This window comes from Hyla sarda, chromosome 5 (assembly GCF_029499605.1).
Source record: "Hyla sarda isolate aHylSar1 chromosome 5, aHylSar1.hap1, whole genome shotgun sequence".
NCBI classification, from domain to species: Eukaryota; Metazoa; Chordata; class Amphibia; order Anura; family Hylidae; genus Hyla; species Hyla sarda.
The window spans coordinates 236575743-236677056 of NC_079193.1; the positions used below are offsets into that span (position 1 = coordinate 236575743).

The 101314-nt window shown below is 42.0% G+C and overlaps 1 protein-coding gene across 3 annotated transcripts; it reads left to right on the forward strand.

The window, feature by feature from the left end:
• Positions 1-812: 812 nt before the first annotated feature.
• On the forward strand, positions 813-95458 carry SLC66A2 (solute carrier family 66 member 2). Of its 3 annotated transcripts, none has more exons than XM_056521367.1 (6): positions 813-940; positions 13959-14295; positions 28797-28930; positions 41362-41415; positions 61646-61862; positions 93487-95457. In XM_056521367.1, exons 2-6 carry the CDS (start codon positions 14093-14095, stop codon positions 93692-93694), a joined length of 816 nt encoding a protein of 271 aa, XP_056377342.1. In that variant the 5' UTR covers positions 813-940; positions 13959-14092; the 3' UTR covers positions 93695-95457. The 3 variants fall into 3 exon arrangements, with proteins under 3 accessions (XP_056377342.1, XP_056377344.1, XP_056377343.1); XM_056521368.1 differs by lacking the exon at positions 813-940 and adding an exon at positions 8085-8153; XM_056521369.1 differs by lacking the exon at positions 41362-41415 and having other exon boundaries at positions 93487-95458.
• Positions 95459-101314: the final 5856 nt, after the last annotated feature.

Sequence of the window (101314 nt, forward strand, 5' to 3'; positions counted from 1 at the left end):
GTCTATGGAAAACGGATGAGCCTTTAATGTCACCCGTTTCCATCCGCTTTTTTTTTTTACTTCTGAGCATGCTCAGAATATATATATTTTTTTGTTCATTAACTGAACAATAACGGATCCAAACATCCGTTTGCATCTGTTATTGTCCGTTTTTGACGGGAGAAGAATGGGGCGGGTCTAGATGGCCGTGTGAATGCACCTCTATGTTGTGGGTAAGGGATAAATTGTTTTTCACTGGGCAACCCCATTAGGGTCTATTCACACGTACAGTATTCTGCGCAGATTTGATGCGTAGGATTTCAAGCTGTGTTCAGTCACTTGGTTTACATTGAAATCTGAAGCAGAAAATCTGCGCAGAATACTGTACGTGTGAACAGACCCTTAAAGGGGTTATCCAGGAATAGAAAAACAGAGCCTATTTCTTCCACAAACAGCACCACATCCATCTCAGGTTGTGTGGTATTACAATTTGGCTCCATTCACTTTAATGGAGCTGTTACAATACCGCATCTAACCTGAGGACAGTTGTGGTGCTGTTTTCCTATTCCTGGATAACCTCTGTAAATCTACAGTACCTATGCCACGTGACCCTATTCATAAAGGATTGGAGATGGAGCTATGGAACAGCTGTAATACATGCTCCACATATTGGGGAGAGAAGTTGGTTCTGCAGAGAAGAATACTCGGTCAGACAGGTGCGGTTCCCGGCACTGACACCTCGTAATGCCGCCACGTGTGATTACACGTCACTCCTCCTCACACCTGAGCCTCCACTTCCTCTATCGGTTGGCCCGTCGCTCATTGTGACGTCACAGCGCAAAAGCCACGCCCCTCCGACCCGTGTTCCAATCAGTGTTGTGTCCGGGAGGATGAGGCAGTGACAAGCGGAGTGTTAGTATCGGGCACCGGGAAACAGCCGCTGTATGACGGCTCACAGCAGGTAAGCGGGGGGCGGAGAGCTGAGCTTCAGGTTGGGGGTCTCCTATTCTCCGGCGCTGGTTTTGGGGCTGCTCAGTTATCTGGAGGAGGAGCCCCCAGCTGTTATAGTCCCTGTGACATGCGCAGAATGGGGGTCCCGTGACTGTAATGTTTGGGGTCTGCGGTCGGCTCATACTATCACTATGGTGACACCGGGCACTGTACAGCACTTGTGTCTATAGATGGAGGGTGCACTGTGCCCGGCTGTAGGGAGGACACATGGAAGTCTGCACTGACAGCATCTACTTCAGTGTTTCCCAACCAGGGTGCCTCCAGCTGTTGCGAAACTACAACTCCCAGCATGCCCGGACAGCCTTCGGCTGTCTGGGCATGCTGGGAGTTGTAGTTTTGCAACAGCTGGAGGCACTCTGGTTGGGAAACACTGGTCTATGCCACCTCTGAGCTCTTCTTGCTGTCAGTGAATTGGAACACTTTGCTTTTTATTCTTGTCCTGATTTGATCTTTGCTATGGGTATGCTGGAAGTTGTAGTTTTACAACAGCTGGAGGCACCCTGGTTGGGAAACGCTGGTCTATGCTATCAATGAGCTCTGCTTGCTGTCAGTGAATAGGAACACTTTGCTTTTTATTCCTGTCCTGATTTGATCTTTGCTATGGGCATGCTGGGAGCAGGGGTCAAGTTCTGGGGGGGGGGGGGAAGTGAGGGAACTCACCCAAGATGTCTTCTCAAGGGCTAGTCCTGCAGGACTTCTGCTAATGGGAACGGTGTTCCTGCTGAGGACAAAGTGCAGGGACTTAGTTCCCATGCATTCCTGCAGGACTTGAGCCCTGGCTGGGAGTTGTAGTTTTGCAACAGCTGGAGGCACCCTGGTTGGGAAACGCTGATCTACTTGATTGGTGGTAACATGCAGGAACATCACCAGACCTTTCCCTTATAGCTGGAGGTGACAGGTTGGAAGGGCCACATTATGATTTCTGCTCTGAGGCCCAGCTGTTCTATCTACAGACTGTCCACTCCAGGCGGATATACAACAGTGGTTGTCAAACTACAACTCCCAGCATGCCTGTCGAGTTGTTTTGTAACACCTGGAGGTCCATACTTAGTAGACCTCCGATATACTTGTAGTAGAGTAACTGCAGGGATCCATGCTACATGCTGAAACGAAGGGGCCATTGCAGACACAGTGCTCCTCATGACTAGTGATGAGCGGCGTAGGCCATATTCAAATTCATGATATTTTGCGAATATTTGGACGAATATTAGTCCTATATTCTAGGGATCGACCGATATAGTTTTTTTTAGGGCCGATACCGATAATCTGTGGGGGTTAGTGCCGATAGCCGATAATTTATACCGATATTCCGGTATAAATTATCGGCTATTTATCCCCCCCGCGACACCGCTGCAGATCATTGATTTAAAGGGGGTCTCCGGTGCTTAGACATCTTATCCCCTATCCAAAGGAAAGGGGATAAGATGCCTGATCGCGGGATGCCTGATCACGGGAGTTCCGCCACTGGGGACCCCCGGGATCTTGCACGCGGCACCCCGTTTGTAATCAGTCCCTTCGGGACTGATTACCGGCGACTACAGGGCGGGCGGCGTGTGACGTCACGCCCCCGTGTGATGTCACGCTCTGCCCCTCAATGCAAGCCTACGGGAGGGGGCGTGAATTATATTCGTCATAATGAATATAATTCGCGATATTCTAAATATTAGCGAAATTGCAAAGTGCTGATATTAGTGAAAAAATTTTTCTTCTGGAATATTCGTGCTCAACACTACTCATGACGAGTTCTGTATCTTCTACTCCATTTCATGGAAAGGTTATTCTAAAGGTGGCCAGATAAGAGGTTGAAGGAATGATCAAGTCAAGGACACAGTCATACAAGTTTGTCTATATTGACAGTAATTTATACTCCCCATACATGATCAGTGACACCGAGGGCGGTTAAAGAGTACTCTGTTTAACCCCTTAACGACGCAGGATGTAAATCTACGTCCTGGCTGGTGATGTGGTACTTAACGCACCAGGACATACATGTACGTCCTGAGCATAACCGCGGACATCGGAGTGATGCCGGCATCATGTGCGGCAGGTTCTGGCTGTGGATCGCAGCCAGGGACCCGCCGGTAATGGCGGACACCCGCGATCCTACGGATGTCTGCCATTAACCCCTCAGATGCCGTGATCAATACAGATCACGCCATCTGCAGCATCGCGGTCACTTAACAGGATGACTGGATCGCCTGCAGCGCTGCCGTGGCGATCCGATCATCCTGCACAGCAGACGGAGGTCCCCTCACCTGGCTCCGCTGCCTTCCGGGAGTCTTCTGCTCTGATCTGCCTTCCTGCAGACCAGAGCAGATGATGACTGATAACCCTGATCAGTGCTATGTCCTATACATAGCACTGAACAGCATTAGCAATCGAATGGTTGCTATAAATAGTCCCCAAGGGGACTATAAGAGTGTAAAAATAAAAGTAAAAAAAAGTGAAAACCCCCTCCCCCCAATAAAAACGTAAATTGTCCCATTTTCCCTATTGTACCCCCAAAAAGTGTAAAAAAAAAAAAAAAAAAAAAAAAAAAAAAAAAAAATTAAAAAAAAAAAAAAAAAAATATATATATATATATATATATATATATATATATATATATATATATATATATATATATATATATTTATATATATTATTTTATATACATATTTGGTATCGCCGCGTGCGTAAATATCCAAACTATTAAAATAAAATATAAATGAACCCGTACGGTGAACGTAAAAAAAAAAAGTCCAAAATAGCTGCTTTTTTATAACATTTTATTCCAAAAATTTTTTATAAAAATGTAATAAAAGTTTTGTATAAGCAAATATGGTGTCAATAAAAAGAACAGATCACGGTGCAAAAAATGAGCCCTCATACCACCGCTTATACGGAAAAATGAAAAAGTTATAGGTCTTCAAAATAGGGGGATTTTAAACGTACTAATTTGGTAAAAAAGTTTGCGAGTTTTTTTTTTTTAGCGCAACAGTAATAGAAAAGTATATTATCACGGGTATCATTTTAATCATAGTGACCCAAAGAATAAAAAACACATGTCATATTTACCATAAATTGTACGGTGTGAAAAGGAAACCTTCCAAAATTAGCAAAATTGTGGTTTTCTTTTTAATTTCCCCACACAAATAATATTTTTTTGGTTGCGCCATATATTTAATGGTAAAGTGAGTGATGGCATTACAACGGACAACTGGTCGCGCCAAAAACAAGCCCTCATACTAGTCTGTGGATGAAAATATAAAAGAGAAAATGAAAGAGAACGGATCCAGCTCAATGCAGGTAAAATCGGGTTTAATCCATAGGACAAGGAAGGAACAAGTAACGCGTTTCAAGCGCTGCAAGCGCTCTTAGTCATACGTATGACTAAGAGCGCTTGCAGCGCTTGAAACGCGTTACATGTTCCTTCCTTGTCCTATGGATTAAACCCGATTTTACCTGCATTGAGCTGGATCCGTTCTCTTTCATTTTCTCATTGGCTGGTGCCGTCCTCTACTGTCTGGGGCGGGGTGAGCTGGCTTTCACCTTGTTTGCCAAAATATAAAAGAGTTATGATTTTTTGAAGGGGTGGAGGAAAAAACGAAAATGTAAAAATAAAATTGTCTTAGTCCTTAAGGTCCAAATGGGCTGAGTCCTTAAGGGGTAGCTCCCACCATCCTTATTTTATTTTTATTTTTTTCTGTCCCTGCCTATTGCCCATCTATCCCTAACCCCCTCCCTTCTTTAAAAAATGTTTTTTACCATATTAAAAATGCCTTTTTGTCTGCCTAGTAGTGTGCTCACTACCAGGCAGACTTCCCCAGCAGGCACAACATCACTGATGGGGCACACTTCTGCCCTTAGTTCATCTACACAGGGTGCCTCCGGCTGTTAAACCACTACAACTCCCAGCTTGCCCTGACATCTATTGGCTGTCAGGGCATGCTGGGAGTTGTAGTGGGGAAACAGCTGGAGGTACCCTGTGTTGAAAACAATAAGTTAGGGCCATGGGGCGCTACCCCATTCCGTTACACCCCAAGCCCCCCCCGCCCCCGTGTTGAAATCCCGAACCCCGCTCTCCCCCAACCCCCATGTAAAAACCTTGAACCCCGCACTCCCCTAAAGATAGATACATACTGCAGAGTCCAGCAGCGGCAGCGACATGTGCGGGAGGAGTGGCCGTGTGACCCCAGGGAGCCAATGCAGGGAGCGAGTGCAGGCTGAATGAATAAGGACCAAATCCTGGCCGGCATCGGTCCGAATTCAGGCGTGACGTCACGCCAGCCTGCAGCCGGCCACTAGGAGGGAGACCCCCCTAGTGGCTGGTTTTCAAACTTAAAGGGGTACTCCGCACCCCTAGACATCTTATCCCCTATCCAAAGGATAGAGGATAAGATGTCAGATCGCCAGGGTCCTGCTGCTGGGGACCCCCGGGATCGCCGCTGCAGCACCCACCTCACACTGGCAACGCTGGAGGCTTCGGATCCCGACCACAATGGCGGACGAGCGGGACATCACGACTCCGCCCGGTGTAATGTCACGCCCCGCCCCCTCAATGCAAGTCTATGGGAGGTCCGTCACGCTCGTCCGCCATTGTGGTTGGCATCCGAAGCCTCCAGCGTTGCCGGTGTGAGGTGGAAGCCGTACAGGTGGGTGCTGCAGCGGCGATCCCGGGGGTCCCCAGCAGCAGGACCCCGGCGATCTGACATCTTATCCACTATCCTTTGGATAGGGGATAAGATGTCTAGGTGTGCGGAGTACCCCTTTTAAATTAAAACGTTTTAATAAAAAAAAAAAAAATGAAAATATATTAGAGATATGTTGTAGTACATATGTACCACAACATATCAAAAGAAATGTTGATGACAGTGCCCATTTAAAGTTAAAGGACAACTTCAGCGGCATTACACTTATCCCCCCCCCGATCTCCCTAACGGGCGCCGCCATAAGCGCTCATGGTGAGCGCTAAGGCGCGTAGCGTCTCCGCCCCGTCTCCTCCCCATCCCCATACAGTTCTATGTGGGATGCGGGGAGGCACGAATGCTGCCTCCCCGCCTCTCCCATAGAGATGTATGGAGGAGGCGTGCCGGCCGCAACGTCATGCTGCAGCTGGCACGCCCCCTGCACGGGAGAGCCGCGGCCCCATACAGCAGATCGCTGGGGGCCCCAGCGTTCGGACCCCCCCTCGATCAAACACTTATCCCCTATCGCTGCAGATGTCCTTTAACCCCTTAAGGACGCAGGACGTAAATGTACGTCCTGGTGAGGTGGTACTTAACGCACCAGGACGTACATTTACGTCCTAAGCATAACCGCGGGCATCGGAGCGATGCCCGTGTCATGCGCGGCTGATCCCGGCTGCTGATCGCAGCCAGGGACCCGCCGGCAATGGCCGACGCCCGCGATCTCGCGGGCGTCCGCCATTAACCCCTCAGGTGCCGGGATCAATACAGATCCCGGCATCTGCGGCAGTTCGCAATTAAAATGAACGATCGGATCGCCCGCAGCGCTGCTGCGGGGATCCGATCATTCATAACGCCGCACGGAGGTCCCCTCACCTTCCTCCGTGCGGCTCCCGGCGTCTCCTGCTCTGGTCTGTGATCGAGCAGACCAGAGCAGGAGATGACCGATAATACTGATCTGTTCTATGTCCTATACATAGAACAGATCAGTATTAGCAATCATGGTATTGCTATGAATAGTCCCCTATGGGGAATATTCAAGTGTAAAAAAAAATGTAAAAGTAAAAGTAAAAAAAAAGTGAAAAATCCCCTCCCCCAATAAAAAAGTAAAACGTCCATTTTTTCCTATTTTACCCCCAAAAAGCGTAAAAAACATTTTTTATAGACATATTTGGTATTGCCGCGTGCGTAAATGTCCGAACTATTAAAATAAAATGTTAATGATCCCGTACGGTGAACGGCGTGAACGAAAAAAAATTTTAAGTCCAAAATTCCTACTTTTTTAATACATTTTATTTTAAAAAAAATTATAAAAAATGTATTAAAAGTTTTTTATATGCAAATGTGGTATCAAAAAAAAAAGTACAGATCATGGCGCAAAAAATGAGCCCCCATACCGCCGCTTATACGGAAAAATAAAAAAGTTATAGGTCATCAAAATAAAGGGATTATAAACGTACTAATTTGGTTAAAAAGTTTGTGATTTTTTTTTAAGCGCAACAATAATAGAAAAGTATGTAATAATGGGTATCATTTTAATCGTATTGACCCTCAGAATAAAGAACACATGTCATTTTTACCATAAATTGTACGGCGTGAAAACGAAACCTTCCAAAATTAGCAAAATTGCGTTTTTCGTTTTAATTTCCCCACAAAAATAGTGTTTTTTGGTTGCGCCATACATTTTATGATATAATGAGTGATGTCATTACAAAGGACAACTGGTCACGCAAAAAATAAGCCCTCATACTAGTCTGTGGATGAAAATATAAAAGAGTTATGATTTTTAGAAGGCGAGGAGGAAAAAATGAAAACGTAAAAATTAAATTGTCTGAGTCCTTAAGGCCAAAATGGGCTGAGTCCTTAAGGGGTTAACTGTGTAAACCAGCTGGCTCTACTGTTTTCACTTCCTGCCCACCTCCAGCAGCTACAAGCCATCGGAGGGGGCAATGATTGTCACCGCAACTGATCAGCATCCCCGCAGCATCCCCGCAACATGTATGCAATAGGGTCCGTTAGGTTAGGGGGACAATTATTGCGACCCTTTAGTGATTGCTATTAATCCAGGTACTTAAAGTGTACCTGTCACTAAACTAAACTTTTAATATATTGTTCCTCATGTTATTATAAGAGACTTTACTATTTACTTGCTGTTAAAATTCTCAACCTTTTTATAGGTTTTTAATGTGGTTGAAAAAACAGCCACTAGGTGGCTCTGTTCTGTTCCCTGCACAAGTCAAACAATCTGAGTTAGTTTAGAAAATATGGTTTGATGACAGGTACTCTTTAAGGGGTTAATTACCATTGTCACTTTTATATGACATGAATAAGCATAGGCGAATAGGGTAAGTATCCAACAAATGTCAGCTATCATTTGAAATGTTTCTGGTATGTTGACTCTTTTCAGTTGTCAGGTGCAGAAGCAGAAAAGTAGTTCAAGCCAACAGAGATCTGAATCCCATCAATGGAAGCCTGGGCTGGGCCGCGGATCACTGGGTGACTTGCCTTTTATACTTGCATTGTTGTCCAAAACCACAAGCTTCACAGACCAAATAATGCAGGACAAGTCGATCAGAAAACCTACTGTGCGTCTGCCTTTGTTTTCTCAGTCTGCTCTAAAGAGACTGACTTTGCGGTTGTACCCAGCCCTTTTATTTCACTGCTGCACGGATTCTATTCAACTTAATTTTGTATTTATTTGCTGTATAGGATAGTGAAGTATTCCACTTTTCTACAATATAGCAGAGAACACCTAAGAAGACTTCTAGAGCAGTGATCTCCAACCTGCGGACCTCCAGATGTTGCAAAACTACAACTCCCAGCATGCCCGGACAGCCAACGGCTGTCCGGGCATGCTGGGAGTTGTAGTTTTGCAATATCTGGAGGTCCGCAGGTTGAAGACCACTGATCTAGAGTATAGTAGGTAACCTGCAGCCTCGGCTTGTCCGGTGGGAAGACAATTTAAGCTAACAAATTTGAGCTCTTTCCGGGCGCTGGTTCACCAAAATTGGAATTTGGACTAGGGATCGACCGATTATCGGTTTGGCCGATATTATTGACCGATATTCACGATTTTTGGACATTATCAGTATCGGCAATTACGTTGCCTATAATGCACCGTGCCGCACCCCCCACCACTGGACCGCAACCCCCCACCGCCCCGGCCAGAGACTGCCTCCGCCGCTGCCCCATTGCCTCCCCTATTCCCGGTTTTATAATTACCTGTTCCCGGGGCCCAGGGTCCGCGCTATTTCTGGCTCCTGCGCATCCTGTGCAACGCTGCGCAGCGCAATGACGAGTGATGTCCTCAACGCGACGTCACCGTCAGTGCGTACAGTGACAGCTCAGGAGGATGCCGCAGGAGCCAGAAGAAGCGTGGACCCCAGTAACAGGTAATTATAAAACCGGGGATGGGGGAGGCAATGGGGCAACGGCGGCGGTAGTCTCTGGCCGATGCGGTGGGGGGCGGGTGGGCAGTGGCGGTGATAGGACTCAAAACCCCAGGACAGGCAGGGGGAGAGTAGTGGGGGTGTCGGTGGTCTCTGGCACCGCAAAAGCCGCTGCAGTTCATTGATTTAAAGCGCCTGCTTTAAATCGATGATCTGCACCGGTGTCGGCGGGGGGTGGGGGGGAGGGGGGTTTGAGGGAGAAGGATAAATAGCCATTAACTTATACCGGAATATCGGTATAAGTTATCGGCTATCGGCCCTAACATCCACAGAGTATCGGCCCTTAAAAACGATATCGGTTGATCCCTAATTTGGACACAGTTAATGTCCAAAAAAGGATTTTATTGCACTAAAACAACGCGTTTCTGGTCCGAACAGGACCCTTCCACTGGTTAACTGAGGAAGGGTCCTGTTCGGACCAGAAACGCGTTGTTTTAGTGCAATAAAATCCTTTTTTGGACATTAACTGTGTCCAATTTCCTACTTTGGTGAGCCATCGCCCCCGTAAAGAGCTCGAATTTGTTTGCTTGAATTGCTTTTCCACAATAGTAATGTTGCACAAGTCATCACATTATTGGAGTAATGCTTTAAGAATGCAGGTTGAAAGGAAATGAGTTCTGCTGTATGGCCTATAGCATAATCTGTGTTTAGCATTTGTTTACCATATAGGGTTTTATTGTTTTAAAATGTTTACATTAAGCACAGATGCAGAGTGAACTTGGTAAAAAATTAGGAAGTGTACAAAGTCGTGTAGATGATGGGGTACGTTCACACGAGCAGATCCCCAGAACATATTACGCTGCAGATCCGCCGCTAAAGGACCGCTGTATGCTGCCTTTACAGGTACCTGCTAGGAGCGGCAATACGCCACTACAAGCAGACGCACTGAAGCAAGATGCGGGTCGCTGCGCATGCGTGGTGTAGTCGCACACATCGCTCCGCCCGGTCTATGAGCTAGGCCGAGATCTGCCGCGATTTGCGAGTATACTGCGCATGGGCACAGCAAATCGCACATCGCAGTGTGTCTGCTCGTAGCGGCGGATTGCCACTCCGTGCAGGCACCTGTAAAGACAGCATACAGCAGTCCTTCAGTGACAGATCTGCAGCATAATACGCACTGGGGATCTGCTCGTGTGAACGTACCCTTACAGTGTATTCCTATACAGAATGATGAAAGGCTACTGAAATGATGCAGGAACAGCTGCCAGGTACCTTATTCTAACCCTGATCTCCATGGTACAAATGTAACAAGGAGCATTTACAAGGCCCAAGTATTGGGAGTGAATGGCTGCACCAATGATCGCTATTGAACCAAGAAGATGTGCTGCCAAATACTGATGTTTAGGGCTGCAAGACACAGCAGTCACTGAATGAGCTACTGCATCTGCTTATCACTGGACCTTATACATGGGACAGTAAGCTTCCCTTTCAGAGGATAATCGACCCATACAAGTCTGTATTCACACTACGTTTGCTGCCTACGGCTGCTGTATCCTGCACCGAAACCCGGGGGTACTCTGGTGGAAATGTTTTTTTTTTTAAATCAACTGGTGCCAGAAAGTTAACCCCTTAAGGACTCCGTGTTTTTTTGTTTTTGCACTTTCGTTTTTTTTCATCCTTTACCTTTTTAAAAATCGTAACCCTTTCAGTTTTGCACCTACAGGCCCATATTATAGACTTTGACATTTTTTTTGACTGTTGTTTAATTAATGATCTATATTTATAGTTCGGACATTTACACATGTGGCGATACCACATATGTTTTATATTTATTTTTATTTACATAGTTTTTTGTTTTGTTTTTTAAAGGGAAAAGGGGGGCGATTCAAACTTTTATTAGAGAAGGGGTTAAATAACATTTATTAACAATTTTTTTTTTTTTTTTTTTTTGCAATGTTATAGTCCCCATAGGGGACTATAACATGCATTACATTCATTGCAGACACTGATCAATGCTATGCCATAGCATAGATCAGTGTTTTAGGCGCTCATATGCTCCTGCCTGGATCTCAGGCACGGAATAGTGAATCGATGATCGGACAGCAAGGAGGCAGGTAGGGGACCCTCCTTGTGTCCTCACAGCTGATCGGAACACCGCAGTTTCACCGTGGTGGTCCCGATCAGCCTGCCTGAGGTGCCGGGAATGCTTTTTATTTTTTAACTTTAGATGCGGCGATCAACTTTGATTGCTGCGCCTGAAGGGTTAATACCTGGCATCACCACGATTGGCATCAACCCAATATGACGCAGAGTCACCGTTAAGGGGTTAAAGAGATTTGTAAATTACTTCTTTTTAAAATATCTTAATCTTTCCAGTACTTATGAGCTGCTGTATACTACAGAGGAAGTTTTATTTCTTTCTGGAGTACTTTTCTGTATGACCACAGTGCTCTCTGCTGACACCTCTGTCTGTATCAGGAACTGTCCAGAGCAGGATAGGTTTGCTATGGGGATTTGCTTGTACTCTGGACAGTTCCTGATACAGACAGAGGTATCAGCAGAGTACAAGCAAATCCTCTTAGCAAACCTATCCTCCTCTGGACAGTTCCTGATACAGACAGAGGTGTCAGCAGAGAGCACTGTGGTCAGACAGAAAAGTACTCGAGAAAGAAATAAAACTTCCTCTGTAGTATACAGGAGCTCATAGGTACTGGAAAGATTAAGATTTTTAAATAGAAGTAATGTAAAAATCTGTTTAACTTTCTGGCACCAGTTGATTGATGAGTTGAGTACCTCTTTAATGAGCCGACCTGATACGGGAGCTCTCTGTTTTGAAATTTCCCAGCCGGACCTGGCAACCGTAGGTGGCAAACTTAGTGTGAATGCAGCCTTAAAGGGATACTCCGGTGCTTAGATATCTTATCCCCTATCCAAAGGATAGGGGAAAAGATGCCTGATCGTGGGAGTCCCGCCACTGGGGACCCCCGGGATCATGCACAAGGCACCCCGTTTGTAATCAGTCCCCGGAGCGTGCTCACTCCAGGACTGATTACTGGCGACTACTGGGCGTGTGACGTCACGCCCCCGCCCCCGTGTGATGTCACGCTCCGCCCCTCAATGCAAGCCTACGGGAGGCTTCAGACTTGCATTGAGGGGCGGAGCGTGACATCACACGGGGTCGTGACATCACACGCCGCCCCTCCCTGTAGTCGCTGGTAATCAGACCCGGAGCGAACACGCTCCAAGGACTGATTACAAACGGGGTGCCCGCGTGCATGATCGCGGGGGTCCCCAGTGGCGGGACTCCCGCGATCAGGCATCTTATCCCCTATCCTTTGGATAGGGGATGAGATGTGTAAGCACCGGAGTACCCCTTTAAGAGGTTTGTGTACATTCGTTGCCATGTTCCCAGTTAATACTTCTTTGTCATGCTGATTGATACTATACCACACAGAGATAATCTAAGTAAGCACATATGTTTTTGCATGATTGTGGCACGCCTCCACCCAAAAGCTTATAAGTCTGACTCCAGTAATTCCAGTCTTGCTACCACTCAGTATGTACAGCAAGTGAACACGTCACATTTTTTCTCATTGACCCCTATAGAACAAGGCCAATTTTCACTTTTGTACTTTGGACAAGTAGTTTTTCTTTTAAATTTCCACACCCATGCTGTGGGTTGGTGGCAACATCAGGTGAAACTTCATGTCGATAGCACCTTTGAAATAAATTGAGAAAAATGGTGACGTGTCTAATACTTATTTCACCCGCTGTACTTATAATCATAGGGAAAACCTAGTTAAGGCTTGTTAGAAATGAACATTAAACATATGTATATTTTTTTGTCCATTTTGTAGTTGAACGTATAATTACTTCATAGGCTGCGACCATAATACAGACACACAAATGTGGCTGTATTGCGCTTAGTGGAAACCATCCTAAGGCTGGCGTCACATGGTTGTTTTTTTGTTTTGGTTTGTTGTTTCTTGTTTTTCTACCTGCTTTTTTTTTCTATAAAAACATTGCAGCCCTATTTTAGCTAGAAGTCAATGGGTAAATATAATGCATGCAACAGTATTTTGGGGCGTTTTTCTTCACGATGCGCACTCTGCACTTTTCAAGTGTTGAGACTTGACTTATCCTTTAAAGGGGTACTCCACACCTAGACATCTTATTTCCTATCCAAAGCATAGGGAATAAGATGTTTGATCGCGGGGGGTCCGCCGCTGGGGACCCCCGCAATCTCAGCTGCGGCACCCCGCTGTCATCACTGCACAGAACAAACTCGCTTTGTGTGTAATGATGGGTGATACGGGGGCCGAAGCATCGAGATGTCACGGCTCTGCCCCCTCGTGATGTCACTGCCCGCCCCCTCGTGATGTCACTGCCCGCCCCCTTAATGCAAGTCTATGGGAGGGGGAATTGTGGCCGTCACACCCCCTCCTATAGACTTGTATTGAGGGGGAGGAATGTGACGTCACAAGGGGGCAGAGCAGTGGCGTCACTATGCTCCGGCCCCTGTATCGCCCGTCATTATGCACAGAGCGGCAGGCACCCCTTGATCAGATATCTTATCCCCTTTGGATAGGGGATAAGATGTCTAGGGGCGGAGTACCCCTTTTAAGGCCAGAAAAACTGTATGTAAAATGCAAAAAATACTGTTGTTTTCCTTCTTCTAGTTATTTTACAGCGCTGTTAGAAGTATCTGTACTAGGCGGTTTTCAGAGCAAATAATTTTATCCACCCATTACTCCGGTGACTGTAAATTCTATAAATTAAAAGATATGTGACCTTGTATATTCATCAGCTTGTCTTGTGTGTGCATGCTGCGCTCAATACAGAATACAAGTATTATATATTTTAGTATATAAAAAGCATTTACTTTTTTTCTTTTTATGTTTCTTCTCTGTAGGTAGCATCATGGGATGTAGCAGTCAATCAATGGCTTGGAAGCAGGTGGGCCATCCCCAATAATCTTGGTTTATAACCTCTGCTGGACAGAGATAAGCCAGATTAAGCTGAAGGAGTGAATTGACCTCAGGCACAATGGAGGAAAAGGGGACAGAATGGCTTGTATTCGCTGTACATAGGCTTGTCTCATGGGGAGCATCAGCCGCCATGATATTTGGAGGAGTTGTGCCATATATACCACAGTACAGAGACATTAGAAGAACCCAAAACGCAGATGGTTTCTCAGTTTATGTTTGTCTCATGCTGTTGGTAGCGAATATATTGAGAATCTTATTTTGGTAAGTAGTGTCTTAGTACTGGCCACTTGAACTCCAGGTACCAGGGCCTTTCGGGTTATGCACTATATTTAAGAGGGAACCTGTCATTACATTCATGCTATCTGAACCATGAGGTCATCGTGATGGCTTTACCCCTCCTCATCAGCCTTTATTGAGACAGAATCTCTTACTGTTTGGGGTTAAGGAGAGAGTTATCAATCGAGGCCAGTGAGACAGGCAGAAGCCAGTTGAAGACTTGAGATTCAGGCTTCCCGTGATTGGGTGCCTGATCTATGCATGCTTCCAAGTCTGAACGCAGCATTGAGCAGAAAATAAAGGTTAAGAAAGCACCTGTAATGATGATAATGGCAGGAGAGGATTAGAATTCAGAAGGGAGTCAACCAGGAATAATAAGTGTCAGAAACAAAATAGAAACATAGAATGTGTCAGCAGATAAGAACTAGAGATGAGCGAACTTACAGTAAATTTGATTCGTCACAAACTTCTTGGCTCGGCAGTTGATGACTTATCCTGAACTCTTTCCTAGGACTGTATCCACCTTTTACAGCCCACCAGAGCACATGAAAGCTGAACTAATTTATGCAGGATAAGTCATCAACTGCCGAGCCGAGAAGTTTGTGACGAATCAAATTTACTGTAAGTTTGCTCATCTCTAATAAGAACCATTTAGCCCATCTAGTTTGCCCAATATTTTGAATATTCTGAATCCTATGAATAGTCCCTGGCCCTATCTTATATGAAGGATAGCCTTATGCTTATCCCAAGCATGATTAAACTCCTTCACTGTATTTGCAGCGACCACTTCTGCAGGAAGGTTATTCCATGCATCCACTACTCTCTCAGTAAACTAATAATTCCTGATATCGCTGCATAAACCTTTGTCCCTCTAATTATGGTTTGGTAGTTTTTTTCTCTTTTTATTATACCCTTCTTTTTCTGTGTTGATTCCCTTTGTGTTTTAAAGGTTTCTATCATATCCCCTCTGTTTCGTCTTTCTTCCAAGCTATACATGTTAAGGTTCTTTAACCTTTCCTGGTAAGTTTTATCCTGCAATCCATGTCCTAGTTTAGTAGCCAAATGACAGGTACTCTTTAATCCAGTCCCCAAACAAAGGATCAAAAATGACTTCATATAGTTTCCTTTGGGGCTCAGCAATATTACAACATTTGCAAAGTTAAAAATGCTATTCGGTTCTATATAAGTGGTGATAAGTTTGCTCTTTCATCACCGCTCCCATGTAGCTTCAAGCTCATCCAGTCCAGTGGTCTCTGACCTACTCAAGCTTTCTCAATAAGTACTTTTGATCTTTGCTACTGCTTCTAGACGGGTCTGCAAGGGGCATGCCTCACTCTACTTTGCCACATCCAGCTTTTGTGTCTACCCATTGTGTAGTCAGTGAATAGCACTTTGTTACATACTGCTATTTATTTACTGCTTTTAAAAATAATAAATAAAATGAGCCAGCGTTCACGTGCCAGCGTTCTGCTCTGTTACAAATGACGCTGGTTGATTTGCTGCATGCCAGTTACTGTCAATGCCCAGTGACCCCATTGACCTTAATGGGGTCTATCAGGCTTCTTTCATGGTGGTCTGCGTTTTACGGGACAAAATGGTGCAGCATGCTGTGCTATTTTGGCTGTTATTGTGACAACCTATGATGGCGACTCCTGACAGAGCCTTCGATGCAGGTGTGAACCTAGCCTTATTTTGTCAGCTGCAATTCGCTTTCTAAACTGCTGACTCTGTTAGGGCAAGGAGACACATGGTATCTTACATTATTGTATTTTTTATGTTAGATTAATGAATCATGTAAAGACATTTATTTATTGTAATCTCTCCCCAAGTATCCCATAAAAAAAAAAAAAACACACACACGAGACAGTAAGAAACAGCTCCCAAAAGGACAGTGAAACACGCTGAAGGGTGAGGTGGAGGGGCACTTGGAATCTTCTTATGCACATTCTGTGCTACTTGCATTTATACAGAGGTTTGCAGTGGGATTTATACCCCATTGCTTGTGTTTTTTTTTTTTTTTTTTTTTTTTTTTTTTTATATTGACCCTGCATCCATTGTATTTGTTTATGGTATTAATACTGTTCATTGGCTGCAGCACTTTATTCATGCACATGAATTACATTTATTTTGCATTATCAACTAATGGTTTACGTCTATATAAACTGCATAATAATGGGGGACACAGACCTTGGGTATATGCTGTTGTTGCTAGGAGACTTGACACTATGGAAACCAAAAAGTCGGCTCCTCCCAGCAGGATATACCCGCCTACAGAGCCTGAGGTAATCAGTTTAAGCTTAGTGTCTGCAGGAGATGGACACTAGTCTGGGGTTCTCCCCAGACTTGGTCTAACTTTTTTATTTTTTTTTCCAGATAGGGACGTTTAGTTTCTTCCTTTTATTTTCCTGTTTTCAGGTGGTCACTGTTTCCCCATTTGCGATTGAGGGGGCACAGACATCGTGGATGTACTGTCAACCCCCTCTCGCCAACGGCCAGCACCTGGGGTTGTACCTCACGGGTCCGGGTACCCCACTTTTCCCTGCTCGTCTCGCTTTTCAAGCCCGGCATGATGCAGGGTGACTAAAAGCTGGTTGAAGGCTTCATCAGAAAGACTTCATTAGGTAAGTTCTTCTGACTAAGGTGAGTATATTTCCTCCTTTTTTCCTAGGTACTGGACTCTCAACAGCTGGAGACACCCTTTTTTCTATAAGGGTTTATGGGACTGGCCAGGAGGGGTTCTTCCCTCCCTTTTTACTCTATGGGGGAAAGTTTTTTATTGGGTTTTGACAGTGGCATTTATATATTGCGGGCATGTATGTGTTTGGTGCACAGTATGTATGAGGCGGCTATCCTCTGCAGCCGCGGCGTATCTGTTCGGCGGGTGGGCGTTCCTTCAGCCCGGCCTCATTGAAGTTTTTACTTTCGTTTTCAGCAGTGTTCTGCCGACGGAGTTCGCCCGCTCCGTTCCCCCTAGGCCCACATGCGTTCACAAGGCGCGCTCGGGGCTGGGAGCGGGCGCCATCATTATCTGGGTTATTTCTTCTGCGGCCCGATGCGCATTAGCTCCGCCCACCCTGAGCCACCAAAGCCTTTCAGGATGGCGCGAATCCCCTCCAATCAGCGCTGTGCGTGCGCAGGGGGTTTGCAGAGCCAACCAAAAGTGTCCTTGTAATTGACACACCCCCTCTGGCCATTGGTCCAGCGTTTTCTCTCTCTCGCTGTCTCTGTCTCTCTCCTCACAGCAGCAGTCTGAGGGACACACACCAGGGTGAGACTGTTCCTTTTTATCACTATGTCCGTGCCCAGAACTGTTCCTTCCTCTAAACAGATACCTAGGTCCTTACAGCTATTACAGGTGTAATAAGTAACTAACACAAAAATGTCTGGTTCTGCTGAACCTTAGAGATGAGCGAACTTACAGTAAATTCGATTCGTCACGAACTTCTCGGCTCGGCAGTTGATGTCTTTTCCTGCATAAATTAGTTCAGCTTTCAGGTGCTCCGATGGGCTGGAAAAGGTGGATACAGTCCTAGGAGACTCTTTCCTAGGAATGTATCCACCTTTTCCAGCCCACCGGAGCACCTGAAGGCTGAACTAATTTACGCAGGATAAGTCATCAACTGCCGAGCCGAGAAGTTCGTGACGAATCGAATTTACTGTAAATTCGCTCATCTCTACTAAACCTACTTGTTCTGCCTGCACCACTGCTCCCCCAGACCCCCCGGCTATTACTACCCAGGATGTTTTACCAGACCCGGTGGGTTCGGCCTTCCCTCTCACAGTCTATATCCGACTTAGCGCAGGTCTCCTGTTCTGTGGTGACTGCCTTGGAGGGGTCCTCCCTCCGTCAGCCCTCCGGTGGGACTCTCTCCCCTTCTCCCTACACTTCTCGCAAGCGTAATAGAGGTGTTTCCTCTGAATCATCCCCGGGTCTTCGGACAGGTACAGGCGTTCCCATCATAGGTCTCGCCCCGCTACCTCAGCTTATCACAAGCGTCCCTCTTCCAGAGGACGCTCCTAACATCACCGCTCTGGCTCTCCAGAGCCGCGTACCGGGTCAGTCTCTTCCTCATCTAGGGCCGCCTCAACACGTTCCCATTCACCTGGAGAGCTTGTGGATGAGGTTTCCGAATCGGCATCCGTCTCGGAGGACAGCTCGGATTCTGCCGACACGGTGAACTCATTCGTTTCGGCCATAAGAGACACCTTTCATCTAGAGGACCCAGGAACTTCGGACGTGGCTCCAGAAGTTGCCTTTCATCCTGCCTGACCTCTTCCAGGGTTGCCTCACCTCGTTCTTATTCACCTGGAGAACTTGTGGATGAGATTTCTGATTCGGCCTCCGACTCAGAGGGCTTCACGGATATGCCTGATGTGGTGTACTCATTGGTTTCGGCCATAAGAGACACCTTCCAGCTAAAGGACCCAGGAACTTCGGACGTGTCTCCAGAAGTCTCCTTTCTTCATGCCCGACCGGCACCCAAGACTTTCTGCTCTCTCGCTGAATTTGACTCCCTGCTGGAATTCGCCTGAAGGTACCCTGAGTAAAAGTTTCAGAAAATGAAGAAGGTTCAAGCGCGGTATCCCTTCGCAAAGGACCTCATTGCTCATTGTGGATCTACTGGTCTCCCGCCTCTCTAAGGCGACTGTCTTGCCGTTGGCTTTTGCGGCTGCCTTCCAGGATCCAGCGGACAAGAAGGTGGAGACCTTGGAAAAATTTGCTTTTGAGACAGCAGGTTCTTCCTTTCTTCCTGCTTTTGCTTCTGCCTGGGTGTCAGATGCCCTTTCAGTATGGTCTCCCAACTCCGCCAGGGTAGTATTCGGGATTCCTCCAGGGGATTTATCTAGACTAGCTCTTCGAGGCTCCTATGCCGGAGATTTTCTGGGTTCTGCTTCCATTCGCAGCCGCTGTGCTGCCTTTGCCACAGGCTACCTGGTAGCCCTCCTTCGCTCCATGTGGCTTATAGCCTAGAATGCGGACACAGCCTTCAAGAAGTGAGGCGACGGGTGGAAAGAGTTCCTTATACCTCTGGATAAGGCTCGCAGAACCACTTTCCATCGGAAGTCCTCCTCCTTCCGGTCCTGCGGACCTTTGGTCTCCCTCCCTCCTTCCTGACCCGTCCATCCCGGAGGTCTGCTAACCGTTCCGGCTGTTTGGCGGCCCCAGCAGGCACCCGTAGGCCTACCTCGGCCTGAGGGGTCGCCCCCACCCGCCGACTTTTCTCGGGTGGTTGGTCGTCTTACTCTTCCGGGATGCCTGGACACGCACTTTCAGGTTTCCTGGGTCAGGGATGTTGTAGCCAACGGATACAGGGTCGAATTTGCCTCCCTTCCATGGGACTGCTTTTTTTTCTTCCCGGTCCTCCTCTCTAGCGGAGGCATTTCGGGGCACGTTCCAGTTCCCTTTCATCAAGGGAGTAATTGTCCCTGTTGCTTCAGGGGAACGTTTTTTGAGGTTTTTTATTCCAACCTCTTTGTGGTCCCCAAGATGGGCGTTGCTGTTCGCCCAGTCTTGGTTCTCGAGCATCTCCACCAGCATCTTCTGCTTCCCATTCCAAATGGGGTCTTTCCGTTCGGTGCTGGAGTCCATGGTTCAAGTGGAGTTTTTCTTCCCTCGGTGGACATCAAGGATGCCTGCTGTCACAATCACACCCTATCGGTCCAGCTAAGACGCTAGAGAGAGTGTGATGGTGCAAGGATTAAGGCCACCAGACCTCTGGGTATCCACTACTAGTCCCAGCAAGTCACCAAATTAACCCTTAGATAAACGTGTTTACACCAGAGCTGCCCTCAGAAAGGTGAGCTCATATATTTAGAGATCAAAGACCAGAGCTGATTAAACATTTAATCTGATAAAAGGTATCACAATGCTATGCATAAAAATAAACAAATGACATACAGTTACAAAAATATGAAAGAGTTTGGCAAGGCAAGTTCAGAAAACAAAAGATGAAGTTCTTACAGCATGATGGTATAGCCCTCCTTGTCAGTGAGAGTCCAGCTCTTGTCAGCCTTTGGCACAGCCTTGAACAACAGTTGAGTCCAGCATTTTAAGTCTTATCTGCTTCTTTGGAGGAAAACTCCCTCCCCCCCCCCCTCCCCTCTGATCCCACCAGGTGGGGCATCTCTCTTCCTGACCCTTATCTCTTTGATTATATGAGACCAGAGTGCATGACTTCAAAGGAGATACAAACAAGCAGCCAGACCCCCCAATAAAATGCAATACACAAAAAACAAAGGATACACCTTCTGAATGACCCCCTCACCCATGTCTTATAAAACACATGTATGTTTCCATAATCAGGCCTTGGGCCTGACACCTGCCTCCACATTCCAATATTTCCCGGTCATCAGCGATACTTCTGCTTTGCAGTTCTGAATGGCCATTTTCTATTGTGGCTCTCCCTTTCGGTCTGACCACTACTCTGCGGTTCCTTACCAAGGACCTGACTCCTGTGATAGCCTTGTTACGGACAAGAGTTGTTTCAGGGATTCCTTTCTTGGACGACCTCCTGATCAGAGCTCCAACCAGGGCTCAGACTCTGGGGAGTCTTAGTCTCAACCTCCAACCCTTGTTTTCTCTTCAGTTGGATGGTTAATCGTGACAAGTTCAACCTCTCCCCTGGGGCTCCAGTTTGACGCAGCCTCTGCCCGCTTTCGACTCTGCTGGACATTCGGCTGACTCTCTTGTCAGGAGTCAGATAACTTTAGCATCCTGCTCCAGTTTCCATTCGCTTTTGCATTCTGTCCTGGTTCGGTTGCTGGCGGCCGTAGAGACCGTGCCATTCGCCCAGTTTCATCACTGACCTCTTCAACTGGTGATTCTCTTCCGGTAGGACAGGTCCCCTTTGTCTCTTGACTGCAAGACCGTTCTCTCTCGACTGTCTTGTTGGTCCCTTCTATGGTGGCTTCGTTTCCCCCTGCCTTTCAGGGGTGCTCCTTCCTGCCCCTTCCTGCCGGTCTGTTGGACTGGGGAGGTAGTTTCAAGGACCCACCGGTCTGGGGCCTTGGTCCCCTCGGAAGCCCTTCTCCCCATCAACATGCTGGGACTAGGGCAATTCTATCTTTGCTTGCTTCTTCGGGAAATTCCCTTCTGGGCGGAACTCAAGTTTCCGACCATCTCAGCGATCTTCATTCCGGACATACTCAACTGGTAGGTGGTCTGTCTCGGCTGGTCCTCAGCTGTCCAAGGCGAGTGGTCCCTACATCTGTTTGCAGTGACCTGCAACCTCTAGGGCACTCCAGACGTGGACCTCTACTCGTCCCGCCACAACTGCAGCGTTCCTCTCTCCTGGTTGGGCTTTGCCCTACCTTATCTGTTTCTTAGTCAGGCCTGGCCCTACCTTATCTGTTTCCTCCCCTTCCTCTCATTCCAGAGTCCTGAGGAAACTCACAGCAGAGGGTGTTCCCGCCATTCTCGTGGCCCAGACTGTCTCCGGCGGGCGTGGTACGTCGTTGTGGTCAGGCTCCTAACGACTTACCGCTGTGCCTTCCCCCTCGCCCAGACCTGCTATCTTAGGTCCCCTATGCCACCCCTATTTACCCTCTCTGCTTTTGACGGCGTGGAGGTTGAGACCGCGGTTTCTCTTCCCAAGTGGTTCGCACCATGCTGAGGGCTCGCAAGCCTTCCTCTGCGAAGATTTACCACCATACCTGGCAGTCTTATTTTCATTGGTGTGAATCTCAGCCTTTTTTTCTCTGGTCGTGATTTTCCTTCCCTGACCCCTTTTCCCTTTCCAGTCAGGGTTGGCCCAAGGGTTGGCTCTCTGCTCCCTTTAGGGTCAAAGTTCGGCCCTTTTTCATTCCTTTTTATTCCTTTTCAAAGTCCTCTGGCGTTCAATTCTCATGTCCAGACCTGCTTCAGGGAGTGGCACACACTGCCCCTCCTTCTCGGTCCCCTTCTCCCCCTTGGGACTTACACTTGGTCTTAGGTGCCCTGCAAGGCGCTCCTTTTGAACCTCTCAGGGACATTCCTCTTCGCCTCCTTCCCTGGAAGGTGGCGTTCCTTATTACTCTTACCTCTGTTAGGTGGGTGTCAGTGCTGGCAGTTTTTTCCTGCCGTTCTGCCTTCCTGGTTGTATACCAGGACAAGTTGTTTTTCCGTCCAGGTCCGTCCTTTTTACCTGAGATGGTTTCGACTTTTTCATCTCAATGAGGACATCTTCCTGCCGTCTTTTTGTCCGGCCCCTTCTCATCCCAGGGAGTTTGCTCCACAAACTGGTTGTGGAGAGGGCTGTTCGGACTTATCTCTCAGTCACTTCCTTTCGGCAGTGTGACTCCTCCTTTTTTTGTTTTTACGGAAGGTCGTCTTACAGGACAACCTGCTTCTACGGCCACCATTTTTCGGTGGATCCGGTCTGCTTACCGCTGCAAGGGGAAGATTCCGCCTTCTGGGTTTTGGCTCATTCCGCCCGTTTTCTGGGGCATCCTGGGCCTTTCACTTCGTGGCTTCAGCCTCGCAGTTCTGTACAGCGGCCACGTGGCCGTCTTTGCTCTCTTTCACAAGGTTCTACCAGATTCATACTTTTACATCAGCTGATGCTACTCTGGGCCGTAAGGCGTTGCAGGCGGCGGTGGTCCAGCCGTTCACCTGATGGATTCCTTACCCACCCGAGGGACGGATTTGGTACGTCCCAAGGTCTGTGTCCCCCAATGGAGAAAAAGTGATTTTTGTCTTGGCGTAAAATCCTTTTCTCGGAGGATCCATTGGGGGACACAGCTCCCGCCCATTCTTTGGTGTTTCTGTGTTTGGTTACCTGTCCGAGGATGTACCTGTCCGAGGAGGTGTTCAGTTATTTTTTGTTCTGGTTGCCTCGGACTGGTCTTGGTTCTCTACCTCTCGGTCATCTCCTACTGCCTGGTGACTAAACTGATTACCTCAGGCTCTGTAGGCGGGTATATCCTGCTGGGAGGAGCCGACTTTTTGGTTTCCATAGTGTCAAGTCTCCTAGCAACAACAGCATATACCCAAGGTCTGTGTCCCCAATGGATCCTCCGAGAAAAGGATTTTACGGTAAGACAAAAATCACTTTATTATATATTAATAATATTTAATTTGTAATTTTATTATTTTTTTTATTCCCTGCAGAATTCCAGCTCATACTATATTTATTTTATCGGCTGAGTGCTTTTTCAATCAGTATAGGTGCTCCTCCACCCTATTGTAACTGTGTCCTTTTTGTTTTTTGTTTTTTTATTTTGAGAAACTTAAGGACATATTTCTATATTGCATACATTATTGTGATTTTTCTGTTTGGTGTACAGCTATACCTAGTCTAGAACATGGATGGTATCATGATGTTCTCTGGTTTGGCGTGCATCACCAGCTTGTTGGGCATGTTGTTGTGTCACTGCACAGAAAAGGGTCATTATGACCTGTTAAATACATTTTGGTATTGTTCACAAAGTACATAGGTCTTTTGTGTTTTCTTATGAAAGCTAAGCATACATATTAGGTGCAGATATTTTTGCCGCCATCTTTCACTACAACCTGGTATTTGGTAGCTGTTTGGTACTGCTCTATTTTGGGATAAATGATTTTCTGAGTGTTTAGTTTATCAGCACATACATGATCATACCACCAGGGGGAGGTCTATGAAACTTTTTAATAGAGAATCTGCCTTTTTCCTATTGCTGTAGGAGAATGAAAGCACCGTTGTCATCAGTTGCTAGAGCAGGGCGGCATGACCAAAAATGTGTATCATGGTATTTTTGTAAATTATGGGAGTGCGCTCAGCCTATCACCGGCCGAGGCATGACATCGCTGCAGCAGGTGATAGGCTGACGGCTCTGTGATGTTCCCATCCCCAGGAAGCAGCAAGAGGAGCAACGGGGGAACCTAGGAAGAAGGTGAGTTAAAGCTTGTTTTGTTTGTTTCTGAAGCCCGGGCCCAGGATAGTACAGTAGAGCGCAGCGGCTGATAATTATTGGGGGGGGGAGAGAGAGAAGCGCTTGCGGGTGATATATTAGTCCCCTGGGGACAGCACAGCGCTGGGCTGACAAAACGGGGGGGGGGGGGGGGGATTTACAGAGAGAAGCAGAACAGCACCCGCGGGTGACACGATTAGTTGCCCGATGTGGGGACCGCACGCTGCGGCTGATGATTCATTAATTCGAGGGGGAAAAATTCATATCGTGCAGGAAAAAAATGTCGGTATTCAGTATGAACCGTTATACCACCCAGCACTATCAGTTGCTATGGTCTACAAAGAGTTTTTGTCTTTGGATATGTTCACATGTACTATATTTGCAGATTTTATCATTGATTCATCAGCATAAAATCCGCAGGGTGAAATCTGCAGCAAAGATAGTATGTGCGAACATACCCTTTAGATAGTTGTATACATCGGCCCCACAGACTTTTGTAAAGAAATTGAGATTATGTATTACTTTTGTATGGTGTGGTTTTAGCAATCACACTCATATCACCCTCAGATCTCAGCATGTGCACACTGCCTGAGAGTAATAGTAATGTAATTGCTGCTACCATATATTACTATCAACCTGTACATGCTCACGTAATCTTTACATACAAGGTCTTGTGGGTAGTTAAAATAAAAAAGGGGGATATATGTCTCACCTCAGCCAAGCCAGATAACCCTGCTCTGTACTGACGAGGGGCAAACACCCCGAAACAGCTGTCTGCAGATGGGTCCTCTTTCCTTCTGGAGAGAATTCTGGCTTGGCATAAATCCCAATCAGTTCTGAGACTTCTTAACTGAAGCCTGAGCTGCTTGCAGGACACACTACCTGTGTAGGTGGTGTGATGAGCTGATTTGCATATATAGAGATAGATAGATAGAAATTTATCATTATTTTCAAACTTATGGCTTTTATGACAGTTTTTTTTTTTTTTTTTACTTTTGCTTACATGCGACCCATTTAATAAATAGTCGGACGACCTTGATAGGTAAGTCGTACGTCAGCGAAACCCCCTTACAAATGCATTTTTTTTTTTAAACCAAAAAAGTTTTCTTTTTATGTTAATAGCCGAAGTTCTTTATCAACCCTTTATTACCAGTAGCGTTGTTAGAGAGTGTCTGGGAGGGGGTTGTACCGTATCGGGTGACACCCTGACTTGCCTGCCTGGCACTAAATAGCTGTTCTCCAACTATCCTGCAACAACCCATCCACCCTCCTCAGAAATTAAAAAATATTAAAAACATACTATGCCGCACCATGAATATCCATACTCTGGAAGCTTTTTTTGTTTAATTTTGAGCCCTCATTTTGTGACATTGGTGGGCAGAGTCTTGCGTTGTTGCGCTGAGGCTTGAGTTCACGTCAGGAAGGAAGACAGCGCAGCACCAACAGGCACATAAACAATAATGAAGCAAAAAAAAATAAAATAATGGCTCGGTACATTACCCTTCCCAAAATGTGCATGAAGCTGTATTACTATGGATGTTTCTTTTTTTTATAAGGAAAAATTTTACTGCCACATATGGGTTATTTACGTAGTCTGTAAAAATTCTTACACAATTATTTTGTGCCTCATTCTATTTTAACACAAAATTAATTTTAAAATGTAGTGGGTACGCCGGCATGTACGGGTCCTAAAATTAACAAGGTGTGCAGTGTGTATTTTCAACCTTTAAAATTAATAGTTATTAGTTACTAGCTGAATACCCGGCATTGCCCGGTTTTTCCTTCCTCATCCTTGTTGGGGAGGAAAATCAACAAAGGAGGAAGCTTTTGACTTCAAATCCCATCCCCATATATTGTTGTCATATCCTGTCCTCATATCCTGTCCTCATATCCCATCCTCCTGTCTCGACCTCCTGTCTCGACCTCCTGCCCGTAATATGTGTACCAGGTATTGAAATAGCTCCAGCCGTACGGAAATTATATGGGAACATACATTTCCCATTGATTTGCATGGGACTTTAAAAAAAAACCCTGACCCTCACAAATGGGGGTAGTTAAGGGTTAAATTAACTATCCTATATTTTAAGTGGACATATAAGTAACATGTGAGCAAGTATTATCGAAATATCTCCAGCCGTTTGGAAGTTATGCAGTAACATATATTTCCCATTGACTTGCATGGGACTTAAAACATAAGCCCCGCCCCTGGCAAATGGGGGCGAGTAAGGGTTAAATCACCTATCCTATGTTTGTTGTTGACATATAAGTAACATGTGTGCCAAGTTTCATGTTAATATCTTAAGCCGTTTGAAAGTTTTTGTGGAACATACATACATACACACATGTGTTGAGTTTTTTATATATATATATATATATATATATATATATATATATAATATTATATATTACATTTTTTTTTTCTATAATTAACATTAATGTAGTAGCTTTGTTTCATGATGCAGAGCAAGAACCGTTGTTAAAGTGGGTGTTAATTTCCTTTTCTGCAAACGTATGCACTTTCTGTAAGGGCTGGTTCACATCATGTTTTCTCCCATACGGGAGCGCATATGGCAGGGCAGAGCTAAAACCTTGTGCTCCCGTATGCCTTTCTAGGCGCTCCCGTATGTAATTCATTTCAATGAGCCGGCCGGAGTGAAAAGTTCGGTCCCGGTCGGCTAATTTTTGCCCCGTATGCGCTTTTTCCCCGGACCTGTCCGGTTGTAAAAGCGCATACAGGGCAAAAATGAGCCGACCGAACGTTTCACTCCAGCCGGCTCATTTAAATGAATTACATACGGGAGCGCATAGAAAAGCATACGGGAGCGCAAGGTTTTAGCTCACCCCTGCCGTATGCGCTCCCGTATGGGAGAAAACGTGATGTGAACCCAGCCTAAGCCAGGTTGGACCTGGAACACATATGCGACTTTTAAATGGAGGTGCAACTTTTTTTCTTCATAAATAGCGACTATCGTATTTGATAAATACATGATCACTGCAAAGTAAAAAAAAAAAATTAATAAATTACTGCGTTAGCAGATTTCAGAAATGTGCTTTGGCATAAGCAAAAATCAAGAAGTCATAGGAGCGAATATTACAATCTTACTGTTACTGGCCAAATCCTGTATACTGACCAATATTACCAATAGTCATTTTTTCCAGCCCATTTTTGGAGTTTGGTGTGACATTATGTCCAATTAGCTTTTTATCCTCCTTTTTTTGGTTTAGTTCCAATACACACAAAGGGAATAAACATGTGTATAGCAATACATGTGTTACTGCAATCCTTTTCTGTGAGAAATACTTATTTTTCTAGAAAAATTTCAGGGGTGCCAACATTTACGGCCATAACTGTAATACCAGTTTACCAAGAGGAATATTATCACCATACACATAACCATTATATTGTTACTGGCCAAATCCTGTATACTGACACTGTTACCACCAATAATACCAGTATACAAGAAGGAATATTATTACCATCATACTATTACTGACCAAAACGTCTTTTCTGATCGGCTGGCCCTGTTTCCTTTTCTTCTGTTTGGCTCAAACCACCATGAGTACTACTTCCAGCCAAAACTTCATCTCTTTAGCATCTGAAGGACAACCCTCTTACACTCAGCCACTATCTAGTCTAAGGTAGGTAGGTAGCTAACTAGGTAGATATATAGGAAAGTACGTTAGTTAGGTAGCCAGGTATGTTAGTAGGTAGTTAAGTGGCCAAGTAGTTAGCGAGGTAGCCAGGAATGTAGGTAGAGAGCCAGGTATGTAGCTAGGTTGCAATGTATTTAGGTAGGGAGGCAGATGTAGTTAGGTAGCCAGGTATGTAGATAGATAGTAAGGTAGCTAGTTATGTAGCTAGGAAGCCAGAAATGTAAGTAGGTAGTTAAGTAGCCAAGTAGTTTAGTAGCTAGCTGGGTAGTTAGGTAGGTAGCCAGGTATATAGGTAGGTAGGTAGACCCCTCCCCCCTTTTTGTACCGGGTAAAAAAACTAAACAAGACCATATTCTTACCTTCTGCCCAACAGAGTGAACAGGTAACAGCAGGGACACATTCTCTCCCTTCCACAGTGTAGACGCCGATGAGTGATGTCAGAGCGCATGCGCTGCGTGAGAGCAGAGGTTGCGTCTCCTGTCAGTGTAAGCTGCAAGTGTGTGGCTTAACACTGACAGGCGGCTTTCACATGTATGCGTGTGAGCACATACAGGGGAAAGCGGTGCTCACTTGCCTGGGGATCTGGGACAAGTGTCCTGGATCCCCATCAATGTGTGTTCCTGGGCCAGATCCAGGGCTTTAGCCCCCATAGCTCCCTCCTAGCGACGCTACTGCCTACAACCAATAGTTTTTGAACAATGGTTCAGCTTAACTGTTAGGGAACTGTAGGCTGGTTCCAGTTGTAACCAGAAGGAAATTGAATTAAGAGCTGTGGTACAAAGTTCTAATATCTGTGCACTTGTAGTGTATGCGTACTTGTCAGTATGGGGCATCTAATGCATTATGTTCTGTATATGACACAATCTTTCCAGTAAAATGTTTGAAATCTGTCCATTTAGCATTACATAGTATGGCTTACAACCCTGAATAAAATTACATATATTTTTTTTTTTCCTCCTCTGTAGGTTTGGGCGTCATTTTGAGTCCCCTCTCCTTTGGCAGAGTATCATTATGATTGTTACTATGCTGCTGATGCTGAAACTGTGCACAGAGGTCCGTGTGGCAAATGATTTGAACACAAAGCGTCGCTTATTTTCAGGTATGCTGTACATTTGGGAATTGATCACCTGAAAGTATATCATGGTATATCATAATCTTTTGAGTGGACAGACATTACACAGGCGATTAAAGACAGAGGATAGACAGCAGACAGACTTCAGACTATGTTCACAACCGTATTCGGAGCTCTGTTAGGGAGCTCAGTTCGCTTATTCCCTTACAATGACAGGGCTAGTGGGGAAAAGACAACAGCCCGGCTGACAATTGGTAGACAGTGGACACTAGGAGGGAGATTAATCAAAACATGTCCAGAGGAAAAGTTGCTGAATTGCCCATAGCAACCAATCTGTGAATGACAATGGCCAGGCATTAGACCATTTACGGACTGTAGACTTATAATAGAAAATTTACTATGCATTGATTGTTGTCCATTGACTGTATATTGTCCACTGTCTGTCAGACAATTGGCAAACCATAGACAATTGACTAACCATGCATTGACTGTGAGGTGTTTTTTGTCTGTCCACTGTTATTCATTGTCTAACTTGTTTCCATTCTCTGTCTGACAGTGGACAATGTTGACAGACATTGGACACGTGTTGGACAGTGGACATACCATTAGCAGGCTTTTTGTAGTTGACTGACAGTAGACAAATAATGGACAATTTACATTGTGTATAGGCAGTCAGTTGTCTAATGTCTGTGCAGTGTCTGTCCAACGTGAACATTAGATACTAATTATAGTTGACTGACTATGAACAGACATTAGGCAATTCACTATGCACTGACTGTTGTTTGTCATTTAAGGTCTTGCCATGGTTTGTCAGACAATGGATCAACATAAGACAATTGGCAGACAATAGACACAAGTTAAACAATGGACAGAAATTAGTCAACTGACTGATAATGGACAAATATTAGACAACTGACTATGAATTGTCTGCCATGTGTCCTTAGTATGTTTCTTGTCTAATGCCTGTCCTAATCTCACCATTGTTTGTCCATTGACAGTCATTTGTCCTATGTCTGGCTACTGTCTTTCCATTGTCTGACAATGACACATGTTATCCAATAGATAAACTATGGTCAGACATTTGATAATTGACTGGCAATGGACAGACCTAAAACAATTGACTGTGAATTCTCTCATTTGTTAATTTTCTGTCAATTATATGTCTGTTTATTGTCTGTCCATTGTCTGAAATGGACAGACAGAAACTAGATAATGGACAGATCCTAGATAAAGGACAGACATTAGACAATGAACTGACTAAAGACAAATTTTACATAATAAACTGTGAATTGATTGTCAAGTGTCCATTGTCTTTACTTTGTCACTCAGTAGTCTTATGTCTCTTAGACAACGGGCGGGCAATCAGTAGACCGTAGGCAGGGAATGAGCAGGTTGGACAATGGCCAGATATTAATCGGTTGACTATAGACAGTCATTAGACAATTGACTCTGAAGTGTCTGTCTGTATACTAGCTGTTTTGTAATGTCTCTTGTATGTCCATTTATCTGAGGGACAATGGACAGACATTGGGCAGTTGGATGACTGTGGACAGACAATGGACAGTTGACATTATTTGGCCATTGACATTTCATGACACCTTTACAGTGGATGGACAATGGCCAGATATTAGTAATTTGACTTAAAGTGGATAGAAATAAGGCAATTGTCTATAAATTGTCTGTCTGTCCGTTGTCTTACATGGGTTGGTTTCCCCATGCCAAACATACCTTTTGTTATGAAGTCTTTATTCTCCCAAAAATAACATCTCTATTTAACGGTTTCAGAGTCACTTTGATTGACGGCAGCTCTGTGTGCCTTGTAAACGCATGCCCCGCCAATGCGGAAAGCAGCATATGTAAGCAAGTCTTTAACCCATCAGACGTGTGTGTGTGTTGATATCCCTAGAGGCAGAGACAAAGACCTGTCACTAGAGGGATCGAGCTCTCTCAGGATTTCATTGCATACGCAGTGTGTCGAATGGGTCCACAGAATCACCGAACGTGTGCCAGTAGCCTTATTGGGGGAAAAAAGGGATTTTCATCACCAATGGAAAGCGAAAACTTGAAACTTAGCTTTTAATAACTTTTATTAACCTATATTAAACTTATAATTAAAATGAAACTCGAAAACAAGTGTTTTAAAATCGAATCAATTGCCAGCTCGCTCCTTGATAAAGTCGGGTTGCTGAAGAGTTGTGGCTGCAATGCAATAGATTTTTAATAACGCATATCTTCATGCTCTGCTGCTGCATCATAGTTAACAAACCTTTCAGTGCATGAGTCATTAAATAGTCCAGAGATCTCCACCCACCTACCTCTGCGGGTCCTGCTGCAGCTCTCCTTTCTTCTTGCTCCAGTACTTTGCTGCTCATGTCTTCTGCCTGCTTCCGAGACGAGAGCTTGGAGCAGGACCTGCCTGCTAAGCAAATGAAGCCATTGGCCCACATAGGACTGCGCTGCAACTTAGTGTGCTGCAGTATGTTTTTTTTTTTCTCTCAGATAGCTAAATAGATTCCCAACTCCACTTTTACTTGCTCTATTTTGTAGCATCCTAGGGTCCCTTCTGGGGTTGTCTCTATGTTGGCAGTCCTACTGAGAGCAAGCTAGCTATGATCTGGTTCCCTCACACATACACATGCACACTCTCTCATACATACACAAACACTCACATATGTAGACACAAGAACATACAGACTTACACATTTCAGTTACAAACTACTTCTTCTCCTGTGCTTACTGTATCATATGATCAAAATCTCCCAGATCCTTTTGCCATTATCAGAGCAATAATATGCACGGAGCCTGCACAGGGTATGGGTGAGTGGCTGCGTATCGTAGGCTGTTCCCCACATACACAGATATCTAGAATGATGTCCAGAAGAGTGCCCCTACCTAGTAGACAATGTGATCTTGCAGTCTTGGCCAGCCAGCACTGTCACCAATTTGACCACATCTTTGTGATTGAATCGCTGGCCAGTAACCTATAGGACGAGCAGACAAGTGGACAAGAAAAATGAAGTTACCTGGTGAAGGCCACAAGTTAGGTTTATAGATATATTTGCAAAAAATATTTACATAAACTACAAGGATAAATAGGATCTTTGAGTTGGTAAAACCCCTTTAACTTGGAATTGTCTTCAGGTCTGCACAGACCACTAACTTACTTTATGCAGTGTGCAGACATAGGACAGCTGAAATGTGAATGGTCAGTCTGCTGTCTGTCCATCTGACAGTGGGCAAACAATGAACACAAGATAGGGCACTATTACACGGATAATTAGCTAAATGCTTGTTCGTCTGCTTATCAGGTCATTTGACCTGCTTAAAGATCATTGTCTGTTGCCTGCATATCTCCCTGAATGTTTGATCCAGCTATTGTTCATGATTTTCCTCAATCATTCATGCGGCCCTCCCTGCATGGCACTCAAGCCTTGTAATGGGCTTTGTTGATTGCATTGTGTAATAGGACCACAAGACAATGGAAAGACAATGGAAAGACATTTTTTGATCGACTTGAACAAACATTAGACAATTGGCTACCAACTGTCTTGTCATCTGTCCATTGTTTTGTCAGTTGTCTGTCTATATTGTCAGTCCTTTGCTTGACTGTTGCCTGTCATTTGTCTGACAATGACTAGATATTAGACAATTTACTAACAATTGACAGACATTAGACAATTGACTATGCTTTTTTAGTTGTATGTTAGTTGTCATTCAGTTGTCTAGTGTTAGAGGCTGACAATGGACATGGCGGTTTAAATTTTCCATTGTCTTTTTCTATTGACAGTCGTCTCTCCCCATTTTCTGACAGTGTATACGTTGGACAATGGACAGACAATAGACAACTAGCTGTCAATGCATAGTCAATTGTCTGTCTGTCCATTGTCCGTAAACTGTTTGTCCATGGTTTATTCATTAGCTAATGACTGTCCAATTTCTGTCCATTGTCTGACTTATAATGGACAGACATTAGTAGACTGACTGGTGTTAAGTTGTCTAATATCTCTTCATTGCCTTTCCATTGTGGACGGACACTGGACAAACCCATCTATTTAATATTTGCTCCTTGTTTTGTGTCAGTCTAATGTCTGATGTCTATAGTATTATAAATACAACATGACCGCACTATTAAAGGGGTACTGCACTGGAAAACATTTTATTTAAATTTTTTTTTTAAATCAACTGGTGCCAGAAAGTTAAACAGATTTGTAAATTACTTCTATTAAAACAATCTTAATCCTTCCAGTACTTATCAGCTGCTGCTATGATCCACAGGAAGTTCTTTTCTTTTTGAATTTCCTTTCTGCCTGACCACAATGCTCTCTGCTGACACTTCTGTCCATTTTAGGAACTGTCTAGAGTAGGAACAAATACACGTGGAAAAACAATCCTGCACTGGACAGAGGTGTCAGCAGAGAGCACTGTGGTCAGGCAGAAAGGAAATTCCAAAAAGAAAAGAACTTCCTGTGGATCATAACAGCAGGTACTGGAAGGATTAAGATTTTTTTTAATAGAAGTAATTTACAAATCTGTTTAACTTTCTGGCACCAGTTGATTACATTTTTTCCCCCCAGTGCAGTACCCCTTTTAAATACACTCTCAGACCTATATGTTCAATGGCATTTGCTCTGAATGTAATAAGTCTAAATGAAGATGGAGAAATTGTTCTTAGTCATTGCTTTCTTACAAGATCTGATGTACTGCTAGCAAACATCATACTGCACTGTGCTTTTTATCAGATTTAGCTGGACAAATGTATCAGTGTCACACGTCAGTTGTTATAGTCTTCATAAATTGTGCAGCAGAAGTCTGAAGTGTAGGACATCAGATTTATCAATAGATTTTTCTGGCAACCCCCTCACTTTGATTCCATTTCTTAAAAAAAAATGTGCAACTTTATATAAAGTCGCAAATAATAAATCCATCAGAAACACTTTGTTAAAAGGGCAGACTTTTTAGCCTGCTGATCTGTTCCCAATAGAGCATTAGATACTCTTACTTACAAGAGTCTGTCCTTTTGTTCTTTACTGCCTGAGCTGACACCCCAGCTCTCCAGAGAAAAGGCAGGTAAGGTTTATTACTATTACTGCTCCTGCTTTCCCAATAGATGTATACACAATGCTCAATAAGTATTAAGTACACAGCTCCCCAGGAATGCGCTGTCTCATAGACGGCTATGCATTATGTGCAGATGCCGCACAAAGAATGAACGTGTTCGCTCTTTGTGCAGACACGATATTATGCCGCGTGCACAATGCAGCAGAATACCATTTAAATTAACAGGTCTCTGCTGATGCAGAATCTCTGGCATTGGAATCCGGCACAGAAATTCTGACAAGCGAACATAGCCTTAGCAGACCGAGATTAGCTCTGCATAGAGTGGCAGGGGGCTGTATTCTCCCTGTAACAGGATAACATGTCAACACTACGGTGTCCATTTTAGGACAGCATCAGCCGTCAAGTTGTACCTCGCTCATCCTTCAGCGAAAACGGCGTCCCGCCTCCTCCCTCCTCCGTCAGGCATAACCTTTGTCCCGCCTCCTCCGTCAGGCAAAACCTTTGTCAGTTGTACCTCGCTCATCCTTCAGCCAAAACTGCGTCCCGCCTCCTCCCTCCTCCGTCAGGCAAAACCTTTGTCAGCTGTACCTCGCTCATCCTTCAGCCAAAACTGCGTCCCGCCTCCTCCGTCAGGCAAAACCTTTGTCATCCTTAAGTCTGTCATACCTCAGATGAAAATAAAAGTGCGGAGTCAGCAGAGCTTCGGCAGACTTGCTAGCACAGACAGTGTGTGATTGGCTGCTGCCAGCAAAGATACTGTGATTAGTTGATGGGAGCGTAGGTGTGTGCAGTCCCGCTCCACTGTTTAGACACAATTCTTTACAAACCCTAATCCTCTCATATACCCAGCTTTCCCCTATTCCTGCAAAACAAACCTGCGCTCTCAGCTTTTCCCCTATTCCCAATAAACCTACAGTTATGTAGTCAGCTGTAGGTTAATCAGGAATTGTTAAAAGCTGAGTACATAACTGTAGGTTTTTCATGAATCGGGAAAAGTACATAGCTTTTCCAGATTCATGAAAAACCTCCAGCTATGTACTCTGCTTTTCCCGATTCCTGAAAAACCTACAGTTATGTAGTACTTAGCTTTTAACAATTCCTGATAAACCTACAGCTGGCTACATAACTGTAGGTTTTGCAGGAATAGGGGAAAAGCTGAGAGTGCAGGTTTGTTTTGCAGGAATAGGGGAAAGCTGGGTACATGTGAGGATTAGGGTTTGTAAAGAAATGTCTAAACAGTGGAGCGGGACTGCACACACCTACGCTCCCATCAATCAATCACAGTATCTTTGCTGCCAGCCAATCACACACTGTCTGTGCTAGCAGATCTGCCGAAGCTGTGCTGACTCGGCACTTTCATTTTTGTCTGAGGCATGAGAGAGTTTAGGTTGACAAAGGTTTTGACTGACGGAGGAGGCGGGACGCAGTTTCGGAGGAGGGAGGAGGCGGGACGCAGTTTTGGCTGAAGGATGAGGGAGGTACGGCTGACTGCTGATGCTGTCCTAAAATGGATACCGTATAACACCAATAACAGGGGAAATCAGCAATAGAGACATATATACTGCTCAAAAATATAAAGGGAACACTTCAAGTCAATCACACTTCTGTGAAATCACACTGTCCACTCAGGATGCAACACTGATTGACAATCAATCTCACATGCTGTTGTGCAAATGGAACAGACAACAGGTGGAAATTATAGGCAATTAGCAAGACACTACCAATAAAGGAATGGTTCTGCAGGTGGTGACCACAGACCACTTCTCAGTTCCTATGCTTCCTGGCTGATGTTTTGGTCACTTTTGAATACTGGTGGTGCTTTCACTCTAGTGGTAGCATGAGACGGAGTCTACAACCCACACAAGTGGCTCAGGTAGTGCTTCTCATCCAGGATGGCACATCAATGCTGGCTGTGGCAAGAAGGCTTGCTGTGTCTGTCCGCATAGTGTCCAGAGCATGGAGGCACTACCAGGAGACAGGCCAGTACATCTGGAGACGTGGTGGAGGCCGTAGGATGGCAACTGCACAGCAGCAGGACCGCAACCTCTGCCTTTGTGCAAGGAGGAGCAGGAGAAGCACTGCCAGAGCCCTGCAATAATGACCTCCAGCAGGCCTTAAATGTGCATGCGTCCACTCAGATGGTCAGAAACAGACTCCATGAGGGTGGTATGAGGGCCCGACGTCAACAGGTGGGGGTTGTGCTTACAGCCCAACAGCGTGCAGGACGTTTGGCATTTGCCAGAGAACACCAAGATTGGCAAATTCATCACTGGTGCCCTGTGCTCTTGACAGATGAAAGCAGATTTACACTGAGCACATGCGACAGACGTGACAGAGTCTGGAGACACCGTGGAGAACGTTCTGCTACCTGCATGACCGGTTTGGTGGTGGGTCAGTAATGGTGTGGGGGGGCATTTCTTTGGGGGGCCGCACAGCCCTCCATGTGCTTGCCAGAGGTAGCCTGACTCCCATTAGCTACCGAGATGAGATGCTTAGACCTCTTGTGAGACCATATGCTGGTGCGGTTGGCCCTGGGTTCCTCCTAATGCAAAACAATGCTAGACCTCATGTGGCTGGAGTGTGTCAGCAGTTCCTGCAAGAGGAAGGCATTGATGCTATGGACTGGCCCGCCCATTCCCCAGACCTGAATCCGATTGAGCACATCTAGGACATCTTGTCTCGCTCCATCCACCAACACCACATTACACCACAGACTGTCCAGGAGTTGGCGGATGCTTTAGTCCAAGTCTGGGAGGACATCCCTCAGGAGACCATCATCCACCTCATCAGGAGCATGCCCAGGCATTGTAGGGAGGTCATACGGGCACGTGGAGGCCGCACACAGTACTGAGCCTCATTTTGACTTGTTTTATAGACATTACATGAAAGTTGGATCAGCCTGTAGTGTGGTTTTCCACTTTGATTTTGAGTGTGACTCCATTTCCAGACCTCCATGGGTTGATAAATTAGATTTCCATCGATTTAATTTTTGTGTGATTTTGTTGTCAGCACATTAATCTATGTTAAGACGAAAACCATATACATAGACATCCCATGCAAAAAACGTATGCAACAAGAAGCATCGGGTTGTGTACATTTTTGGTCGTGTATGGTTTTATGCGTTTTTTTTTTTTTTTTTTTTTTTTACTGTACACAAAACTGCCATCTACAACGGTTGTGTCCAGTTTAAAAACTGTATATGAATCATATACCTTTTTTTTTTTTTTTTTTTTATTTATTTATTTTTTTTTTTGTCAAAGAGAAATGGATGTGTCTGGATGTGCATATGGTTTTTGGGATACATTTTTTTTCTTGCACATGGCAAACCACACCTACTTTCCTTGGAATTTCAATAAAACTATCTGAACTTTATTGCAAGAAAGTGTTAATCAAAAAAGTATACTTGTTTTGCAAAAACTAATGCAACCAGGAATCAAAATTTTTAAAATGCATACGGGTAAAAACTGTATGCAGTTAAAATTTATAGCACACGTTTGCATACAGTTTTGTCAGTTTTTAAGGCATACGTTATGCAAAAATTGTGATGTGAATGTATGTAGCCTTAAAATACACCAATTTTTTTTATTTTTTTTTTTTAACCTAATGGGCGCACAATTTGAAAAATTGAAAGGTGATAACAAAATAAAAATAAAGCAATAAAGCCAAATAATAATAAAGGATTAATCAACACCTTACATACATCTGCAAACTTTAGAATGTGACCCCTTTCCATTATGATTGTTTCCATATATGATAGTGTTTGAGCTGCGCTTTTTGCTAATTTATATAATAAAAGTGTGTGTATGTGTGTGTATATATATATATATATATATATATATATATATATATACACACAGACTTCCATATTTGTGTGTTCATTTATTTATTTATTTTTTACGTTTCCCACAGTATCACACAAAATAAATTACTAATGTGAAAAATAAAGCCTTATGTATTATAGACCTTTTTACTGTTTCCTATTGGTAGATCACCAACAACATTATTTTTACCTGCACATAAGTTTGTCTGATTAGGATATTGAAACATTGCCTGCTAGGAGATATCTTTTCTATATGGAAGTGATTTGTAGGATTTAGGTGCTTGCCATAACAAGCTTTACCCGAATGAGTGTATTACTGATATCAATAAGTTATGGTAAAACCCTCTGGTGTTTATTGGACTTTGTGTTGGTAGCCGTCATCCTAGAATTTAACAGAATATTTTTTAAATAATATTGCATATGCAGATTTTCTAGTGCTTTCAGTACAATGGAAGCGGACGTTCTCTGGTGTTATTTCTTTTTTTTTTTTCATGCACAGAAATAATTCATGTCATCGCAATGCAGAATTTTTAACTGGGGTTAGTTTTGACAAAGACCCTAGAATCTTTGCCAGTTCTTCATCCTTTTAGTTCAGAGCTGAAAACTACCCAAAGCTTTTTAGAGGGTCAGTAATATTGTTGAATAAGGTTTTATCATTTTTATTCACCCTAAAATTGTATTGTAGTTCTCATCTTCCTGCATTATCCCAGTTATTACTTTCTGCTGCCTGTTTGCGAGAATTCTGTCTCTAGCAGCAGAGACACCAGGAAAGAACATAGGAAGTAGAGGCAGGAACTAGCTAGTACTGTGGGATGTGAATGCAAGCTGAGTCAGTCTGCCTCCTCCACAGAGTCCACACTGGGCCTGAAAGGTAAAGTCATGGCTTCCCTTGAAAACAAAAACACAACCTGCAAAAAAAAAAAATATATATATACATACAGTGATCCCTTAACTTACAATGGCCTCAACATACAATGGTCTTTTCTGGACCATTGTAACTTGAAACCAGACTCAACATACAATGCTATGGAGTCTGCGAAACGCGTCAATGACTGGAAGAACCGACCAATGACTGGAAGAACTGGTAAAACCCCTGTATTCCTAAAGTGCATGCACTGACTGGTGTATGGTAGCGCCCCCTACAGTACAGGGAGGTATTACATGTCCTGTACTACTCTTAACCTCTGCCAGGGTTAGCTGCTCCTTTGGGCATCAGATGAGGACGGCTCCATTTTCCACTGTGTTCTGTACAGGACCCTGAAAAAGCTCCTGTCCTCTATATAGACCAGTGTTTCCCAAAGAGGGTGCCTCCCGCTGTTCCAAAACTACAACTCCCAGCATGCCCGGACAGCCGAAGGCTGTCCGGGCATGCTGGGATTTGTAGTTTTGCAACATCTGGAGGCACTCTGCTTGGGAAACACTGAAATAGACAGTGATTTACAGCTCCCAGTAGATCTTTCTTACTTTATCTATATTAGTTATCTACTTAGTTTTCTTTAATCCTCACTTTTTCCTATTTTTGGATGCTTTTTTGGTGGCTTCAGAACCAATTACCAGGTTTCCATAGAGTTCCGGTCTCAACATACGATGGTTTCAACATACAATGGTCATCCTGGAACCAATTAATATTGTAACTTGAGGGACTACTGTATATATAAATTTTTTTTTTTTCAAAAAGTTAAAAACTTGTATTGTTGATGATTTTTATACCCAATCTGAATTACAATGCTTGATGCAATTTATATATACAGAGTGGTATTAAAAATCTTATTTTTCTTTAAAGTGCTACCCAATAAACTAGCAATAGGGCCATTGTATCTTCAACAACTGAACACATTTGTTGATTGAACTTTTTCTTAACCATGTTCACCTTCTTTTGTGTAGCATGTTGTCCCCGTAAAAATCCTCAGCAGCAGCGACAGTTCACTGTTTAGATCAGTACTGCTAATGTGATATTACCCCTTCCTTGCTGTAATCCTTTCTGCTTACAAAGCACCATGCAAAACAATTGCATCAGTAACCTCCAGCCCACAAGCCTGTTCAGATTAGTGCACTATGTTATGGCATAGTAATGGGATAGGTACTTTTGTGATTTGACAGAAAAGTAAGGAAAAAGAAGAGCTTACATAAAGTTTCCTGAATTGGCTGCTATAATGCTGGCATAGAAAAGTTTGTAGCAGACGACAAAACAGCTAGCAAATATCACATCAGCCAGTTCAATGGGTGATTGGACATGGATCCGTAATAGCTGAGGGAACCAAGAAGAGAGAACGGGTGTGCTAGTGGAAGGAAGGGATTCAAAGTGAGGAAAAGTCCAAAACGGCCTTGAAACGCGTTGCATGTTTGAAATAAACAGTACCTACTTAAAGGGGTACTCCGGTGAAAACCTTTTTTTCTTTTAAATCAACTGGTGGCAGAAAGTTAAACATATTTGTAAATTACTTCTATTAAAAAATCTTAATCCTTCCAGTACTTATTAGCTGCTGAATGCTACAGAGAAAATTCCTTTCTTTTTGGAACACTGATGACATCACGAGCACAGTGCTCTCTGCTGACATCTCTGTCCATTTTAGCAACCATGCATAGCAGATGTATTCTAAGGGCAGCATGGTGGCTCAGTGGTTAGCACTGCTGCCTTGCAGAGCTGGGGCCTTGGGTTTAAATCCCACTAAGGACAACAATAAATAAAGCATTATTATAATAAAGTCAGCAGAGAGAACTGTTCTCGTGATGTCATCAGAGAGCATTCCAAAAAGAACAGATTTTCCGCTAATAAATACAGGAAGGATTAAGATTTTTTAATAGAAGTAATTTGCAAATATGTTTAACTTTCTGCCACCAGTTGATTTAAAAGAAAAAAGGTTTTCACTGGAGTACCCCTTTAATTCAAGTTTGAATCCCTTCCTTCCACTGGCAGCGCGGACACAAGCTTCCCGTTCTATCGTCTTGGTTCCATCAGCTATTTGCACGCTTCTATCCGGCGCAGCAGCCGGTCATTTATCCCATGTCCTTGCTCTTGTAAGTGTTGTGCCTGCAATCTGCACAACCATTCCAGGTGATCGTGTCTTTTTTACTGCTTGAGACCCCGCTCACCCACCGATCCTATACAAGGGATTGCCCTTGGTGTTTGTTTTTTGTTTTTATGGAGTTCCAATATGCACAGGAGGCATTGCTGCTACTTGTGCTACCTGCGGTGAAATCTTCTACCTAGCCACTAGGATACTGTTGTATAATAATGGGTGTTAGTTATTCCTACTTCTCTATTAAAGGGGTTATGCAGGAATAGAAAATCAGAGCTACTTTCTTTCAAGAACTGCTCCCCGTCTGTCTTCAGGTTGGGTGTGGTTCTGCAGCTCCGTTCCATTGAAGTGAATGGAGCAAAGTTGTAATACCACACCTAACCTGGGACAGATGTGGAGCTGTCTTTTAAAACAAAATTAGCTCAGTTTTTCCATTCCTGGATAACCCTTTTAAGTTGTGTTAAATCATGAACAAGGAAGAAACCACAAGTTGTTTCTAAACATTGTATCAATGCTCTGTTTTCTTCTTCCTTTTTTTCTTTTTCTTCTGATGTTTTCAGCATTAGATAGTAAAGATGAAGAACTCAAAACCCATCCCAAGAGATGCTTTCTGGGTATGTACTCTCAGCACTGACCTTGCATGAGGATGTACCCCTTTCTGTCCTGCTGTTATCTGTGTAAAGTCTTCCATAATTTCTCCTTTTCATCGATTTATTTAGATCTCACTCCTGAATAACCATTACCACTTGCTTGTGTTTTAAGTACATGCACTTTCTGGTCTTGTTTATGCTTTTAAGAATATAGCTACTATATATGGGCTCAGTGTAAATTGGCCATGTGGTTGTGCCATTGCTTGACATGGCATTTAGACCTAGGAAGGGGGTGGGGAGTTGGAAAATGAGGTCAGTGAATAAATAATTCTTTTTTTCTTTTTTTTTTTTTTTTCAGTTTCTAAAAATAAAGGCCTTGTAAAAAGAAATAAAAGCTTTTAAACTTTGTAGGGCGATCACAGACTATGCAAGGTTCTTGGACTAAAAGCTCCTATGCTTGCAAACATGATAGATCTAAACATTATGGAACTCTGAGTGTTTCCACCGTATTTATGGTGGTGAATCCAAAGTAACAAATACTCACCACATTGGTTATGTTTACCACTGAGCTTTTTCAGTGCAGAAAGTATAAATTAAAAATGATATTCCAACTTATAACACTTATCTGTGTCCGATGGCAGATTTACACACAAATATCTGAAAGTACCGTATTCTCCTAGCATGTATTTTGGTGAGTTATCACGCATGAAATCCACGCTTTAAAAAGTGTACAGAAGTGCACATTTCATGCACGCAAACTTGATGCTTACCTGTGGATTGTAGTGTGTATAATCCTCAGCGAGTGAGGGGCATGTGACCTTTATAGTACCATTATTGTGAATTTGTGGTGGATTTTGACTACTCCGTTGAAGTCTATAGGGAAAACTCACAAGTAACCTGTTAAAGAACAAGGTACGCAGGTACATTATTGTGTCCTCGTTTCAGAACAGTGAGTATATTATATAAAATCTTCTCCCCAAATAAAAAAAAATAATAAATGACCCTCATTTTCCCATTTTACCAATTTTTTTTTACATATTTGGTATTGCTGTGTGCCTAATGTCCAAACTATTAAAACATAATGTTTATAATCCCGCACGATAAACGGCATAAACGTAAAAAAAATCAAACACCAAAAATGTTTTTTAATCACATCATATGTCAGAAAAAATATATAAAAAGCAATCAAAAAGTCCCATCAAAGCAAAAATGGTATTGATAAAAACTGCAGATCACGGTGCAAAAGTGAGCCATGATACAGCCCTGTATACGGAAAAATTACGGTATAGGAGTCAGAAAAGGTTTTGGTTTTTGTGGGATTTTTTTTTTGGTACAATAATAGAAAAACTATATGAATTGGATATTGTTATAATTGCATTGACCTACAGAATAAAGATAATGTATCATTTTATCATTAAATGGGCACTGTCATGAAAAAAAAATTTGATATGTTGTAGTACTTCAGTACTACAACATATCTCTAATATACTTTAATAAAAAGTGATTTTAAAACAGTTTAAAATCACTTTTAAATTCGGCCACTAGGGGTCGCCCTCCTAGTGGCCGAATGCATTCAGCAGTGACGTCACCACTGAATTTCGACTCGTTGAAGCCTGGCAACGAGTTGAAATTCAATCACTCCTGTGCTCGCTCCCGCCTGTCAATCAGACAGGCGGGAGCGAGCGCTTTGAAGGAAGAAGACGCGCGCAGGCTCGGGGACAAGGTAAAGTATTATGTTCACTGTATTATGTATACTGTTCACCTATACAGTATGCCTCCAGTTCCCCCACTACAACTCCCAGCATGCCCTGGGAGTTTTAGTGGGGAAGCCTGGAGGGACACTGTATAGGTGAACTGAGGGGTAGTGGGTTGAGCGGAGCGCCGGGGGGGGGTTGCGGGCTGCGCGCTGTGGAGGGGGTACTCTGGGTGAACTAAGAGGGAGGGGGAGTGAGTTGAGTGGCGCGACGGGCCGGGGGCGGGGGGTTTGCGGGCTGCGCGGCGGGTGATGTGCTCCGGTGTTCACCTATACAGGGTGCCTCCAGTTGTTTCCCCACTACAACTCCCAGCATGCCCTGACAGCCAATAGATGTCAGGGCAAGCTGGGAGTTGCAGTGGGGAAACAGCTGGAGGCACCCTGTATAGGTGAACTACGGGCGGAAGTTTCGGCCCCAGCAGGCATCAGTGACGTGGTGCCTGCTGGGGAAGTCTGCCTGGTAGTGAGCACACTACCAGGCAGACAAAAAAGCATTTTTAATATGTAAAAAAAAAAAATTAAAGGCAGGGAGGGGGTTAGGGATAGATGGGTAATAGGCAGGGACAGAAAAGAAAAAAAGTGATGGTGGGAGCTACCCTTTAAGTGCACTGCATAAAAAACTAAAAGTTACAAAATTGCAGATGAAGATATCATTACAAAGTACAATTGGTCACGCAAATAACAAGCCCTCATATGGGTCCTTAAAGGGGTTATCCAGGAAAAAAACTTTTTTTTTTTAATATATCAACTGGCTCCAGAAAGTTAAACAGACTTGTAAATGACTTCTATTAAAAAATCTTAATAAAAATTAAAAATTAAAATTGGTCTGATCCTTAGGGCCTAAATGGGCCATGTCCTTAAATAATAATTTTTTTTTATTTTTTTTTTAAATCAACTGGTGTCAGAAAGTTAACAGATTTGTAAATAACTTCTATTTAAAAAAAAAAATCTTAATCCTTCCAGTACTTATCAGCTGCTGTATTCTCCACGGAAGTTCTTTTCTTTTTGAAGTTCTTTTCTATCTGACCACAGTGCTCTCTGCTGACACCTCTGTCCATTTTAGGAACTGTCCAGAGTACAAGCAAATCCCCATAGCAAACCAATCATGCTCTGGACAGTTCCTAAAATGGACAGAGGTGTCAGCAGAGATCACTGTGGTCAGACAGAAATGAAATTCAAAAAGAAAAGAACTTCTTTTGTAGTATACAGCAGCTGATAAGTACTGGAAGGATTAAGATTTTTAAATAGAAGTAATTTACAAATCTGTTTAAAGGGGTACTCCGCCCCTAGCATCTTATCCCCTATCCAAAGGATAGGGGTTAAGATGTCAGATCGCTGGGGTCCCGCTGCTGGGGACCCCCTGGATCTCTGCTGAGGCACCCCTCTATCATTACAGCACAGAGCACACTCGCTCTGTGCGTAATGACAGGGGCCGGAGCATTGTTACGTCACAGCTTCGCCTCTCGTGATGTCACGGCCCGCCCCCTCAATACAAGTCTATGGGAGGGGGTGTGGCGGCCATCACTTCCCCTCCCATAGACTTGCATTAAGGGGGCAGGCCGTGATGGCATGAGGGGCAGAGCCGTGACGTCACGATGATCCGGCCCCTTTATCGCCCGTCATTACCCACAGAACGAATGTGCTCTGTGCAGTAATGATAGCGGGGTGCAGCAGCGGAGATCCCGGGGGTCCCCAGCAGCGGGACCCCAGCGATCTGACATCTTATCCCCTATCCTTTGCATAGGGGATAAGATGTCTAGGGGCGGAGTACCCCTTTAACTTTCTGGCACCTTTTTAGGGGTACTCTTTAGCACCGCCCCAACATGAATTGCCATTTGATGGATTTTAAAATCTATCTTCAATATAAAATCCCTTTTTATGTCACTAGTACTAAAAAAAATGTTGCCATATGGAAATCTACAGCGTCTCTGACCTATGTGAAAATGCCTTTAGGTTAAACATGCATTATGTGCAGGTGGCACCATGATCACTTACCTGTTCTACCAGCAGGTGCAGGAGCTTATGTCTTAGAAGGCTTAATGTAAGTTTGATTATTATTTTTTTCTGCATAATGGTTCTCCTTTATTGAGGGTATGATTTATTTATAATGGAGACATATTAGACAATTGTTAGACAACAATAAGATGCATCCTCTTATAATTACCACTTCAGCTCTTGCTTTGGCTGCATATTAATTACCGTACAAATGCACTTTGCAGCGACTTACTAATGAGGGAGAGCAGGAGCGTGTTGTCCCTGAATGTGCCATTCCTTTCATATCTGTGTCACGGGTTAGAATTAATAACATGACTTGGTTAAGGGCTTTCTATGCTTCACAGAACTTTGCAATGTTGTGTTGTGTTAATGGCTCGGCATACTGCAGTTAGCAGATGGTTGGAGTCAGAGGACTATATATTACCATGAGCTCTCCTGCCAGGATGTGTGCCAGGGGCACATGCTCAGGATAGACTTTCTGTAGTCGGGATTTTTATTACAGTACAATTTTCTTTCTAATCCACTGTGCTTAAACGTTTCACTAATGTGGACAAAGGCATTTAAAGGAGTACTCCGCTGCTCAGCATTTGGAACAAACTGTAGCCGGGAGAGCCCCTACCTTCCTCCTGTGTGTCCGATCGCCGAATGACTGCTCAGTGCCTGAGATCCAGGCATGAGCAGTCAAGCGACAGAATCATTGATCAATGTTATCCTATGGGATAACAATGATCAATGTAAAAGATCAGTGTTTGCTGTGTTATAGTCTCCTATGGGGGCTATAACATTGCAAAAAAAAAGTGAAAAAAAAGTTAAAGGTCATTTAACCCCTTCCCTGATAAAAGAATCACCCCCCTTTTCCCATAAAAAAAAAGTGTAAATAAAAATATGGCCGCGTGTTGAAATGTCCAAATTATAAAAATATATATATATATATAGTTAGATAAACCACAAGGTCAATGGCATACGCGCAAACAAATTCCAAAGTCCAAAATAGTGCATTTTTGGTAACTTTTTATATCATGGGGGGGAAAAAATGTATAAAAAGCAATAAAAAAAAGTCCAATCAATACAAAAATGGTACTGATAAAAACTTCAGATCATGGTGCAAACAATGAGCCCTCATACCGCCTGGTACGCGGAAAAATTGACAAATTTAAACGTATAAATTTTCGAAGAAGTACGACAAAATCAAACCTATATAAGTAGATCATTTTAATCATATGGACCTACAGAATAAAGATAAGGTGTTATTTTTACCGAAAAATGTACTGCGTAGAAACGGAAGCCCCAAAAAATGACAAAATTGTGTTTTTATTTCTTCAATTTTTTTTTCTCCGTTTCATCATAGATTTTTGGGTAAAATTACTGACGTCATTACAAAGTAGAATTCGTGGTGCAAAAAAAAGCCATCATATGGATTTTAAGGTGCAAAATTGAAAGTGTTATGATTTTTTAAAGGTAAGGAGGAAAAAATGAAAGTGCAAAAACGGAAAAAACCTGGGTCCTTAAGGGGTTAACAAGCCCTGGTAAAGTGAAACCTGATCTGTGTTGTGGGCAACATCTCTCCAGTTATTCCCTTATACAGTGATCCCCCCCCTCCTACGATGGCCCCGACATACGATCATTTCAACATACGATGGATTCTCAGAGGCCATCGCATGTTGAAGGCAGCATCAACATACAATGCTTTTGTATGTCGGGGCCATCGCATAAACGGCTATCCGGCAGCGCAGACTGCTTCAACTGGCACCGGATAGCTGTTTACGGTGCCCCGTGTGGTCTGCTGACGATCACTTACCTGTCCTCGGGGCTCCGGCGCATCATCTTCGGCATCCCCTGCATCGTCGGCGCTCTCCATCATCATCATCATCATCACGTCGCTGCGCACGCCGTCCCGTCATCCAATAGGAGTGGCGTGCGTAATGACGGCGACGGAGAGCGAGGATGCCGGGGAAGCAGAGGCCTTGCCGGAACGTCGGGGACACCCTGGGGATGCGGCGACAGCGATGGACGGCGACATCCAGGGCAGTGGTGACGTTCCAGAGCGGCGGGGATATGCGAGTATAACCTCCAAACCAGTGGTCTTCAACCTGCGGACCTCCAGATGTTGCAAAACTACAACTTCCAGCATGCCCGGACAGCCGTTGGCTGTCCGGGCATGCTGGATGTTGTAGTTTTGCAACATCTGGAGGGCCGCAGGTTGTAGACCACTGTCCTATACTTTACATTGCACGGATCCCTCAACATACGATGGTTTCAACAAACTATGGTCCGTTTGGAACAGATTAACATCGTATGTTGAGGGACCACTGTATATTTTAATCGGGGCCATTATGTGGCTGTCATCTTGATAACCCATTATTTCCCTTTTATACATAAGTAGCACTTGCCAGACATACTATAATGTTCAAGCTAGGCCATTGAAGAGGTTAATAATATCAGTTCATGCATCAAGGAACCTAAGTACGACAATTTGTATTTGCCATATTATTTTAGTCTATAATTTTAGTTTTCCACAAGAGGGCAGTATTATCAACCTCTAGTTTGTGTATTTTTTTTTGTTTTTGTTTTTTATGGAAAAATCTAACTCCTCAGAATGTGCTTGAAAAATACAAAATTTTTGCCATGTTCTTTTTGTTGTCATAAGGAAATCCTTAGTAGCTTATAGTAGTTTCAGTATAAAATCTCATTGCTTTCCTATACCAATTATGTTGTACCCTGAAATTGTCCTTGTTTCTTTGTTTTGGAGAAGGCCTGTTTTCAGTATTGTATTTAGAGATGAGCGAACTTACAGTAAATTTGATTCGTCACGAACTTCTCGGCTCGGCAGTTTATGACTTATCCTGCATAAATGAGTTCAGCTTTCAGGTGCTCCCGTGGGCTGGAAAAGGTGGATACAGTCCTAGGAGACTCTTTCCTAGGACTGTATCCACCTTTTCCAGCCCACCAGGGCACCTGAAAGCTGAACTCATTTACTTTGAGATGTAATACAAGCCTGCAGGCAATTATATACAATAAGAGAGAGATTAAAGGGCCGGCTCTTGTAGACAATCACAGGACTTGTCTCTCGTACAAGCACAGCAGAGCTCTCCATGTCTTTACACTCGCTGCTCTCAGAAGAAAATTGCCCAGTCTGCTTTTTCTGCATCACAAAGCAAGACTCGTGATGTGACATCTATATCCACTGAGAAGTCAGCAAGTGCACAGCTAGATATCTGTGCCAATCTCAAAGTCTGGGAAATACATGCTTTCTGGGCAGTAAAGTCACAACTTTCTCACTGCACGTAATGGGGGGGGGGGGGGGGGAATTAATCATTTAGGACTTTTTCACACATTTGTTTTGTGCTTGCACTTTCTCCTTATGGAAGTTTCAGTTGTGCAAAATTTATCATATTGTCTTGTTTTTCCAATGCCGTTTTTGACTGGTGCTTTGTTTGCCACTTATTGAGTGAATTGCACCAAAAATGCATGTCTTTTAAAAATCTGCAAATAAAAATGCGGCATAACACTCACAACAGGTAAACCATGCCCTTTGGCTGAGATGGTGCAAAATTGACTGAAAAACAGAAAAGTCACAAATGTTTAAGCAAAATAAGGCTTGTACAAACATTTTTGACTCTTTAGGGTACATTCCCACACGGCGTATTTGCTGCGTATTTGCTGCTGCCTATTTTATTTTCTCTGTTGAAGTCAATGGGTAGGAAAATACGCAGCACCAAATACGCAGCAAAATACGCCGTGTGGGAACGTACCCTAAATGCTAAAAAAAAACTGGCATATGTTTCTTGTTAAATTCCCTCCATAGTTGTAGGGGTTTTGGGAATAAAGCTAATTTTGCATTCGATCTCTTAGACCTCTCTGTTTGGACATATGAGTTTACATACAAATGACCACCATACATAGGCACTGCCTATAGCCATGGATATCAACACCAAAAAAAGGACCATACTGATAAATTATAATATATAAAAAACAAAATCTTTATTAATATGTAACAAAATCTAAAATCATAGATTAAAAGACATTTACAAAAAGTGGGTACAATAGAAAATCAGGCAGAAGAGAAGAGGATGGTGGCGCTAAAAAATAGGTAACAGTAGAGAAAAAATCCATACATAAGGATATTTTTAAGCTGGGTATGGATCATACATATTTGTAAAGCATGGCATATAATGGTATATACCACCAGCAAGAAAATGCAAAGTCAAAACAGAATAGAACTACTACGTGAGAAGATGTATATGACCCATAACAATATGTATCACTAGCATAGAAGTGCAGGAACATCACTAAGCATGATAACTGAATCCTAAAATATACATGACCCAGGCACATGAGGAGCGCCACTCACCTCCTAACCCCGAACGTGTTTTCGCTACAATGGCTTTCCCTTGAGAAATATAGCCATGGATATATAGAGAACACATCGGTCCATAGATTGTGATAGCCTAGTTTTGTGCTTGGGGACCTTGCTACAACTCATGCAAAATAGAGCTTTACTTAAATCCTATAAGATGTTTGTAGTGTTGTGATTCCCCATCTGCTATAGCACTTCAAAGGGAAGATCCTGGTACCATTCACAAGGACTCGTGTATGTGAATACACTGCTGGGAAGTCCACGATCACTGGCATACGGGGCACAATTTTAATTAGACATATTTACAAAGTTATGCAGCTTTGGGTCTATTTTTTGTCTTTTTTTTTTTCCTTTTTGTGCTCCCCTAACTTATTTATTCATTTTATTTTATTTATATATTTAATGTACTTCTTTTTTATACTGTGACCTAATATGCTATCCTTTTGTAGAACATTATATAACGTTGACTGGGCCATTCTCCTTTCTTAGGGCCTATTCACACGGGCGGAATTCGGCCTGAAATGAAAGACCAATACGCTGCTATGGGATTCCGCACTCCCATTGACACTTCGGATATCCTGCTTTTCCGCAAACAGGATTTGCAAAGTATTAACGGGAGTGCAGAATCCCATAGAAGTGTATTGGGCTTTCATTTCAGGAAGAATCCCACCTGCGGAAATTCCGCCCGTGTGAATAGGCCCTTACTGTCTGACAAGTTTTATGCCACGGTTGTCCAAGTTCCCAGATTTTATACCTTCTGAGAAGTAGAATACTAACTGTTTGGTAACATGGGTCCAGCAGAATTCTGAAGGTACTTTCATGTCTGGACTTAGAGGTTAAACAAAGAACTTCGTGTAACTCAAGTTTGTATGTAGCCAGTCTGTGGAATATCAGTGGCTTTAAAAAGCAACAAGTGAAATAAAATATTACCCTTAGCTATGATATCCTCTGGTTTCTCTTCAGAACATATACATATTTTTATTTTTTTCCCTATTACCCTTTTATCTATTATTATTTTATTATCCTTTTATCTATGATATAGGTGTAGGATTTTTAAGTCATTCAGATTGAATATTTATAATGTATTCAAGGGAATTGTCTCAACTGATTAAGCAGATGTAGATAACAATTATAGCCACTAGATGGAGCTCTTCATATTTTTATCAAGTCAGCTGGGTGATAGTGGAGCGGTCACCCAAAGCCTAGAGTTTGATGGCTACACATTTACTTACATTTTAAAGTAATATATTGCATCCATGTTAATTAGTAAGATTGTTCAGAACTTACTGTTCTTGTTTATGTAATGTAAACTTTTAAGGTATGTTCTGTCTATATATATATATATATATATATATATATATATATATATATATATATATATATATATATAAATATATAATATATATTTGTTGTGGTAATGTACATCTGCAGGCAACTGTTACTATTTAGTACAGAAATGGATGGGACTGAAAATCAATTCCTTTAACCTAAGTACCCGTTCACAGTATTGGCCTCAAAGGAAGTCTGCTGCTTGATGCACATTACAGAAATTCTGATGCGGTATTGGATTTTCCCAGAAGTTTGAACATGTACAATCTTCCAGCAGAATGCACCCAGAGCAGTCCCAGAACTATGCTGAAGTGGATGGGATGGAATTTACTGGCAGATAGCTGTGAACATTAAATGTCAATTTCTCCATAGTTGCCTTTAAAGGGGTACTCCGGTGGAATTTTTTTTTTGTTTAAATCAACTGGTGCCAAAATGGGCACTGCACTGTCAGATATAAAAACTTTTTATATGTTTACATGTATACATCTTGGCAAAATATTTTTTTAAATATACTTCTTTAAAAAATTCACATTTTACACTGAGTCCCACAGCAGCATGAACATGTCCAAAGGTCATGGACACGAGATGGCTGATTGACAAGGCTGCAGGAGGAACACAGCTTGCAGCAACACTGCTGTAACACAGTTTTACCAAACATGTGCCTCCAGCTGTTACAAAACTACAACTCCAAGCATTCATGGACAGTAAAAGGATGTCTGGGCATGCTGGGAGTTGTAGTTTTGCAAAAGCTGTAGGCACACAGCTGAAGGCAACACTGCTGCAAAAAAAGTTATCCAAACACTGTACCTCCACCTATTAAACTGTGTACAGAAAAATGTAGGCATAAAACACCACTGCACTTTTAGCACTAAACCTTTGCACTAATTTAGGAAGATGTAAGTTATACACTCACCTTATTGTCTTTGGTAGAGTACAGGTAATCTCCAATAATCGGTGTGTGTGTGTGTGTGTGTGTGTGTGTGTACAGCATAAAACCAGAGAGGAAAGAGTTACAGAGCAGGGCTGTCATGCTCCTCGAAGAGCAGTGAGTCCGCAGAGTAAGGGAGCGGGAGGAGTCATCACAGTGCATGCGAGAGGGACACGCCCCTCTCTTTGGGTAGATCAAAAAGTAATTGAACAGCTGTAATGTTATTTTTTAGTGAAATATTAGTGATACATAAAAATTACATGTACATGATCAGGTTGAAGTACTGAGTAACAGTAAGTTTTTTTTTTTTTTTTTTTGTGTAAATTACTTCTATTTAAAAATCTTAATCCTTCCAGTACTTATCAGCTGCTGTATACTACATAGGAAGTTCTTTTCTTTTTAAATTTATTTTCTGTCTGACCACAGTGCTCTATGCTGACACCTCTGTCCATGTCAGGAACTGTCCAAAACAGGATAGGTTTGCTTCTGCTCTGGACGGTTCCTGACCTGGACAGAGGTGTCAGCAAAGAGCACTGCGATCAGACAGAAAAGAAACTCAAAAAGAAAATAACTTCCTCTAGAGCATACAGCAGCTAATAAGTACTGGATGGATTAAGACTTTTTAATAGTAGTAATTTACAAATCTGTTTAACTTTCTGGCACCAGTTTTGCCTGACTGGGGATGGAGTTGCGGCTGACGCCTGACTGAGATTGTTCCGAGGGAGGAGGCGGGACGCTGTTTCGCCTGACGTGTGATGTAGTTACGACTGACTATGTCCTAAAATGGACGTCGTACGTTCAGGTTTCCTCTTGGATATCTCCAGTGCTTAAAGCTTTCCTACATCCAAAACCGATATCTTAACTGTATCCCAAAATATGTCCTTATGTTCAGTATCTGTGCGCAATCTTACTCTGGTAAAATCAGCTGTTTGTGATCCAGACTTCTGCTGCTTATGGTACCTTTTAGTGTATGATCACGCCTGCATATTTTGTTGCAGATTTTCTTCTGCTGATTTTCCTACCCATTGAAATCAATAGATAGGAGAATCAGCAGCAAAATATGCACGTGTGAACTTGCCCTTAAAGGGGTATTCTGGGAATTTTTATTTTATTTGACTATGCTACAGGGGCTGTAAAATGAGTGTAGTTCATAATATATTGTCTGTACCTGTGTGTGACAGTTTTCTTACAATTCTTCAGTGATTTTCACCCCAATATTTATTTATTTTTACCAGCATACATAATGACTGTTGTCTCAGATTTTTCCCGGCTTGCAATGTGGCCGAGACCTGACTCACTAGTCAGCTGATGACAGGGGGCCTGTCTGCTTCAATGGGTGGAGGGATCAATCTGCAACTAATGCAACAGCTGGAGGCACACTGATTGAAAACCACAGGTCTGCAGCTCATTTGTTTCAATGGGTGGGGTGGCTGATGTTTGGGAAGGAGGAAAATAGAATTGTGGGATTTGTAGTAAAAAAAAAAAAGTCAAACTGGAAATACAAGTTCACAAAAAGCTAGCCACAGTATTATGGTAATCTCACAACATAGCCATTTAGCCCCAAGACAGATCCTTCCTAAGCATGTCCATTACTGTCTGCCAGGTATGTACTAAAATCGCCTTATGGTGGATAAACCCTTTAAAAGCCTTGTTAGCTGTCATGCTGCTTGTTTTCTACTCTTTAAAGAAACCTGCGGTGTTAGACACCTCGTGATCTCCTGTACGGGTCCCCGGCGGGGCTTCTTTTCTGTCTAAGTGCTCTCTGATGACACCTGTCTCGGGAACTGTCCAGAGTAGAAGCAGATCCCCATAGCAAACCTCAGCAGAGAGCACTGTTGTCAGACAAAAAAAAAAACTCAACTTCAGCAGCTGAAAATTATTGGAAGTATTAAAATTTTTTAATAGAAGTAATTTACAAATCTGTTTAACTTTCTGGAGCCAGTTGATATATAAATGTTTTTTTTCCTGGAATACCCCTTTAACCTCCATCAAATATCACTGGAAACCTTCCTCTTTCATTCCCAGTGAAATGCTTTTTTGGTATCTTAAACCGCTTTTCGCTAACTTAGTGTTTCTTAACCTGCATGCCTCCAGCTATTGCAAAACTACAACTTCAAGCATGCTGGAGGCACACTGGTTGGGAAACACTGATTTAACGTAAAGGGAAAAAAAAATATGGTTTTCTTAACTAGTTTACAATCCTTTCTGTATTGAGAGGGCATGAATGAATATAATCGTATTTATTATGTATATATATATTTTATTGGAAGTGTATCTTGCCATTCAGATTTGTTTAACCTTATATGTCCGTTTGCTCTCTGTCTAGTAGTTTCCAGCCTGCCAGTACAATCCTGAATGTTTAAGAGACCTTAACATCTTAAAGTATGTTCTAGTCTTTTTATTTGTAATGTTTTTGTTGTTGTGCAATATACCACTAGTGTTTCCCCAAATACAATAATTCCTAATGACTTTTAATAATTTGCTTTATTTAGCAGAGCAGTAGAACCAGGCATTTCAATATGTGTGCCTGTATTACGCTCGGCAATATTCCCTTGTGTCACAGGAATATTTCCCAATTACATGTAGCTATTAAATGAGTGAAAATCTGCATTTTAGAACAAATCTATAAGATGCAGACCTCATTATTGTGTTCGCCCCCTTTGGGACTCCTTTGCAGAATGTTAGTGTAGTCTTTATATACTCATTTGTCTCGCTTGACTGATATTCTGAGACTTTGTGTGTGTGTGTGTAAAATGGTGAGGGGTGTGTCCAGGAAGCTGCTGCTTTAACCCCTTAAGGACGCAGCCCATTTTCACCTTAATGGGGTACTCCTGTGGAAAACTTTTTTTTTTTTATTTAAATCAACTGGTGCCAGAAAGTTAAACAGATTTGTAAATTACTTCTATTAAAAAATCTTAATCCTTCCTGTACTTATTAGCTGCTGAATACTACAGCGGAAATTCTTTTCTTTTTGAAACACAGAGCTGTCTGCTGACATCATGACCAGAGTGCTCTCTACTGACATCTCTGTCCATTTTAGGAACTGTCCAGGGTTAAAGGAAATCCCCATAGCAAACATATGCTGTTCTGGACTGTAGTATTCAGCAGCTAATAAGTACAGGAAGGATTACGATTTTTTAATAGAAGTAATTTACAAATCTGTTTAACTTTCTGGCACCAGTTGATTTAAAAATAAAAAAAGTAACCCTTTAAGGCCAAAATGGGCCTGGTCCTTAAGGGGTTAAGGATTGAGCCCTTTTTTTGAAAATCTGACCACTATCACTTTAAGCATTAATAACTCCGGGATGCTTTTACCATTCATTTCGATTCCGAGATTGTTTTTTCGTGACATATTCTACTTTAACATAGTGGTAAATTTTCTTCGATACTTGCATCATTTCATGGGGAAAAATGCAAAAATTTCATGAAAATTTTGCATTTTTCTAACTTTGAAGCTCTCTGCTGTAAGGAAAATGGATATTCCAAATATATTATATATGGATTCCCATTAGGGATCGACCGATATCGTTTTTTTTAGGGTCGATACCAATAATCGGTGGAGGGTAGGGCCGATAGCCAGTAACTTATACCGATATTCCGATATAAGTTATCCGCTATTTATCCCCCCGCGACACCGCTGCAGATCATTGATTTAAAGCGGGCGCTTTAAATCAATGCACTGCAGTGGCTTTTGCGGTGCCATAGGCCGCCGCCACCAGCTTCTCTCCCCCTGCCTGTCCGGGGGTCCTGAGACCTATCACCGTCACCGGCCCCATTGCCTCCCCCATCCCCGGTTTTATAATTACCTGTTCCCGGGGTCCACGCCACATCTGGCTCCGGTGGCGTCCTCCTGAGCTGTCACTGTGCGCACTGACGGTGATGTCACGTCGCGCACGTCACGTCACTCGTCATTGCGCACAGCGTAACGCAGGACGCAGCAGGAGCAAGAAGTAGCGTGGGCCCTAGGAACAGGTAATTATAAAACCGGGGATGGGGGAGGCAATGGGGCTGGGGGGGGTGCGACGCGGTGCGGTGGGGGGTGGGACATTATCGGCAAGGTAATTGCCGATACCGATAATGCCCAAAATGATTATCGGCCATACCGATAATCGGTCGATCCCTAATTCCCATATACAATATGTCTACTTTATGGTGACATCATGAAGTTAGCATGGTTTTACTTTTTGAAGATATTAGAGGGCTTCAAAGTATAGCAGCAATTTTCCAAATTTTCACAAAAATTTTTAAATCCGATTTTTTTTTTTTCAGGGACCAGTTAAGTTTAAAGTGGATTTAAGGGGCCTTTGCAGTTTCTATAATGGGGTCATTTTCTCACTCAAAGTATTCAAAATGACATTTAGAAAATTTGTTAACCCTTTAGGTGTTTCACAGGAACAGCAGAAGTGGAGGAGAAAAATCATTCATGTAACCTAATTTTTTTTTCATTTTTACAAGGGGTATAACCCAATTTCTCTCGAGTATGGAAATACCTCATGTTGACATTAAGTGCTGTGTGGGCTCGCAACATGGCTCAAGAGGGAAAGAGCAACTGTGGGATTTTGGAGGGCGAATTTTGCTGCCTTGGTTTTTGGGAGTAATGTTGCATTTAGGAAGCCCCTATGGTGCCAGAGCAGCGAAAAACCTGCACATGGCATACTATTTGGGAAACTACACCCCTCAAGGAATGTAACAAGGGGTACAGTGAGCGTTAACACCTCACAAGTGTTTGACAAGTTTGCGTTGAAGCTGGACGTGAAAATGAAAAAATGTTTAGTTTTTTTTAACACTCAAATTATGGTGTTACTCCTCCAAATTTTTCATTTTCACATAGGTTAATAGGAGTAAATGGACCCCAAAATGTGAAGCCCAATTTTTCCTGAATAAGGAAATGCCCCATATGTGGATGTAAAGTACTCTGCTGGTGCACTACAGGTCTTGGAACAGAAGGAGCAACGTTGGGCTTTTGGAGAGAAAATTTCGCTGAAATGGTTTTGGGGGGCATGTCGCATTTAGGAAGCCACTTTGGTGCCAGAATAGCAAAAAAACACAAAAAAAAACACATGGCTTACACCCCTCAAGGAACGTAACAAGGGGTATAGTGAGCCTTAACACCCTACAGGTGATTGACAAACTTGAGTTAAATTGGGACGTAAAAATGAAGAAAAAAATTTCTCACTAAAATGCTTGTTACCCCAAATGTTTCATTTTCACAAGGGGTAATGGGAAAAAATGTCCTCCAAAATTTGTTACTCCATCTCTCTGGAGTAAGGAAATACGTCATATGGGGATGTAAAGTGCACTAGAGGGTCCAGAAGGGAAGGAGTGACATTGGGCTTTTGGAGAGCGAATTTTGCTGAAATGGTTTTTTGGGGGGTATGTTGCATTTAGGAAGCCCCCCTGGTGCCATAACAGCAAGAAAACGCCCACATGACACACTATTTGGGGAAACTACATTCTTTAAGGAATGTAACAAGGGGCACAGTGAGCCTTTACACCCCACATGTGTTTTGACAAATTTTCGCTGAAGTTGGATTTGAAAATACACTGAACCCTTTGTACTGTAACTGGTGCACTCCTAAGATATATTGCTACTGTAATATCAATATTCCACAACACCCCCCCCCCCCCCAAAAAAAAAAAAAAAGGCCATTGGATAATCATAATGTTGTATTGTGCAGAGCATTCTGGGACATAAAATGTAAGTTAGATATCAGGAGCCATACTAGAACTAGAAGACTTACAAACCTCCTAGGTCACAGTGGTCCGTTTTCTTGATAAAGGGGTCTCTACATAAAAATCTTTTTGTACACGGGTATTTACAATGACCTTCAGTGTCATAGTAATAGGATTGCTTTGTACTTTTTTGTAGACAGGAGCCAATCAAAGAAAGCATCTAAAACATAGAGAGCAAACACTTCTTTAAATGTTGTACTGAATTTTAAACCACCCAAGTAAAAAAAATTCTTTCTGTTTAGCTTAACAACAAAACTTTTGTATAACAAAAGATATAATTGCGCTTTTTCATTTATTTATTTATTTATTTATTTATTTATATTAACAAACAAAACCTGTGATAGACTTTGCTGAACTCATGAAGTATGTTGTTTATAATAAAGATAGAAGATATAAAAGTTCCGTCTGTGGGAGTTAAATTGAAAAGCTAAATTGGTGTAATTTCAGGTTCAATTGCAGTCATAACATTTCCATTATGCAAAAAAAAAAACATATTTTTTTTCCGCTCTTTTGAAAAGTGAAGATAATTCACACCTTTTTACTCAAGGGTCAAAAATATTTGTATTCATGCATATATATGGACTTTTCACAATGACTTCTGCTTATTCTCTGCATGAAAGGGTTTAGCATTTTTGCCTCCACTGCGCTCTTTATTAGCTTTTGTGAGTAAAATACCACTAGACATATATATATATATATATATATATATATATATATATATATATATATATATATATATATATATATATATATTATGACTCAATGGCTCCCCATGATGGTTATACATTTTTCTTCGCTCTGTCTACGCGAGCGATTCTAAGGATTGAAATGGCATAGTAAATCTCTATCCAGATTTAGAACCTCTCACTAGTTGCTCTATTTATGTGAATTTGAAAGCACGTTTAGGGTATATGTTTGACTATTTCTAGCCAAAAAAGAACAACAAAAACAATGAATCACTTTCCAAAAGGAAGTGATCTCGAGATCCCACATTCATTCAGTACAAAACAAGTTCTGCTACCACATGGAAGCTTTAGTTTTGTTGCAGCAGCTGCACACAAGCATGTGAATCTACCTTAAAGGGGTAAAACGAAAAATCCAATGGATAGGGGATAAGATGTCTGATCGCGGGGTTCCTGCCGCGATGTCCGGGCTAGCTTCGGCGGCACTGGAACATGTAAGCTTGGAGCTTCCATGTTCGAGACGTCATGCCACGCCCCCTCATGTCTATTGGGGGGGGGGGGCGTGATGACTAGTACATAGCCATGGGGCCTCCTCCCATAGACATGAATATGGGGGTGTGGAGGCTGTAGTCGCCAGTCATCTGGCACGGAGTGGGGTGCATGGATGACCGGGGTGCCGCGCCGCAGATCATGGATCCTTCGGATAAGGGAATAAGATGTTTTTCGCCAGAGTACCCCTTTAATACATAGACTCTGATTGCAAGTGATTGGCTCTGAATAAAGACTGTCTTTTGTTTAACCTCTGGGGCCAATCATTTTGTCAGGGCTGGCCCACCGGAGGATCCTCTGACAGCCAGTCCAAACCTGTGTGCTATGGTGTTTGGTGATAACACTGCGCAGGGTTGAGGAGGGGAGCCCCACGATTATGGTAATAGGGGAAATGATCAATAGGAGCACATGAACTTAAATGTAAGAAGGAAAAACTGCAGGATATTCAGGTTACTGAGAGTAACTCAGACCTGTTGTATAACTTATGGCTACTTACCATTCCTCTATACAGCTGGGACACAAGACCTGGAATAAAATTCTGTTCTGATTTAATGAATGTTATCTGTAAAACTGACAAGAACATGGTCGATGGAATCCCTGCACAGACCTCTCTTCTCTAACCTATGGGACTTATCAGGAGGCAAATAATTGACACGACATTATTTCCTGAAATGCCACAAGTTATTTGCTGCATTGGGATCATCTCCGCCTTTTTTTAGTTTAATTAAAAATGGCATCTTACAGATGGATTTTCAATGGTTTCGTTGATCAGAATAAATACCACTCCTCATGTTTTGGGCGCATCGGTCATTTGAGAGATGACCTCGTCTTTTGTCATTTTCAGGATATTGCATTCTGAGACACAATCTCCAGTTCTCAAATAACAGCTTATGCAATAAATAATGCCAAATAATGAGTAGAGAGAACAGATGTAGAAGTCTATTGACGTGAAATGCTTTTTTGATATTTGTTCTGAGGTTTTTCTATTAGAAATCATAGTTGCAGAAACAAAATCCTAGTAATACCTGGTAGCTTTTTACAGTCTGCCCTATGTAATTTGATTTATCAAGCAACTGATCCCCTGTTATGTTTGCATTGTGTAATGAACCTCTCACTTTTCACAGAATTGCACATATTAATACCACTTTAAAGAAACACTATAGAAATACAATTAGAGACATAGTTTTATTTTATTTAACACACATGATTAAAGCAAACCAAGGACATAAAAACCATTAAAAAGGCACAAAGGCCACTCCACAACAGGGGGGACCCCTTAGAGAAAGGTGGCTTTCACTCCCGGGACACCCGCACAATATACAGATGTACACCCACCTGTCCATTCTCCATCTCTTGTCTCTAGCCCATCTCTCTCAGTTCTACCAGGTCGCACGCTTTACCTTTTGGCGCTATTACAGGTTGTATTATTAGTAGCCTATATAACTGGGGGAGTGTTTATCTGCGATTATGCACTTTATTCTGTGACTTTAAGGGCTATGTGACTTCATCAATTATGTTGTTTATTGTGTGGGTGTCCCGGGAGTGGTATCCCTCTTTCTCTAGGGGGTCTCCCCTGTTGTGGAGTGGTCTTTGTGCCTTTTTAATGATTTTTATGTCCTTGGTTTGCTTTAATCATGTGTGTTGAATTAATAAAATAAAATTACATCTCTAATTGTATTTCTATAGTGAATGTGCACGTTTTTGGTATATCTCCTTTTTCTTTAAAGTGGTATTATGTATATTGATATACTTAGCAGCACCCTGTGTACTAAGATACTTGCTGAGCTATTTTTCTTTAATCTTTTCTCTCTTGTGGGCTTTAGAACCAATTACTCCACTTACAATGGTCATCCTAGAACCAATGAAATTTGTAACTTGAGGGACCACCGTATTTTCGCATCTTTCCTTCTACCACTTACGTTGGGCAATCCACAGCATTTCATACAACTCAATGGGCCTGATTTACTAAGACTAGAGTGTAGTTTCCTTTGTTGGGTTTTACCGATATTTTCTGGTATTTACTAATGTTTGCCTACATTTTGCACTTTTTCCTATATTTTTGCTTTGAGCTGGCGAGGGGAGGGGTTTCCAGAGCTCAAATCCACCACATTTTCTGTGGAAACCTTAGTAAATATGTTGTCATTTTTTGAAAATGTCTGACACTCCCCCTTTTCTGTGACCATGCCCCCTTTCACGATGACCACACTTTTTTTCAGGTTTTGGAGTAAAATGGAGTGGTTGTTTTTTTTTTTTCAATTCTGGCTCAAATTTTAGCCCACAACCCGACAAAACATGTTGGGTTTACAATAGTAAATCAGGGCCAATGTGTTTGTCTTCACAGGAGCTGTAGTTAGATTTCAACTAAACTTAAAATCAAAGTTTCAAACACTTTAGGGATCTATTCACATGTACAGTATTCTGCGTGTATTTGATGCACAGGATTTAAGACCGCAGATTTAATGCTTTGTTCAATCATTTAATTTCAATTTAAATCTGCAACATTTTTATAGGCAGCTTCAAATCCTGTGCAGGTGGGTATACACAACTGACCTACAGTTAAAAGAACTGAACAATAAGCTCCAGATCAATAGTCAAGTACCATAGGCTACAATAGACAGAGACCATGCATATGCAAATAGGAAATGGGTCGGGACACCGGTCACTGAGATGAATTTGGGATCCCTGGATAGAGTCAAGGGCCCCATTAGTGTAATAGAGAATGTATCTGCATCTGCAGTGTCATTGTACTCCATCACAATGTACAGTTGTGTTCTCATACCTTCTTTTTCATACACTATCCTTTAAAAATATATAAAATAGAATCCAAAATAGTTCTCAGCATGCCATAATGTTCCAAGACATGTGGCTATGTTATAGGTTATGTGGTACTTTGAAGAATCTAATGTTTTTTTTTTTTTCTTTTGTAGACTTCGATATGAACTACTTCTGGCACTGGAGCAGATTTACAGACTATATGCAGTGTGTGCTGGCATTTACTGCAGTGACTGGTTACATCACCTATCTATCGCTGGACTCTGTGCTCTATGTAGAAACCCTGGGCTTTCTTGCAGTGTTTACTGAGGCAATGCTGGGAGTTCCTCAGCTCTATAGGAATCGTCAGAATAACTCAACTGAAGGAATGAGGTAAGTGTTATGTCTCCTATTTAATATAGTTAGGATAGCTTCCATGCCCCAACCGTGGGTCAAATGACCCGAACTGAAAGCATCCCCTTGATGCTATTATTTTGGTCATTAGACCTGCGGTCAGGTCAGGGGGTAGTGCTGGGCAGTTATTACTGAATTGTGCTGCACTGAGTGGGCAGTTAATCAAATAATTGGATTAATTGCCTGGCCCTACGACGTATGGTCCTAATTCGGAAGCAAAAAGTGTGCCACTATTACACTTCTTTGACATTAGTCTTATATATAGCTTTAATACTTGAATAGTTAAGTTAGGTTTTACTAGAATGTCTGCATATGGGCAGAAGGATTTGCCATTGTATGCCGCAGCATGCTATTCACATTAACGGATTAAATGTAGTTTGCTATTGACTGTTCTGGCTTCCAAAAAATGGACTCAAAAGCATGGTCAGCTGTGCTTTTGGCTCTGTCAAGAAATAGACCAAATGTAGCCTCTGATAGACTGAGTTCAGTCTATTAAATTAAATAGAACACTGTTAATACTGTTAATATGTTGCAGTATAAATCAACTTTCCTATCTGCCAGTATGCTTGCTTATACCACAGAGATACAACCACTTTCTAATGCAAACCTAACCGTAAAGAAAGTGTTTCATTTGAGACCTTTTTGTGATCAATTGGTGTACCAGCCAGCTTTGCTAATCGGGATGCCAGGATAGTCATGTATCTCTCACCACTGCATCACCCAATGATTCTCATATTTAGGAAAAATAGACAGACATGCGTTGTCTTCATAAGTAATCCTGCACACTTTGCATCTATTACCTTCACAGTTGACAGTCATTCCGTCATTCTGCCCCTAGTGACACCTGCTGTGATTTTGTGTAATGTAGTGTGAAATTTTCTTATATCCTTTTGCATTTATGAGTAGTACATAGCTGCATTCAAGAAGTGTTATTGAATAAAATTCCTAGGTCAAAAGAAATTTGAAACAAAGGACGGGCAGCGCTCCGTAGTGTGATACAGTTATTGCACACAAAAAGAGCGCTTACCGCAACCAGTTACACTCAACCAAGTGCAACAATGGGAAAAGGCAATGATGGCAAGGCATCTGCAGCTGCTCCACGTCCAAACCAATGTAACAAAAGAATAGGACCTCCAACGTGTCAACGCGATTCAAAGCACAGGACACACAAGTAAAGGGATCTGAGGTTTATTCACCCATGATGCAACACGTTTCAGAGACTGCTTCATCAGGCATACGCGTTGCATATTGCGTGAATAAACCTCAGATCCCTTTACTTGTGTGTCCTTCGCTTTGAATCCTGTCGAAACATTGGAGGTCCTATTCTTTTATTATAAGAATTTTGCTAGCATACTAGTATATCACAAATGAAATGTGTATTTGTTTGTATAGTAACATAAGTCCATTGATCATTGGGAAATATATTCTCAATAAATGTGAGAGAATGAGAATTTTCAGAAAAGTGAAGATTTTATGGGTATGTGAGTCACATTGTTTATGTGTGGCAGGGCTGGGCAAAACCCTGGAGCCAGCAACTTGCTGCGGGCATCTAACCTACTGGGTGTTTTTTATATTGATTTCTCTGGAAGTTTGTATGGCCTGGCTACTAAAAATATCTGTCTGACTCAAGGACTACATTAACTGGCTCCTAAAATCTATAGTGATTTGCACACCCTTGGTGGATTGCTTTGTATCATTATCTAAGCTTTCTCTGCACTCCCACTTTTTATCCTTTAATACCACTTGTTTCAAATTTTTTTTCTTACCATTTTCTGTCTGTCCTTTTAGCAGTTTTTTTCATGTATAATAATTATTTTTAAACAAAAGTCCTCAAAGTATTAATGATAAAAATGTAATGCATAAGTAGTATAAAAAATATTGCTGCATGATAATCGTTGGTCCAGAAGTTACAAAACTGTGCTCCTTATGTCAATAATCAGACATACATATAAAACAAAACCACTTGGCATATGCAACTTTATGCTATAGCTTTATGCTGTTCCACGGACTAAATTGCCCATTGACTTTCTTGGTGGGGGGGGTGTCAGTGTGGGCTGTGCCTTGCACAGATGTGCAGCATGGGCGTCCTTCGCTCCAAGCACCTGGATTTATCAAAAACCCTATGCGCCTTAAATCCTGCGATTTTTACACTGGTGTGTGTTTACTGAATACTCCTATCTCCTCTCTTTCTATGTTTAAAAGCAGAGTTTCCTTTTTTTTTTTATACAATGGGGAAAAAACTATGCAGACACATACATGGAAACATGGAAAAAAATTGTGATCAGAATATTTGTGAAACATATTTGTGAAACATTAACAATAAAAACATTTCACCACACAGAAAATTAGCCCCTACAGACCTCCATAGACTGAAAGGTTTAAAAAAAAAAAAAAAAAAAGTGATAGAAGCCACAATTGAGTAACACCCAGTTTTGTTTCTTTTATAGTAAAGAAAAAAAAAACTAGATAAATGTAGAATTGCAGTAGTTCTACTGACCCTCAGAATACAGTTACATGTCTTCATATAGCTATGCTAAGTGAAAAAAATGTATGGCAAGGATGAAAAAATGAAAATAGGCTTGTGTCCGTAAGGAGTTAAACAGAAGAGGAGACGTTGAGTTTTCCTTTTGATGAAAACTTTATTGGATTGTTTTGTAATGTCCTCTGTTATATCTGAGCTGTGTTCAAAGTGAATTTAAGATATTTGCATAATTTGCATATGTGAGCACATCACATTCAAAAACAGTCTTTATAACACCACCCAGGAGCGTTAATCCTTAATGTGACCTTCTGTCTTTCAAGTCACTCGTGCTTTGTTAGGAAACATTAATGAGCCGGCATTAGGGAGACAAAGACACTGGTGATTAGAAGAGAGATTTCCTTTGTTCATGAACACTGAAGATCTTGAGTTTCACCTTGAATAGGTTTTTACGTTCACTCCGCAACTTAGAGAAAGTCAGACCTCCATACACCACCTTCTTCCATCTGATTCCAAGGTAACTTTAACCAAGTTAATGGGGATACTTTTCACTCTGTCATTGATAAACTGACATAATTTATAACTTGAGACTGCAAATGCAATATAGAGTATAGCCCTTTCTTCCAAGGTTGTTTTTATTTTTTATAAAATGATGTTGACATAAATGGAGACGGTAGATTAACTCTGGCTACCAGTTAATCACCCATAATATCTGTCCTCGTGCCCTGGGTTCTCAGTGTTGTCATCTTAGAGATGGCATTGCTAAGAGAGTAATAGAAGAATTATTTATTGGTAGTATTGGAAATGGCTACCATTGGTTGAGGTAAATTTTTAGCCCACTGCTACTATTTAGCCAGGTTTGGTGTTCGAGATTAAAAAAAAAGTTGCAGTACACATACACAACACACACACACACACACACACACTTTACATAGAAAGATAATCATAAAAACACAACTTTTATTTTCATGATATTGACTTTGGGCAGTGCCTTTCACCAACATCTAAAATAAAGATTCAGATCAGTGCGTCTTCTTTTTATATAGGAGGATATTTGGAGAGATAAAAAGATGGTGCTCCCTTGTAACGTATATCAGCTGGTGTGCACCCTCCACCACACCAAAGTGATATACTAACCTGTTGAGTAGTTACACCGTGGTGTACAGCTTTGTAACACCTAGGTGTGTGACTCTGGTAGTAAGGAGGTGATGGTGAATTGTGCTGCTGCACTCTGACCGGTATTAAACTCCCATAAGGAGAGTGATCTGGAATAGTGAGAACACAGGAGGTGCTGCTGAAAGTTTGGACACAAATGAAGGACCCAGGCCAGCACAGGACATAATTTTATTTTTGACAGTAAGGGCGACTCGTTTCGGCACTCTCGTGCCTTCCTCAGATCCAACAAAAAGTACGCCCGGCTGGTGTTGTGGTAGAATGGGGTACTGGTGCATGAATCCTGTAAGCTTGGACCATGCCAGCACACCAAGCTAACAGGATTCATGCACCAGTCTATATAAGGTCTCACAGCTGACAATGCATATCAGAGCAAAAATTGACAGGATGAGGAAAGAACTGCCTGTAGAGCTCAGATACAGGAGGCACAGAGCTGAAGAATACAGCAAAATAAAACTGCTGCACTGTAAACTGGGACTTTAACCCTTTCTTTTTGCCTCATATTTACTTCAAAATATGAAGTTACATTTTACAGTTTATAGTGGGTGAATTAAGTGGATTCATGTCATTTGGCAGAGTTAGTAGAAATACTGAAACCTTCTGAATGCAATATATATATATTACACACACACACACATAGTGGGGAAAAAAAGTATTTATTCAGCCACCAATTGTGCAAGTTCTCCCACTTAAAAAGAGGAGGCTTGTCATTTTCATCATAGGTATACCTCAACTATGAGAGACATAATGAGAAAAAAAATACATAAAATCACAGTCTGATTTTTCTAAAATAATTTATTTGCAAATTATGGTGGAAAAAAAGTATTTGGGCAATAAAAAAAAATTCATCTCAATACCCTTTGTTGGCAATGACAAACGTTTTCCGTAAGTCTTCACAAAGTTTTCACACACTGTTGCTGGTATTTTGGCACATTCCTCCATGCAGATCGCCTCTAGAGCAGTGATGTTTTGGGCTTGTCGCTGGGCAACACAGGCTTTCAACTCCCTCCAATGGTTTTCTGTGGAGTTGAGATCTGGAGACTGGCTAGGCCACTCCAGGACCTTGAAATGCTTCTTACAAAGCCACTCCTTCGTTGCCCGGGCAGTGTGTTTGAGATCATTGTCATGCTGAAAGACCAGCCATGTTTCATCTTCAATGCCCTTGCTGATGGAAGGAGGTTTTCAATCAAAATCTCACCATACATGGCCCCATTCATTTTTTCCTTTACACGGATCAGTCATCCCTGTCCCTTAGCAGAAAATCAGACCCAAAGCATGATGTTTACACCCCCGTGCTTAACAGTAGGTATGGTGTTCTTTGGATGCAACTCAGCATTCTTTTTCCTCCAAACACGACGAATTGAGTTTTTACCAAAAAGTTCTACTTTGGTTTCATCTGACCATATGACATTCTCCCAATCCTCTTCTGGATCATCCAAATGCTCTCTAGCAAACTTCAGACGGGCCCGGACATGTACTGGCTTAAGCAGGGGGACATGTCTGGCACTGCATGATTTGAGTCCCTGGCGGCCTAATGTGTTACTGATGGTAGCCTTTGTTACTTTGGTCCCAGCTCTCTGCAGGTCATTTACTAGGTCCCCCCATGTAGTTCTGGGATTTTTGCTCACAGTTCTCGTGATAATTTTGACACCACGGGGTGAGATCTTGCGTGGAGCCCCAGATCGAGGGAGATTATCAGTGGTCATGTATGTCTTCCATTTTCTAATAATTGCTCCCACTGTTGATTTATTCACACCAAGCTGCTTGCCTATTGCATATTCAGTTTTCCCAGCCTGGTGCAGGTCTACAATTTTGTTTCTGGTGTCCTTCGACAGCTCTTTGGTCTTGGCCATAGTGGGAGTTTGGAGTGTGATTGTTTGAGGTTGTGGACAGGTGTCTTTTATACAAATAACAAGTTCAAACAGGGGCCATTAATACAGGTAACCAGTGGAGGACAGAGGAGACTCTTAAAGAAAAAGTTACAGGTCTGTGAGAGCCAGAAATCTTGTTTGTTTGTAGGTGACCAAATACTTATTTTCCACCATAATTTGCAAATAAATGCTTAAAAAAAATCAGACAATGTGATTTTATGGATTTTTTTTTTCCCTCATTATGTCTCTCATAGTTGAGGTATACCTATGATGAAAATTACAGGCCTCTTTCATCTTTGTTGGAGAACTTGCACAATTGGTGGCTGACTAAATACTTTTTTGCCCCACTGTATATGCTATATATTTAATTTATATTGTAATAGTTATTAGGGATCGACCGTTATAGTTTTTTTTAGGGCCGATACCGATAATCTGTGGAGGTTAGGGCCGATAGCTGATAACTTATACCGATATTCCGGTATAAGTTATCGGCTATTTATCCCCCCGCGACACCGCTGCAGATCATTGATTTAAAGCGGGCGCTTTAAATCAATGAACTGCAGCGGCTTTTGCGGTGCCATAGACCGCCGCCGCCACCCGCTACTCTCCCCCTGCCTGTCCTGGGGTCCTCCTGAGTCCTATCACCGCCACCGCGGCCGCCCCACCGCTCCGCACCCCCTACCGCCCCGCACCCCCCACCACACCGCCCCGGCCCCATTGCCTCTCCCATCCCTGGTTTTTTAATTACCTGTTCCCGGGGTCCACTCTACATCTGGCTCCGGTGGCGTCCTCCTGAGCTGTCACTGTGCGCACTGACGGTGACGTCACGTCACTCGTCATTGCGCACAGTGTAACACATGACGCAGCAGGAGCCAGAAGTAGCGTGGACCCTGGGACCCGGGAACAGGTAATTATAAAACGGGATGGGGGAGGCAATGGGGCCGGGGCGGTGCGGTGAGGGGTGTGGGGGGGGGGGCGGGGCCGGTGCGGGGCATTATCGGATTATCAGCAAGGTAATTACTGATACCGATAATGCCCAAAATCGTGATTATCGGGCAAACCGATAATCGGTCGATCCCTAATAGTTATATTGTTGTTCATAGGGATTAAGGATTATGGGTAAGCTTTTTGTAGTTATTGTTCCGTAACATTACATTTTGGATGCTATTGCAATTAAAATCATAAATAGTTTTACCCTGTCAAATAACGGAAATAAACGCGAAGAGCAAATTTTAGGTCACGAGGAACAGAGTGTTGTAATTTTATTTATTTATTTTCCTAAAAATTATTCAGATTTGTGTAGTGTTCTTGTTAGATTTGGTTATTGCTTGTTATTGTAAATGTGTAATTGACTTCTCTTGTCTCACAACTTTGTGTAGGGCTTTATTAAAAAATGACCTAAAAGAAATAGTTTCCTTCGCTGTTAGTTGTGTAGACAGATTTATTGGGCTTGCAGCTTCTCATTATACTTATTAAAGCAGTCTATATTTTTTAGACTAAGCTGCCATCTCTGAGAGCACTCATGTGCATACGGATCAGGGGAAGAGGTGGAATTCTGTTCAATAGGTATCAGACATACCTAAAACCTATGGTAAACACTGGCAAACTTCAACTACATTTTGCTTTTTGGATGCAAACAATGTTGTTACATGGTTTTCCTGTAATGGACAGCACATTGGTCGACGACTGCGGCCGTTTAAAGGGTATTGCAGCTAGTTTTTGTAGAAACTATGAAAACTTTAGAAACATTGCACATGATTATGATTGAAGGGAAACTGACAAATTGGTCAACCCCACTAAGGCTGGGTTCACACCACGTATATTGAATACGGGGACTGGATCCAGCTGGGAGATAGGAAAACCGGACGCTCCAGTATCCCAGCCGAACTCTGTCCCCATCTCATTCGTTTGAATATTTAAAGGGGTACTCCGGCCCTAAGACATCTTATCCCCTATCCAAAGGATAGGGGATAAGATGTCTGATTACCAGGGTCCTGACATCACGATACTCCAGACCCGTAGTCGTGGCTTGGAGGCTGCTGCGCTGCCTGCAGCTCCCACAGGTGGGTGCTGCATGAAAAATTGCGGGGGTCTCCCCAGCAGCAGGACCTCCGAGATCAGGCATCTTATCCCTTATCCTTTGGATAGGGGACAAGATGTCTTAGGGCCGGAGTACCCCTTCAAGGTCCGGTCACAAAACAGTATACGGGGCATAAATTTGCCGACCGAAGTCACTATCTGACTGAATCTCCCAGCCGTGTGCGGTCCCCTTGTGTAATAAACGTGATGTGAATGCACCCTAAGATATAGCAGTCTTTCAATATGTAAATTAATTCTTACCTGCACTGGAGGTGGCTTCGAAGACTATATTCCCCTTTGACGCCACCCCCTAGGTCCTGGTCACATTGCCCTCCTCATCACTATTCATCTTCTCCTTAATAAGTGTGGCAGTGGAAACAGGACCCAGGGGACGGTGTTAGAGGTGCAGTTTGTCTTTAGACCTGACCCTAGTGCAATTAGTTCTTTGCATATTGCCAAAATATGCTATGTCTGAGAAAAGCTGAATGGATTGCGATAAGGAATACATAGTTTTACTTGGCATCACGCATGCCAAGCCTCTGTATGGTTAGATTGGTGGGGTTGATCCATCTGTCAGTTTACCTTTACTGATACACTACAGCTGTTATAAAGACCTACTCCTATACATTGAAATCAATTAAACACTTATCTTGTATGTAATTTGGCTTTATACCTTCAATAGCTGCTAGCCAAACAACTGTGTGTCATGGTTTCCCCATACACTTGGCTTAGCCAAGCATGCATGTGTCTTTAAAGGGGTACTCCACTGGAAAACTTTTTTTTTTTTTTTAAATCAACTGCTGCCAGAAAGTTAAACAGATTTGTCAATTATTTCTATTTAAAAATATTAACCCTTCCAGTGCTTATCAGCTGCTGTATGTTCCAGAGGAAGTTATTTTCTTTTTGAATTTCCTTTCTGTCTGACCACAGTGCTCTCTGCTGACACCTCTGTCCATTTTAGGAACTGTCCAGAGTAGGAGCAAATCCCCATAGCAAACCTATTGTGGAGAGACGAGCTGCAGCTGGACCTATCTGGCGATGACTTATCTCTTAGGAGAACAGGAGGATTGGACAGTGATATTCAACCTGCCTTTTTTTATCGAACATTAGTCTGGGTGGGGTCGGCCCACTTCTGTCTAAGGCATAATATGACCAAAGTGCTGTAATCAGAAGGAAACATTTTTTTTAGTTAGTATACAGTGCATACCACACCAGACAAGTTTACTTTAAAGGACATCTGCAGCAAAAGACAACTTATCCCCTATCCACAGGACCGGACCCCACGTGATCAGACACTTATCCCTTATCCTGTGGATAGGGGATAAGTTGTCTCTTGCTGCAGATGTCCTTTGTGTGTAGACTTTTTATTTTATAATATAACAAACGCTCCTATCTGTTCTTCGAAGTGGTGCCATCAATACACTTTTTTGAGCAGAAGTTTTACCATTTTTTATGGTTTGATTAAAATCTACTGCTTGATGATTATTTTAGGTATATGACACTGCTATTCCACAATTTTCCCAGCCTCCTGATCACCATTATCACCATTATTGAATGATGTATAACCCTACTGAATTCACAAGATCTATTCATCGGCTATCCGCAGTTTTACTGGCCTGTACACAAACTATCCATAAAGGCTTCTGTTGTGACATTTCATTTATCTGCTGATGATTTCCCTCATGTATAGGATATTATTATTTTATATCAATTACAGTAAGCAAGGCTGCGGGTGAGCTTTCATTTACAAATCATTCTTAAAATTATTATTAGCCTGGGAATGTATGCATCTCTGAAGTGTGATTCTTCTCTTAGAGTGCATTTCACCCGCACTCTATGTAATGACTGTGCTTAATCTAAGGCATGACATTATGAATTGTGCAGAGGAATCGTCCTCACTTTTTATTTCATTATATTTTTTGAGGCTGTAAAAACTGTTTGTTAAAACCTTTATTTCTTAAACCTTCTCAGTGAAAACAACTTTTTTTTAAATCCTATTTTACATGAATCACCCTATTGGGATTTAGAGAATATATCACGTATTTAGTTACTCTACTCCTTTGCTGGAACACTTAAAAGGTTAGATTGCTGTCCTACATCCAGGTTTGTAAACTGAAGAATATTTCTCGGACCTGCTCGGTGTTAGGTCCTAAATACATAAGAGGCTTTTACTGGAAGGGGGAACAACCCTTAGTGCAATTTTATACCAACAGAGCTGATGCTGTGTATCCTCCTTTTCACATCCTATGCTTTTTACAGCTACATAAGATAACAGGGATGCTTTAAAAAGCTCAGGTGCAGGGAAAAGGGGGCAATGCATAATTTGAGCTATATACATATAAATATGTAATTGTTTTTAAATACAAATAAGGTAAAAACTAAACGTATTTGTATTAACAAACACCCATGGATATAGCAAATGCTTGAAAAAATATTTAGGTCTGACAACCCCATAACACCTCTCTAAGTGATGCCAATTGTCAACAAGATATGTATGCATTTGCTAGCAGTTCCTGAAGATTAATAAAAAGGGGGAGTGAGGTAGTTTCCCCAAACTATTAAATTGTATAAAATCATCATTCTATTAGCACTGAACCCTTTTAACCTCTTAAAGGGTACTTCTCATCAAATAAACTTTTGATATATTTTAGATTAATGAATGTTGAATAACTTTCCAATAGCATGTTAATTAAAAATACGCTTCTTTCTATTGTATTTTTCCCGATCAGTCCTGTCAGCAAGCATTTCTGACTCATGCTGGAGTCCTAAACACTCAGAGCTGCCAGCCTGCTTTGTTCACAGCCAAACAGGCTGTGAACAAAGCAGGCTGGCAGCTCTGCGTGTTCTCCTTTGTGAACAAAGCAGACTGGCAGCTCGTAGTGTTTAGGACTCCAGCACGAGTCTGAAATGCTTGCTGCCAGGACTGGTAGGGAGACCCCTAGTGGTTATTTCTTCAAAGTGGAAAATTAAATAGAAAGAAGCCTATTTTTTAATAACATGCAATTGTGAAGTTATTCTGCATACATTAATCTATCAAAAGTTTTTTTGATGAGAGGTACCCTTTAAGGACCCTTGACGTACGCGTACGTCATGACACCCTGGTACTTAAGGACCCATGACGTACGCGTACTTCATGGACAATTCCGGCCCCCCGCCGCGCACCGGGTGGGGATCGGACTCCTAGCGGGAAACTTACTGTAACTCGCCAGTGTGAATGTACCCTAAAAACACTACACTGCACTACCACATAATAAAGTGTAAAACACAACATATACACCCCCTTACACTGTCCCCCCAATAAAAATTAAAAACGTATTGTACGGCAGTGTTTCCAAAACGGAGCCTCCAGCTGTTGCAAAACAACTACTCCCAGCATTTCTGGACAGCCACCGACTGTCCAGGCATGCTGGGAATTTAGCAACAGCTGGAGGCACCCTGTTTGGGAATCACTGGCGTAGAATACCCCTATGTCCACCCCTATGCAATCCCCAATTTAGTCCTCAAATGCGCATGGCGCTCTCACTTCAGAGCCCTGTCGTATTTCAAGGAAACGGGTTAGGGCCACACATGGGGTATCTCCGTACTCGGGAGAAATTGCACTACAAATTTTGGGGGGCTTTTTCTCCTTTTACCCCTTATGAAAAGGAAATTTTGGGGGCTACACCAGCTTGTTAGTATAAAAAAATAAAAAATTTTACACTAACATGCTGGTGTTGCCCCATACTTTTTATTTTCACAAGCGTTAAAAGGAAAAAAAGACCCCCAAAATTTGTAACGCAATTTCTCCTGAGTGCGGAAGTACCCCATATGTAGGCGTAAAGTGCTCTGCGCACCATGTACATTTGAGGCCTAAATTGGTGATTTGCACAGGGGTGGCCGATTTTACAGCGGTTCTGACATAAACGCAAAAAAATACCCACATGTGACCCCATTTTGGAAACTACACCCCTCACGGAATGTAATAAGGGGTACAGTGAGCATTTACGCCCCACAGGTGTCTAACAGATTTTTGGAACAGTGGTACGTGAAAATGAAAAATGTAATTTTTCATTTGCACAGCCCACGGTTCCAAAGATCTGTCAAACGCCAGTGGGGTGTAAATACTCACTGCACCCCTTATTAAATTCTGTGAGGGGTGTAATTTCCAAAATAGGGTCACATGTGGGGGGGGGTCCACTGTTCTGGCACCACGGGGGGCTTTGTAAACGCACATGGCCCCTGACTTCTATTCCAAACAATTTTTTTCCCAAAAGCTCAATGGCGCTCCTTCTCTTCTGAGCATTGTAGTGCACCAGCAGAGCACTTGACGTCCACACATGGGGTATTTCCATACTCAGAAGAGATGGGGTTTCAAATTTTGGGGGGCATTTTGTCCTATTACCCCTTGTAAAAATTTTAAATTTGAGGGAAAACTAGCTTTTTAGTAGAAAATAAAAAAATCATTTACACCCAACTTTCACGAAAAGTCGTCAAACACCTGTGGGGTGTTAAGGCTCACTGGACCCCTTGTTACGTGCTTTGAGGGGTGTAGTTTCCAAAATAGTATGCCATGTGTTTTTTTTTTTTTTTGTTTTTTTTTGCTGTTCTGGCACCATAGGGGCTTCCTAAATGTGACATGCCCCCCAAAAACCATTTCAGAAAAACTCACTCTCCAAAATCCCACTGTCTCTCCTTCCCTTTTGAGCCTTTTGAGAGAAATTGGGTTACACATTTTAGGATGATTTCTCTCATTTTACCCTTTGTAAAAATTCAATAACTGGGTCTACAAGAACATGCCAGTGTAAAAAATGAAGATTTTGAATTTTCTCCTTCAATTTGCTGCTATTCCTGTGAAACACCTAAAGGGTTAACAAACCTTTTGAATGTCATTTTGAATACTTTGAGGGGTGCAGTTTTATAATGGGGTCATTTGTGGGGTATTTCTAATAAGAAGGCCCTTCAAATCCACTTCAAAACAGAACTGGTCCCTGAAAAATTTCGATTTTGAACATTTTGTGAAAAATCGGAAAATTGCTGTTATACTTTGAAGCCCTCTGATGTCTTCCAAAAGTAAAAACATGTCAACTTTATGATGGAAACATAAAGTAGACATATTGTATATGTGAATCAATATATAATTTATTTGGAATATTCATTTTCCTTATAAGCAGAGAGCTTCAAAGTTAAAAAAAATGCGAAATTTGAAATTTTTTCATCAAATTTTGGAATTTTTCACTAAGAAATTATGCAAGTATCGACAAAATTTTACCACTAACATAAAGTAGAATATGTTACGAAAAAACAGTCTCTGAATCAGAATGAAAGGTAAAAGCATCCCAGAGTTATTAATGTTTAAAGTGACAGTGGTCAGATGTGCAAAAAATGGCCGTGTCCTACAGTGAAAATTGGCTGGGTCCTTAAGGGGTTAATCTTTATATGGATGTGAACTGCTCGCACTAGTGTAGTAAACCCTTCAATCAGCTGATCGGTGGGCGCAGTGGCAGATCCGGGGTGGGGGTGAGGGGCGCAATGGGGCAATGGCCCCCCCCCCCCCCATATTTCCCCCATCAGTATTAAGGACATCCCTGTGACACAACGATGCCCAGGTTAACTCTCTGCGGCCCCGTGTTAACTTTAAAAGCTGCCGCGAGGTAGTGCACGCAGGGAGGTCACTGACATCCCATGCTTGCGCCCAAAGGAGTAGAGGAGCATCTATCAGGAAGGAGGACGCGCGCTGGCCAGCATGGTGAGTTACCAGCAGCACGTCAGCTTCGGTGCTCCGACCACCACTCCTCCGGTACCAGGACCTGTTTCTATGGCCTATAGGCCATAGCAATAGATCGTGATCCCGGACTGAAGAGCGGTGGTTGGAGCACTGAGGTGGGGCAGTACACACACATACTGCCTCCAGCCATACACTGTATAAGGCTGGAGGCTGTATGTCTGTGGGGGCCACTGCCTACCTAATGTGTGGGGAACTATGCTGCCAACCTAATGTGGGGGGAACTATGCTGAGTACTTAAACGGGGTACTCCGCTGCCCTAGAGTTCGTAACATTTTGTTCCGAACGCTGGGTGTGGGCTCTGGGCGTCGACACGCACCCTCCCATAGATTTGCATTGAGGGGGTGTGGTTTGATGTCAAGAGGGGCGTGGATATGGCATCACGCCACGCCCCCTCGATGCAAGTCTATGGGAGGGGGCGTGTCGACCACCACACGATACTCTGATTGTGCCTCTCCCGAGAGTAGACTCTGGATCTGCCTCTGGGTGGGAGTGCCTTAAGTTGAACCTCTACTCATTTAATTTAAAGGGCCAATTTTGAAAATGGGTCGATTAGTGGAGAAAATAATATATATATCTTTGTGTCTGTTCTTAAGCACATTCTAAAATGGCCACTGACTCCATTTTATCTCTATACTACTTCTATATATCTTTTACCGAAACTAGTGTAGTGTGTGTATATATATATATATATATACTTGTAACTGCATAAGCAAGGAACTGAAACCTAACCGTTAAAGGTTATATTTGTCTGCTGTGATTTGAACTTTTTTTTCAATGTCCTATGAGCCACCAGCATACACCCAGGTTATGATGCTTGGATGTATAAAATGTTACACATTCTATTATAGGGTGTGACTTTTCGCTTGATCTTCCTTGTGTACGGATCACACATTGATATGTGTTAATAAAACTTATTACCTTGACGACATTGGGAGTTGATTGATCTCTGGGAGAAAGATTCCTGTCAGGGCCAAAAAATTATTTTGATTAAATACATTACATTAAAAAAAATGTTTTTTTTAAAGTTTCTGTGAGGGTCTGTTTTGTAAGGACTCATAATAATCTTTTAATCCCATCGGACTATTTTTTGGTACAAATGTATTATCCCCTAGGAGCATTGCATCTAGATAAGGCCATCTCTGTGTACTCAGGAGCACAATCTGACAGTATGTGGAGGCTGTCCATAAAATAAGGCATCATGCAAAGATATTTTTTAACTATTTAAGATATTCTAAATCAGGGGTCCTCAAACTTTTTAAACAGGGGGCCAGTTCACTGTCCCTCAGACCGTTGGAGGGCCGGACTATAGTTAAAAAAAAAAAAAAATAGATAAAAATAAAACTATGATAAAATTCATATGCACACTTTTATATATCTTATTAGTGGACTACCCCTTTAAGTATGCAGCACAGTTTCCCCCACATTAGGTAGGCAGCATAGTTCCTCCCACATTAGGGTGGCAGTATAGATCCCCCCCCCACATTAGGTTGTAGTTCCCCCACATTAGGGTTGGCAGTATAGTTCCCCCACATTAGGTTGTAGTTCCCCCACATTAGGTTGGCAGTATAGTTCCCGCACATTAGGCTGGCAGTATAGTGCCCCCCCCCCCCCCAAAATTAGGAGGTTGTAGTTCCCCCCACATTAGGTTGGCAGTATAGTTCCCCCCCACATTAGGCTGGCAGTATGTTCCCCCACAGACATACAGCCTCCAGCCATACAGTGTATGGCTGGAGGCTGTATGCCTGTGTACTGCCCCAATTCAGTGCTCCGGTCGGAGCACCGAAGCTGACGTATTGCTGGTAACACTTACCAAGCTGGCCAGCGCATGTCCTGGTCGCTGCTCCGCTCCTCCCCGCTCTGTTGCTTTGGGCGCACGCACAGGATGTCAGTGACGTCCCTGCGTGCGCTACCTCCCGGTGGTCCTTGCGCTTTTAAAGTAAACGTGGGTCCACAGAGAGTTAACAGGGACACAGGGATGTCCTTAGGCAGCGGGCCTGATAAATGTCCTCGGCGGGCCAGATAAAAGTCCTCAGCGGGCCGCATGTGGCCCTCGGGCCGTAGTTTGAGGACCCCTGTTCTAGATAGTCACACATGGTGTATTAGGATTTTTCATTTTACACAATCCCCAGCTGAAATGTAACTCTATATTAATTTTTTTCTGCACACTGCATTTTCTCCTTTGAAACTAAAATATAATGATTAGCAAAATTTGGAAATGTAGTACATTTATTTTGTAGATTCAATGCATATTCTTTTTTACATATTGGGAAAATCTTATCAATTGAGGAATTTTACTTTAAAACTTTGCATTAAAACGCATGTATTTCAGTACACTGGAAATCTAATATTGGCGCAAAAGAACAATGTCTTAGTTAGTTGTACTTGGAAAATGTCCATGGCAGTAGAGAGTAATTTCTGCCAGGGCTGATGCTGATTTTGTGAAAGAAGAAGAGAAGATCCTGTCATTTCACATTCCGCTGTCTTAATATAGCCACCGAGATATGGATTGCACTTTTGTTCTCGAAACAGAGATATTTACAAATTGCAAATGGTACAAAGACAAATGACAAAGTTAATCATGGACGTGATTTATGATCTGGGGGGGAGCATTTGTCTGTATTAAATTGAATTACTGAACCTAAGTTAATTGCAGAAATATAAATGGCCAAAAAAAAAAAAAAACCCTGAGCCCTACTGCTTCCTTATTGCTTCACTGTTTTACCAAAGAACAGATTCTTTTTTATACAGATGAATACATGACACTATCTCTGTCATATTAGGTTGTGGATACTTGAGATAAGTTATTTTATTTTGTTAGATTGCAGACAGTTTTCCAGTAAATATTATTTTGAAGAATTGAGAATACTACTGCAAGTATTAAAGGGCAAACTGCATTCAAAAAAAAAGTCTAATGTAATTGGGAACTCCAGAGCATAATCGGACCACAGTCCTTTATGGCTTCTTCATTTCTTTTGGTCCTCTTATGAAAACCTGTCCAGAGGAAAAGTTGCTGAGTTGCCCATAGCAACCAATCAGATCGCTTCTTTCAGTTTTCAGAGGCCTTTCCAGAAATGAAAGAAGCGATCTGATTGGTTGCTATGGGCAACTCAGTGACTTTTCCTCTAGACAGTTTTTGATAAATCTTCCCCATTATGTCACGTTTGTTGCAGCTGACACTACATTCTATGAGATAAAGGTGTTTGCCCAAGTCAAGCACAGAATGAGACTTCTGCCTCCACTCAGTGTGTAGTTACTGTAAGCACATGATGTGAACGCATAAAGCAAGACATGCTAAGCAGACATTTTGTGTAAAAATCATTGTGACATTGCGTATTTAGAAGCATAGAAAGAGCTGGGATTTAAATCAGTTAAAGGGGTATTCCGAATTTAAACATCTTATCCCCTATCCAAAGGATAGGGGATAAGATGTATGATTGCAGGGGTCCCGCCGCTGGGGACCTCCACAATCTCGGTGCAGCCCCCGGCATTCTGTGGCGGGTGCTGCTTCATAGACTGGAATGTGACGTCACGCCTCCTCCATTCATGTCTGTGGGAGGGGGCGTGATGTCCGTCACACCCCCTTCCATAGACATGAATGAAGGGGGCATGGCCTGACGTCACAAAGGGGCGTGACTGTGACGTCACATCGCCGTCTCTGAAGCAGCACCCGCCACAGAATGCAGGGGGCTGAACCGAGATTGCAGGGGTCCCCAGAGGCGGGACCCCTGCGATCATACATCTTATCCCCTATCCTTTGGATAGGGGATAAGATGTTTAAACCCGGAATACCCCTTTAAGAATAAGGCCATCACGATTTGGCCTTCCATTCCACACATATTTTGGCAGAATCTCAAAATCTGCTGCCGATATGTGTACATGGAGAGGCATGAGCCATATGGACTTTAATGGTCCCAATGTAGACAGCTAGAGACTTTTTTTTAAGTAATTCTCCAAATATATATACAAGTTTCGGTTGGACCCAAAAGCATGGTTTGCCACGCTTTTGTGGTGAATTGTCTTAAATTTGAATGTAAAGAAAGCAAGATCAGCAAGGCCAAGGCAACCATCCAATCCATCCTTTCACCAACTATGATTTCACAGGTTTAGTTTTAACCAGTCTGTTTTGATGTTCTATCCTCAGGATAGGCCATCAATTGCTGGTTAGTGGCAGCACCATACCATGTCCTGCCCAGTGTGCAGAAATATCTCTCCATGCCCTATGTCGGGTCACTTAGGCGAGTATGCCTGCACAACCCCTGTTAATGCCTGCTAGAACATGTAGCAGCACCCCCATGGCCTGTAATGCCTTGTGAAAGTGCACCCAAATACAGATGGTGATGTCTATGCAATGTTAAAATGTAAAGATAAAGTAATTATTTGTAAAAGTGATAATGGACATTAAAAGTAAGCCGAGGCTTGAAGGTGTGGTTCTGAATGAATTCTCAGAAAGGATAATTATGGGAATAAAATGTTCTTGGATTCAGGAAACCTTTTCCCCTAATGTATTTCCTGTAACCCTTTTATTTCTACTGACCACAACCATCCGTTTCCATTCATTTTAAGTATGGGAATTAGAAGTCTTAGAAACTGTCAAGTCATAACATTATCTGGCACCGGTAAGACCTTTTTATCGTAATTTATTAGTTTCCAGTTATTTTATGCGAGAGCTTTGGTCCCTCTAAAGAAATTGGGTACACTTACATTTGCATTTATGGGTCTGTACACCACTAGTTTTTGAAACTTTTGAGTTGTGAAATGTTTGTGTGACACCTTAAATTACAGCCACTTTTTTTCACCATTGAATTCAGATGAAAAATTTGTCAGTTCACATGTTGTTAAATTTTACAGTCCTAATTAGAACAGCTGCAATTAACTTATTTTGGCACATTTTATGTTCCAATAATACTGTTTTTGCTTTATTGCTGTAGACCCCCAAGGATTAGATGATTAACCTTATTATAAAAACAATGGATGGAAAATGGTCCAAATTATAGAAAAAATACCTGACAATTAAAAATGAATTTTGCTTGTTAAATTTTCCTTAAAAGCCGTTGAGCCTCAAAATACATGTGTGAACAAAGCCTTATAGTTTTTTGAGTATTAAAATGTTTTGAATTTTTTTTAATACTGTGTCAATACCTTGTTTCTGTGTATACATTAGTTAGTGCTTATGATTCCGTCCTGGTCCTTTTATAAGATACTGGAGTCTGGGTAGATTACCATTTGTGTGTTTTTTTTTTGTTTGGTTTTTATACTTTTTGACCTGTTTTCGTCTCAGCTCCTAGTGACATCTCCAATGGTTTCCTGCTTGGATAGAGCTGTCACTCAGAGCTGAGAGGAGGAAACACTCACTGCAGGCAGCTTCTGCTTTTTACACACTGTTTGGTCCACCTCCAGGGCACTTGCAGTGGTGGTGGTCAGGACATCCACAGGATAGGGGGATAAGTATCTGATCACGGGGGTCAGACCACTGGGAGCCCCAGCAATCTCCTACACGACGCCCAGATAGTCTGAAGTAGTGTTTCCCAACCAGGGTTTCCACGCATGGTGGGAGTTTGTTTGGCCACAGCTGGAGGCACCCTAGTTGGGAAACACTGTTCTGAAGATTTGTTTTCAGAACACCAGCGCCATGCACTGTACTCGTGTATCTCCTGATATCCCATAGAGATGCATTAAGGTGACGTGTCTACACCACTCCGTGCATAAGGAGAGCCGCAGCGTCAGGCAGGAGATTGCGGGGGTCCCAGCTGTCGGAACCCCGTGTTAAAACGTTAGGGGATGGGGGTGTGGTTTGGTGATAAGAAGTTAAAGGGGTACTCTGCCCCTAGACATCCCCTATCCAAAGGATAGGGGATAAGATGTCTGATCGTGGGGGTCCCGCTGCTGGGAACTTCGCGATCACTCCTGCAGCTCCCCCTGTCATTTGCTACACGGAGTGAACTTCACACCGTACATGATGATGGGTAATACAGGGGCCAGGGTATCGTGACGTCACGGCCCACCCCCCTCAATACAAGTCTATGGGAGTGGGCGTGATGGCCACATATTTATTTCAGCACTACACCTGCGGGTGTTTATAGGCTTGGTATCCTATTTGTTTTTTATTTTGGTGTATAGGGGATAAGATGTCTAGGGGCGGAGTAGAAAGTTAAACAGATTTGTAAATTACTTCTATTAAAAAATCTTAATCCTTCCTGTACTTATTAGCTGCTGAAAACTACAGAGGAAATTATTTTCTTTTTAGAACACAGTGCTTTCTGCTGACATCTCTGTCCATTTCAGGAACTGTCCAGAGCAGCGTATATTTGCTATGGGGATTTTCTCCTACTCTGGACAGTTCTTAAAATGGACAGAGATGTCAGCAGAGAGCACTGTGCTCGCAATTCAGCAGAGAGCTCTGTGTTCCAAAAAGAAAAGAATTTCCTCTGTAGTATTCAGCAGCTAATAAGTACTGGAAGGATTAAGATTTTTTTTTAATAGAAGTAATTTACAAATCTGTTTAACTTTCTGGCACCAGTTGATTTAAAAAAAATTAAATGATAATTTCCACCAGAGTACCCCTTTAAGTACCAGAGTTCCCCTTTTAAATAAGTCTGTCTCGGTCATGCAACTTGCATGTTTTACCACATCCTCTATGTAGTGCTGCCATTAGATTTGCTGGGTGTGTATTGTGTGTTAAAAACCTTTTTAATAAAAATTGATCTGTTAAAAAAAAAAAAATAATAGTAAGTAAACTCCATTTAAAGTTTGTAGTAATTTATCAAATGACAACTTATACAGAGTATTTTGGTTTGTGGCATCTTGTTGAGGTCAGTGACTTTTCTGTTTCTTAAAAGCCCCTTGCTCTGGGTATGGTGGTTTTCCTGATATTTTACTAAATCCACTTTATATACGGACTAGACTGTAGTAGAAACAGTTAAACAGTTTTTTTTTTAATCAACCTGTGCCAGAAAGTTAAACAGATTTGTAAATTACTTGTATTTAAAAATCTTAATCCATCGACTACTTATCAGCTGCTGTTTGCTCGACAGGAAGTTCTTTTTGGATTTCCTTTCTGTCTGACCACCGTGCGCTCTGCTGACACCTCTGTCTGACACCGTGCGCTCTGCTGTGCATTTCAGGAACTGTCCAGAGTAGGAGAGGCTACTATGGGGATTTTCTCCTGCTCTAGACAGTTCCTAAAATTTACAAAGATGTCAGCAGAGAGCACTGTGGTCAGACAGAAAGGAAATTCAAAAAGAAAAGAATTTCTTGTGGAGCAAATAGCAGCTGATAAGTACTGGAAGGATTAAGATTTTTAAATAGAAGTAATTTACAAATCTGTTTAACTCTCTGGCAGCAGTTGATTTAAAGGGAACCAATCATCAGATTTTACCCTATATAACGCTTGGCAAAGCGTTATATAGGATAAAATCTTTATTTTCACTATTCCCGGGGGACGCTCCTGCCCCCAGGGATGGTGAAGATATGAAGTTATAAACTAGTCACCGCCGCCGCCGTAAGTAGTCCCCTGGGCGGGGAGCTCTTCTCATCTACTCCCGTTCTTCGGCCGGCAGCGACGCCCCCTCCGCTTGATTGATGTGCAGCGTCATCGCTCTGCTTAGTCTGTTCAGTGAGCGGAACAATGACGCGGCCCATCAATCAAGCGGAGGGGACGTCGCTGCCGGCCGAAGAACGGGAGTAGGTGAGAAGAGCTCCCCGCCCAGGGGACTACTTACGGAGGTGGCGGTGACTAGTTTATAACTTCATATCTTCACCATCCCTGGGGGCAGGAGCATCCCTCGGGGATGGTGAGGACAACAATTTTACCCTATATAACGCTTTACCAAGCATTATATAGGGTAAAATCTGATGATTGGTTCCCTTTAAAGAAAATGTTTTTTCCAGCAGAGTACCCCTTTATAGCATTGTGCATGTGAAGGAGCCCACCATTTAATATCTGAACCAGTCAGTAACACAGCTGTTGAATTTCAAGTATTAATATATTTCATACAACCATGTTTTGTCATTCTATGTCATTATGACATTTAATGCAGGCCGCAAATCAGGATTCACTCAGGGAAGTTGAATGGCTTCCTAACAATATGTTCAGTACAAGGTTCAGATTTATCCTCGGTTATAACCATATTTTTTTCTTACTGTCCTTTCTGTATTACTGTGTTTATACCGTCTGCTCGGTGAATGGATTGCTTTGCTTGTATGTATGCATGTAACCGTATAAAGCATGAAAACATCAGAATAAAGGAGTACTGTAACCTTGATTTTTAATTATGATCAGGGTCTGAAAATCTCCAGGATGTTCTTTGCAGTATTCATAGCTTTCTTCTTTCAATCTTTCTTATCAGTCATGATGTTGTAACATTTTTTTCTATTCATTGGCCTGTGATCGAAGGTTTTTGTCAGCTTTATAGTGAGTATTTAAAGTGCACCTGCTGTTTACATTTATATCTACAATGTTTTTCACCTCTGCAAGTTCGGTAGTGGTGGTTTTATGAAACAGACTTTTCCGAGAAGCATGGATAGCTTTGAATGGGGTTTTGTTTTTACCAGTTTTTATCATTTCAGAGTATCTGGTTTTTATTATCTACAGCTTGGTCCTTTTTGATTGGATAATAGAAAAGTTTCCCTACATTTTATACTTAGAAAATCATATAAAATTGTATACATATAGACATATCCAACACATTTACCTGTTCTTGTCTGATGGAAAATTGTAGTAAACCCTTTGTTTTTTGTAAATGAATAAAAAAAAACTTGGGAAAATATACTATATGTCTGACAGATACATTTTTATGTTTTTATGCAGACAATTTCACATTTTAAGTAACCTTCTAACATTAGCTGATTCGGCTATCTGTCTTAAGTGTGCGGAAGCCCCCAACTCTCCCTGACATCATCTGTAATGTGAAGGGTTGAGCATGTTGAATTTGAACTTCCCGACCCTAATGTTCTTTGAGGGATAAGCTGCTGCCAAGGCAGCAGCTTACCCCTCCTCTCTTCCTAGACAACAGATGAACATTCAGCCGTGTCAGCCAAACAAACGTTTGAAAGTGTATGGCCACCTTTAGAAATGTGACCCCCCCCCCCTTTTTATACTTTTACTGCACAGCAATGCTCCTGGCTGCTCACCTGTTCAGAGAAATACAGCCAGCCTAATTTGAATGGGACTTTGCTGTAAAGCCAGGGGTGTGGAAATTTAAAAAAAAACTACTTTTCCAAGGGACTAAAACGGAGAACAATTGTCCCTCATGAAAATCCACTTGTCCTGGTAGACAAAATAATTTTAAACAAAATAGTACGTAAATTTGGGGGTTTTCTTTTTTTCCGCCATTCACCTTGTGGTCAAACTTACACATTATTTTAATACTTTAGGTCGGCCTGATTATACCAAAACCAAATATTTGTTTCCTTCTTTAAAAAAATAATTCCTGACCCCCTATAACATTTTAACTTTTCCGTATACCGGGCTGTATAAGGACTAAATTTTTGGCCCGCAATATGCTGCATGTATCGGTACCATTTTTAGTATTGATCGGATTTTTTGAACACTTTTCACTTCATTTTTTCTGGGATATGATGTTATAAACATAAAAAAAACTCAATTCTTAGATTTTTTTTTTTTACATTAACGCCATTGACCGTACAGAATATAAAATGTTATTTTATAATAATTCGGACAATTACGCATGCGCCAATACCAAATGTTTTATTTTTATTATGTTAACATAATTTTTACATGGAAAAGGGGGAGGTGATAGCAACTTAATATGGAAGGGGTTAATGGGTGTTTTTTAAAAACTTTTATTAAACTTTTTTTTTTTTTTATACACTTTTTTTTATTAGGAGGAATCATTAGATTCAATGCATACAGATCAGTGCAGTTCTATTAATCTCCATTGATCTGAGTTCATTTGGTTGAGCCTGCTCAAGGCAGGCTCAATTAAATGCAGATCTATGGGGGCAACCATTAATACAGAGGTAAGGCCTCTGGCTACCTCCACAGGGGATCGCAGCCCCCCCCCCCCTGCGATCGCGCTGCAGGGGGAGGGGATCGATCCACCCCACTAGACCACCAGGGATGGTTATAAGAAACCTTTAGATTCCGCTGTTGACTTTGACATCGGTGATCTAAAGGGTTAATAGCCGGCCGCATGCCGGGCTATTAGCAGCGGCCTGAATCAGCCGGGGGCCGCCGGGTATGGAGCGGGCTCAAGTAATGAGCATGCTCCATACACCCTGAGCGCCGGTGTGAGGTGCAGACTTGCGTCCCATGCAAGTCTGCGCCCGCTCCTCCCATCAGTCTGCACCTCACAACGGCGTTATAAAAATAAAGTTGGTCCGGCCCTGCTTGCCCGATACAGGGCTAAATGTATGAAAAATTCACCTGCCCGGAACTACATGTCCCGGGTGTCGGGCGATAGGATTTCCACATCCCTGAAAGCAGATGACTGGGGTGCCACTATGCAGGAAAGACTGATCAGTGAGGGTCCTAGAGGTTGGACCCACAACTATCATAAAGTAATACTAGATCTTAGTTTTATGCTATCACGTTATGAGATGGAATACCCCTTTTGCTAACTCTGAGCATTGGCTAGCTGTCAGTCGAATGACCTTTTAGCCAGCATTTACAATTTCCCCCGGTCTTGTGGTCTTGTTTGTGAATATGCAGTTAATTTAGCCAAATATAAACTTTTTTAATAGACAAAAGTAAGCCACTGTCAGATAGCTTTGGTTATACAGGTACCCGAAAGACCTTAGTCTTGTTTGCTAGTCAGCAGTACTTGCTATGTGGTCTTTAAATCCATTACCATTTCTGTCACTTCATCATACGTGACAAGGCTATAAACCTTTTTTCTACCCCGTGTGCACTGTCTGTGTTTGGATACATTTGGATTCTTGATGCCTTACGGTATAGGCTCACCATTCTTTCTTTATTCCTGGTAACATTAAAAATCAATGCCTGTGTAATATTGTGTTTTACTACTTTTGCTTTATTATTATTATTTTTCTATAACTGTGAAGACAAGATAATGTTTCAGTCTGCATATAATGTTCTAATTACATGTGGAAAACAAGTCTATGTAATAAAGGGATATGAAAAGGAGCAATATACAGGAGAAGACTCCCATTTATCTTTTAGCAACTAAATATAGGGGGAGATTTATTAAGCTGTCCTTATACTAAGATTTTCTTTGTTGCTCAGATTTCACTTCTCATATTGCTCTGTTAAAATAAAAGCTGAGCTTTGCTTGGTCACTATGGGCAACAAAAATGAAAAACTAACTATAAGGACAGCTTAATAAATCTCCCCTATAATTGTTGTGTTGCTAATTCATAAATGGGAATCATCTGTATGTTGCTACTTTTTTTTTAAAGGGGTATTCCAGGCCAAAACTTTTTTTTATATATCAACTGGCTCCGGAAAGTTAAACAGATAACTTGCTGTTTTCTGTCTGCTTTCTGATGACTCACGTCCCGGGAGCTGTGCAGCTCCTATGGGGATATTTTCCCATCATGCATAGCTCCCGGGACGTGACATCATCATTGAGCAGTTAGACAGAAAACTTCAGAAGCTAATAACTATTGGAGGGATTAAGATTTTTTAATAGAAGTAATTTACAAATCTGTTTAACTTTCCGGAGCCAGTTAATATAAAAAAAAAAGGTTTTTGCCTGGAATACCACTTTAATGTCCTGGGTAATGTGTTTTGAAGTAGATGTGACTTGTTTCACGTAAGGGCCCATTTGGAATATTGCTGAATAAGTGAATTAGAACATTATATATCTTCTCTGAGTAGTTAAATTGAACAAGTTTCTCTTCATTTAGGAATAGTCAGCACTATGTACGCTACACAATCATTTCTACCTGCTCACAGATAAAAGGCAATCAGCTTTTTTTGGAGTATAAGAATGGGGAAACAATGGAGCAGGTGGATAAACTGCATGGCAGACTTCAAAGGAGCCAGACTTGACCCCACTGACTTTAATGGGGTCTGTCACGTTTGTGGCACTGTGTCCATCGAATGGACATTACCAGACAAAAATAGTGCTTTCTGTGTTTTGTCCAGCTATTTGAACAAGATCTACACCTAAGCCTCCGAGGCATGTGAACATAGCCATAGTTAAAGGGGTACTCCGGTGGATAACATGTTATCAAATCAACTGGCACCAGAAAGTTACACAGATTTGTATATTACTTCTGTTTAAAAATCTTAATCTTTCCAGTACTTATCAGCTGCTGTATGCTCCAGAGGAATTTGTGTAGTTCTTTCCAGTCTGACCACAGTGCTCTCTGCTGACACCTCTGTTTGTGTCAGGAACTGTCCAGAGTAGGAGCAAATCCCCATTGCAATCCTCTCCTGCTCTGGACAGTTCCTGACATGGACAGAGGTGTCAGCAGAGAGCACTTTGGTCATACGGGTAAGAATTACACAACTTTCTCTAGCACATACAACAGCTGATAAGTACTGGAAGGATTAAGATTTTTAAGTAGAAGTCTGATACAAATCTGTTTTCCATCGGAGTACCCCTTTAATCAATTGTTTTAATGCTAGCAATTGCAGAACCCAGTTCTACACAACCATATATAAAAATATGCATGGTCTGTTTTTTGAATAGGACCCATGCCCAAAATTTGCTTGGTGTAATTTGATTGCCTTGGAAACATGCAGTTGCGTCTCTTCATGCTTGGTCTAAAGCTTTATTGGCAATTTACGGTCATGTCGATTGCTTGTGATGAAGAAAATAAGAATCCCCTTAAATTCGGTAAATGAGAATTTCAATGGTTACATAACTGATAAAACATTTAATTTAAAATGTATTTTTAAGGTAGAACATCTAGAACTCAAAGCTGCTATTATAATAAATCCTGGTTGGATACTTGAGAAGATCATATTTTATTGCTATATTTTTCATGTTCAGACTTGCATTTTCTCATGACCCTTTCATTTAACTTAAAAGTCTAAATGAAAAATAAGAGCATTTTTACCAGTTGGTTTATATTCTTCTGCTGAAAGTAAGTTTATTTGTACCTATGCTTGTACTTCAGCATATGGCTGTAAGCACCAAGGATCATTTATCATTGAAAAGAAAGCAACACAATTAAAATACAACGTTGCTAAAATGTACTTATGGCTTAGAAGGGAGTATTAAATCACTTCTGGGGGCATCACATTCATTTTATTCCTCTGCTTATTATGTTCAGAATGAAAACTTAACATGAAATCTTAAGACATTTTCACTATGGAAACTGACCACTGAGACCACTAACCATAAAGCTCAAAAAGCACACAGTAAGGTATTTCATGCTGTTCAAAAACTTTGTGTATCTTAAAATCACATAACAAGTGTTTTTGTTTTTTTTAAATGAACTTTTTATGTGTCCTGTGTGAAACCTTTTTAATCCAGTATTTTTATTTATTTATTCTGATGTATTTTAGTTATGACCTTATACATGACTTTAATGAATTTATATTCTACCAGACTTTTAGCTTCAGGGCACATAAAGGAATTATTTTTGATTTAAAGGACATCTGCAGCGGAAAACACTGGGACCAATGACACTCCAGCCGACACGCCTCCTCCATGTAACTCTGCGGCAGCGTTCATGCCTCCCCGCCTCTCCCGTAGAACTGTATGGGGGCGGGGAGGGGGCAGGTCAACGCCATGTGCATTAGCCCTCACACTGAGCGCTAATACCGGGGCCCCGTTTAGGAGATTGCGGGGGGTCCCAGCAGTTGGACCACCCGCGATCAAACACTTATCCCCTATCCTGTGGATAGGGGATAAGTGTTTTCCGCTGCAGTTGTCCTTTAAGACTACTTTCATTGTGAAGACCATAATGCCTTGCAAAACTATGAAAACTGTTGTTTTGACTAAGTCATACAATGCAATGGACAAATCCACTAGTGGATAAACACAACCATCTCCAATGACAGCGTATAACTCCATAACTATGCCTGTTCATATGCCATTCTATCTTCCCAAGTTGGCTTGGCACTGAAATTGCTGGTCATCGCCTCTATGATGTCATATGCACTAGAACCAGACAACTCAGAAACTTCATAATATAAAGTTAAATGGGGTTATCCCATCTTGGCATGCTATTCCCATCCAACCCCTCATGAAATGTGCCTGAGGATGGAATGGAGCACACTGTGCATGTACAGTTAGCATTCAATTCATGATCTATGATTGTAAACATTCCCAAGTGCTGAGCAGGGTTGACTTTTGACTAAAGGAAAGGGTTATTCCAAATCCATGGGCTTCTTTAATCCACATAAAAAATTTACTATAGCAAATGCCCAAAATACTGGCTTACGTGACTTGTGCTACATTTATTTTGCCTTTTTATACACTTTCTAGGCATTTTTTAACCATGCGAGATAAGGTGACATGGCTTCCTGTGAGGAGGTGGTGATACAGTGCAACCGCATGTGCCAAAAGTGGTGCCAGAGTCTTTAAGATTTAGACGGTGTTGGTAAATCTGCCCCCAGTGACCAGGTTACAATCTGCATAAACACTGGATGGCATATGTTGGAGGGACTGGGCACATTTTGCAGATCTTTTATGTGACTGAATGTTCATGGCATTGTTTTCCCCCTGTAACATGTTTTTCTTGTGTTCCTCCATTGATAACACCATATTTTCCCAGCTTTAATACTCCTATGTAGCATTAGGTCTAAAGGCGCTGTGCTGCTGACACACTATGCTGTATTACTATACTATATCTCCTTTATGGATCCCATAAAGCTCTTTCTAATACCCAGAGTGATTGATTCTGTAAAAGATAACAGTGGGCTGTATTAAAATAGGACATTCCAACACCATTACTCTTGTCAGCATAAAAAAAGCTCATATACAAAAATGGGGGGAAAAAACATGGCAGACCAAACAGCTTTGTGCCGAGAAATGACTTATGTGCCTAGCTGTCATTTAGTCTTTATTCTTTTATAGGGATTGTGAGGAGGGAACTGTAATGCTGTGGTTAAGAAGTAGTGATATATGGGAGGCTTAAAATTAAAATGTCAGTAACATCTCAATCAAAATAGAAATGAAAGCTCTACTTCTACATTCCTTTTGTCTTATGCACAGAGTTTGTCATTTTATATAGTGACTAAAGAAAATAAATCAGAAGAAAAATGGAAATATTGGTTAGTGCCTTGAATTTTCCCTTACAGGAATCAGGCAGCCCTATTTTTAGCTCAGTGGGAGTCTCACTAAATGGCTTGCCAGAATCTTGCCTTTATTTCATATGTTGTGCAACCCTAATATCCTCAGGATAGGCCATTAATATTAGATTGGCACAGACCCAGCACACCATACCATTCAGCTGCTTAACCCCTTAAGGACGCAGGACGTAAATGTACGTCCTGGTGAGGTGGTACTTAACGCACCAGGACGTACATTTACGTCCTAAGCATAACCGTGGGCATCGGAGCGATGCCTGTGTCATGCGCGGCTGATCCCGGCTGCTAATCGCAGCCAGGGACCCGCCGGCAATGGCCGACGCCCGCGATCTCGCGGGCGTCCGCCATTAACCCCTCAGGTGCCGGGATCAATACAGATCCCGGCATCTGCGGCTGTTCGCGATTTAAATGAACGATCGGATCGCCCGCAGCGCTGCTGCGGGGATCCGATCATTCATAACGCCGCACAGAGGTCCCCTCTTCTTCCTCCGTGCGGCTCCCGGCGTCTCCTGCTCTGGTCTGTGATCGAGCAGACCAGAGCAGGAGATGACCGATAATACTGATCTGTTCTATGTCCTATACATAGAACAGATCAGTATTAGCAATCATGGTATTGCTATGAATAGTCCCCTATGGGGACTATTCAAGTGTAAAAAAATGTAAAAGTAAAAGTAAAAAAAAAGTGAAAAATCCCCTCCCCCAATAAAAAAGTAAAACGTCCGTTTTTTCCTATTTTACCCCCAAAAAGCGTAAAAAAACTTTTTTTATAGACATATTTGGTATCGCCGCGTGCGTAAATGTCCGAACTATTAAAATAAAATGTTAATGATCCCGTGCGGTGAACGGCGTGGACGGAAAAAAAATAAAAAAGTCCAAAATTCCTACTTTTTTAATACATTTTATAAAAAAAAAAATTATAAAAAATGTATTAAAAGTTTTTTATATGCAAATGTGGTATCAAAAAAAAGTACAGATGATGGCACAAAAAATGAGCCCCCATACCGCCGCTTATACGGAAAAATAAAAGTTAGAGGTCATCAAAATAAAGGGATTATAAACGTACTAATTTGGTTAAAAAGTTTGTGATTTTTTTTAAGCGCAACAATAATATAAAAGTATGTAATAATGGGTATCATTTTAATCGTATTGACCCTCAGAATAAAGAACACACGTCATTTTTACCATAAATTGTACGGCGTGAAAACAAAACCTTCCAAAATTAGCAAAATTGCGTTTTTCGTTTTAATTTCCCCACAAAAAGTGTTTTTTTGGTTGCGCCATACATTTTATGATATAATGAGTAATGTCATTACAAAGGACAACTGGTCGCGCAAAAAACAAGCCCTCATACTAGTCTGTGGATGAAAATATAAAAGAGTTATGATTTTTAGAAGGCGAGGAGGAAAAAATGAAAACGTAAAAATTAAATTGTCTGAGTCCTTTAAGGCCAAAATGGGCTGAGTCCTTAAGGGGTTAAAGGAGATATCCAGTGCTGAAAAACTTATCACCTATCCTAAGGATATGGGATAAGTTTCAGATCGCGGGAGGTCTGACCACTGGGGCCCCCCGCGATCTCCTGTACGGGGCCCCGGCAGCCCGAGGGAAGGGGGCGTGTTGACCACTCAATACAACGCTATGGCAGAGCTGGAGCGCTGCCTTTGGCAATCTCTGGCTCTGCCATAGCGATGTATTGAGGGAGCGTTTCAGCCGCCGCTTCGTGCGGTGGTCGACACCCGCTATCTGAGCAGAGAGCAGGGGCCCCGTACAGGAAATCGCGGGGGGGCCCCAGCGGTCGGACCCCCCCCCCCCCCCCCGCGATCTGAAACTGATCCCATATCCTTAGGGTAGGCAATACGTTTTTCAGCACTGGACTACCCCTTTAAGCGGTCTGTGGTACTTCACCAAGCATCAGAGCCTCTTCAGTGTTTTCTTCTGCCGTTTTTATACTTACCATCACTTTACTATTAGTAGGAACTGTACAAGTAATAGCAGCTTTGTCCCATTCATTTGTACTGTAGTATTTTTTGTCTACAGCAGTGTTTTTCAACCACGGTGCCTCCAGCTGTTTGAAAAAAAAAAAACAGCATGCCAGGACAACCGAAAGCTGTCAAAGCTTGTTCAGAGCCATAGCTGTCCGGGCATGCTGGGTATTTACTTTTGCAACAGCTGGAGACACACTGTGAGACACTGGTCTACAAGGGTTTGTAGTGTCTGTAGTAACCAGAAAACATTTACTCTATGCAAAGCATTTATAATATTCCTCCCTTTTACTGATATTCTTCTTTCTACTTGTTTTGTTTGTCCAACCAACATTTCAATAAGTCTAAAACAATGTCTAGTTGAATTGTTCCAGGCCAAAATGGCTTCTCCTTTTTTTAATGTTTTGTGAGGTTTTTAGGCATTCTGTTTTTGTTTTGTGTTCATAGTTCTTATTCCAATTTTGTCTATTGTTAACCAGAATAGTAGAGCCCTATTTTACATTGTAAGTAGGGGTGAAAGCAGAAATACAGGTTGGAAAATGTAATTGTAAAATTTCAGTTCGATTTATTTTCTATTGGGATGAGTTTGCCCAGTCTAGCTAGGTTCCTGAGCGCTTGACATTGTCACCACCTTTTATGCATCCTTTATAATACTAATTCAGTGATTTCGCAGCGCTGTACACTCAAATGCTGTATGTTTCTGGAAGCAATAAAGATGCTCCAGTTGTCTTCTCAGTGTTTCTACCATATTTCTCAGATGTTTTTTCATTCTCTTCGGTTTACTGTCCCATCACTCCTTTCTCCCATTCTTCTGGTCTTCTCTTACAGACATCTTTCACTGATCATGCACTTGCAGCCTTTATTTTTCTTCTTTATTGTATCTCCTGTCTATCCCAAACCTTTACAATAGTTCCTTAATATATAACGGTAAGTAGACGGCTTAAAATAAGACGCCAGATGTTTTCTTGTATTTTGGGTTGGATTTTATTTAAATATCAACATTGTTTTCATTTGCAGAATATTTGTTAATGATTTGAAGCTCATTTTACTGATCTTTCTGTTTTCTTTCAGCATCAAAATGGTACTGATGTGGACGAGTGGAGATACCTTTAAGACTGCTTACTTTATTCTCAACCAAGCTCCCTTCCAGTTCACTATCTGTGGCCTCCTGCAGGTTCTTGTGGACGTTGCCATTTTGTTGCAAGTGTACATATACAGCGTATACCCTCAGAAGCCAGTGTCACACACCACACATGCTACCAGTGCCAAAGCTCTGTGATGAAGAAAACATGTACTGTCTGATCATGTGCTTCCCAATTCTAGAACTGCTTTTGCACCAACATTGCACATGTTTGTATCTTGGAAGCTCTTTAACCAGCGTTTAAACCTTTTCAGTGTTTTTGTTTCCAAAGATTTTGCACAATGCTGTTACTGTCGGCTTTCATGCTTTTGTAAAGTTGTTGTCCTCAAGTCTAAATGAATTTATCACCAAACACTGGTTTGAAATCTGAAATATGTGCTCCCATGTATGCATGAGTATACTTTTGAATGCAGAGTCTATAGACCTATAATAGGATATCTGTGTCAGAATTATGTATTAGCAGTGTTAGGCTAGGCCAGCAGGCAGACTTTGCCAATCCTTTTAACAACATTGTGTTTTGCATTCATGGGCATCTAAAACATTGAGGTAGTCAGTGCTTCTGCTAAAGGGATCCACAGGGCAGGGGAGAGGAAACCAGACTCTGGAAATCTTCCATCAGTTCCCTATCCTACAAAGGACGAATAGTCGGGTGAGTGGACAAACATTGGACACTCTTAACTTAATATGGGGGCAAGTGATGAATTATATGAGCCAACACTTGAAAGGGTCCACTCTGTAGGACTCTTTGTTCTCTATGTACGCCCCTGTTTGTCAGATTGAAGAAATAACCTACCAATCATATCTGTGTTGTTGAAAAATACATCAAAATCTGTTTGAAATAAATGCTTTATAGCCTTGCTCATGGGACGAATTGGCAAACAACTACAAATGCTGTTGTCTATGTAACCCTATGCCAAACATTTGCGCTTCCTGTCCAGGTAGCCTGGAACACTGTGCTATGCAATGTATTTTACAGCGATTGAGCTAATACTCTGTATAAATATCAGATCACCAGTACGCCACTTGTTTCAGTACAACTCAATAAGGTAGTATTTCTTGCACTGCATGCTATAATGTTAAAATGTGGGAATAAGTTATAAGTGCTTGGATGTATTTGCATTGAATTTGGACCATCATTGTACAAATATTAAGGAAACACATTTAAAAATAGAGCTTTCCAAATTTATATAGCAGTTTTACATGTGCTTAGGCGGTCTTCAAGTGAGTCACCACACTGTAACAGCATTCCAGTTATGGGTGGCATGTTTACCATTGTCTATGGTCAAGGCCTTCACATGAATGTTACTGTACCCACGTGATGGTTTTTACTTGTATGCATAAGTTACATTCTACTCTTAATATTCAGTATAACCATTGTTACAATGCCTTGCCAGACCACAAAGAATGTCTATAATTCATTTTTTTTTTTTTTTAACGGTACTCAATTTCTACTTGAGTTTTTTCTTTTTTTTCTTTGTGGGTTTTTTCTTCATCAAATGTATTATTTTAATGGGACACTGTTAAAATATATTTAGATATATATATTTATGAAAGCAGACTGGTATGGCTACAAGGGCTCTGGTGTCTGTTATTACCAGAACCATGATTATGACAGTTGCGTAATGTAGTGACTTATAGCTATGCAGTTCTGTTGTTGAGAAGAATAGATTCCTAAACGAACAGACCTTACAGCTGTGTCCGCATAGCCTAAGATTTATGCTTTTATATTACATACCTTATGCATCACATATTTTATTCTTTAAAATGGTGTAAAAATTTGTATCAATCTGTACAAACCTGATGACTTGATTAAAATATCAGTTTTATGGGAACAGGTGTCATTTTTGTGATAAATTAGCAATAAAAATGTAGGAATCTACTATATTTCACTGTACATTATGCCAATTTAGTATATTAAAGTGGGTGCCTGTACATTATTAAGATACGAAGCATACTGTAGTCTTTCTGTAGGTCTCCCATCTTGCTCTAGGTTTCTATTGTCAAAACAAGCCCTTCTTTCGTACGTACCCACAACAGAATAAAGCACATACCAAGGTAAAGAGAACATTCAATTTGGGATCCATTATGGCGTCTAATTGAGAAAATAGAGGAAATGTGTCATCAGAAAAGGACTTATTGTTTAAATCTCGTTGTTATATTAAAGAAATACTCAAGGGAAATAAAATGTATCCCCTATCGACAGGATAAAGGATAAATTTCTGATTTCAAGGGGTAAGCACGCTGAAGTAAATCCAATACAATAAACACAAATAATTAATCCGATATAAATAGGTTTACAATAAAAAGTGACGCCACTGTATAGATAAGACAGGATCCACCATTCACAATAGGTGGTCAGAGCTCAACCTAAGTTTGCAGGGAACTACACCACTTTCCAATTACTTGCATGGACTAGTGTTGACATGGACTAGTGCACCCCTATACAACAAGGGAGCCAAATAATCTTTGTTCCATATGTTCTCGTGATCACTAATGGGTTGCAAAAGTCAGACCCCAATAACCGTAGCATTATGCCATATCATTTCAATATGATGTAACGCTAGAACATACTACTCCTCTAACTTTATTCCAAGTGGAATGTTCAAGTTGCTATAATCAACACATTGTCTGTGTCAACCAACATTGTTTGTGAAATAAGAAAAGCTCATTTTAAATTCTATAAAACATTGCTTTAGATATTAAAACCCATTTGCTTTAATAAGCTTCAACCGTTTGCTCCCTGGACATGTTAAATTATTTTAATTCCGCCATCAGTATTAAGCAATTTTTTTTATAAGTGAGTCTATAATTATGTGTTAAATTATTTTTACTGGGGTGATATCTTTATAATAGGCCTGTCTAGCTGACAGCAGTTTGCAGGATTTTTAGAATACTTTATCCATGGTACATTTCCCTTCTCTTTCTAAAAAGGGAAAAAAAAGCTTTTCTAAATAATCATTTCAATTTGAGAAGCATATGCCAGTACTATGGTTTAGTTGCCAATCATAGTTCCAGTAGTTCTATTACCTTGTCATCTAATTAACCATTGTGCCATGTAAGGGGTGGTGGGGTAGCGTTCCCGTCATGGAAACACCAGACCCATAAACAAAGTGTCAGACATATTCTCTGATCAATTTATTAGCTGATCTGCATCTGTCCACATAGTATGCTGGCCTTACATAAGGTATCATGTGGAGGAACATATGGTCCTTAATATACCTAGTGGTTGTATAATGGCTTATACCAATGGCTCTAGCAATGTATGTGTACAGTTGTAGTGCATCCATCACTGCAGTTTGCACATATTATCTGTAGTTGCTAGTTTCCAGAACAGGTCAGATTTAACTTTTATATGAGCTATTACATTATATATTATCTAAGGTTACTTTCACACTGCCGTTGTGCCCCGAACGTAAACGTAGGCTCTTTTTTTTTCCCCCCAGCCTTCAATGGTCGTTATCAGGACTGGGCACAACGGCAATAACGGGCCCCGATGGATCCCATTTACTATAATGGGGTCCATCAGGTGCATTTATTTTGTAGCGGGAGAAAGAGGGCATCTGCAGGATTCTTTCTCCAAGTCTCCACTGATGGCCGTCACACTGCTGTGTCCCAACGGCAGTGTGAAAGAAGCCTAACATAAAGGTCCCAAACAGCTAAAAATGGGTTTTTATTTAAAAACTATGCATCTCTGTCTGTGTACTAGATTACTTTGGAGATATACACATAAATCCTTCCTTAACTTGTCTCTGAATCTAACATATCCCATGGTATATGGTGTGACCTTGACATCTACAGGGTGGGCCATTTATATGGATACACCTTAATATAATGGGAATGGTTGGTGATATTAACTTCCTGTTTGTGGCACATTAGTATATGTGAGGGGAGAAACTTTTCAAGATGGGTGGTGACCCTGGCGTCCATTTTGAAGTCGGCCATTTTGAATCCAACTTTTGTCTTTTCAATAGGAAGAGGGTCATGTGACACATCAAACCTATTGGGAATTTCACAAGAAAAACAATGATGCTTGGTTTTAACGTAACATTATTCTTTCATGAGTTATTTACAATTTTCTGACCACTTATAAAATGTGTTCAATGTGCTGCCCATTGTGTTGGATTGTCAATGCAACCCTCTTCTCCCACTCTTCACACACTGATAGCAACACCACAGGAGAAATGCTAGCACAGGCTTCCAGTATCCGTAGTTTCATGGGCAAAACAAAAATTGGAACAGGACCCTCAGTTTACGCGGAAGATTTTGTTCAGTGATGAGGTAAACTTTTATGTGAATGGTGAAGTTAACAAACAAAACCACCGCTATTGGTCTGACTTTAACCCACATTGGATAGATCCCTCCAAGACTGTTGAAACACAAAAATTGATGGTATGGTGTGGTATATGGGGTAAAAAGATAGTGGGGCCATTCTTCATCAATGGAAATCTCAAGGCCACAGGATATGAGAAATTGCTACATGATGATGTGTTTCCCTCTTTATGCACTGAAGCTTGCACGTTCCCTGAGTTTTTCCAGCAAGATGGTGCACCACCACATTATGGGTGTCAGGTCTGAGCATTCCTAGATGAACAGTTTCCTGGAAAGGGGATTGGTCATCGTGGGCCAGTTGAATGGCCCCCAAGGTCTCCCGATCTGACCCCTTAGACTTTTATCTTTGGGGTCATCTGAAGGCAATTGTCTAAGCTGTGAAGATACGAGATGTACAGCACCTTAAACTACGGATACTGGAAGCCTGTGCTAGCATTTCTCCTGCGGTGTTGCTATCAGTGTGTGAAGAGTGGGAGAAGAGGGTTGCATTGACAAGCCAACACAATGGGCAGCACATTGAACACATTTTATAAGTGGTCAGAAACTTGTAAATAACTCATGAAAGAATAAAGTTACGTTAAAACCAAGGACATCATTGTTTTTCTTGTGAAATTCCCAATAAGTTTGATGTGTCACATGACCCTCTTCCTATTGAAAAAGCAAAAGTTGGATTCAAAATGGCCAACTTCAAAATGGCCGCCGTGGTCACCACCCATCTTGAAAAGTTTCCCCCTCACATATATTAATGTGCCACAAACAGGAAGTTAATATCACCAACCATTCCCATTTTATTAAGGTGTATCCATATAAATGGCCCACCCTGTATAAGATATCCATTTACCATAAGCCTCCTATGTTAAAAAAAAAACATGTTAACATGTAAGTCATTTTACTGCCTTTGATGATGAAAAGCTTGTGGCCAACTATAGGCAGTTAGCTAGACTCCCCAAATAAAGGAGTGGTTCTGCAGGTGGTGACCACAGACCACTTCTCAGTTCCTATGCCTCCTGGCTGATGTTTTGGTCACTTTAGAATGCTGACGGTGCTTCCACTCTAGTGGCTCAGGTAGTGCAGCTCATCCAGGATGGCACATCAATGCGAGCTGTGGCAAGAAGGTTTGCTGTGTCTGTCACGTCCACAGGTGGGGGTTTTACTTACAGTCCAACACCATGCAGGATGTTTGGCATTTGCCAGAGAACACCAAGATTGGCAAATTCGCCACTGGTGCCCTGTTCTCTTCAGATGAAAGCAGGTTCACACTGAGCACATGTGACAGAGTCTGGAGATGCTGTGGAGAATGTTCTGCATCCTGCAACATCCTCCAGCATGACCGGTTTGGTGGTGGATCTGTAATGGTGTGGTGTGGCATTTCTTTGGGGAGCCGCACAGCCCTCCATGTGCTTGCCGGAGGTAGCCTGACTGCCATTAGCTACCGAGATGAGATCCTCAGACCTCTTGTGAGACCATATGCTGGTGCGGTTGGCCCTGGGTTCCTCCTAATGCAAGACATTGCTAGACCTCATGTGGCTGGAGTGTGTCAGCAGTTTCTGCAAGAGGAAGGCATTGATGCTATGGACTGGCCCGCCCGTTCCCCAGACCTGAATCAAATTGAGCACATCTAGGACATCATGTCTTGCTCCACCCACCAATGCCATCTTGCACCACAGACGGTCCAGGAGTTGTCTAATGCTTTAGTCTAGGTCTGGGAGGACATCCTTCAGGAGACCATCAGGAGTATGCCCAGGTGTGTCATACGAGCATGTGGTGGCCACACACACTACTGAGCCTCATTTTGACTTTTATAAGGACAATACATTAAAGTTGGATCAGCTTGTAGTGTGGTTTTCCACTTTGATAGTGAGTGTGACTCCATATCCAGACCTCCATGGGTTGATAAATGTGTTTTTCCATTGATAATTTTTGTGTGATTTTGTTGTCAGCACATTCCACTATGTAAAAATGAAAGTATTTCATACGATTAGTTAATTCATTCAGATCTAGGATGTGTTATCTTAGTGTTTTTTTTTTTTGTGTGTATTTTTTTGAGCAGTGTATTTTATAAGACTCTGTTCCCATCTGCGCCATAAACGGCTTTAACATATTATAGGGAACTGCCAAGGTGTCTGAATGGAGCCTCAGTTGCAGACATAAACATAGTCTTAAAAATGACACTTACTAGTGCATGTACAGTAAAAAAAAAAAAAAAAAAAGCATGCATAATAAAAAGCAACTTGCCCACTCTTGTTATGTGGCATGCCCCAATCTTATGTATGAATGTAAATGCAATTAGGTCATAGACTTATATCTAACACACTATTACTCCACCCCCCCCCCCCCCCAATTGATTGTTGGATATTGGTGGGAGAAGTGTACGGCTGTTCTCTTTACTTCTAAGCTTGCCATTCGATTCAACTTATTGCAGGAGATAGGCACACCCATGAGCTTCTCCCCATTTGTTCTAAAGACTGATCAAACTTTTTGACATGTCTGTCACATGTCAACATTTTTTGTCAACTGACAAGGACACTTAAAATAATAATGTAATATTCTCCTTTGTTGTAGGTACTGGTGAGAAGCTCACATTAGTGAAGTATGATTTCAGGGAATTGAAGGATTTTGTAGACTGCTTATGCCGCTTTCACATGGCTACATGTTTTTTTGCTGCTGGAAATAGGACACAATAATATCTTCAGCAAAGAGTTATATTGTAGTTACAAAATGTATAATATGTACCTCATTTTATATTTTATTGCTTCCATTTCTGCCATTCAGTCTGTGAATTAAAGGGGTACTCCTCTGCCCCAGCGTTTTAGAATATTTATTTTGTTCTGAACGCTTGGAGCGGGCTGCGGGGGTTGTGACGTCACGGCCACACCCGCTGTGACGTCACCCCATGCCACGGCCCTCAATTCATGCCACGACCCTGCCGCCCACACCCAGTATTCTAAACAAATGCTGGGTGCTGCACATCAGAAATCTTAGCCCCTATCCTTTTGGATAAGTGATAAGATGTCTAAGGGCAGAGTACCCCTTTAACATAAATCAATGGCAAGTAGGGCTTAAAATACCTATGACTTTATTGGTGTTAGGAATTGTGCATTTTTAGACATTTTAAGTGGTGTTGAGAAACTAGTCATGATCCATGAAGTATAACAATATATAGATCTCTCCTCCCCATCTCTCATACTTTCTGAGATATTACTGTTGAATCAAGTCAGGGCTGTTATATGTGTGCAGAATATGTTCTTTTTCTTGTCCAAAATGCCACAAAATGAGGACATTTGTCAGGGTGTGTGGATTTTTCTTTTTCTTAATGAGCATGTCAGATACTATGTTAGAACAAGTGCCAAGTGTCTGCATGGGAAGATAACACTTTCATTTATAAAGTCAATCAGACTGATGGTGATCTGCTGAGCAGAATCTAGTCTT

What these genes read in the sequence shown, in the direction of transcription:
- SLC66A2 (XM_056521367.1), top strand. Translation starts at nt 14,093, where the DNA reads ATGGAGGAAAAGGGGACAGAATGGCTTGTATTCGCTGTACATAGGCTT. An exon ending in AAAGCGTCGCTTATTTTCAG is followed by an intron (nt 28,931 to 41,361) that starts GTATGCTGTACA and finishes TGATGTTTTCAG; the next exon opens with CATTAGATAGTAAAGATGAA. An exon ending in AACTCAACTGAAGGAATGAG is followed by an intron (nt 61,863 to 93,486) that starts GTAAGTGTTATG and finishes GTTTTCTTTCAG; the next exon opens with CATCAAAATGGTACTGATGT.